This window comes from Erinaceus europaeus, chromosome 8, assembly GCF_950295315.1.
Source record: "Erinaceus europaeus chromosome 8, mEriEur2.1, whole genome shotgun sequence".
Taxonomy (NCBI): Eukaryota; Metazoa; Chordata; class Mammalia; order Eulipotyphla; family Erinaceidae; genus Erinaceus; species Erinaceus europaeus.
Genome location: NC_080169.1, coordinates 51,975,534 through 52,119,712, shown reverse-complemented (window position 1 = coordinate 52,119,712; position 144,179 = coordinate 51,975,534). Strand labels below are relative to the sequence as shown.

General features: G+C 36.9%; 1 protein-coding gene and 2 long non-coding RNA genes across 4 annotated transcripts in view; 2 read left to right on the top strand and 1 right to left on the bottom strand.

Moving 5' to 3' along the window:
* Positions 1–47,640: 47,640 nt before the first annotated feature.
* LOC132539903 (uncharacterized) lies at positions 47,641–48,169 on the bottom strand. The gene is made up of 2 exons (XR_009551190.1): positions 47,773–48,169; positions 47,641–47,684 (listed from the first exon to the last, which is right to left on the bottom strand). It is a non-coding gene; the product is annotated as an uncharacterized LOC132539903 (long non-coding RNA).
* CASD1 (CAS1 domain containing 1) lies at positions 48,103–108,025 on the top strand. 2 transcript variants are annotated; one of them, XM_060196217.1, is made up of 19 exons: positions 48,103–48,746; positions 59,316–59,412; positions 60,089–60,209; positions 70,446–70,490; positions 71,798–71,860; positions 78,023–78,067; positions 79,190–79,313; positions 80,712–80,926; positions 83,166–83,588; positions 84,522–84,611; positions 87,306–87,425; positions 88,159–88,315; positions 92,061–92,140; positions 93,726–93,827; positions 94,600–94,740; positions 96,024–96,101; positions 99,191–99,283; positions 106,166–106,444; positions 106,797–108,025. In XM_060196217.1, exons 1-18 carry the CDS (start codon positions 48,179–48,181, stop codon positions 106,430–106,432), a joined length of 2,829 nt encoding a protein of 942 aa, XP_060052200.1. In that variant the 5' UTR covers positions 48,103–48,178; the 3' UTR covers positions 106,433–106,444; positions 106,797–108,025. The 2 variants fall into 2 exon arrangements, with proteins under 2 accessions (XP_060052200.1, XP_060052201.1); XM_060196218.1 differs by lacking the exon at positions 48,103–48,746 and adding an exon at positions 55,991–56,078.
* Positions 108,026–140,699: 32,674 nt separating this feature from the next.
* Positions 140,700–144,179, top strand: part of LOC132539902 (uncharacterized) — a 4,399-nt gene continuing 919 nt past the window's right edge. Inside the window, exons 1-2 of the long non-coding RNA XR_009551189.1 lie at positions 140,700–140,820; positions 141,615–141,828. This is a non-coding gene — a long non-coding RNA (uncharacterized LOC132539902). The remainder of the gene's footprint in view (positions 140,821–141,614; positions 141,829–144,179) is intronic.

Here is a 144,179-nt window from a genome sequence, read left to right as displayed (position 1 = left end):
AGTCTGAGGTGAAGCATGTTGAGGTGGCAATCATTGCGTTGGTTAGGTTGTGATCGGTGGATGCAATATTATGTGGTATGGATTAGGAGAGGCATACGGGAAAGTGGGCCCTATCCAAGGGTTCCAGGACTGGGTACTTTCAGACTTTTAAAGCTATCAATATATGTACTGTGCATTTTACAATACATAACATCTTTTTTTATTTTCTGGATAAAATTTCTTTGTTTTTTTTCCATTGGGAATTTAGTGGTTTGCTGTGTAGTTGTAGAAATATGGGTGTAATTACTCATCTCCTGGTACATCATGCAACAGGGTCTCAAAAGAAAGATAATATAAGCTTAAATCTCAATCAAAATTACAAAATCAGAATGCTCTGAAAGTCAAAATAAAATTCTACTTCACTTGGCAGTAAAGTATAATTTGATCTGACATTATTTAATAACATGTTGGTCTGAATGACAAGAGGCCATTTTAAAATGTTATTTACTCTACAGAGTATGAATATTCATATGCTGTTAGAAAAAGAAATAAAATTTCTAAGTAACACTAACAAAGTTCCTCTGGACAAAGTTACATAATACATTTGTGTATGGCATGTGAATTTAGATAAGTATTCTAACAGTACAAATTGTATGACCTCTAAAACACATAGCTGACTTCAAGTGTTTTCCAGAGCTCTGGTGGTGGGAAATGTACCCCTCTTACCCTATGGTTTGTCAATATTTCCATTTTATAAATAAAATTTTTAAAAAATAAGTCTAGACAGGAACAGTCTTTCTTCTGAATGCTCAGACTAACAAAATAAAATAATAAAGGAGTTTTTCTTTAGCTCCAATATCTATTTTCCACCTCTTAAAGCTCCCCAATCAAATGTTTATTTTCTGCAGCAAGACTTCAATTTGATGACTATTATAATATGCAAGCTTAAACTGTTTAATTTTTTTTTCTTTCATGCAGAGAATGATGGAATGCAAATATTTTCACTTGCCTAAAGGCAGGGTTTGAATATTAAGAAAAGAACTGATATTTTGGTGGTTAATGATTCAGCCTCCAAGGGTAATGAACCACTAAAATTCTGTTTTAAAAAACAGGAGAACTGAATTTGAAGGCAATGAAAATCACTATGAGGGAAATTTCTACCATCTACTTTTGTCTCTGCCTAGTAGGAAGCAAAAAAAAAAAAAAAAAAAAAAAAAACCAGTGAGTAAATCAAAGGGGTACTAAAAGAAGCCCTAGAGCTTTAGAAGTGGCTAGCGAAAGTGACCAAAGAACAAGTGGCTACAGCACCATGGCCATTCCAGTTTCTGTTAGAAGCACGGATAGTTTTATGCACTGAATCAATCTAAAACTTTGAAAGAAAGTATGCAATGAAAATAATTTTAAAGTAAGTTTAAATAATAATTTCAGTGTATATAACAAATTTAAAGCAAAGGCAGGTTTTGTGTTGGGCAAAACAAAGAAAACCACAACACCCTGATAAAGCTCTGTAATATTTTATTATTATTGTTTAAAAAGAGAGACATTAACAAAACCATAGGATAAGAGGGGCACAACTCCAAACAATTCCCACCACCAGATCTCCATATCCCATCCCATCCCCCTGATAGCTTTCTTATTCTTTATCCCTCTAGGAGTATGGACCCAAGGTCATTGTGTAGTTATCTTATAGAAAATATTTTCTTCTGTTGAATGGGTCAACATCTTAAGGCTGGAGAAAGAAGTGAGCTCTTGTCTTTAATCATTTTCCAGATCATCATTCCACTCATTCAATCCTGCCTAAATTTCATCTATACCTGAATTAGTCTCATAATATTGTGTTAATGACCAACCCAAAGTCTAAGGGAGCATTATGATAGATAATTAAAAAAATTAAATCATGATTATCATAAAATGTAAAATTAAGACATCAAAGATATTAATTAGCTCACTAGTTAAGTGAGAACTCATTGCAATGGTTTCAAAAGGAGCTTTCAGTGACTGGGGAAATAGCTAAACTGATAGAGCAATGGACTTGCATGCCTGAAGCTTCTGTGTTGGTATGCATGAGACTCTATTTCATTTGGTTTAAATCCCCCCTGCTTAACACTATTCTATTTACATAACCACTTCATTCTATTTACATAACCACTGTTAACAAGTTCCACCCTCCCTCCAGGGCATTTGTGGTTCAGTGATAGGATTCTCGCCTAATCTGCCCCCTCCTTGTCACACTCTGATTTTTACCAGTCACTTTTCTCTCCACCCTCTCTATGTCACATCCTGTTTCCACCCTACTTGGCAAGTATATATAAAGACAGCATTGTGAGTTTTACTGTACTTTGAGTTTAACTTAGCTCGTCTTAGATTGTGCTGCGTCCTGCATGTATAAAGAGATACTGCCTACAGCTCAACCATGAGTCCCTGGTCGTCTGTTACCTGCCCGTGAAGCCAGCCCGGCGAAAACAACATAACCTGTCGAAAACAACACGTCTGGTCTGATTACTGGTGACTTACGTACTGCTTTTTCTCTCTACAGATAGAAGATAGATAGATATAAATAGATGATAGATAAATAGATGCATAGATACATATATGCTAGATAGATGATAGATACATAGATGATAAATAGAGAGGGTAGACACTCGTCACGTATGAGATAAATCCTAAAAAAAAAGACTTCAAAGAGTATACATTTATGAGTCTTGATATTGAGATGAACTTGCAATACTCAGTTTTCCAGAAGAAGAAAAAATGTCTTCCCTCCTTTAACAGAATTGTCTTGCATTTCTATACAGTAAAATCAACTTTATTCTGTACAGAGTTGTAGAGTAGTTCTATTAGAGACAGTTTAATATTCCTTTGGGTTCAGAAATCCCCCCCAAGGCACTAGTATTGTGGTGAATGTATACAGAGTAACCCCCTTTGTTTATTTCAAAGTCTTACATTTCCCCTTACAAATATTACTTAAATATATTTTTTAATTGTCACAGCTATGCCTGAAATTCTATAAGTTAAACTGGAGGCTCTGTTTTTAAAGAAAATGTTCATCACTCATGTAGAGTATTACAAAATATCAAGGCTTTTGATAATTATTAAAGTATCAATGACAGGGAGTGGGCAAAAATTATTATTTCCTGTTCTGATATTTAGTAGACATACCATTTGCAAGAATGTAGGCAAGAGTAAAGAGAAAAATGTTTTGTCAATCATATACTTACTTTTTTTTTTTTTGCCTGCAGGGTTATTGCTGAGGCTTGGTGCCTGCACTACGAATCTACTGCTCCTGGAGGCCATTTTTTCCATTTTGTTGCCCTTGTTGTTTATCGCTGTTGTTATTATTAATATTGTTGTTATTGCTATCGTTATTGTTGGATAAAACAGAAATCGAAAGGAGGGGAAGTCAGAGAGGGGAAAGATAGACACCTGCAGACCTGCTTCAATGCTTGTGAAGCAATCCGCCCACCCCCACCTCACACACTCCCCAGCCCCCTCACCCCCCATTGTACTCCCAAGCCCCCTCAAGCCACCACCCCTTGCCTTCCCACCCCCAGGTGGGGAGCTGGGGGCTCCCAGGTATTCTTACGCAGGTCCCTGTACTTTGTGCCTTGTTCACTTAACCCGCTGAACTACCACCCGGCCCCCAATCAATACTTTAAAAGAAATTTTCACAAATTATATCTTGATATCATCAGCAACAATATCAATAAATATTTTTATGTGTGCTGTAACATTTCTGAGTAGTACTAAGGTCAAGAGAAGGATCTTATCAAGTCTATGTTGAGCTCTCATACAAAAAAAAAAGTCTGGGAGGGAGCACAGTAGATAAAATGTTGGACTCTTAAGCATGAGTTCCTGAGAGCTATCCCCAGCATTATGTGTTCCAGAGTGAAGCTATGGAGCTATAGTTCTCTCTCTCCCCTAAATTAGTTAATAAAATATTTTAAAAGCACCAATCTGTCTCGTAAGTTTATCTTATATCATTGTGTGAATATTATAACACAATATATTACTTGATTTTAAGTAACCTTAAATAGTTTCTGATATCACAGAATTACATAGTCCTGTAGCAAAAAAAAAAAAAAAAGTGGGAATTTTCTTGTGTATTTTCTCAAAGAAAGCTGAGGAAACTCTGCAGCTATTACTACAAAACTTATAGTAGAATAATCCTCTTGCCAAAATCAGCTATAAAAATGCTAGAAAAGGGGTGAGGAGACAGGGTAGTTGTAATGCAAATAACTTCCCACACCTGAGGCTCTAGAGTCCCAAGTTCAGTTTTTAGTTCAACCTTAAGCTGGAGTTGAGCAGTGAAATGAATGAATAAATAAATAAATAAAGTGAAACAAAAGCTTGACATTATAAATTCCTGAAGGCAGACAAGACTTAAACATCAGTAGTCCAAAAGGTGAGCCTCTGCACCATTTTCCTGGACATATCTGATGATTTGCATCAAAAAAGAAACAGACAGTCCATGGGGTTTTCAGCACCCTCAACAGACAAGACAGAATTGAGAACTAAGGGCAGAGATAGGATTAAGACAAGAAAGAACTCAAAATACCTATAAGTGAGACTGAAATCCTGTATATAATTTACCTATGACACTCCCCCCCCCCCCAAGTAGCGCTCCTCACAGCAAGACTCCCTTACAGTGGTATACTATAAAGTTAGGTTAAGATTTTAGCAGTATGGTTTTACTGAGGACATTGAATATCTTATGTAACAACCCCAGGAGGGTCTAGTAATACCTCTTAGTCAAACACATTAATAATTATTTAGTCATAAATAGGAATATTCATATAAAGTAGAATAGTCTATAGATTGTCACAGGTGTGTTCAAGTCAGATCATACTACTTAATGAATTCACTATAGTATGCACATCATTTTTTCAGCTTTTCAATTTTAGAGTTGCAGATAAACTATTGTAGACCTTGATAGCACTTATCTAAAGCCAAGCACATTTCAAATGTTTTACATATAACATGTTTAATCCACAATATGCCTACCAGGTAGACTCTATGATTAGATTAACAAATGAGGAAACTGAGGCCCAAAGAGATAACCAATTTGCCCAAAGTTACATATTTACTAGACATAGAGTTAGAATTCTGTTCCAGAGCTTATTCCTTAATGACCTTGTTATGCCAGCTCTCTAAAATCTAATTTAAGTTCTAATTATCTATAAAGCAACAGATTTAAAGGTCATCCTAAATACAGTTTCTACACTCAGCTGGATATCAGTCAATTTCTGGTAAAAAAAAAAAAAAAAAACTATTAGGATTGTAGAAAAACTCCCCTGCACTGTATGCACTTTGCACTATGAATAGAAATAGAAAACCTGACTCAAATTACCAATATGTACAATATCCACCAAATATGTACCAGAAACCACATTTTTTTCTTTGCCATTCTGGCAATGAAAAAAAAATAGCAGGGAGTGAGAAATTGGTGGGGGAGGCAAGCAGAAGGGAAAATAACTTGTGAAAATCAATAGATTCCCAAGTGGGTAGCCTTTTGTCATTTCCATGTGTTCATTCTTTCTCCTGAGAGAACAGGATGGTAAGTTGTCTGGGCTTGACTAGAAGTACATTGTTTTGGATAGCCTTGTTCTCCTCTTGAAGAATTATATAAAAGTCACAATAGAATACTAGTTATTGATTTAGAACTATTCTCACCTCTGATTCACTCAATATATTAACTACAAATGAAAAAGTTATACCAGATATTTTTATAATTTAAATTCAACTATAAAGATAATATGATTTCCCTGAGGTCTCTACAGTGACTATAGAAAATCATTGCCATTTCTTTGAAAATCAAGTGCTCAGCATTTTTCCTAAATAAATCTCTTTATAGGTAAAGAGTAGCCATATTCTGAAGAGCTTCTGTGTAAGTGAATGCCTTTGCAGCCAAGGACATTACAGTTGAAAATGATGTTTAAAAATAAAACAAGATGTTTTTATTGTTAGCAAAAGAGACATGGTATTCATTATGTCCCTTGCCATCCTGGATATAGTCAAATCAAGGCTGTGACTTTTGGAGGAAAAACATTTTAACTACATATCTATATTCCTGTTGGGAAACAATCTGCCCTAGTTTATACTCTTGTTTTTCTATTCTTATTTCATGCCCTGGGTCCTCAGATAATCACAGTGTTTGCTCTTACATTTGAAAAACAAGTTTAGTGAGATTAGATTTGATTCTTTTTTTGTGAAAATGTTTGTTCCCTATAAAAATATATTTATACTATTCAGAGCACATATAGAAAGAAAGGAAATCTGAAAATCAAGGGTTCCAAGAAGTTAATTCTAAATAAGCTAAAAGGCTAAATTAGCTATACCCAATCAGAAAGATTAAAGATCAAATGATAATATAACAATAAATTATCTACCTTGAGACCCCAACCTTGGGTGTCATCAAAGAGTATTAAAAAAAGAAAGAAGAAAATGAAAGAAAGAAAAGAATAGAACTGTATAGATAAAACTTTCATATGACTCAGTAGCTCCTATTATCTCTTCCCACAAGGGCAGAAGAAGGACTATTACTGCTTCTGTGGGACAGTGAAATATTCTCCTCATTGTGGAATTGAACCAATCTCCTTTCATATGGGTGATCACAGCAAGGGTAAGTACACTAAGTGAATCTGGGAAAGAGATTGCCCATGGGGATGTCTGAAGACAAGGCGTGAAAGAGCTATTCTCCGGGTTTTACCAGGTCAATCATATTAAGAGAGGAGAATCTTTCAGTCAATTAGGAAGAAAAAGCTATTGTGCTAGACAGTTCTCTCTCCTTTCTGACGTAGTTACAATTAAACAACATGGGCTAAGAAAGGGAATAACATTTCAACACCACAGTAGTCTAGACACATTGATGTGTCTTTGCTCATGTAATCATATTTGATGGTAAAACAAAACAAACAAAAAATGCTGTGACTTAGATATCTTTCTCCCTCATATACTAGGGAGACTAAATCACAAAAGCTGGGTACTAGTCTACCATCAATCAGTGTATAACTTCAAAGCATGTTGTCTTCCCACTACATTTAGGGTATTTTACTATCTAACAAATAGGTTCCTTCCTTTCATCTTTCATTAGAAACATGAGTTCAAAAATATAACTTTTTCCTCAGAAACTTAATTTTCTTCAAACTATCCTTGCCTCCTCTCAGAGTTTATCTTAAGCAACTGTTTACCCTTGAACATCTTCAAGAAATTCCATCTATTAAACAAAAAGAAGAAAAGCACAACCTACACAAAAAGATAATAACTTTACAAAATGTACCTTCTTAAGGAAGAAATGAGCATTTCTTCTGTTTACACACAAATGAATTCTGCGTGTTTGGCTTGGGGTTCATTCTAGATCATCCTTTGGAATAATGTCTGTATAGCCAAGTGTCAGTTAGCCTGCAGTACCAGTGGGTGATGATCCACAGAGTGTTGCATCGGAGGGTGGGGACTTCGGCAATAGACATCAAGCAATCTTCAAGTGCTTTCCTTGACTTTTCACACTTGTCCTGATGCCATAATTCATATTTTACTTATCAAGTAAGGTTAAATGAAGTGAGTGTGGGGGTAAGAAATTCCAAACTACTTATTAAATTCCTTTTCCTAACAGTCCAGAAGTGAACCAGACACAACCCTAGGAGAGTTTAATTGCACTTACATTGGTTCCATGTTAGACTACACAATCTGGGATACATTCTTTTATTCTAAGTTGTCTGAGGAACTATAGTTCAAGGAAAACCACATGGACAGTGTTTGTGGACATTTATCAAAGTCATAAAAAGGCATGAAGAAGTACTCTCACTATAAAACTCTTCTTCATAATTAGTTTACTCTTCAGATTTGATGTCTGTATCCTGTTCTACAATTAGACAGTTCTTTCTAGTTTTTTGGGTTTTTTTTTTCATGAGTAACATTGAAGTCATGGTTTCAAAAAGTCAATGTTTTAAAAAAAATCTTACAGAATTCTTAGTCTTCTGAGAATATTTTTTATACAAATCTGTGCTTATAATCTTTATTTATATCTATTAATTTTATCTTATAAATGATGTCCAATTAATGTAGAAACTAAAAATTCTCCTGAAGCCAATGCATGGAAGATTACAGTTTTCCCTAAAACTAGAAAAGGAAGAACATGGACCTTTCTTTAGTGGTTAAGCTTTGCACACAATGACTAATAAAAAGAGGTCCAAAGATCCAAAATGCCCTCTCAGGGTAGTCACATCGATTGTGCCCTGAATGCACTAACAGTTAAATAATGCATTTATAACCAGTCTTCTTTATTCTGATTTCATATAAGCTTCAGATTATAATTTGACACTTCATGTTCTATTATTTACACACAAAAATAGAATGATCATAGACTATAGTTCTCTGGTTAGTGTGACAATTACATCTTCCATTTAAAATTAATTATTTTCCATTCAATTTCAGATATTAGGCTTGTGAACTTTACTCTCATGAAGCAGCCAATGAAAAATTCATTCATTTACATGAGCTTACTCAAAGTATGGGGCTTCAAGCCTAATCAAGTTCAAAGCCAGAATATTTACTGTGATAAGTTCACCTAAAATATACTATCACCTCACCACCCCACCACACACACACACACACACACACACACACACACACACACACACAGCCTTCTGTGAGGTATGTAGAAAGCCAGCTCTTGGCTTGACCCTGAAAAGACATCTCTCACAGACTGGTTCTGTCTTCACATTTCTAGTGCTTCTGTGCCCTGGTGTTAACCATAGTAGCCCATTAATTGTTGGCATCCTACTCAGCCTTATGGTTGGGAACTTGCCACAAACATATTCATCACTTCTAATTGGGGGGAAAACACATTTTTGTTAGATTTTTTTAAATCTCACTTCTGTCAATTGTCATTTTTCACAAGAAAAATGAAAGAAAGTCAATGATCACTGTCCTTCTTTCTCCAACAGAACACCAAGCTAATACATAAAAGACAGTGCTTTAAAAATATTTCAGAGTTACAGGCTTTTTTCCATTTACTATACATGTTCACTTTTATAAGTGTTGATAAGGAAATGCAAGATTTTCTACCCGTACAATTTTTCTCTGTCTTGAATGTCTCAAAGCAGACAGATTTGCAAATCCATCATTAAGGTAGGATATTGTAAATATATTTTATTCATGTTTACCCACATTATCTAGAGAGTTGTTTGCTTTTCTTACTGTTTCTGGGGAAAAGTGAGCACTTCGTTTTGTAGTACAACCATAAACAATAGTAATGTAATTTCATGACAGTCAACATGAAGAGGCACTACTTTATCAGTTTCCAGATGTATTTTGAATTAAATCAGCTGATAGTTATTGAGTCCCTAATATACATGCTCAGCACAGAGGAATCCCCAAGTTTATATTCATGAAAGTGTTATATTGGAAATCAGTTTTATGTGTTTATTTGAAATTGCATTGAGACAGAGACTGGGGTAGGGGATGTGGTCCTCAGTTGATCTCAGGTTACTATCGTAAAAGCTTTTACTTATGTTGAAAAAAAAGAAATATGATCTAGAAAACTCAGCTGAGACTATATTGTGGAAAAAGGAAAATCAAATTCTAATTAAGGAATCTCAGTCACAAAAGGTTTTGATGGAGGCCTACTGGTTAATCAAACATGATTGCTGCCAGGAATGACCATGGAGTCCTGTGGAAAGACCATAAATGATTCCATTGCTGAAACCATAAGCACTATCACCATGTAAACTCTATTATTCCAACCTATCAGTTGAAGTCTTAGTTTAAAAAAAAAAAAAAGGAGAAAACATTGTATATAAGTAATAGACAAAGTATATTGGGATTTTTTTTTTTTTACATTTTTACATCAGCTTTAAAAAAAAAGTATGTTGTTTTTTATGATATAGGGATGCAGTATCTTCTGATTGTGGGTGGAGACAAAGGAAACTTAAATCCCTCAATGGCATGAGAAATGTAACCATCTATTTTCAGGATGCCTTTGGAAAAAAGAATGAGTGGGGACTTCTGATGAAAAAATACAATTCTGTTGGGTTTAGGGAGACGCTGTACCAAGCCTACATTGTTGTTTTTTATCACAACTGATCATAAAGCCTCTCTGAAAATTAAAAAAAAAAAAAATGCAATGATGCTGATTAAAAACAATACTGAAAATCTGACAGACTAAATTTTGGTGGCTTCAATATATTCTTTGCCTTATGAAAGCTGTACTTGTTTGATTTTTCTTTGGTTTAATAGTTTACATCTCCTTTCACCAACCAAATCTTAATTTCTTTGTATCCAGTTTTTATCATAAATTCTTTTTTGTTTGTTTGTTTTTGTCCCCAGGGATATCGCTGGGACTCGGTGCCAGCACTACAAATTCACTGCTCCTGGAGGCCTTTTTTATTTTTAATTATTTTTGGATAGGACACAGAGAAATTGAGAGAAGAGAGGAAGATAGAGAGGGAGAGAGAAAAACAGATACCTGCAGACCTGCTTCATTGCTTGTAAAGAAACCTCCCTGCCTGTGGGAAGGTGGGGCTCGAACCGGGATTCTTGCAGGGATCCTTAAGCATAATGAATATTATGAATATATGAATATTATGTGCACTTGACCTGGTGCACTACAGCCCACCATGCATAAATTGTCTCAAGAACTTTCTTCTTCTAGTCTGTGTGGTTCAATATTTAGTAGACATTTAGCATTATCCATTACACTTCCTGATAGCACTCTTATTTTCTTTTAAAAAATGATTTTCCCTCATGTTTATAATTGTGATTTGAGAGTAATTGTGTTTGTCTTGACAGGCTCCCATCGATAAGTATAATTGGGGGCAAGGAATGGCCTAACATTGTCAGCCTATTCAATGCTTTCATCCTACACTGTGAATCTGATCAAGTGAAGCAAAAGCAAAATAAATGGTTGACATCTTTATACAGCAGTGTCAAGATCACAGTTCCAACCATACTACAGTGATCATGCTTCCTAATTTTCTGCTATTCAAAATTCCCCAAATATTCTCCATTCACTAGGGAAAGAAGATAAAAACAGGCTGGGCATATGGATCGACCTATCAATGTTCATGTCCAGTGGAGAAGCAATTACAGAAGCCAGACCTTCCACCTTCTGCACCCCAAAAAATAATTTTGGTTCATACTCCCAGAGAGGTAAGTGTTAGGGGAAGATAACCAAAAGGCTCTGAACTCCAATTCCATCAAAACCCACAGAGAGAAAAGGTAAAGAAAAGAGAAAGAAAGAAAGAAAGAAAGAAAGAAAGAAAGAAAGAAAGAAAGAAAGAAAGAAAGAAAGAGGAAGGAAGGAAGGAAGGAAGGAAGGAAGGAAGGAAGGAAGGAAGGAAGGAAGGAAAGAGAAAGAGAGAAAGAAAGAAAAGAAAAAGGAAAGACACTGGAAGTAGTATGTGTGACTTAGAAAGGAAGAGAAAGAAGACAGGCTCATAGAAAAAAATGGGCGTGTGTGTGTGTGTGTGTGTGTGTGTGTGTGTGTGTGTGTGTGTGTGTGTGTGTGTGTGTGTGTGTGTGTAAATAACAGATAACCCATATCTGTGATCATGGGAAAACTAATGCAGTTTCTAATGGTGGGAATGGGAACACAGCACTCTGGTGGTGGGAAAGGTGTAGAATTATACCCCTTTTATCTTACAATTTTATAAATCAATATTAAATCACTAATAAGAGATAAATAATATTCTCCATTCCCATGACTAGCTGCTACCTAATTTACACATTATTTTTGAAAACCATTCATATCTTTTGAAAAAAAGTTCAGATTTTTCTTATATTTGTCAGTGGACTCTGTTGCTTGCAACCAATACTTCTTATGAATATATTATATGTATCAAAACTGATTATAATGAAAAAAAACCTGATTATAACTTTTTCATATTTTTTACTTTATTTTCTCCTTCCCTAGCAGGATTTTGACTAGCAGAGCTAACATCAACCAAATGCTAAAAATCTTGGAATGCTAAAAAGCATAAATAAAAAAAAGATTGTTAAAAATACATTATAGATGAAGAAAGACTATCACTGATGCTACTTGCCACTGTTCACATATTTAGCAATGGAATCAAAACTAGAGCAAGAATTACTTGCTTCTCTGTTTATTACTCTTTCTACCAGAACAGCTTCTTTCCTGTTCATTAGGTATTTTTTAAACACATTAAGATTAAACTATGAATCATGTTCTCAGATAATATTCAAAACGAATATATGATTCAAACAAGGAGCCCTAAGAGCAGTAATAGAACACTCTAACAAAACAATAGAACTGCATCCGTCATTTTAGGATGTCATCCCGCAGAGCTAATGGAACACAGGAAATAATTCCCAAGAATGTGCTAAAGAAAGTAATTTCCCATAAGAACCCAAGGAAGTATACTGCTATAATGATGACTGCAGTAAGTTATATACTATTCATCTGCCTTCATTTATCATGAGTTTTATAGAGTTATTTCTATATTGAATAGAATTTTTTTCTGTTTTTTCCATGAGACAGATGCAGTATTTAATGTTCCAAGATTAACTAAAAGGAATCATGTTGGATTCAGAATGACTATTTGCCTAAGTGTAGCAGGGAGAAGTTTAAGGGTTGTGCTGAGAGTTCTGCAATTCACATTAGAGAAGCCAGGAACATTACTGCATGAGGACTGAGCACACGTTCCAGGAAGTCTGTGCATTCTTTAGTATGGTTATGGAAGAACTGTTCTTTAATGAGAGAAACCATGTAATGTTCTTGTCAGAGATTTCCAACTCTAGAATTTAAAGCAAATCCAAGAGGAAAGGTTTCAATCATCAATATCAAAGAGCAGAAATTTTAGTCACCGTAATTTTATGATTTTTCACACATTTCTGCAAGCAAATTAATAGTTCTTTCCTCTTTTAACATGATAAAGATGAAGTATTCTTAATTTATGAACCCATCAGTTCAATCCTGTGACAAACAGATATGTCATCTACAGCCTGGATGCCAATTATAACCACTTAAGTATATACACCCAAATGGTGGGCAAAGATTTAATCTTCAGGCGTGGAGTTGAATGATTTGAAAAAATGAAATAGCATAAATGAAAAAATGAAATAGCGTAACTGAAAGCAACCACTAGCCTTGAGGGCTGTCAATCCTCAATTCTTTGTTGATGCCTTTAGAATCTGAAGCGTATGATTTTTTTTTTAACATCAAATTTGGCTTTTAGCCACCAGTTTAGTAGTTTCTTTTGCCTAGTGTCCTGCATTAAATTTTAATTGTCTGTGTCTTTTTTTGAGTCCATACCAGAGTAAAACGAAATAGCATAAGTGAAATAGCATAAATAGCATAAAGGAATTGTATAAATATCTTGGTGTGATAGTACCTTTGAGGGTATACAAGCACAAAAGTAAAATGTCTTAATACTTAGTCTGAGATAAGAATTATTTTCACATGTTATCTGTTAAATAAAATTAACAAGTACAAGTCTTCTATAAGGAGATTATATTAAAGGTAATGCTGGATTTGTATTTATTTTATTTTTATTATTTATTTATTTATTTATTTATTTATGAAAAGCTTGAGTTCTTCCACAACTTTGAAGATCTGTTTGAATAGTTGAAGTATCATAGTCTTGCCATGCAAAAGTTTGGTAACAGGCTACTTCCTCTCCCTGTTCTGCTATTTGTTTTTGGCACTTCCCTGTGTGTGAAAATGGTACAGAGAAAGATCTGAAAGAAAGCAAAAATGTAGTGCACTTGCTTGCCAACATCCTCTAATCTCTATGAATGATTCTTTTGCAGCTCCTTTCATTTGGTTTTCATAGTTAAAAACACTCATTTGAGAAAATAAGTAAGCAAAAAAAAAAAAAATCTTTAAAACACACATTTACTTGACCTTTACAGGGCACCTCCTAACACCAAGTAGAAGAAAAACAAGTCAAGAATATCACTGTAGGCCGCTGATTCTCTTCTCTTTTCCCCTATCTCCCACTTAATCTCCTCTGAGAGAAACTGAATGAGGATGCAGGAAGGAAAGGTAGTCTGAAATCTGAAAAACTGAAAGCAACCACTAGCCTTGAGGGCTGTCAATCCTCAATTCTTTGCTGATGCCTTTAGAATCTGAAGCATATGATGTGTTTTTTTTTTTAACATCAAATTTGGCTTTTAGCCATCAGTTTAGTAGCTTCTTTTGCCTAGTGTCCTGCATTAAATTTTAATTGTGTGTGTCTTTTTTTTTTTAGTCCATATCAGAGTAAAATTTTAAAGAGAGGAAGGATGCCTTCACTACAACCATTTCCTCAGGCACTAGTAAAAGACTTGGTACATACAAGACACTAAATACTCTTTATTGATGGTATCAATAAGAAAAATAGTAAAGCTTAAGAATAGTTATGATTTATGGATTTTACTATTTCCCAGTGCTAGAAAAAGAAGGAATCCTAGGTCTACTGAATAACCAGACTAATGTCTCAGTCATCAAGTAGTGACAAAACTGGGAACTGTAATTACTTTTCTTCTCTATCCCTCTCTCTCTTTTTTGCCATCTTCTCCTTCCTTTCCACCATCACTCAGTCTTCCTTCTCCATAAAGGACAGAAAATAAACCTCATGTCCATATAGGGTGTAAACAGAAGAGATTCTATGAATAAAAGGTGAAATTTTTTTAACTTTTTAATATTTATTTATTTTCCCTTTTGTTGCCCTTGTTGTTTTTCACTGTTGTTGTATTGTTCTTGTTACTGATGATGTTGTTGTTGAATAGCACAGAGAGAAATGGAGAGAGGAGGGGAAGACAGAGAGGGGAGAGAAAGACACCTGCAGACCTGCTTCACCGCTTGTGAAACAACTCCCCTGCAGGTGGGGAGCCTGGGGCTCCAATCCGGATTCTTACACCGGTCCTTGTGCTTTGCGCCACGTGCACTTAACCTGCTGCACTACAGCCCAACTCCCAGTGAAATTTTTTAAAATGTTGGGAAACCAGAGCAGGAGGTTGATTCTTTTAGTTAGAACAAATCTTTATATAAAACTCAGCTTCAAGGAACTTACACTAAATAGTCATGTAGCTATAAACATAGAATCTATTGTTTTTCGTATCTTTACAAAGATTCCTATTCAAAGGCAGAGGTAGATAGCATGATGATTATGCAAAGTTGGCACTCTACCACATCAGCTATCTCTTGGCTTGAAAGAACTTGAGTTTCTAAAAGGACTTATAAAATATTTTCTCCCCATGTTGAGTGGGGAAGCAATTACAGAAGCCAGACCTTCTACCTTCTGCACCGCATAATAACCTTCGGTCCACACTCCCAGAGGAATAAACAATAGGAAAACTATCAAGGGATGGGAAGGGATATGGGGTTCTGATGGTGGAAGTTGTTTGGAATTGTACCCCTTTTATCCTATGGCCTTGGTGGTGTTTCCATTTTATAAATTAAAAAAAATTAATTCTCCCTTTTCTTTTATCACACCCAAAACCACACAGGTCCAGATTATATGCAAGTCATCATTAATCTATGTAAACCAAACACTTTAGTAATTGCCATATCCTCGTTCCCACTTACCACACCTAAGCAACAACCAAATGTGTAGTTTGTACCCATAAAGCAGTTCTCAGATCTACCCTATCAATTTTTCCTTTCCTTTCATTGCAAAGAAAAAAAATGCTCTTCAATGTAAAACAAGTTTGTATTAGTATGAGCATAACTCTCCAGCTACTTTATCTAACTTTAGTTTTATATTGCTCTTGAGCTATTTTTTGAAGATTTATTTTCACAAAAGAAAGAGAGGCAGGGTAGAAAAAAGAGAAGAGACAAAAACATTGCTTTGCTTTGACATATGATAGTGCCAGGGATTATACCTGGAGCCTCTAATGACCTCAGGCATGGAAGTACTAGACTCTAACTCATTAAATTATCTCTCTAGCCCCTTGAGGTATTTTATGACTTTCTAAATTGTAGATAGCTGATAACTATACACAATAACCATTGGCTGTGTAAATTCTGTCTTGTGAAGAGCTAGTTGGTTTGATTGCCCTTCTTATTTAATGCTCCATTGAAGCTAGTTTTGCCTTTTTTTTTGCATATTTACTTCAATAGTCTTTATTCATAATTTTTTCAAAATTCCTCCATTGAACTTTTTTTATTGCCTCGCTATTTTCCACACTAATGAGTCAGATAAAATCTTTAATATCTACAATTTTACATCTGTATGAAAGTTATGCTATACCATTTTACATATGTACAAAAGTTATATCTTAACAAGTCAACAACACACAGTCACTTTTTAACATAAAAGGTCATTGATAGGCTAGAAATATGAATTGACCTGTCAATGCCCATGTCCAGTGGAGAAGCAATTACAGAAGCCAGACCTCCTACCTTCTACACCCCATAGAGATTTTGGTCTGTACTCCTAAAGGGATAAAGAACAGGGGACCTTCCAATGGAGAGGATGGGATACAGGACTCTGGTGGTGGAGACTGTATGGACTTATACTCCTCTTATCCCACAATCTTGTCAATCATTATTAAACCACTATTAATAAAAAATGAAAGGTTGAAAAATAAGAAAACACAAACCAGAACTATGACTGGGTTTGGTGTGTTGCACCAAAGTAAAAGACTCTGGGGTTGGGGACAGGGTTCACGTCCTGGAATAGGATGACAGAGGAGGACCTAGAGGGGTTAGATTGTTATGTGAAAAACTGAGAAATGTTATGCATGTACAAACTACTGTATCTTACTGTTGATTATAAATCACTAACCCCCCACAATAAAGAAGAAAATTATAAAAAAAAAGAAAGAAAAAGAAAGAGCACAAACTAAAAAAAAATTCATTGATAAATATTATTATTTTATTATCCTATTACCTATGTAAACCTCTTTGGTATTAAAATTAAATTATTACTCTCTGAGTGCTTCATGGGAGATTTTTATTTCCTATTGGTTCTTGGTGAAGACTCTTCTCTGTTTACATTTTATCTTCTTCTATAATTGGACCCATGGACCAATGGATACATCAACTCTCTGGGACACTTTTTATTTCATAGCGAAGAAAAGGACCCAATACAGGAGCTGGCACACCTACTAGAATGCATGCATCAATATGAGTAAGGACTCATTTTCAAGCCCGTCAGGTCCCACCTGCAAGGAAGGAAGCTTTAAGAGTGGTAAAACAATGTTGCAGGTTTCTCTCTTTCTCTATCCCACTGTCTCCTCTCTCCCTCCTTCCTTTCTGTGTCTCTGCCAAGTAAAAGAAACTTTAAAATGGGAAATAAACAATTGTTTTTTAGAAAGTCAAATTGCCCAATGTTCAAGAAAGTCTAGCTGTGTATCACATAGTTATTCCTCATTTGTAACAGAAGTTTTTAGAAATCTACTTTAACGATCTAATCAGTATGTGGTCTCTGTTAAGACATAATAGGATCTGTTGAGTGAGAGAGGACAAAGAATTTGATTTGTTGAACTTTCATTCTGTTGCCTTTTGTTTTTCTGACAACAGGTGAACTCAGCTTAGTGAAAAGTACAACTTACGTTTACTGAAAATAGAACATCCCTTTGAAATCTGCTCTAGTGATTTTTCAACAGTTACTGTTAATCTATGATGGAGGCTGAAGAATTAAAGTTATCACTGCTCATCAAAACTAAGTATCTTTAATAGAAACAACCCTCTTACTGTGCACTTGATGCTTCCTTACCTGTTGAGTCTATAAGTAAATTAAACTTTAAAGAGTCTCACCCATTCTAAGTGGTTCTTACAGAAAAACAAGCACCTGCATAACAATACACCTAAATTTCTGGGAAGTAAAGAAATTAGGCACATAAAACCTGGCCTAAAAATTCTCACAGAAGCTTCAAGATTAAAAGAAGATGTGCATAGGAAAATATGCTATCATAATAGATTTAAATAGTTTACAAACTAGGTTATCTTGATAACATGATTTTGAGACAATTGTGTGATTCATCTTTGGTTTGATAAATGCAGCTGCATTTAGTTCACTATTCTGTGTACCATTAAAGACAAACATACATTTAACATTAAATTAATCTAGTATTATTAATTATAGTGATATTAAATATATTATATAATATATAATAATATTAAACATAAAACAACATACATTTACCAGCTCAGAGTTTCTGTTGGTCAATCAAAACTAAGTTTATTAGGCCCACTCCAATAAGGAGGAACAAACACCACCTTAAGAGATCCAGTAATGTCTCAAAATGGAAGAGGACAATTATCAGGCTTGAGCAGCAAGGCTTAAGTGGTTGAAGGGAGGTTTGTCAGGACAGAAAACTAATTGAGAAAGGGTCTGTCCTTGATGTAATAATTTAGGACTGAGGGATAAAACCAAAACAACTTCTTGACAGGAGTCATGATAAGTAAATGTTTCTCTTTTTTATAAGCTATCTATTTGGCCTGGAAAACAATCTATTATCCTAATAGAGTTATTTGACCAGTTGAACAAACTAGATGGACAATTTGTTGTTTTTTGGTTTTTGGTTTTTTTTTTTTCAGAAACTTCCTGAAGCAAGTACTGAAACGGTTATTGGTTTGATTTATTTTTTTCCAGGGCAAGCATTTCCTGGAACAAATAGGTCAGGTTTATACAGGGGACTTTAGTTCTCGATCCTAAATTACAGTTCTGATAAATTATTTTCTCAATTGTGGTATATCAATTTAATTCAACAAAGATCTTTAACTTCTAAAACCTTGGAATATTTTAAATCAATTTATTGGATGCATAATCTTAGCTATTTCTTCTGTTTTCTTTCTTGTGGAGCCAGTGCCTTACAGATAGACAATTTCATCATGCCGGTTCACTTTTTCAACCTGAAAGAAAAGAAAAAAACAGAGAGAAAGAAAGTGAGAGACACAACAGCACTATACCTTCTTCTAGTGTCATACCACCTCACATGTGGTGCCAGAGCTCAAAACAAGTAAGGCATATTTGTGGCAAGGCAAAAAGCTCCCTAACTAGTGAACTCTCTGGTCAAACAACTAGATATTTTCTAAATAAAAAACAGTACTACAGTGGAGTCTCTTAACATATATTGAGTATATATGATTTGTTTCTTGTCATGGATATATTTGTTATCCAAATTATTTTACTCATGTTGCTAACTTAATGAGATATAGAAAAAAAGAAGGGACTGTAAAAGCTGGGGAAGGGCAAAAGACAGGCTCACTTTATGATGACTTTCTTTGCTACTATCAGGCTGCTCCATTACTCGGGGCCTTTGACAAAGAATCCTTGGATTCTCCCATAGATAATATGGGGCTAGACCTCTGATAGATTCCTGTCTCTACTATCACTGATTACACCTATTGGGAACATCATCATAAGTCCTTTTGTTAGCTTCTTCAGAACTACCCTCACTGTGAATTAGCAATGGTTGGACTGCCCCTATCTCTGAAGGGAGGTTGGGTCATGCTACTCTGTCACTAGAGGAAGACTGTTCCTGAAATGAACACAGCATGAATGGTCCCAGCTGTCACCATGGACTGTAAGCTCAGTCCAAAAGAGATTCAGAGGTTATACAGGCAGGCTCCTGTGCCAAAAATGAGTAGATACAGGCCCCCGGTTAGATCATTGTGGTAAACAGTTAATTACATTTATATATTTTCTTCAAGATTGAGAGCAACTCTCTGCCCTAATCTTGCTTCCTAATCCTACTCCCAATTCTGACACCATCTTCCCAGACAATATTTCTAGTCCACCTCCATCTTAGGTATTATGTTCAAGCAAAGATTATTAAGACATAGGGAATTGTATGGAGTTGTACCCCTCTTATCCTATGGTTTTGTCAGTGTTTACTTTTTATAAATAAAATTTAAAAAAAGAAAAAATAATAAAATATTTAAGAAATTAAAAGATTTTAAAAAAAGACATAGGGTCCTAGGAACATTCCTACAGTAGACTTACTAGCTCCCTTCTACCCTAAGGTAGCTGATTTCATCTGCTCTATCCCTACTTTATGGTTTATGTTTATTAAACCTTTTTTCTGCTTTTCAGTTTACTGTATTTCAGCCACCAAGTTCCAGTTGCTATTATGATTCCATCCTGACTTCCCTGGGCAGATGACCTTACAAGTGTTTCCTTAAAAACTCACCTCTCCAAAACCCTGTACCACTAGGGAAAGATAGAAATAGGCTGGGGATTTGGATTGACCTGTCTGTCAATACCCATGTCCAGTTAAGAAGCAGTTATAGAAGTCAGACTGCATCCTATAAAGAATTTTGATCCATACTTCCCTACAGTATGGAAGTTTCCAGTGGAGAGGCTAAGACACAGAGCTCTGATGGTGGGCTCTGTATGGAATGTGTGTATATATTCATGTATTCTACTTTGTGTATGATAAACATTGCTACATCACCTTCAATGACCAAAAATTAGCTGAAGAATAAATAATTTTCCCACAATCACACTACAGGTCCAGAAAAATAAAATTTGGGGCATTTTCTTTTTTGTTGTTGTTGTTTATGTTTTATTTATTATTATTATTTTAATTTCTTTATTAATAAATTGATGTTTTACAGTCGACAGTAAATATAATAGTTTGTAAATACATAATATTTCTCAGTTTTCCACATAACAATACAACTAGGTCCTCTGTCATCCTTTTCCAGAAGCTGTACTAACCCACAGTCTTTTAATTCGGTGCAGTACACCAACTCCAGTTCAGGTTCTAATTGTGTTTTCTTTTCTGATTTTGTTTTTCAACTTTGGCCTGAGAGTGAGATAATCTCATATTCATCCTTCTGTTTATGACTTATTACACTTAAATGATTTCTTCAAGCTCTACCCAAGATGAGGTGAAGGTGAATTCACCATTTATAATAGCTGAGTAGTATTCCATTGTGTATATATACCACAACTTTCTCAGCCATTCATCTGTTATTGGACAACTGGGTTGCTTCCAAGTTTTGGCTATTAAAAATTGTGCTGATGTGAACATAGGTATACACAAATTTTTTTGGATGGGTGTGTTGGGTTCCTTAGGATATATCCCCAGGAGAGGAATTGCAGGATCTTAGGGTAGGTCTATTTCTAGCCTTCTGAGAATTCTCCAGACTGTTCTCCACAGAGGTGGACCAATTTACATTCCCACCAGCAGTTCAGGAGGGTTCCTTTGACCCCACAACCTCTCCAGTATTTGTTTGTGCTACATTTTCTGATGTATGACATTCTCACAGGAGTGAAGTGGTAGGTGTCTCATTGTTCTCTTTATTTACATTGCTCTGACAATCAATGACTTGTTTGCATTGTTTCATGTGTTTCTCAGCCTTTTGGATCTCTTCTGTGGTGAATATTTTGTCCATGTCCTCTCCCCATTTTTGGATGAGGTCATTTATTTTTTATTGTTGAGTTTGGCAAGCTCTTTATATATTTTGATTATTAAACTCTTGTCAGATGTATGGCATGTAAAATCTTCTCCCATTCTATGAGGGGGTCTCTTTGCTTAGTGGTTTCTTTTCCTGTGCAGAAGATTTTAATTTGATGTAGTCCCATAGGCTTATACTTGCCTTAGTCTTCCTTGTAAATGGATTCGTTTCATTCAAGATGTCTTTAAAATTGATGCGGAGGTAGTCGGGAGTTAGCACAGCGGATTAAGCGCACATGGCGCAAAACGCAAGGACCAGCCTAAGGATCCCGGTTCAAACCCCTGGCTCCCCACCTGCAGGGGAATTGCTTCACAAGCGGTGAAGCATTTCTGCAGGTGTCTTTCTCACCCCACCTCTGTCTTTCCTTCCTCTCTCCATTTCTCTCTGTCCTATCCAACAAGGAATGTCATCAACAACAACAATAATAACCACAACAAGACTACAACAACAAGGGCAACAAAAGGGGAAAAAATAGCCTCTAGGAGCAATGGATTTGCCACAGCAATAACCCTGGAGGCCAAAAAAAAATTGATGTGAAAAAGAGTTCTGCCAATATTTTCCTCTAAGTATTTGATAGTTTCTGGTCTAACATTAAGGTCCTTGATTCACTTGAAATTTAGTTTTGTATTTGGAGAAACATAGTGGTTCAGTTTCATTATTCTGCATGTTTCAACCCATTTTTTCCAACACCATTTATTGAAGAGACTCTCCATTCCCCATTTAATAGTCTGGGAACTCTTTTCAAAGGTTAGATGTCTATGGGTGTGGGGCTTACTTCTGGGATCTCAATTCTATTCCATTGGCCAGTGTGCCTATTCATGTGCCAGTATCAAGCAATTTTGATGACAATGGCCCTATAATACAGTTTGAGATTTGGGAGTGTGATGCCTCCAGTTCTATTTTTTCTTCTCAAGATTGTTTTGGCAATTCTAGTTATTTTCTGGTTCTAGATAAACATTTGTAGCATTTATTCTATTCTCCTAAAAAATGTGGTTGGGATCTTGATGGGGATAGCATTAAATCTGTATATGGCTCTGGGTAGGATATTCATTTTGATGATATTAATTCTTTCAACCCATGAACATGGAATATCTTTCCACTTCTTTGTGTCTTTTTCAATTTCCTTAAGTATTGACTCATAATTTTCAGTATACAAGTCTTTCACTTTTTTGGTTAAGTCTATTCCTAGATATTTTATTGTTTTTGTTGCTATTATAAAAGGAATTCATTTCTGGATTTCATCTTCTTCTATCTTAGTCTTTGCATAGAGGAATGCCACTGACTTTTGTATGTTAATTTTGTAGCCTGACACCTTACTCTATTGCCTGATGATTTCCAAAAGCTTCTTGCTGGATTATTTAGGTTTTTCTATGTATATTATCATGTTGTCTGAAAATAAGGAGAGTTTGACTTCTTCTCTTCCAATCTGTATCCTTTTCATTACTTGCTCCTGCCTGATTGCTATGGCAAGAACTTCCAACACTATGTTGAATAGTAATGGTGATAGTGGGCATCCCTGTCTAGTACCTGATGTGAGGGGAAATGATTCTAGTTTTTCACCATTGAGTATGATGTTGGCTGTAGGTTTGCTATATATATATTCCACTATATTCAGGAATTTTCCATCTATTCCCATATTTTGATCATAAAGGGATATTGTATTTTGTCAAAGGCTTTCTCTGCATCTATTGATATAACCATGTGGTTTTTGGTCTTGCTTTTGTTGATGTGGTGGATCACATTGATTAATTTACATATATTAAAGCAACCTTGCATAACTGGGATAAACCTCACTTGGTCATGATGAACAATCTTTTTTTTTTTAAGTCAACAACAAGACAACAAATAACCCCATCCAAAAATGGGGGGAGGACATGGACAGAATATTCACCACAGAAGAAATCCAAAAGGCTGAGAAACACATGAAAAAATGCTCCAAGTCTCTGATTGTCAGAGAAATGCAAATAAAGACAACAAGATACCACTTCACTCCTGTGAGAATGTCATACATCAGAAAAGGTAACAGCAGCAAATGCTGGAGAGGGTGTGGGGTCAAAGGAACCCTCCTGAACTGCTGGTGGGAATGTAAATTGGTCCAACCTCTGTGGAGAACAGTCTGGAGAATTCTCAGAAGGCTAGAAATGGGCCTACCCTATGATCCTGCAATTCCTCTCCTGGGGATATATCCTACAGAACCCAACATATCCATCCAAAAAGATGAAAAATCCTTTTAATATACTGCTGTATCCAGTTGGCTACAACTTTGTTCAATAGTTTAGTATCTGTGTACATCAGAGACATTGGTCTGTAGTTTTCTTTTTTTGCTTGTATTACTGTCTACTTTTGGTATCAGAGTGATGTTGGCTTCATAGAAGCTGGAATGGAGTATTCCTGTGTCTTCAATCTTCTGGAAGACTTTTAAAAGTAGAGGTATTGACTCTTCATTGAAGGTTTTGTAGAATTCATTTGTAAAACAACCTGGTCCAGGACTTTCATTCTTGGGAAAGTTCTTGATAACTATTTCAATTTCATTAGCTGTGATGGGCCTGTTCATATAACCTAGTTCTTCTTTATTTAACTTTGGAAGTTTGTAGGTATCTAGGGAATCATCCATTTCTTCTAGTTTCTCTAGCTTGGTGGCATATAGTTGTTCATAGAAGCCTTGCATGGTATGTTCAATTTCTGTGGTGTCTGTTGTGATATCACCTTTCTTTGACAATCCCATTTATTTAGGTCTTCTCCCTTTTTTGTTTTGTGAGTCTGGCTAAAGATTTGTCAATTTTGTTCACCTTTTCAAAGAACCAACATTTACATTTGTTGATCTTCTGTATGGTTTTCAATTTTTTTTTAAAGATTTACTTATGAGAAAAATAGGAGGAGAGAGAAAGAACCAGATATCACTCTGGCACATGTGCTGCCAAGGATTGAACTTGGGACCTCATGCTTGAGAGTCCTAAGCTTTACCACTGTGCCATCTCCTGGACCACTTGGTTTTCTATTTTCAGTGTTGTTTAGTTCTGCCCTAACTTTAGTTATTTCTGTCCTTCTGGTTGCTTTAGGGTTCCTTTTTTCTTCTTCTTGTAGGTCTTTAAGGTATGCAATCAGGTTGTTTATTTGTGCTTTTTCAGGTTTCCTAATGAGTAGTCGTATGGCTATGAACTTCCCTCTCAATACTGCCTTAGCTGTGTCCCAATTATTTTGATAGCTTGTGTCTTAATTTTAATTGAACTCTTAAAAACATCTGACTTCATCCTTTCCTCTTTGACTCAGTAGTTGTTAAGTAGTATACTGGTGTGCTTCCACATTTTGGGACTATTACTAATCTTTTGTTGATTGTTAAGTGTTAGTTTAATTCCACTGTGGTCTGAGAAGATGCTTGGGATGATTACAATGTTCTTTAATTACTAATGCTGTCTTTGTGGCCTAACATGTAGTCTATCCTTGAGAATGACCCATCTGGACATATTCTATTTGAGCAGAATGTGTATTCCAGTATCTTGGGGTGAATGACTCTGAAAATGTCCAATAGTTCTAATTTATCTATCTCCTCATTTAGCTCTCTCATTTCTTTATTGACTTTCTTCCTGGATGATCTGTCAATTTGAGAGAGTGGTGTGTCAAAGTCCTCTACTATGACTGTATTGCTGTTAATATATTGTTGTAGCTCTTTCAGTAGATGTTTGATATATTTCGATGGCTTCTCATTGGGTACATAGATGTTAATAATTGTTAAGTCCTTTTGATTGACTGAGCATTAAGTGATGTCCATTAAGTCTGCTGCTAATCTTATGGGTTTTCCTCTGTAGGTGACTCTTTTTTTTTTTTTGCTCTTGCAGCCTTCAGGATCCTTTCTTTATCCTTATTCCTTTCCATTCTAAATATGATGTGTCTTGGTGTCTTTAAGTCTGGGTTAATTCTGTTTGGGACTCTATGGGCTTCTTGAACCTTTATGTCTTTTATGTTGTCTACACTAGAGAAGTTCTCAGCTATTATCACCTGGAGAATGCTTTCTTCCCCTCTATCTCTTTCGTCCTCTGGTAAGCTAATAATGCATGTATTATTTCTTTCACATTGTTTCACACTGTCATCTTGTAGGATATATGTGAGAAGTGAATTGGGATTTCCTGAATTCTTTAGATTAGACCAGGTAACCAACATAACATAGCCAACATGTCTTTAGTGAATTTTCATACACCTCATGTAAATACCTATTTTTTTCAAAAGCTCAAATTCCTTTTTATTTTATTATTATTATTATAGAGATTTTTTATCAGAGCACTGTCCAAGTTTGGTTTATTGTGGTGCAAGGGACTGAACCTGGGACCTTGGAGCCTCAGGCATGAGAGTCTATGCATAACAATTGTGCTATCTACCTTCACCCCATAAGTAGCTACTTGAATATTATAAGAATTCATCTTTTCTTGTTACCTGTTATCAAGTCTTTATTAAAAACTTAGGAGCCAGGAGAGAGTTTACCCTATTTTTACACATGAATCCTGGGTTCAAATTCTGGAACCAAATGTGAGCATCATAGGGCCAGTGGCAGAGCTCCCTGGATGATGATGCAGTACTGTCGTGTCACACTTCTCTCTTTCTGCTTGACTAGCCCTGCTCTGTCTCTTGCCTCAGTTTCATTCACTTTTTCTCTCTCCTTTCTAAATAAAGAAAAAAATTGGACTTGGGAAGCCACTCAGCAGTGGTCATACATGTCTTCAATAATAGCATTGTCATACTAAGTCAAATTTGAAAGACACATTTGAAATTCCATTATATATGAAACTTCATCACTAAAGAACAACTGTTTCATATATTTTATGCAGGAAAGTAATGCCTACAAGTCCAACCCAAGAGAATTTGGATTACAGTGTGATAACCAATGCCTGTTATTGTTGTCAGAGTTCAGGGCGCCAGTATGCTGGGCTAGCTTTGCAGGCGAGAGACAGAGACAACCAGAAACTCATGGCTGAGCAGAGAACACAGTTTAATCTTTATTCACGAGCAGGCAAGCATTCCAACAACTTAATCATAACACAATATTGTCTTGCCTCTCTCTCCTCCAGCAGCAGCGTTAGGAACCCAGGAAGTATATAGGATAGGGGGTGGGGAGAAGCAAGAAGTGCGAAAAGGCAAGGACTAAACCAAAATCTCCCAGAGGCAGGAGGAGTGAGACCAAACCAATGTCACAGAATGACCATGTAAATAGACCACAACATCAAGCAATGTAACAGAAGGGGTCCCAGAAGCAGAACTAGAAGCATACCAACAATTCCCCCTTTTCTTTTTAACTAATTGACCATAGTATCAGGAGTGTGGGGTGAACAGAAACCTATATTGTACAGGCATTTTCAAAAAACAAACTGGCACAAACTTTGAGGAACAAGTAAGCAAGCAACAAGAACCAGTGTGATGCCAAGGGAAGGCCTGAAGGGGGTGCTTCTTGCCTCTGTGGGCTTCTCTTATCAAGCTAAAGGACATTTCTTGTCTCTGTGGGCTTCTCTTGCCTCGACAGGCGTTTCCTGCCTCTGTGGGCATTACCTAGCAAGGGGGGGTATGGCCTATAGAGTTCCAAGGCAGCAGGCTGCAGTCAGTCTTTGAGAAACCCAGCAGCATAAAGGGAAGCTGCTATAGTTTTGTGCAAAGTGTCCAAGAGGTGTACCAGTGAGTCTGATAGAAGAGATATCCACAGAAGAATGCCAGGGGGTGGAACGTTGCATAAGGAAGGTCAGCCACTGGAATTCCACTTTTCTGTAGAGAACTTGACAGCTGTAATTTACTTACTTGTGAAAAAAATAAAACTTGTAACAAGTTAGAAGTTTACTATAATTGATAACTCGATGATTATAATTGGTTTAAGTATCTTTATAAATTTAGAAGGTCTTTTTTGTTTTATTTTAAGGCTCTTTAACCAATTTAAGCACAATAAAATGTGGTAAGGCAAAGAACCATTGTTAGAGCCTCAGGTATGAGAATCATTAGCATAACCATTGTGCAATCTATCTTACACCTGGGATGGTTCTACCTCTAAATAAGAAGGTATCCGGGAGTCGGGCTGTAGTGCAGCGGGCTAAGCGCAGGTGGCGCAAAGCATAAGGACCGGCATAAGGATCCTGGTTCGAACCCCGGATCCCCACCTGCTGGGGAGTCGCTTCACAGGCGGTGAAGCAGGTCTGCAGGTGTCTATCTTTCTCTCCTCCTCTCTGTCTTCCCCTCCCTCTCTCCATTTCTCTCTGTCCTATCCAACAACAACAACAACAATAATAATAACTACAACAATAAAACAACAAGGGCAACAAAAGGGAATAAATAAATAAAATAAATATAAAAAAAAGATTTTTAAAAAAAGAAGGTATCTGAGAGCTTTACATATCAGTAATGTCTTATTTAACCTTTTGTTATGCCTGTATAAGATGGAGACACACCATAGGTGTACGCAGGTTTTTAGACCAAGTTAGTTAAAATATATTGATTTTTAACTAATTTTTACCTCAGACTTTATATGTAAGTTAATTTTACCTTTATGAGAATTATGTTGAAAACCTTTTTCATTTAACTTTGCCTGGTAAGAATGTAGCCTTAAAGTTACATTTCTAACCTTAAAGTTAATGTTTACCAAACTTCAAACACACACATAAACATGGTCTTCAATACACAAGGAGAAAAACTTTTTTTACGAAGAAATGTCATTTTAAACACGAATTTAGATCTGTACTGTCTTAGTTGTTGGGGGGGGTGGTGTTATCTGGAAGTGGCCTCTTGCACAACTTCACTTCCAGGAATTGCAGGGGTGCCATCACTGCACGTATGTCTGCGTATTTTAGTTTGTCTGCCATCAGAGCCAAACTGGGGATCTCAGCCAGGGGGCCCAGTCCCAGCAGGGAGTCTGTGGTCTCTGGGTGGTCCGGGATCTGCCCAGACTTCATAGCAGGAGGGCAGGTTGGCCGGCCATGCAGTAGGCACGGGCCAAAGTGCACCAGGGCAGGGGCCAGGATGGGCAAGCAGGCGGGTGGCGGGTGGAAACTAGAGTGTGGCCCAGAGAGAAATGTTCCAGAAAAAGAGAAACTGTCTCATGAAGAAAGGGCAGAGGCCTTTGGAAACCTCTTCATAAGTAGAAAAGCAGCCCATAGTGGATTGATAGCCAAACGTCTTCACTTATCTGGGGGATGCACAGTTTAGGTCCCACGTTGGTTGGGCACCATATGTCATCAGGATTCAAGGCGCCAGTATGCCGGGCTAGCTTTGCGGCAGGAGACAGATGACCAGGAGACAGATGACATGTCTGAGCGGAGAAACAATATTTCTTTATTCACGAGCGAATGGTTCAAAAAACTCATCTAATCTAATCACAACCCAAATCTGTCCTGCCTCTCTCTACTCCAGCAGCAGCGTTAGGAACCCAGGAAGTATATAGGGTAGGGGGCGGGGAGAAGCAAGAAGCGTGAAAAGGCAAGGACTAAACCAAAATCTCCCAGAGGCAGGGGGAGTGAGACCAAACCAATGTAACAGAATAACCATGTAAATAGACCACAACGTCAAGCAATGTAACAGAAGGGGTCCCAGAAGCAGAACTAGAAGCATACCAACCAATGTTATCTGCTATATGTTTAAAGTTTCACAGACAGTAATAAAAAATAATTTAAAAAAAAACCATAAAGGAGCCAATTGGCAGAGCATCTGGTTGAGTGCACATACTACAATGTTTAAGAACCTGGGTTTGAGCCCCCTACCCCCACCTGCAAAGGGAAAGCTTTACGAGTGGTGAAGCAGTGCTGTAGGTGACTTTCTGTCTCTTGCCCTCTCTATCACCTCCGTCCCTCTTGATTTCTAGTAATCTCTATCCAATAAATAAAGATAATTTTAAAATATTCTTAAAATAAATAAAATTTCACAGACAGTATCAACACTGCTATTTGGTCAGGAACTTTAGCATATCTTGAACTTAAATTAGAAAGGAGGACAAATAACTAGTGAAAATGAAATCTTGCCGGGTAATTTGGGGGGGGGGGTGATTTCCTAATCATGTAATAGATGAAAACAATGATAATTCTAAATTTTTTATTTTATTTTAATGAGAGAGAGAGAGAGACATAAAAAGAGAATGACACAGAGAGAAACACTAGACTACTGCTCAGCTCTGGTTTATGGTGGTGCTGGGGCCTTGAAGCCTCAAGCATGAAAGTCTTTTGCATAACCAGTTTGCCATCTCCCCAACACCCAAAATGATATTTTTAACTTACTGAATCCTATATTACTTATCAAGATTTAATCCTTTTGCCTCTGTAGTGGCTTAATAATAAGTAATCAAGGAGGTATATATGCTTAGTTAACACCTTTTCCTTATGTCAACAATCTGACCAATGCATAATGAAACAAGATGTTTGTTAGAGAGAAAGAGTAACAGAATCATCTCAAGATGTGATATATGATCAAAACAGCAGACTTTGGAAAGAGCAGACTGTTAAAGCAATGCTTTGAAACTTGGCATTAATGCAAAAAGGTGTGTCAGTAGGATCTTTCAGTATCATAATAGTATATTGTTAATGACCAAGAATCATTTAATTTTCTTTTTTATATATTTATTTATTATTTATTCCCTTTTGTTGCCCTTGTTGTTGTAGTTATGACTGGTGTTCTTGTTGTTGGATAGGACAGAGAGAAATGGAGAGAGGAGGGGAAGACAGAGAGGGAGAGAGAAAGATAGACACCTGCAGACCTGCTTCACCACTTGTGAAGTGACTCCCTTGCAGGTGGGGAGCCGGGGGCCTGAACCAGGATCCTCACACCAGCCCTTGCACTTTGTGCCACGTGCGCTTAACCCACTGCTCTACCGCCCGACTCCCAGAATCATTTCATTTTCTAAAGAATGCTGCTGTGCTTTATTGGGAACTCTCCTATTAATTAAGCACTAAAGTTCTGTGATGTACATATTATCTAGTAGATATTAACTGGAAGAAAGTGGATTTAAGAGCAACTTCTGATGAATTTAGCAGTGACAGCGAACTTTGGATGATGAAACTTTTATTGAACATCACCCTAAATGTCAAGAACCATACATTACTCACTTACTCATAAAAACAACCTTGAGTGATAGGTGTTATTATCTTCATTTTACAAGTTAAAAGTTGAACTTCAACAGGTAAAATGATTTGCTACATTATGTAGCTAGTAAATGATAAAGCCAGATGTCAAACCCCAAATGTTCTTCTTTTAAAACCTACGCTTTTTTACTACTTTTTATTCTACCCCCGTATTAAGAACTTTTTGCTAACGACCACAAAGTTATACCTGCCACTCTTACAAACAAGAAAATCATATCTAAATGTCACAAAGAAAATATGCTAGTCAAAAAGACAAAAAAATTCATGACGGGAGATGTAAGTATATGTTCTGTATTCATAGAGTAAAAGGTCTATGAGTCATCTACAACCCACTGAGTGTTTAGCTGAAGATTGCTCTTTATCATCTAGCTAGATGGCAATTAGAAGAGTGTAAGACAAAGAATTCTTTAGGAAAAACTGGCTGAAAAATAAATCATTTTAAGTGCTGTACAGACATTACCTAATAAATTTTCACACACCCCTGTGAGCTACACTGCCCTCAACAAAAAAACAATCCTAATTTGTTTACCGATGTTCTAAGGTGATACAGTGTAAATGAAAGACCAAGATGCTGCTAACAGCATTAGACATACCTGAAGCCTAGGGCAGTGCTGGCCATTTCAGCCTAAACATCACTAAGTTAATTAACCTCTACTCTTTCCCTTAACCTGCTAAATGAAAATGTCAGTATCATTTGGGTCAGAAGAATGTAAAACCAGGCAGGCCATTGGGAATATTTTTTATTCCCTTCACCTTGCCCCATAATTATCTGCTCAAACGTCCCTTTAGAGGATATTTCTATTTGAGTTCCTTAATGGGACATGGTAGGTTTTTTTAATTATTTTATATTTTATTTATTTATTTATTTAGAATGGAGACAGAGAGAAGAGGATTTTGGGGTGAGACACCTGCAGCACTGCTTCACTGCTTATGAAGCTACCCCCCCAGCAGGTGAAAATACTGGGGGCTTAAACCCAGGTTCTTGGATATGTTAAAATGTGCTCTCAACTGGATATGCCACCACCTGGTTCCAACATGTTAGTTTTTAAAAGCAGTGTACTGTGAATTTCCAGCTAATATTAAACAACTATTCTACAAAAAGAATTTATCTTAGTCTTTGAAGAACTCTGGTCCAAGGCAAAACGACAGTCCTCCCTTATGTCCTCCCACACACACCCCTTAGTTTTTTTTAACTTACTAGGAAAAGTTAGTTTCACCTGAAAACAAACACACAAATGTGTGCAACTTGGGGAGGGTATTGGTGATACAGTTTTGTTGTTGTTGTTGCTGTTTGTTTGTTTTGTTTTCTTTTGTTTTATTCTTAGCATTTTACTTATTGAGTTTTGTTGAGTGAGAATCAACGATCAATATACTATGTCTAATTAGTATCTATATCTAAATTCTAGGATGAAAACTAGTTTTAGGGTGGAGGTAAACAGCATAATGCTTATGCAAACAGACTCTGATGCATGAGGCTCAGAATTTCCAGGTTCAATCCCCCTATTACCATAAGCCGGAGCTGAGCAGTGCTCTGGTTAAAAAAAAAGAGGGGCCCCATTCAGGAAATCCTGAGATTCCCAGACAGACATGATGGGCCTAGACCTCGAATAAACCCCTCTCTCCTTTGTTACCAGTCATTCCTATCAGTAACAACACAATAGATCCCTTTGTGGGCCCCCATAGGACCTTGCCCTCAACTTGGATCAACAATGGTAGAGAATGTTCCATCCTCTGAAGGGAGGCTGGACAATATACTACACCTGAGGAAGATGGGTCCTGATAATGGGGCAGCTTGGAAAATTCCTACTTATGACCACAGAATGTGAGCTCAGATCTACAGGGATGCAGAGGTCACAAAGGCTCCTAAGCTGAATATGGGCCCCAGATCACATCAAATCGATGGGGATTACAGTCAACAATATTTATACGCCTTTCCCATATCTGGGAGCTACTCTCTTCCTTGATTCAGCTTTCTGGTCCTTTTTCCAGCCATGACATCATCTCCCCAAACAATAATTAGGATCCACCTGCATATCAGATTTCAGGTTCAGGCAGAAAAAAAAAAAAAACACTAGTATAGCCACAGGCCCTTTGGAATGTAACTAAAATATGCCCACTAGCATTTTTTAGTTATATTCCAAAATGGAGCCCCCCCCAACTCTTTGTCTGCACTATTCCAGCCTTTAGGTCTATGATTGTTCAACAATTTGTTTGGCTTTGTATGTTAACTCTCTTGTCAACCACTAGGTTCCAGAGGCTAGCATGATGCCAACCAGACTTCCCTGGACAGACAACCCCACCAATGTACCTTGGAGCTCCACTTCTCAGAGCCCTTCCCCACTAGAGAAAGAAAGAGACAGGCTGGGAGTATGGATTGACCTGTCAATGCCCATGTTCAGCAGGGAAGCAATTACAGAAGCCAGACCTTCCACCTTCTGCATCCCACGATGAACTTGGGTCCATACTCCCAGAGGGTTAAAGAATAGGAAAGCTATCAGGAGAGGGCATGGGATATGGAGGTCTGATGGTGAGAATTGTGTGAAGTGGTACCTCTCTTATCCTATGGTTTTGTCCTTATGTTTATAAGTAAAAAATTTTTAAAAAGAAAAAAAGGAAATTAGTTGTAGGTTAACAATTTTAAATTTCCCCCTCCCATTTGGCTATTTCTTTCCTTTTCTTTCTCCTCCTTCTTCTTCCTCTTCCTCTTTCTCTCCTTCTTCTCCTTCTTCTCCTTCTTCTTCTTCTTCTTCTTCTTCTTCTTCTTGTTCTTCTGCTTGTTCTTCTTCTTTTCTCCTCTTTCTTTTTTAATTTTTTTAATAATGATCAAAAGTCTGTAGGATAAGAAGGGTACAGTTCCCACCATCAGAGTTCTGTATCCCATTCCTTCCATTGGAAACTTTCCTATTCTTTTTCCCTCTGGGAGCATGGACTCAGGATCATTATGGGGTCCAGAAGGTGGAAGGCCTGGCTTCTGTAATTGCTTCTCTGCTGGACATTGGCGTTGGCATGTCAAACCATGCTCCCGGCCTGTTTCTATCTTTCCCTAGTAGGTCAGCACTGGAGAGGTGGGCTACCAAGGCACATCTGTAAGGTCGTCTGTTCAGTGAAGTCAGACTGGCATCATGGTAGCATCTGCAACTTGGTGGCTGAAAAAATATTAAGATATGAAGTAGAACACATTATTAAATAACTGGGAAACTAAAGGTAAGACTATAGCAGATAAGATTTGGAGGTCTCCATTTTAGGAAAAAACTAGGAGGTCTATCTTAGGTATATTCCAAGGGGCCCATGACTTCACAAATTGTTGCCTGTGCACAATAGCTAACATGCAGGTGGGCTAAAGTTGCTGTCTAAGGAGATGGTGTCAGAGTTGGAAATAGGTCTAGAAGCCTGGATCAGGGAAGACAGTAGCTCCCAAATATGGGGAAAGTATACAAATATTAACTGTAAACCCCATCAATTTGTGCTGATATTCAGCACAGGAACCTGAGCATCACAGCAGGTCTGAGCTCTCATTCTGTGATCATAGCTAGGGACATTCTAGGCTACACTCTTTGCAGGACCTGTCTTCTCAAGTGGTATAGTAGGTTGACCCAACCTCCCTTTGGAGAATGGGGTAGTCCCCACCAATGTTGACTCATACTGAAGGCAAGGTTCTATAGAGGCTCATAAGAGGGCCCACTGTGTTGTTCCTGATGGGGATGAACAGCGACAGTGGAGAGAGGTATCTGCTTAGAGGTCTAGGCCCCTCATGTCTACGTGGGAATTACAGAATTCCACCCCTGGACAATGGGGTGGCCTGGCAGTGCTCAAAAGAGCCCTCACTAAAGTATGCCAGTCTCTTGCTCCTATACAGCTTTTATAGTCCTTACTTTATCCGAAAAAGTTAGCCTTGGAGTGATTGAGGGGAGTAAAATAGAAAGTAGGTGAGGAGGGTATCCAGGTCTAAATAGAAACCATTTTATTAAGTACTTTATGGTAACTAATTTTTAAAAAGTGTCTTTTTTTTTAGGTCTTTCTACTTACTTACAAACTATTGTGCACTTTTACACTAAGGTATATATTTTCCCTTAACTTATGGGTACATGTGTACATGTATTCTGTCTTGTTGTATGCTTTACATTGGTTTGTTCTAGCTCTCCCTCTGCCAAGAAAATTGGTTCAGTCCTGCTAGTTTCGCAGGCCCGCTTGTCCCCACCCAAAGGAACCCCGAGAGAGTTCCAGAGTTAGAGAGTGCTTGGCGCCGCCACGGGGGAAGGAGGCAGGAGAGTTCCATTTGGTGATTAGTTTGGGTTAGTTTATGAATCGTTGTTCCTGAATAAAGAAATACAGCTTCCCTGCCCAGCCGTGTGTCCTCGAGTCTCTGTCTACTGCCGTGACGCTAGCCCGGCCTGCTGGAGCTCCGAACTGAGGTTTTCTTTCCTGCGCACACATAAGGTGTGTCTTCATCTTGAATGGGTGTAACAAAAGGTTAAAAAGACGTTGTTGATATGTAAAAGTCTCAAATTCCTTCTCTATTAGAATGTTAGATTGCGCTATGGTTATGCTAATAACAAGTTTTGTTTCATAGTAAGTAAATTGCAGCCAGCTGCCTTTGGGACTCTAGGCCATTCCCCACCCCCATGCAAATGCCCGTCGAGGCAAGTACGCCCCCCAGAGGCAAGAAATGTGTTTTTTTTAAGCTGATAAAGTTTTGCCCACAGAGGCAAAAAATGGCCCCCTCAGGCCTTCCCTTGGCAGCACACTGGTTCTTGTTACTTGCTTACATGTTTCTCCATGTTTGTGCCGGTTTCTTTTTTAAAAATGCCTGTATGATATAGGTTTTTGTTCACCCCACACCCCTGATGCTGTAGTCATTTAGTTAAAAGAAAAGGGGGAATTGTTGTATGCTTTACATTGGTTTGTTCTAGCTCTCCCCCTGCCAAGAAAATTGGTTCAGTCCTGCTAGTTTCGCAGGCCCGCTTGTCCCCACCCCAAGGAACCCCGAGAGAGTTCCAGAGCTCCAGAGTTAGAGAGTGCTTGGCGCCGCCACGGGGGAAGGAGGCAGGAGAGTTCCGTTTGGTGATTAGTTTGGGTTAGTTTATGAATCGTTGTTCCTGAATAAAGAAATACAGCTTCCCTGCCCAGCCGTGTGTCCTCGAGTCTCTGTCTACTGCCGTGATGCTAGCCTGGCCTGCTGGAGCTCCGAATTTAAACAACACTTTCTCATGGGCCCTGGTCTGTATCTAGGCTCTGTGGCTTTGTTAAAAAACTACACCACCCCAAAAACCACATGGTCATATCAATAGATGCAGAGAAAGCTTTTGACAAAATCCAACATCCCTTTATGATCAAAGCACTACCAAAAAATGGGATTAGATGGAAAATTCCTCAAGATAGTGGAGTCTATATAAAGCAAACTTAAGGACAACATCATACTCAATGGTGAAAAACTGGAAGCAGCATTTCCACTCAGATCAGGTATTAGACAGGGCTGCAAAAGAAGAAGAAGAAGTACACCACCCAATATGGAATTCTATGAGCGAGGAACTATCTCACCAGAGTAGTAGAGCTGAAGGATTGGCATTCCACACCTGGTGTCTTTGGGCACAATTGAGGTAAACATAATGAGCTGGTACTGGCTGCATTGATTTGGTTGAGCTCAGCAGAGGCAGTATCAAATAATATGGATCAAGAGAAGTGTATAAGAAAATGAGTCATGCCACAGAGGAAGAAATGGGAATTATACAGAATTATACAGAATGGGAAAGGTTCCTGCTGTCTTAGACTTTGAGGAGGCAATAGATAGTTATTATTGTAAATAAGTTGTCCGGAAACTTTGTTTAATTTGAAAATCCCATGTTTAGGATTTGCTGTATCATACAAGACCTCACCATGATTTATTCTATTTAATGCTACTTATATAGCATTAAATAGAATAGCTGTATATTAATAGATATAGCTGTATCTCATATAATGACACAACCAGTTGCTTCTGGTGTCCCTGGTCTAAAACTATAAGTGATTTAATATTTCAAATAAATAGAAGTCATTTTTCACAATGTATAAACATTTAAGCCCACCATTAAATCTCAATCAGGTTACCAATTTGAAAATCTAAGTGCTTAGATTGAAGGAATATATACTCAGAACTGGGGTCTATGCAGGTGATACAGTTATCTATCCTGGGGAAAAGTTATTTGAAGGTACTAGGGTAGGACAGAATCTCACACATGATATTTTAGTTTGTATTGTATTTACTTGGTTTAAATTTTCTAAAGCATTTTGAAAAGTACCTGAATAGTGGGCCAGGTGGTTGTGCATCACAGTGCACAAGGACACAGGTTCAAGCCCCTGGTCCCCCCCTGCAGAGAGAAAGCCTTAAAGCTTTCTTTCTTTCTTTTTTTTTTTTTTTTGGTACAAGTGGTTCTTCTTCTTCTAGCGTTTGCCCTTCTTCCGTAGCCAGTCAACAGCATCAGGTTGAGCCTGATGTAAAGTTTCGAGACCTCCTTTGAATCTGGAGAGGTGGCAGTCATTGACTATGTGGGTCATAGTCTGTCTGTAGCCACAGGGGCAATTCGGATAGTCTCTGGCTCCCCAGCGTTGGAACATAGCGGCGCACCGGCCATGGCCTGTTCGATAGCGATTGAGGAGGGCCCAATCATAACGTGCTAGGTCAAAGCCGGGTTGACGTTTGCAGGGGTCTGTGATGAGGTGTTTGTTCTTTACCTCAGCTCTGTTTCCAAGAGACTGGAACAGAGAAGTTCAGTGTAGGTATAGGGGACCAGATTGGGTGACGAGACGTCAAGCATTGGACAGGGTGGGCGAAGATATCTGCGTATATTGGCGGGTCCGGTCGAGCGTAGACGTGGGAAATGAACTTAGATGATGCTGCATCCCGACGAATATCTGGCGGGGCTATGTTGCTAAGAACTGGCAGCCATTGAACCGGGGTGGAACGGATGGTTCCAGAAATTATACAAGTGGTACAAGTGGTGAAGCAGGGCTGCAAGTATCTCACTATTTCCTCACTATTTTCCCCATCATCCTCAATTTCTTTCTTTCTCTACCCAATAATAAATAAACAAATATAATAATTTAATAAAGGAAAGTACCTGAATAAATGTGATAATGTTGCCTAAATTTGTCCCCACCCCAATCTTTATCAGGTTAGGAAGTAATCCTAAAGCTCAAGGCAGAAATTGCAGTGACCCATGATTCTCACTTTGTGTAGTCACCCATATTCAGTCCTTCAACAAGTTTAATTAACCTTACTTCTTATATCTACTTTTTTCTTATCACCTCTGCCTTTACATGTGTCCAATCCAGAAAAGTGAATGAGGTCGCCAGTGTAGTGGATGGAGTATGAATCATTTAGAAAGCAACACAGTTGATAACAAAAAGAAAAAGAGAATACACAGAAGATAGAGATAGAAGCAAAGTGAAGGTAAAAGAATACACTTAGAAAAAGTAGAAAATTTAGACAGAAAAGACTGGAGACCCAAAGTTATATCTTGATGATTTCTAAATCTTAAGATAAACACAGAAATAAATAGAGTGAATTAAGAATGTGTTTCTTATATTAGAGATTATCATACCTTACATGAGATTTTACTTTGTACAACTTCCAAATGAAAACTAAAATCTGTGTAGTTATTTTCAATATGAAATCTTCCACATTAAGTACACATAGAATAAACTATTAAAAACCTAATACTTTCTTTTTATATCAGTTTTTTTTGGTTGGGTAGGTATGAATCAGTGCTATGTGTTGACAGATTTTAAAATATTTTAATTTATTTATTATTGGATAGAGACAGAGAGAAATGGAGAGGGGTGGTGAAGATTGAGAGACAGAGAGAATACCTGCAGCTCTGCTTCACCACTCATGAAGTTTACCCCTCACAGGTGGGGACCAAGGCTTGAACCTGGGTTCTTATGCATTTTAATATGTGCAGTTCACCAGGTGCACCACCACCTGACTCCTATATGTTGATATACATCCAAATACACACATAGTATTGACTGATAAAGATATTAAGAATATTGACAGTGTAGTGACCTTCCTTAGTCAAGAGTTGGGGATAATTGGGATACAGAAACTAGACTCAGTTAAAGATACTGATAAATAGAGGTGTGAAGACAAGAAGAGATTTAAGGGGAAAAAAATAGTGCCTAAAACATACCTTTAAAATGTAGTAACATTTAGACACTAAATTGGGTCAATTTGAGCTGCCTTTGGAATTTTTAATTCATGGTCTTGAAGCCTCTTTTTGGTTTTGGTGGAAGTTACCAACAACTTTCGATCAGAGAAGTGACTATACTTCCTTCTGTTTAAGGAACTACAAATAAGTCTCTACATCTGCCCATGTGCCAGTCTTCCAAGCTTTGCCAAGTGATTTCTATTTCTCTAAACTTGGGCTGTCAACTTAATTGTATGCTTATATCATTGTAATGTGGATTCTCTCCAATAAAGTCATGTGATTATATGCAATTGGTTTAAGTGTTAAATGACAGTTCTTCACTCCAGTGGGAGTCAGTACTTTGTGATACAAGCCTCATATAACAGTTGGATGTTTGTTTTTCATTTTTGCTTTGTTTTGGTACATTCAACTTGACCAAAGAATAGTGTTTAAATTTCAAATTAATTGTGATAAAAACAAGCTTTTTAATTTTTCTATATGAAATTGTTCATTTACTTAGACAAGCCAGAATTCACTTTGGAGTTAGGTAACAATTCAGCAAGTGGAGCAGATTCTTTACTATGTGTACCTGAGTTTGAACCCGAGAACCACATAAAAGCACCATCAACAGCACCAAGGACCTCCATGGATGTTGGAGTGGAGCTGTTGAGTCTCTTTTCTCTCTGCCTGTCTCTACCTCTTTACTCTTCCCCCTACACACACACACACACACACACACACACACACACACACCACCTTTTCTCTCTCAAAGAAATAAATAAAAAGAATGGGAAAAAAATGAACCAGGGAGACTACTCAGTGATGATATCATGCATGCTCAAGACTTTATGTTTATTCCTTGATGCCTCAAAAAAATTTTAATTCACTTTGTTACAACTCCATAGTGCAAAAGGACTGAACAGAAATGAAAGCCTTGGGAATTTTAAGCTGTCTCGCAGGTGGGAACAATCAAGGGCTTAATAAAGTGAAAGTAAGGAGCCAGGCAATGGCACACCTGGTTAAGCACACACAATACAACGCACAAGGACCTGGGTTCAAGCCCCTGGTCCCCACTGGCTGGGGGAAAGCTTCACAAGTCGTGAAGCAGGACTGCATAATTCTCTGTTTCTTTTCCTCTCTATCTCCCCTACCCTCTCAACTTCCTCTCTGTCTCTATCCAATAATAATAAAATAAAATAAAACTTAAGAATAAAAAATGAACATGGAAGCCCACCACAAATGGGATGGATCTCTCTTAGCCTATAGGAATTTGGGAGTGGAGCCTCCCCACCCCACACACAAACCCCAGCGCAGCTACCCACCCCCCCCCCTTCTGTTGGTTTCCTCATTTTCTCCAGTGTTCTTCATTAAAGGATCTTTACTCTGAGTTTAGGAAACATTAGTATTTACTAAATTCAAGACATATTCATGCATTAAAAGTAAATTTTAGGAAAGAATATAGGATGAACACGCATCAGAGCTTTTATGTAACTCACACATTATACATCATAATGAAGGAACCCGTAATATAGTTTAACTGATTCAAAGGAGAATTCAAAGAAGCATGCATAGGGATGGCAAAATAAATTTGTTTAACTTCAGAACTGGTCAATGTCCACAGGGCAATAATCAACTGAATACTGAGGAGATACAATTTGCATTTCTATGAACAAGAATCATTTGCATTACTATAAGTGTGGTATAAGGCAATGGAAAAATAAGTCAAAGACAATAAGAGATAGAGAAATGATAAAATCAGAAAACCTGGATAATAACCTGCTGTCAGCTGAAGACAACCATAATGTGTAGGCCCATTTATATATCTTTCACAAGTTTCTTCTCCAAGTAATAATCCAAAAGAAAAAGAATAAATCTCAGAGCCCCAAATGCATAACATCATATGGGAGGGGAATGAAGAAGAGGAAGGTAAACATAATAACAGAATACATTATAAGAAGCAGTGAGTTATATCCCACAAGACAAAACTGATCATTTCCCCATACACACAATTCACACAAGTAAGAAAGATATCTGTTCTGATCGGATGGTGCCTGTGCTGAATACATACTGACGCATAGACAGAAACAAAAGAGCTATGAAAAATCAGAGAGGGAAAAAGTTATATTCCCAAAAGGAGCCACAGAGCCTACTTCAAGGAAGATGAAAAATGGAGTAGGTAATTAAAGAAGAAAGATTTTTTTTCTGATTCTGGTAATCATTTATGCACATTTCACATTATCACCTTGTACATCATAAACATAAACAGTCTCGTCAATTATGCCTCAAGAAAGCTGAAGTGGTAAGAAGAAAGATTTTAAATAAGTAGAATATAAGATACGAAGCAAAACATATTCCTAGAGAAGAGTAAGAGAAAAACAACAAATATAAAATGTTCCTTCCTAAAAGATTAGCATAGCTGGGTAAAATGAGAGCCTTAAAGATGGAGATTTAGGTACAATCATAGGCAACATAAAACACAATTAAGTGGTTAAAAGTTTGGCTTGTTCTAATAGGAAACAATAGCATATTTTAAAGCAGACATTGGATCAAAAATTTTAGCAGCATCAAGGGAAAAAAAAGATTGAAAAGGTAAGAAATTAGAGATAAGGAGGACTGCTGTGGTGGTCAGATTGGAGCCTAAATCAGAGAGCACCATGGAAGGAAGGCAAGCATTTTTAGAAGGAAGAAAAAGACACTAGGATTTATTAGGTAAATGATTCAATGATGCACTCATATCAAAAAAGAAAAAGAAAAAAATAATAAACAAGCTGTCATAAACTCTAGGAAAACTATAGCTTTTATCAGAGGGGGGAGAGGAGGAGGAAAATTGTGGGAGGAGTGGGGTGGAGGAGAAGGTAGTTAGGAGGAAGATTCCAACTGGTGTGGTGACATAAGCTGGCATAAGCACTTTTGTTGAGCGCAGTGAGTTGTAAATTTGATATATCTCTAGATGAGAAACTGTACTCCTAAAATATATAACTTGAAAATCACACATCCTCATAGGCTTTATTTGTTCTGAAGGAGAGGCTTAATTCATGTTTTGATGACTAATTTCTAAATTCCTCACTAATTTCGATGGCATTGTATAAATAGTAACTTTCATCTCAGAGCACCAAATGCCTATGGCAAGATCCACAGCTAGTAATGAAGTAGATGTAATTTTTTATTTCAAACATTCATAATAATTTCAATAGTTTTCTGACTTACTGAAGACTATAGTTGTTCATATATATATACATACATATATATGCCAGCCATATAATATACACATATTTTCTTAACCATGACAGTAATTGATGACAAGCTTATATTCATAGTAAAAGTTTTCATTCTGTATAGTTTTTTGATTCTGTTTGATAGTATAATTAGAATCTTCAATTCACAGTCCCCACAGGAATTTATAAAGCCACTATTTTGTGAACTTAAGTGAATCACTATTTTGTGAACTTCAGTGAAAGTAGAAATACAGTCTTTTAATTCATTTGATAAGCTTATGGGTACAATATCCTGAAAGTGAACAAATAAGTGAGTTGTTGTTGCTCTCTTCCTGGGTATGAATTCTTATCTTTCCCCTCAGAATTCCTTTCTAAGCACCAGCAATGTAGGAAAGTTCCTTTCCTATTACCACCCCTGCCACACAGCCAATTGGTTTCTGTCTTTTCCAATGTGTAACATTTTCACAAGTGTAACAAGGTTATACTTTGTAGCATTGTTGTTTTTATTTGCATTTCCCTGATCATCAGTGATCAGTGATTTGAGCATTTTTTTCATGTCTTTGGATTTCTTTTTGGAGAAGATTCTGCCCATATCTTCCTCCCATTTTTCAGTGGGGTTATTTGCTTTTTATTGTTGAATTTGGTGAGTTCATTGTGTATTACTATTCCTCTGTCTGATGTATGATACATAAAGGTTTTCTCCTCTATAGTGGCTCAACAAATTGTTTGGCTTCATATGTTAACTCTCTTTTCAATCACCAGGTTCCAGATGCCACCAGGATGCTGGCTAGGCTTCCCTGGATTGAAGACCCCATCAATGTGTCCTGGAGCTCAGCTTCCCCAGAGTCACACCCTACTAGGGAAAGAGAGAGGCAGACTGGGGGTATGGACCGACCAGTCAACGCCCATGTTCAGCGGGGAAGCAATTACAGAAGCCAGACCTTCTACCTTCTGCAACCCTCAACGACCCTGGGTCCATGCTCCCAGAGGGATAGAGAATGGGAAAGCTACCATGGGAGGGGGTGGGTTATGGGGATTGGGTGTTGGGAATTGTGTGGAGTTGTACCCCTCCTACCTTATGCTTTTGTTCACTAATCCTTTCTTAAATAAAAAATTTAAAATAAATAAATAAATAAACATATTATTGATAAGGCAAAATTAAACCTCAAAAGAGGTGGGTATTGAAATTTAAGCCTAACAATTGGTACATAAGTCTGAGAACAGAGGAGGTAGTCTTGGAGACTCAGATTCCCTACTACCTCCTTGATAGCTGATATGGGGAGGGCTCAGTTTCCTGTCATGGAAAGAGGGGAAGCAGAGAAATAGAACACTGAATCTCCTACCATCTACCTCTTCTGCTGGTGAAAGAAAGTGGGAAGAAAAGTCAGCATAACTGGGAAAATCCAAGTTTCTGGTTTCTAGTTTCTAGATCCCCCCATCTCCACGAATATATAAGCAACTCAATAAGAAAGCTAATAACAAACCTTATGTTGTTCAAGATAGAAAGATAAAGCTTTTTTCATTTACATATAAGGCTGGTGTGTTGTTTTGGTTTTTTGTAGCGCTGGGCAGAATGAACTTACGTGAACTATTTCAATGGCAGAGAAAAACTAATTGAGTCAAAGATGAGCAAGAATGACTTGAAGAATAATGATGTCAATGAACTAAAGGGCAGCCATAGGAGGATAGATGGATTTGAAAGGCAAATAAAACTGGTTTCCCTTTTTTCCCTACTCAGTGTAGCTGTTGAAAGTAGGCTATCTTCAAGGATTTAGCATGCAATCAACTTGTATTTCAAGTTTTCAAAGAAGAAAAGCAGGGAAACCAGGATAACTCTGAAAAATACTTTCATATAAGTTAAATAAAGCAAGAAACTTTTCTTGGAGATTAATGGGCAAGCAAAAAGTAGAACTAGGAATAAGTAATGGCATGAAGTAAAAAAAAAAGAGAGAGAGAGAAGATTTTTAAGAAGTGAATATTTCAACAATCTTGCACAACCAATAAAAATAAAGTCGTCAGGTTTGGTAAGTTGGATGTGATTGACATTTGAAAGAGTGATTTTAGTGAATTAATAGAAGCCTAAGTCTGTTTGACAGTGTTTAAATAACATCAAATAATCAAAAGGATGGGAATCCAAAGCATCAGACTTTCTACAAGAAGTTTGATGGTTACAGGGAAAAAAGAGATTGTGGGGTGAATTAAGGAAGTTGCTTTAAGTAGTAAGCATTTCAGCTTCTGAGTAAAACAAATAATTAGGCAGGACAAATTGAAGGCAGAAGTAATAAAGAAAATCATGAGAACAGATTTTCATATGAAATGTTCTTAATACAATCAAAGATACAGATGAAAAAGGAGGATTTTTTTTCTCTAGGAGCAGAGAAGAAGTAAAACATGGTGGTTATTACTTTGTTTTGTTTATTCTGAAGTTACATATAGCTTAAAGAGTGCCTAGCAGTTGGTTTATTTATTTTTCTAGGATTTTTTTTTTCCTCTGTTGACACCAGACTTTTCTGTTGTGGGCCAACCTTTGCAGATTGAAAGAAAAGGAGAAAAGGAAGAGAGGGAAGGCTACCATAGTACTGAGCTTCCTTCAGTGCAATTAGGGCCTGGATTGGACCTGGGATGCCCACAGGACAAAGCAAGTAGGTTCACTATCCAGGTTGAGGTCTCATACCTAGAAGTTTTGTTTTTTTTTTTTTGAATAAAATTTATTTTTGGAGCAAGTATTAAGTAACCTGTTCAACATTATCAAACATTCTGTGTGGTTAATTAAATAAGCATGGAATCACTAACTATTTTTAAAACCACCTGGTTTGAGTTTAAGGAAGTTTAGTAGTATATGCGCTACCAAAGTGAGCACAAGTTTAAGGAAGTTTAATTTAGTTAGAGGTACAGTGACAAAGTGGTTAAGAGTTCTCCCCCCCTTCTTTTTTCTTTTGTTACCAGGGTTGTTGCTGGGACTTGGTGTTGGCACTATGAATCTACTACTCTTGCTGGCCATTTATTTCCTTTTCCTTTCTATTTTATTTGGCAGGACAGAGAGAAATTGAGAAGTGGGGAGAGAGAGAGCCAGTTGCAAACCTGCTGCTTCATTGCTCCTGAAGCATCTCCCTTACAAGTGGGAACCAGGGAGTTAAACCCAGGTCTTTATGCTTGGTGATATGTGCGCTTTACAGGTTGTGCTACCACCTGGCCCCAACAGTCCATTTTAAGCCAGACTTGCGGATAATGAAATAAAAGAATAAGAAATTAAGTGAAGATTTAGGGCTAACTAAAGTAACAGAGAGGAAGTAACATTTTTGAGAGATGTTTTTTTTTTTGTTTGTTTTTGTTGTTTTTTTTAAGAAGTGGAAAAGTAGAAACTGCCAAGTCAATATTACTCTTTCTATACACTAGTCAAAGAAGGAGAGAAAGAGAACCATAAACACATAGAAACAGAATTCAGGGAGTCTGGCAGTAGTGCAGCAGGTTAAGCACAGGTGGTACAAAGCACAAGGACCAGTGTAAGGATCCCAGTTTGAGCCCACAGCTCCCCATCTGTAGGGGAGTCGCTTCACAGGTGGTGAAGCAGGTCTGCAGGTGTCTATCTCTCTCTCTCCTGTCTTTCCTCCTCTCTCGATTTCTCTCTGTCCTATCCAACAATGACAACATCAACAACAACAGCAATAGTAACTACAACAATAAAACAAGGGCAACAGAAAGAAATAAATAAATAAATAGGAAACAGATGTTCATAGATGTTTCACTAAAAAGAAGAACTCAATGCAGAGAACAACTAGAAGAGAGGGAAACTTTAAAGAAGACACAGTGGCTGTGTGTGTGTGTGTGTGTGTGTGTGTGTGTGTGTTTCTCTCTCTCCTCCATCTCTTTCAGGAAGGAAGGAAGGACACAATGGAAAGATAATCAACATAGTGATAACTAATGGAATTATCAACACTGCTAAGAGAAGGGGATAGCAAGAGATTCAGAACAAGCAATTGAACTAGCATTAAAGTAAAAGCTAGGAAAAAAGAGGTCTAGAACTTGATGGGCCTAGAATTTGAATAAATCCCTCTCTCCATTGTTACTGGTCATCTCTATCAGGAACAACAAAATAGACCCCTTTGTGGGCCCCCATAGGACCTTGCCCTCAACTTGGATCAACAACGGTAGAGAATGTTCCATTCTCCAAAGGGACGATGGACAACATACTCTATGCTACACCTGAGGAAGATGGGTTGATACTGGGGCAGCTTGGAATGTTCCTACTCATGACCACAGAATGTGAGCTCAGATTTACAGGGATGCAGAGGGCACACAGGCTCGTAAGCTAATTATGGGCCCCAGATCACATCAAATTGATGGGGTTTACAGTGAAGAATATTTATACACTTTTCCCATATTAGGGAGCTACTCTCTTCCCTGATCCAGCTTTATGGTCCTTTTCCCAACCATGACATCATCTCCCCAGACAATAACTTGGATCCACCTGCATATCAGATTTCAGGTTCAGGCAAACACACACACACAAAACTAGTATAGCTACAGGCCCTTTGAAATATAACTAAAATATGCTTACTAGCTATCTACAAAATAGAGCCCCCCCCCCCCCAACACTTCATCTGCACTATTCTAGCCTTTAGGTCTACGATTGTTCAACAATTTGTTTGGCTTTGTAAGTTAACTCTCTTGTCAACCACCAAGTTCCAGATGCTAGCATGATGCCAACCAGACTTCCCTGGACAGACAACTCCACCAATGTGCCTTGGAGCTGTTTCCCCAGAGCCCTTCCCCATTAGGGAAAGAAAGAGACAGGCTGGGAGTATGGATTGACCTGTCAATGCCCATGTTGAGCAGGGAAGCAATTACAGAAGCCAGACCTTCCACCTTCTGCATCCCACGATGAACTTGGGTCCATAATCCCAGAGGGTTAAAGAATAGGAAAGCTATCAGGGGAGGGGATGGGATACGGAGGTCTGGTGGTGGGAATTGTGTGAAGTTGTACCCCTCTTATCCTATGGTTTTGTCAATGTTTCCTTTTTATAAATAAAAATTTAAATAAAAAAAGAGGTCTGGAGCTTTTACAGTATTTCAGAAAGTCTTTAGGAAATTGTAATTAAATACAGTGTTTCAAAGTTTCTTTACTTTTGAGTTTTGAGTTTTTGACACTGGCTTATGGCTTGCTAGTCAGTAATTCTAATAATTTTCTGTTGATGACATCCCTGAAATTTCTAGTCTGGTCATATTCTGGTAGCAGAGTTATCAGGTTTGAGCTATATCTGATTTAATTCTTCAGTATGTAATCAAACTATGGATCAGAAGAGTGACAGTCAAAATTAAGCCACCGTTTTCAGGGTGTGCCTAGTGTTTCTACACTCACTTAACTTCATTACTTATTAGTATCATAGCCATGACAGTGATGTATGTGATTTCATTTAAGTGACAAAATCTTTAAAGATATGAGAACCATGGATGAAAACATAATGAAAAGAGTATTTGGATGAAAAGAACTGGAATGACTAGACAAGATCTTATATCTGGTATTCTGTAATTGTAATGTGGGCCCATAAACACAAGTTCAGGAATGTTAAATGGGAAAGTTGTAAAAACTTGCAATCACTCCCAGCTAATCAACTACTCACAAGTATAAGGGGAAGCAGTGTAAATAAACAGTCCCATCTGGAATGCTTCACAGGAGACACAATAAATAAAAAAAAAAAAAAGAAGAAATAAAGAAAGAAAAAGAAAAGAAAAGAAAAGAAAGGCGAGGGCAAGGGATAGCAAACACTTAACAAATGGGTGGCAGTGTAGTGGTGACTCTGGTGATAACCACAAACCATTAACCAACTACAGAAGCAGGAGCAGGAATGGCTGACAACGTTATTTCCTGTTCGTGCACCAGTAACTGTGTAAATACAAAGGAAGAGTGAGGTTTTTGTTAACACCTAAATTCAATTAGGCTGAATCTATACTTTGTGCTGTCTACTACACACCATGTCCTATGATACACCTTCACGCTCTAGAACTAGGCAAGCTGAGGACATCTTTCCAAGTTTCGAGAGAACTTAAGGGAGTAATGGTTTCACTGTTGGCTTCTGTGCTAAGGCTACCTGCAGTCTCAACATCCAGTGAACATCTGGTGCCACATAAAATAATCAGATGGCTTGAGAATAAGCCTTGCCGATGCTGTGATGAACTTTGCAACCTGTTGGGCAGGTTCAAGGTGCAGAAAGAAAAAAAAAAATCAAAGGGGTGTGTTGGAGAGAAGGGAGTGGAACTTTGTGTACTTTTCATCCGGAACTGTAACTGTTGCCCCAACCTGAGCAGCTTAGCTGCCAGAGAGCCAGGGGAGCGTCCCAGGGCCCAGCTGAACTCCTGGTCACCTCTCCCCACATTCCCATGTCTCAGCCGCCACCGCCGCCGCCCGCCGCCGCCAGTGACCCGGTGACCCCAGAGGGAGGTCTGGGGCCCGTGACCCCAGAGCACTGTGCATCCGGACCCCCTTCGCAGGCGCAGCCGCTATTAAGGCAGGAGGCTAAAGGGGAGGCGGAGGAAGGGGAGGAGACAGGCGTCCAGGGCGCCTGGGGAACCAGCACGGCGGAGCAGCGGCGGCGGGGCTGGGGGGAGGCCGCCGAGGCGGCCGAGGAGGGGCCGGTGGAGGCCTGGGGCTCCGCGGCTGCGGCCGGGTTAGGCACCCCGGCGGGAGGCGCGAGCAGCGGCCGCGGCAATTGGCGACCGCTCCTCGCCTGGCTGCGACGGCGGCAGCCCCAGTGCTGCCCCTGTGCGGCGCCCCTTTCCCGCTCCGCCGCGCACTGTTGTCATGGAGGAACCAAGATGGCGGCTCTGGCCTACAACCTGGGCAAGCGGGAGATCAACCACTACTTCAGCGTGAGGAGCGCCAAGGTGCTGGCGCTGGTGGCCGTGCTGATGCTCGCAGTGTGCCACCTCGCCTCCCGCCGCTACCGAGGTGAGCGCGCCCTCCCCCTGCCCCGGCCGGCCGGGGGAGGAGGCGACGCGGCGGCTGGAGGCCGCCCCCCGCGCCCAACACGCCCACGTTCACGCGGCCGCGCGCCCGGCCCGCGGGGGAGGCGGTGCCCCCAGGTGTCCTGGGACGCTGCCCGGTGCCCCCGGCCGACTGTGTGCACCCCAGTGCGGGGGCGCCCCCAAAACGTCAAGCTGCAACCACGGGCCCCTGAGCCGTCGCGCCGGGGTCAGGGGCGCCCGCCCCGCGTCTGGGCTCGAGGGGGCGCCCAGGTACCCGGCTCCGGCGTGAGCTGGGCCGGGGGAGCCGCTCCAGGCAGGGAACTCGGCGACAGGAGGTTGGCCCGGTTGCCCCGAGGGCCCGCACCGGTCGCGTGAAGGCGAAGGCCGTCCTCAGAGGGGCACCTCCGCCAGGAGCCGGGTCGCTGATTCTGCGCCCTGCTGTCCTGCTCTTTAGCCTTTTGTTTAATGAGGCCTCAGCTGTTGTTGGACAGCGGCAAGAGCCGCCCCATTTCCCTTTGCCGAGGGGACGACAGCTGGCAAAAGATGCCCTTGGCCAAATGCAGGAGATGTTACCCAGCTTTTGTAATTCAGAAACATCCAAAGGGCCTGGCTACACACTTTTTTCTTTTTTTAAAAACCAAGTAAAGACACTGGGGCAGATATTTGCCCCCAAAAGTTATGGGTTGACAGAGTGGAGGTGGGAAATGAATGCAAGTTGGAAGCAGTTTGGAGCAGGGCTTTGTTTTGCCCTGTGGCTTTGAAATTGATATAAAGGGGAAAAAGGAAATATGACCTTTCTGCAGAACGAATTATCTTTCAGTAATCGAGGGATATTACCTTGTACTTGTTGAATGATTTATTTATTTTTCTCTCTGTAAAAACATGCCGACAGACTGAGGGAAATTAGGAATGATAGGATCTTTTGTTTGGGGCTCTTGGTATTAATCGAAGTCGATATCTGGACAGTTCTTGTGACTGTGAAATTAATTGGTCAAGATCTAAAGTGTAATGGGCAGGTGCTCACTGAATGCTGTTCCCATTTTACTTCACACTCATTTTGGAAACATATTTAGTATCTGAAATATTGGAATCTGAGCTTTCTTCTTATGGGAAGCCTTTCCAAGAGCAGGACTTTCTGGTCAATGTCACTGCTTTGTTTTTCCCAATACTTGAAACATGGGGGGGGGGGGAGACACCTTAATTTTAGTACTATGATTGATGAATAGCTCCTTATATAAAAACACTAAATCGATTTTAAAAGACAAATTTTTCGTGTACATTTGGCCCTTCTCTCCCTGCCTCTAGCACATCACAGCCTTATGACCTGGCAGGACTTTGGTTTATCAGCAGTGGCTGTAACACTGTTTCATTTTCAAAAAAAGACTAGAACTGTTAATGCATTAATGTGTGGTAATAGTGAGGGAAACATTTTTCAACTTCTCTTAGTCATTTTATGCTATCTTGGTATAGAATAACAGTGACCTAACCCAGTTTTATACTTGTCCTGATGTGGAGCTCAATTTTATAACTGAGGTGAAGTTCTTAAAGGTAAACATCTACTCTCACCTCATGCCTTTTTATTGTACTTTAATCTTTAGATAAACTTAGAGTCAAAGTATTTTATTTAGATTCTCCAAATTTTATTTAGATTATATTGTCAAGAACTGTCTTTTCCTTTCATCCTTTCAAGAACTGTCAACATCAGGGGAAAAAAAGTATGTTAGTTGGAATCTTATGAGTCATAGTAACAATGTGGGGTTGTTCGAAAAGTTTCCTTAAGTAGTTAGTCATCAGCTTCTGTGGGCCCTTCAGTGCTTTGAGTTTGAAGCAGCATACCTAGTGTGCTGTCTAGCTGAAATGTCATGAATTTGAGGCAGAATTGTTGAGAGAGATTGATGATCTTACAAGGGACTTTTAGCTATCCTCATGCTTTAGCAGTGTCAAACTGAATCAGTAACAATGCCCTTCATATAAAAGTAGCTATACACTAGAATCACAATATTGTAGATCTTTGCAGTAAGAAAAGCCTTTATATTAGATATAGAACTGTGTACTAGAATTTCCAATGTGTGGGTGCTCAAGTTGCCTAGAATGAGTGCATTTTGTGTATACATACATTTGGTATCATTTGAATTGCTAATTACAGAAAGTAAAAGAATTACACACTAGACAGTAAAACTTAGCAAATATTACATGTTGCTATTGAGCGCTAACATGCTAAGTGCTGTTGAACTAAGGTTTTTTTTTTTTATGTTTTCACACATTTTGCAGCTATTCTGTGGGGATAGATATACTTACCAATCATTTTTAATGTAGGAAGATTTTTTTTTTAACTTTCAGAGTTTGATAACATTTTTCCTATGATTGCATAAATTAGTGTTGTGTCTTATGATCAATGGTTTTAGATTTTGTGAACTACAATACTATTTCTGTCTTAAAGATCGGGCATGAAAGGAGAAGCTGCCTAAGGACATACAATTAGTATATGACTGACCTGGGATTCAGAACACATTTTGTTGGCCTTCTAAGAGCTTCTTAAACAATAGTGATTGAAAGTTAGAGTAGGAAAACTGTTTGCAGAGGGAGTTGGGTTAAATCATTAACAAATACCATTTGTAATAAGGAAGGCAATTCTTGCTTATCTAAAGAAAAATGTAAATGGTAATTTTCAGCACAGTTTAAATAAAGTATAGCTTGTGACTGAGAGGTGATTTCCCAAGTTTGATTCCCTACATTGCATGTGCCCTAGTGATGCTCGTGTCCTATCCCTCTCTCTTTCTCCATCATTTATAAATCAATAAAAAATAAGTTTTTTTAAAAAAGCTATAACTTGCTGAATCGTATGTCAACAAAATATTCTACAGCCCATATAACTCTTTGGAATTGGTACTTGAGTATCTTTCTGATATAGAAAAATCATGCATAAAGCCCTGGAATTTTAGATTCCCAAACCAGAATGCTTATGCTTAACAAAATGGAATGAAGAGGAAGACAGCAGTTCATTATTGGAGATAGCTAAAGTTGATACTTGCATTCCTTTTGTTGCTTTTTAAAAGATTGTGTTCCTAGTTTAATTTGTCTGTGCATTTGTCCACTTTCATCTCACATTGGTTGTATTAATGTAGCTATCAAAATTATATGATGCCATTGAAACTATGGGATTTTTGGTTTGTTTTCTTTTGTGTATTTTCCTGTGTAAATTTTGAAAGAATTATGAATTCACAGATACTTACACCTAGTTAGTATATACAATAAAAATGTGTCACCTTAGCTTATTTATCATCTCGATTTACATTTAGTAATTTGATCCAAAAATATTTTCTTCCCAGGAAAATATTTCCTTTATAGTTTGGGATTTTGTGTAATTTTAGGCCAAGTTAATTTATTTTTAATTAGGCTATCTGGTATTATTTTATCAACAAATATATAAGAAAATAAGTCTTTACCTTTTTTAGTTGTCTTGTTAGCAGTTCTTTTATTTTCTAGCAGTTTTTATGTTACAGTCTCTAGTAGCTGGTATGTGGCTTCTGTCTTCTTACTAGACATTAACTAGTAACAGTACAGAGATTATTAAAACTTTGAATCATACAGTACATTAAGAAGAATCATCATCAATTAGTATTTATTAGTAAATTAAGAATGTCTTACCTGAAAAGATCAATAGTCTCTAAAATAGTACTTTTTGGCTAGTGACAACTTCAGATCTGTTCTGTTGTAAGGCTTTTCTAATGTGAATTCATCAGATTAATGCTGCTGTTCTCTCCCAGCTAAATTACTGAAAAACAGTGTGTTGAATTGTAGTGTTGAGGAATAGAAGGCGTTTTTTTTTTCTTTTTTTCTTTTTTTCTTCCTTTTTAATGCTTCAGCAGTGGATAAATGGAGACCTTTGCATATGCATAATACTATTGAATGACCTACCTGGCCCAACTTTTTAAAAATTTTCTATCCTTAGGGATGGAGAGAAATGAACAGGCATAGAGAGGGTAAGAAAACCCCATCAATCCTGGAATTTCTTTGGTGCTACTTATGGTGCTCCCATGGACATCAAACCCAGGGCCTCACCTCACTCATGGTGAGACATGCACTCTTCACACTGAGCTATCTCCTTGCCCCAGAACTTTGCATAAGAGATAAAATGGAGAAAATACTTATTAAAAATAATGATATTGTACTTTCATCTCAGAAAATCATACTGTTGACCTTTTTAGGTCATTTGTCACAAATAACAATCTCACAGACAGCAGACTCATCAGGGAGAGTGGTTCTGTTAAGATTTTTTTTTTTTTTTTACTGTTTTGTTTTTAATCAAATATCTGCAACTCAAAAAGAGAAAGGAAGATAACTTCTGTCGAGGAAGATAACTCCACAGAACTAATACCAAGTTGTTTGCAACTTCTTATAACTTTTTTTTTTTTTAGGAAAATAGATGTTACTACCTTTTCACTTGGCTTAATAGATGTACTTAAAGAAGTAGCATTGTTATAAACATGTACTTGTATCCTAATTTCAAAAACTTACTAGACTTTAAGTAGGACTTTACTATATGGCCATTATAAAAGGATGCAGCAGGAGTATAGTTTTTAGGAAAATAACTCAATTATTTGCTCCTATAGTCATTTCTTTTCCTTGATTACTTATATAGCTTAATTTTGTTCTATAGAACTAGAACTAGTTTTTGATAATTAGAAAGAATTAAGAATTATTTATAGTTTCCTTAGAGAAATGTTATTAAATTTTTTGAAATGCAAAAACTTGCTCAAACTACATAAATAACTGTATAAATTTAGCAATTAGTATTCTTTCCCTATTCAGTTTAATGCAATGTTTTTATTTTCCCTTCCTGTTTTATCTTAGAGTTTATGACACTAAAGCAACAGCAGTTTTGTTATTCATGCATACCTGCTTTGAATTTGTATCACCTGTTTATATTTTGGGAAGGTAAATAAGAACCTGGATTGAGAAAAGAAACATGTTTTTCTTCTTTAAGTATGTATGAGTCTTGCCTCACACTGAATGGTTCAATGCAATTTTTGTTCTGTAGTATTCCCCTTTCAAGCCAGGTGCACTTAACCCACTGTGCTACCACCTGACCCCCAATATTCCCCTTTCAAGACTCCTTATACTGACCTTAGCTATTTGTAAAGCAGAGTTTAATTTTGATTTTTAGTAAAGAATTAGATTTTAAATTAAACAGTAGTTTAATCACCACCAGTTAATCTAAGCATCCTATTTTCCCCTTACTCATTTGACACACATACACTTTTTTTTAAATGCCTTTAGCCCTCTTTTTAAGCCCTTTGGTTTTGTACATTAATTTAATACAGAGTAAAATATTGATAGGTGAAGGAAACCAGGCCCATGTTTACTTACACAAGATTGTGGAATTTTCCAGATGTGGAAATTTCTCTTTAAAATTGTGGTAGTCTCTGAGGCCAAGAGATAGCTCACCTGCTAGAGTTTATGAGTTGGAATTCCAGTACCACAGGGGACTGTAGCCATGAAGCTCCAAGAACTATGGAAGAGTGCTATGGTGTTTCTTCTCTCTTATCCTGTCTTTCCTTCTCTTTCTTCCTCTTTGTATCTTTCACACATATATTCAGAAAGAAACAAAATAATGAAAAAATTAGGTCAAGTAAGCTGCTTAGCAGTAATATATATTACTAGTACCAAATTTAAAAAAAAAAAGCAACAGTTCCAACTTGAATAGGAATTGACTATTCATTCTAAAGTAGGTTGGAGACCATCAGGAATGTGACCATAAGCCCTTTTTTTTTAGTTTTTTTTTTTAATCTTTATTTATTTATTGGATAGACACAGCCAGAAATTGAAAGGGAAGGTGGTTATAGAGAGGGAGAGAGACAGAGAGACACCTGCAACACTGCTTCACCACTTGTGGAGCTTTCCCCCTGCAGGTGGGGACCGGGTGCTCGAACCTGGCTCCTTGCACATTTAACATGTGCTCTCAACCAGGTGCTCCATCACCCAGCCCCACCATAAGCCCTTTTAAGGACCTCTTCAGAACCTTGACTTCACAATGAAGTAACAGTGGTAGGGACTGTCCCTTTTTTTGTTTATTTGGTTGTTTTTGTTTTTTATTGGGAAATTAATGGTTTACAGTTGACAGTAAAATACAGTAGTTTTTATATGCATATAACATTCTCAGTTTTGCACAAAACAATTCAGCCCCCACTAGGTCCTCCTTTGCCATCATGTTCCAGAACCTGAACCCTCCCCCCAGTCCTAGAGTCTTTTACTTTGGTGCAATATACCAACTCCAGTCCAAGTTATGCTTTGTGTTTTCCTTACTGTTCTTGTTTTCCTTCTTCTGTCTTTGAGTAAGATCATCCCATATTCATCCTTTTCTTTCTGACTGATCTCACTTAACATGATTCCTTCAAGCTCCATCCAAGATGAGGTGAAGAAGGTGAATTCACCATTTTTAAGAGCTGAGTAGTATTCCATTGTGTGTATATATATATATATACTACAACTTTCTCAGCCATTCATCTGTAAGACATCTGTGTTGTTTCCAGGTTTTTCCTATTACAGACTGTGCTGTTGTGAACATAGGTATACACAAATCTTTTTGGATAGGTGTGTTGGGTTCCTTAGAATATATCCCCAGGAGAGGAATTGCAGGGTCATAGGTAGGTCTACTTCTAGCCTTCTGAGAGTTCTCCAGACTGCTCTCCACAGAGGTTGGACCAATTTACATTCCTTCTAGCAGTACAGCAGAGTTCCTTTGTCCCCACTTCTCCAGCATTTGTTGCTGCTACCTTTTCTGATGTATGGCATTCTTACAGGAGTGAAGGTATCTCATTGTTGTCTTTATTTGCATTTCTCTGACAATCAATGACTTGGAGTATTTTTCCATATGTTTATTGGCTTTTTGGATTTCTTCTGTTGTTAATATTCTGTTCATATCTTCTCCCTACTTTTGGATAGGATCATTTGTTCTTTTGTTGCTGAGTTTGGTGAGCTGTTTATATATTTTGGTTATTAGCCTCTTGTCTGATGTATGGCATGTAAAGATCTTCTCCCATTTTGAGGGGTCTCTCGGTTTGGGTAGTGGTTTCTTTTGCTGTGCAGAAGCTTTTTAATTTGATGCAGCCCATTTGTTTATTTCTGTTTTAGTCTTATTTGTAATTGGATTCATATCATTGAAGATGCCTTTAAAATTTTGGTGGAGGAGGTCAGGTGGTAATGCAGCAAGTTAAGTACACATGGCACAAAGCAGAAGGACCTGCTTAAGGATCCCGGTTCAAGGTCCAGGCTCCCCACCTGCAGGGGGATCGCCTGACAAGCAGTGAAGCAGGTCTGCAGGTGTCTATCTTTGTATCCCCCTCTCAGTCTTCCCATCCTCTCGATTTCTCTCTGTCTTATCCAACGACAGCAATAACATAATAATAACAACAATGATACACAACAAGGGCAACAAAAGGGAAAAACTAGCCTACAGGAGCAGTGTAGGCAGTGACTCCCAGTGATAACCCTGGAGGCAAAATAAATAAATAAATAGGAAAAAATTTAGATGGAAAAGAGTTCTGCCAGTATTTTCCTCTAAATATCTGTTAGTTTCTGGTCTAACATTCTATGCCTTGAACCATTTGGAATTAACTTTTGTGTTTGGTGAAATATAGTGGTTCAGTTTCATTCTTCTGTATGCTTCAACCCAATTTTTCCAACACCATTTATTAAAGAGACTCTCCTTTCCCCATTTAATAGTCTAGGCACTGTTGTCAAAGACTAGATGTCCATGGGTGTGGGGGTTTATTTCTGGGCTGTCCATTCTATTCCACTGGTCAGTGTGTCTATTTATGTTTCGACACCAAGCAGTTTTTACTACAATGGCTCTATAATACAGTTTGACATCTGGGAGTGTGATTCCTCCAGCTCTGGTCTTCTCAAGATTTTTTTGGCAGTTCTAGGTATTTTCTGGTTCTAGATAAATATTTGCAGCTTTTGTTTGGGACTGCCCCACTTTCTGAAGGGAGACTAGATCAGCCTACACTGCCACTAGTCTTGAAATGAGTAGAGCTTAGAATGTTCCCAGTTGTGAGAACTGCAAGCTCAGACTGACAGGGACTCAGAGGTTGGACAAGCTCCTGCACTAAATGTGAATATGTATGTGCCCTGGGTCAGATTGATCTGATAAACAGTTAACTGTATTTATAATATTCAAATTTGAGTACTACTCTCTGCTCCCTAATGCAGCTTTCTAGCCCTATTCTCAACTCTGACTACATCTTCCCAGACACTATTTTTAGCCCACCTCCATGTCAACTACCAAACTTAGGCAAAAATCATGGACCCCAAGAAACATATCTAAAATAGACTACCTAGCTACTTACCACTCTAAAATTTCTATTCTCACCCACTGAATTCCTACTTTCTTGTTCCTGTTATTGAACATTTTGCCCTGCCTCATAATGTACTGCCTTTCAGACACCAAGTTGCATATGCTTTTATAATTCCATCCTGAATTCCCTGGGCAGACAACCTCATCAGTGTGCTCTGGAACCATGCCTCTCCAGAGACATATTCTGCTAGGAAAAGATAGCAACAAGCTGGGGGTATGGATCGACCTGTCAATACCCATGTCCAGCAGACCTCCTACCTTCTGCACCCCTCCCCACACCATAGTTTTTTGACCCATATTCCCAGAGGGGGAGAAGTGTTAGGGGAATGACTAGAAGGCTCTGAAATCCAATTCCATCAGGACCCAAGGAGAGATGAGGGAAATAGGAAAGACATTTGGAAGTAGTAATAAGTATAGCTGTAACTTAAAATGAAAGAGAAGGCAGGACCATAGAAAAAAAATGGAGGAAAAAACTGTATATATATATATATATATATATATATATATATATATAGAGAGAGAGAGAGAGAGAGAGAGAGAGAGAGGTAGATAATCAGATAGTTGTAGAAATAATAGTCAAACCATTTCTGTGACTTAGGAGAGTTATTGTAGTTTCCAGTGTGGGTAATGGAGACAGAATCTAATGGTGGGTTGGCATGGGGGAGATAGCATAATATTTATACAAAAAAGACTCTCATGTCTGAGGCTCCAAAGGCCCAGGTTTAGTCTCCTGCACCACCACAAGCCAGAGCTAAGCAGTGGTCAGGTTAAAAAAAAATGACAACAGAATCTAATGGTGGGAATGGTGTGAAATTATACCCCTACTGTTTTGTAATTTTGTAAATCACTAATAAGTAGAATTAAAAAATTAAAAAATAAAGTAGTATGGAGAAACTTTGTTTCTATCAGTGGCCTTTTGGATATTTATAACATCATTGGCAGGCCATACAAAATTATCAGTTTAAAAAATTAGCACGGGCATAAGGATCCCGGTTTGAGCCTGCAACTCCCCACTTGCAGGTCTTGCTTGCTTTGCAAGCTGTGAAGCAGGTCTGCAAGTGTCTATCTTTCTCTCTCCCTCTCTGTCTTCCCCTCCTCTCTTAATTTCTCTGTCCTATCCAACAATAACAACAGCAACAACAACAACATCAGCAACAACAATAACAATGAAAGAAAGACAACCTCCAGGATTTATGGTACTGAGCCCCAGTGATAACCCTGGAAGCAAAAAAAAAAAAAAAAAAGTACTAAATGTTGTTATGAAAAAAAACTTGGATATATTGAATTTTGAGTCCTACATGTAGGTGCTTTGGCAAGGTCAGACCAAATGAATTTGCAGACCATATGTGACGCAAGGGCTGGACATTCCCACCTCTGTCCTAAAGATGTCAGGAGAAATAGAGCAGTTAAATATTAAGAACATAAATCAGTGTTTTACTGATACTAAACATGTATCTTTGATCCCCTTGTGGTTAATATAGTCTCTCTAAGATTATAAAAGATCATTTCTTACTAAGCTCTTTTACAGGATCTTGAATAAGGAATTTCTCTCTGCACCTATTCTAGTTGAATAGGAAGTGATTTCCAAAGTCTCTTCCCTTAAAGTTTTATTTTCCAACTAGAGATAAGAGCAATAAGCAGAAACAAGAGACTGCCTTGAGGTTCAGGTAAATTTCCTCTGAAAGAAAACCTGACACAGATGGAACTGTTAAAACAGTTATGATAGTGCTGTTAGTAAACTTCCAGAGTAAAGTATCATCATTAGTCTCTTATTCTCTAGAATATTAATATATACGGAAGGTGTAGTGAAACATAAAAATAAATATGCTTTTCTCTCAGAGAACTTAAGTGAGGTTCATATAAAATATATCTATTATTTGTGGGAGTCAGGTGGTAGCGCAGCGGGTTAAGCACAGGTGGCGCTAAATGCAAGGACCTGTGAAAGGATCCCGGTTTGAGCCCCCGGCTCCCCACCTGCAGGGGAGTCGCTTCACAGGCAGTGAAGCAGGTCTGCAGGTGTCTTTCTCTCCCCGTCTGTCTTCTCCTCCTCTCTCCATTTCTCTCTGTCCTATATCCAACAACAATGACATCGATAATAACTACAATAATAAAACAACAAGGACAACAAAAGGGAATAAATAAATATAAATATATATATATTATTTGTAACACTGTTGTGTTTAAATGTTACAGGAAATGATTCTTGTGAATATCTTCTTTCAAGTGGCAGATTTCTTGGAGAAAAAGTTTGGCAACCTCACAGTTGTATGATGCACAAATACAAAGTCAGGTGAGATTTATTTTATTTCATTGTTTGCCTTCTTATTCTAGAATAGCTCTTAATGTCTACTGGAGAAGGATTGGTGAGGCGAAGAAAGTATGGCTTAGTACTTCTCTGTATGTTGGTAAAGAATTGAATTACTTACTAATCAGGTATGGTGATTTCAAATGAAGATTCATGACCGAAGGCATTAGGGAAATAAGTTTAACCAGGTTGCTTTATATTAAGTGAGAAATAACAGCCCAAAACAATAGCCCTTGACTCAGGAACTCTCTCTGTTGTTATCTTTGACCAAAGCTTCTTTTATCTCCATGTATTGGTGATGCCAGCATTCAACCTGGACATCATGCACATGCTAGTTGTATGCACATTTATTATTATTTATTTTATTTTGAATTTCTGCTTTAAAATTTGGATAGCTACCTCATGCATTTATTCTAAGATAACAGATAAAAGTACCTAGTATGATTAGAGTATATCTTAAATACTTAATAAAAAACTACTTTTACTGAGAAACAGTTGATCATACATGAACCAATAGATTAAATGATTTTGATCTGTTGTTTCTAAATCAACATTAGCTAATGTTTAACAATCTTATACTATTTTGTCACATTTGAATATGCTTTGAACTGCCAAAATACTTATTTGCTTATTTTAATTAATATTTACTTGTTGATTTCAGTGAAGCAAAGAACTGCCTTGTAGATAAACATGTTGCATTTATTGGAGATTCCCGAATTCGTCAATTGTTTTATTCTTTTGTAAAAATAATTAACCCCCAATTCAAAGAAGAAGGAAATAAGGTAAAATTTTATCATTTAATTTATAGGTACTTTAGATGTTAACCAGTAGAATAGTTATATGGAGGAATGTGCTTCTTCACATAAATAAAAGGACCTATAAAATTTTTACTTTGGTTTTAGATTTGCACAGTAGGGAGCAGAGCATAAGAAAAAGAAGTCCCATGTTTCCTCCCTCCTGCCTTGCTTCTTTAAGTACCACCTGTAAAGAGGTCATCTGGTATTTGTCCTTCTTCTTCTGGATTATCTCACTTAACATGCAGCAAAATAAAAGATTTTGGACTAGAGGGAGACTACAGTGTGGGGGGTAGAGGGCACCCCAGGACAAAATGATTAAAAAAAGACTTATGTTAGTGGTGGGAGTGGTGTGCTGTCATGAGATAAGAAACCGTACTCACATATCAGTAGCTTTCCTGGAAGCCATTAGTTACTGAATAAAATGGTTTGGAGAAAGAGAAGAAGTTATGGGTTAAGTACTGGCAAACTTTTGATAGCCTGTTCTTTTAGTTTTCAAAGTATAAATTCTTTCCGTAGAAAGCTTGAAAATTCCTTAAAAAACAAAGAAGAAATATCCTTCATCTCCTGTTGAATATTCTTTTTAGCCTCTTTTTAAGTACACAATGCACCATCTTATACTTTGCTTCACCTGTCATAGGTCATCATGTTCTTATGTAACCAGCTTTTTCTGTCTCATAACAGCAACATTGCTGTTAGAGTGGACACAACACACCTTCATATAATCTTCTGTTTCTTCATAGTTTGCTGATCTGTACTAAAAATTTTAAAGGGTATTTTCAAGTGTATCTTTGTAAAAAGCTTGCCTTTAAATTTATTTCTTTAGGATGAAATTTTTTTTAATCTTTTTTTTTATTCCAGGGTTATTGCTAGGGCTCTGTACTTGCACTATGAATCCACTGTTCTTGTGGCCATTTTTTTTTCCAGTTGTTTTGATAGGACTGAGAGCAATGGAGAGGGAGAGAGAAAGATAGACACCTGCAAACCTGCTTCACTGCTTGTGACACATCCCCCCTGCAGTTGGAGAGCCAGGGGCTTGAACCTGGATCCTTGCTTGGGTCTTTGTGCTTTGTACTACATGCCCTTAACTGAGTGTTCCACTGCCTGGCCCCAAGATGAAATTTCTGTAATGCAAAATTATTTTAATGAGTGATTTAGAACTTTAAAATTGTTTATTAAATTGCTTAATTGTTTCAGTTTATACTTAATCTTTAATGTACACCAGATACTAATTTTCTACAGCCTTGCTGGCACTGGTCAACTGACATATCATTAAAACACTGTAGATACTGTAAAATGGCTTAGTGGGTAAAGTACACAGTTTCACTATGGGCAACAGTAGTTCCTGGATGGTGGAATAGTATAAAATAGAGGAGAGAATAGGACAGAGGAGGTAATTCATCATTATCACACTTTTGAAAGACTCAAGGTCCCTGGCACTGCACTACATTAAAAAAAAAAAAAATGATGTTTTTCTTGCTGAGAATTGTGGCAGTCATATATATATATTCATTTTTCTTGCCCTTGTTTTTTGTTGTTGTAGTTATTATTTTTGTTATTTATGTCGTTGTTAGATAGGACAGAGAGAAATGGAGAGAGGAGGGGAAGACAGAGAGGGGAGAGAAAGATAGACACAGACTTGCTTCACTGCCTGTGAAGCGACTCCCCTGCAGGTGAGGAGCCAGGGGCTCCAACTGGGATCCTTATGCTGGTCCTTTCGCTTGGCGTCACCTGTGCTTAACCTGCTGCGCTACCGCGCTACCGCCCGACTCCTGGCAGTCTTCTTGAGGAATGAAGGAGGGTGGGAGTAACAGAGTTTTGATAATTTAGCACTGGATTTGTGGTGGTTATTGCAGTGAGTTTTTGTACAGAAAGATACATAAGAATGGGGAGGGATGAGGAGAACCAGAGCATTACTTGGTAGTGGAGTGCCAGGGATAGAACTTGGCACTTCATGCTTGAGAAACCAAGATTTTATCCCCTGCTCAACCTCCTGGGCTTTGTTTACATTTTTCAAATGAGCAAAGATAAGAAGCAACACTTTAAAAAGTTCAGAATTGTAGGGTGACTAGCTCATATATTTATCATGAAATTTTGCTTTTATATGTCAGTTGCCCGGTGTAGGGACTTTAGAAGTAGCTAGTACGTGGTCCGAGAGGTGGCGCAGTGGTAAAGCTTTGGACTCTAAAGCATGAGGTCCCGAGTTTGATCACCGGCAGCACATGTGCCAGAGTGATGTCTGGTTCTTTCTTCTTCTATCTTTCTCATAAATAAATAAAATCCTTAAAAAAAAAAAGTAGCTAGTACATGGTGTTGATAATAGTGGATCCTAGATCTTTAGGAAAAGAGGCTATTGTCAGTTAGAGATTGTGTCCACTGAATCAGACTATTATAGATTTTAAAGCTGAATAAATGGAAAATAATAAAGCCAGGATTCCATTTTATTTGATATTTGAGCCTGGGACCTTGAAGGCTCAGACATGAGAGTCTGTTGTGCAAACCACTATGTTATCACCCCAGCCCGATTTTCTATTTCTTATACATACAAAGTTACACAGAAGAGTTGGAACTACTTTGTACATTATTGCACGTGCTGGCAGAGGTTAAAGTAAAAAAAAAAAATTAAAATTTGAAAGTAGAAAATGTCTAATTTTATTTTATTTTATTTTTTATTTAAGAAAGGATAAATTAACAAAACCATAGGGTAGGAAGGGTACAATTCCACACTATTCCCACCACCCAATCTCCATATCCCACTCACTCCCCCTGATAGCTTTCCCATTCTCTATCCCTCTGGGAGCATGGACCCAGGGTCATTGTGGGTTGCAGAAGGTAGAAGGTCTGGCTTCTGTAATTGCTTCCTGTTGTATGCTTTACATTGGGTTGTTCTAGCTCTCCCCCTGCCAAGAAAATTGGTTCATGGGTGTTGACTGGTCGGTCCATACTCCCAGTCTGCCTCTCTCTTTCCCTAGTAGGGTGGATCTCTGGGGAAGCGGAGCTCCAGGACACATTGGTGGGGTCTTCAGTCTAGGGAAGCCTGGCCGGCATCCTGATGACATCTGGAACCTGGTGACTGAAAAGATAGTTAACATGCGAAGCCAAACAAATTGTTGAGTAATCATGGACCCAAAGCTTGGAATAGTGGAGTGGAAGTGTTGGGGGTACTCACTGCAAACTCTACTTTCAGTGTACTTCTACTTTCAGGTATATATTTTGCAGTAGTTTACGGATACGTGTGAACATATGCTCTCTCTCACAGAAACTGGTGTATATCTAGGTTTTGGGACTTTGTTAGAAAGTGAACCACCTGAGATGGAATTAGAGTATACTATGAAAGGAAAGGTCTCACCCGAGTAATGAAGCTGAAGGGTTGTCATTCCACACGTGAAGTCTCTGGACACAGTCTGAAGTGAAGCATGTTGAGGTGGCAATCGTTGTGTTGTTTAGGTTGTGATCGGCGGATGCAATATTACTTGATATGGATTGGGAGAGGCATACGGGAAAGTGGGCCATATCCAAGGGTTCCAGGACTGGGGGCAGTAGAGGCTCTATAGTGGAGATGTGAGGTTCCTGCTGTCTTAGGGTTCAAAAAGACAATCAATAGTTAATGTAAGCAACCCAGGTGCCCAACAATAGATGAGTGGCTGAGAAAGCTGTGGTATATATACACAATGGAATACTATGCAGCTATCAAAAACAATGAACCCACCTTCTCTGACCCATCTTGGACAGAGCTAGAAGGAATTATGTTAAGTGAGCTAAGTCAGAAAGATAAAGATGATTATGGGATAATCCCACTCATCAACAGAAGTTGAGTAAGAAGATCTGAAAGGGAAACTAAAAACAGGACCTGACCAAATTGTAAGTAGGGCATCAAAGTAAAAACCCTGTGGTGAGGGGTAGACATGCAGCTTCCTGGGGCAGTGGGGGGTGGGAGTGGGTGGGAGGGATGGGTCACAGTCTTTTGGTGGTGGGAATGGTGTTTATGTACACTCCTAGTAAAATGTAGTCATATAAATCACTAGTTAATTAATATGAGAGAGGGAAAATTAATTGTATGTCTCGAAGTTTTTCAGAACACAAACTGAATCTTTTCAATATATAGGCTGTGTAATTGATATGCAGACCCTCTCAAAAGCCTAGACCAAGTAGATCAGAAGCAACCAATAGCACAGCTATATACAAGATACTGGGTACTGTACAGCAAACCCTAACAAAAGGACTTTTCAAAGTTAACCCAATTACCAAATAATGTGATGATAACATTAACTATTGAAAATGTCTAATTTTAAAGAAATGATTTCTAGGTTTATTATAGTGTTGTGACTGAAAACTAGAGTAAAGTGTCTAGCTACAGTTATTTGCAAATAACTGTATTGGTTTAATCTACAGTCCAAAGAAGGTCCTATGTGGAATACTGGACCATTTAGGTTTCTAGTTTTTATTTTCCAGGGATATCTGATTTTTTCAGAATTTTCAAACATGGTACATTTTAATTTACATATAATATCAAACTTTTTGGCACAGTCTTAAAGGGATAATTATTAAGAAAACATTTAATTTAAACTACCAGTTTAACATTTGCCAAATTTTATTTTTATATTGTTATCTTGACTAAATACTTTGAGAGTAGAAATATATTATTTTTTAACATAATTCTTATATCTAGCACAGTCTTCATATTGTAAAGTCATATTAACTGTTTTCTTTTATTCTTGGTCGATGTTTGGATGGAATAGGAACACTAAAGAACATTCTTTGAATTTGGTTTCTGTACTGAAATAATTTTTAAAGAAAGATTTAGAGTGGAATTTCTTTTAATTGTGTATTCTGGAAGACTAATTCTGTGAGAAACTCTTGTCAAATAACTTTGGGCAGAAATGGCTATCCTATCTCCTTCTTACATGGTTTTAATTTAGGCTAGGATATTAAAAACAGAGGAAGTCTGGCAAAAAATAACTCTGTGTTGCTTACAGCCAGAGAGTACACTAGATACTCTGGAGGCACCTGCTACCTGAAGCTAACTAGAGCTTAGGGTTTAGAAAGTACTTGTTGATGTATTTCTAGAATTTGAGGAAGTGGGAGACACTTTTCCCCAAAAGGAAACAACAAACACAGTTCAAAGCAAAAGATAGGGTAATAACACTAGGTACATAGAGTGTTGCTTTCCATGAAGATCGATGCCTACAATTCTAATACTCTATATGCAGAAAAATAAGTGGTGGGCCAGCATGCATCTCAATAGTAATATTAGAGGCCAGAGAACATTAAATCAATAGCTTTAAAGTTCTGAAAGAAAATAAATTTCAATAAGGATTGTATACCTAGTACACAAATACCTCTATTTTTGAATTACAAGGTATTTTCAGATAAACAAAAAGACTTGTGTATGTGTAAAAATCAGTGTATTTGTAAAAACTACAATATACATGTACATAAGCTAGCAACAAAAGATATAATGGCAGAAAATAGTTTCCAGCTAAATGTATGTTTTAAAAAATATTTTTATATACTTATTATTGGATAGAGACAGAGAAATTGAGAGGGGAGAGGGAGATGGGGAGGGAGAAAGAAAGAGAGACAACTGCAGCCCTGCTTCACCACTCATGAAGCTTTCTCCCTGTAGGTGGGGACCAGGGCTTGAACCCGGGTCCTTGTGCACTGTAATGTGTGCGCTCAACCAGGTGTGCCACTGCCCAGCCCTGCTAAATGTATGTTTTCAAACAGAACTTTCGACTGCTTAAAATGATGTACATAAAAAAGAGCATGAAAATATTTTAGTTAGTCAAGATTTATGAGATAAACAATGCTTCTTATTAATATTAAACAAAATAGATTTTAAGATAAGTCAGGAACATTTTTTCAATATTTTTAAAGGATTCAAATGACTAAACACATTAAAAGCTCATAGCCATTTAATAAATTAGCCTCATAATATATAAAGCAAAAGTTAATATAACTATAGCAAGAAATGTAAAATGTTGATCATGGTGTGAGATCTGCTCATTGCTCATGAGATTAATGATTAAAGATGGAAATAAAATACAGTACACATGTTGTAGGCTATTATCATTATAATTTTATTGACATATAGCTCAACACATGTATTAAACCTGAAAATTAAGGGAAATGTCTTTTCAAATCATACACAGAAACATTTTTATTATTATCGGGACTAAGCAGAGCCCAACAATATCAGAATTGGAATAATTTTTTTTTCTTTTCTGATAGGATAGAGAAAAATTGAGAGGGGAAGGGAAATAGAGTGAGAACGTGCTTCACTGCTCATGAAGCTTCCCCCCTGCCCCTGTAGGTAGGGAGCAGGGGCTCAAACCAGGGGCCCTGTACCGAGTTATGTGTGCACTTAGCCAGGTACATCACCTCCCAGCCCCTAATATCATTCTTTATTAGATAAATTATTTTATATTATTATACTTAACCTTGTAACAGTTTTAGAAATCTGTAATAAATGCTCTTGACAATGAAATGTTAAACACTTCCATGAACTCGGAACGATGATAAGGATGTTTCTTGTAGCTACTTATATTTAAGATCATATTAGAACTGCCTTAAATGGTAGCTCAAGACTGAAGAATTAGAAAAAAATAAACTCAAGATTTCATATTTTTTAGAATTGTTTAAATTTTATTTATTATTTATTAGATAAAGACAGATAAGTTAAAAGGGGAGGGAGAGAACGAGAGCAAGAGCGAGTCACCGCAGCACTGCTTCACTGCTTATGAAATTTCTGCAGATAGGGCCTGGGGTTTTAACCCAAGTCCTTGCGTATCGTAGCATGTGCACTCAACTAGATGCACTACCACCTGGCTCCAGAATTTCATATTATGGCACAATTATCTACATTAAAAAACCCATAGAATCTACAGAAATTTACTGGATATAATATTTACTAAGTTGTTAGGGAAAAAAAATCCTAATACATTTTTGCATAGAAAAACAAAAAATATGTCTTGGCTTTTCTGACAACCCAATCTTTATTTATTTACTTATATATTTTTTGCCACCAGGGTAATCACTGGGGCTCATTGCATGTACATGTTAATCACTCCTCCAGGCAGCAAGCTTTGCCTTTTTATGATGATGATGATGATGATGATGATGATGATGATGATAATTAGAAACAGAAATAAATAGGACAAAAGAGGGAGAGATAGAAGGAAAGAGAAAGAGATACCACAATCTGCTTCACCACTGGTTAAGTTTCTTCTCTGTAGGTGGGGACCTGGGGCTCAAGCCTGAGTCCTCATGCATGGTAACTTGTAACTGTTGAGTCCTGCCTAAAACTGTTAAGTCCTGCCACTGCCTGGTCCTATAGTAATAATTTTTATGAGATAATGGATGACAACATATACATGTAAAAATTATAATTTAGTAAATTTGTTCAAAGTAATTGTGTATCAAGGCCAGGAGGTAATTTATCAGGTAGAGTGCATATATATATATATATATATTTTTTTAATCTTTATTTATTTATTAGATAGAGACAGCCAGAAATTGAGAGGGAAGGGGGTGATAAAGAGGGAGAGACAGAGAGACACCTGTAGCCCTGCTTCACCACTCGCAAAGCTTTCCCCATGCAGGTGGGGACTGGGGCCTCGAACCTGGGTCCTTGCACATTGCAACATTTGAGCTCAACCAGGTGTGCCACTGCCCGGCCCCTAGAATGCATATATTATCACGAGATAGCACTGTATGTAAGTTCCATGGCACCATAGAGATCTAATGGATAGTGGAGAGTTGCTATTATTCCTCTTCCCCTTGGTCTGTCTGTCCTCTTCCTATAAAATAAGAAAGAAAACATTTGGCCTGAGAGTGGTGATATCAAACATATTAGCACCACATTTTTAAAAAAATGCACATAGCTTCACTTCAAATGCTGGCACTTGTGAAAGTGTCACAGCATCAGGGAACTCTCCAGTGCTATGGTGCCTCTCCCTCTCTGTCCAGATGGAAAAGATGATCTTGGCACAGTGAAGTTCTACACTTGCAAGACCCCAACTTAGTAAAAATAAATTTATGAACCCTGGAACCCCACCTCTCCAGAGCCCTGCCCCACTAGAGAAAGATAGAAGAAACAGGCTGGGAGTATGGATCAACCTGCCGATGCCCATGTCCAGCAGAGAAGCAGTTACAGAAGTCAGACTTCCACTTTCTGCACCCCATAATGTTCCTGGGTCCATGCTCGCAGAGGAATAAAGAATAGGGAATAAAGAATTGGGTTCAGGTGGTGGTGCACCTGATTGACACACATGTTACAGTGTGCAAGGACCCAAGTTTGAGCCCCTGGCCCCCACCTGCAGGGGGAAAGCTTCACAAGTAGTGAAGCAGGGTTGCAAGTGTCTCTCCATCTCTCTCTCTCTCTCTCTGTCACCCCCTTCCCTCTCAGTTTCTGGCTGTCTCTATCAAATAAATAAAAGATAGTTAAAAAATTTAAAAAATAGGAAAGCTTCCAATGGAGGGGATGGGATACAGAACTCTCTCTAGTGGTGGGAGTTGTGTGGAATTGTACCCCTCTTATCCTAGGATCTTATTGATCATTATTAACACAATTAAAAAATAATAAATAAATATATGTACATATCATACATTAAATTAAAAAATAGAAAAATTGAATTAATGAGCTATGTAAGAGGAGAAAAAAAGAAAACTTTTGACATCTATCTGAGCAAGAATTTTTAATGGCTTCACATTGTGTACAAGGAGGATACATACACATGTGATTTTGCTTTACACAGTATTTCCCAGACTTCTTTGACCAAGAAACTTTTTCATGTAACATACCTTAAATAAAATTGATCTCTAGGGTCCATTCAGGAAATGATACTTAAGCAGAACTAATAGTTAGCTTGTTGATAAAAGCAAACAATATTTTATGAGCACATAAAAATAAATCTGATTGAATTAACAGAAACATTTTAACCTTAGTTTTAGGGACAAAATTAATTTATTAACTACCTCTGTTCACTGGATTCCTAACTCTGAAAGGATTTCTATTCTTTAACTAGACCACTTGGTTGTAAGAAGTTGTTTCCAAACTTTTAATATTTTTCTACTCGTGATCTATTTCTGTACTATCTTCAGAATGAATATAAAATAACTCAGAAATATATATTTCATTTATGTTCATATAGGACGTATATGATTATGCTGGTGAAATAACTAGATTGGGCTGTCAAAATAGTTCCCTTGCATAGTGTGCCACTTTGTCATGTGTACAAGCCAGGTTCCAGCCCAGCCCCCACTGTGTTGAAGGAAGCTTGGGTTCTGTGGTTTCTCTCTCTCTCTCTCTTTTTTTTTACTTATAAAATGGAAACATTGACAGGACCATAGGATAAGAAGGGTACATTTCCACACATTGCCCACCCCGAGCTCCATATCCAACCCCCCCCCCCACCTTGATAGCTTCCCTATTCTTTATCCCTCTGGAAGTATGGACCCAGGATCATTGTGGGGTGCAGAAGGTGGAAGGTCTGGCTTCTTTCACTCTCTTAATCTCTCTTGCTTTATCTAAAAAGAGAAAGGAAGGAAGAAGGGAGGGTGGGAGGGAAGAGGAAGAGAGCTACAGCAGCAAACCATTCTAAAGATCTTAACGCATTGGTTCTTTTCTCACTCAACACTGCATGTGTTAGCAGGGTTGGAGAGGCCTAGTTTCATGTAGGCATTCAGTTATCCCTGAATCTGGTATTTCTACCATCTTTAATTGTACTACTAGGAACATTCGGCCTCCTAAGTATCAAATAAGTCAGCAACTAGAGAACTGTCCTGGAAATTTCGGTCTAGAAATATCTCACATCACATTCAGTTACATTGCATTGGCTAGAACTAGTCATGTGGCCCTGTCTATGTCCAAGGGACTCAGGAAATCAGAGGAGCAATGCATCTCAACCAAATAGTTAGTCGTACTGGTACTAGTTTGAAATGATGACAGACTTGGTGGTAGGATTATTGATGAAGCTATATTCACTTATCTTTTTGCATTGGAGATTTTCTATTTGAATTATCTTAGATGTTGAAAATAACAAAGAACTTAGCTAGTGTTACTTATTATAATTCTAGGCAGGTTTTTTTACCTTCAGGTTGAATGTAGACAATTAAGATATGGTGCATAAATAAATCAATAAGAGCTGCTAAAGGCGGAATTATTTACATAAAAGCAATCTACACATTCGTATTTCACTATTGTCTCTCTTTTTTTAATGACAGCATGAAAACATTCCTTTTGAAGACAAAATTGCATCAGTTAAGGTGGTAAGTTCATGTAAATAATATGCTAAATGTGATAATGGTAAAATTATATTCATTCTTTAATTTATTTGCAAATCAGCTAGTCCTTTGTATATATTTCAGAGTATTCTTGAGCATAGATAAGAACAGTAAAATAATTGGCTAAATATATATGCATTACTAAATATACAATAGAATAGAAAAAGTTTAAAGAAATTATAAGATTATTCAGGGAATAATTTTCTTGTATATTAATTTGCAGCTAGTTTGTGTTCAAAGTTTATGTCCATAAAAGATATAAATATATGTGCTTTTTCTGACAACAATGGTGAATTCTTCTAAATACTGAGAATACGTTGGAGATAAAGATAGAAATGTTCTAGACCTAGTAGAGCTTACATGCCATTACAGTTTTCTACAGACAAAGTAGGATATACAAGTAATTAACTAGGAAAACTGGGATATTAGTTTTATACAGAGCCAGAAACTGAAGTAATTGTTCTAGATTGTTTAAAGTGAGGTGTCATGGGTAGTAGACACTAGTGAGGCCCACTGGAAGAGGTTTTTTTTTTTTTTTTTTTTTTTGGTTTGGTTTGGTTTTAGCATTATAAGCAGTAGGAATAATAGATGCAAAGTTCTGGGGAGAGAGAAATATATAAGACATTCCAGAAGCTAAAGATTTAAAAAAAAAAAAAGGGAAAAGTAGTAGGAAAAAAAGTGGCAGGATGTCTAGGCAGAAGCCAGTCCTGCACTTTGTCAGCAATTTTAAAGACTTTATTATTCTAAAGACATTTTAAAGTTCTTGAATATTTCACCAGTGGTATGGCAGGGTCAGATTTCAATGGTTTTAAGTTTAGAATGTTTAGAGTAGTTTAAAGGAAAGAAAAGTAAATACAGAGGACAGGTGGTAAGCACACCCAGTAAGGTGTAAACATTATCAAGCCACCTGAGCTAAAGTTCCCCACCCTCTACCACCTGCTCCTCCATCCTTACCTGCAAGGGGGAAGCTTGACAAGTGGTGGAGCAATGCTGCAGGTATCGATCGTCTCTGTCTCTTCCTCCCTCACTATCTCTCTCTTACCTTCTATCAAAAACGAGGCAGGGGAAGGGGAGACCACTGGGAAATGGTGAAGTCCTGTAGGTGATAACCCTAGTGGTGGGGGGAGAAAAGTAAATACAAGGACAGTTGTAAGAGTCTTGCCAGATTGATATGGAAGATCAAGTTATATGTGCAATGTTGTATTTTCCTTTATGTACTCTGTAAGAGATATGTCAATAGTAATATTGATTTTGAATGGTCAATATAATAATTTACTTCACTATTTTCTTAGGATTTTCTGTGGCATCCAGAAGTTAATGGTTCTATGAAGCAATGTATCAAAGTATGGACTGAGGTCTGTATTTATAAATATAGGCCTTTTGGGTTTTAAACAACAAATTTTAAAAGTTTCTTAGCATTTATTGTTTTTCTCTTTACTCATCTGTCCCACTCTCCTGTACTTTATATCAACCTACTTAAGAGCAACTAAGCTCTGCTGGATTAATTCTAGTCACTTGACTGAGAAGAGAAATTATTGACTCATTATCTTTGCTATCACCATTCTAAACCGTAAGTGAATACACCTATCCATTTGTCAGCTAAAAATTTCCTTTACAGCTGTAACTCATTTAACTCAAGCCTAAGTGACCTTTCTTGCATAATAAACATTCTTGAGCTTCATGCTATGTGCGCTTAACCCAGTGCGCCACCACCCAGCCTCCATAATAAACATTCTTTTGAGTATTTTTCCACTTTATTCTTCAAAATCATGCTCAAATAAATAATAAAATTTTTAATAGCATGTTTTTTTCCCTTTGTCACCCATATGTGACCCCCAAATAGCTCAACTTGGTTTAGCTCATAATGTTTGAAGATAAATTAGATATAAACACATTCTAACCTCAGAAAACCCTCACATTTTTTCAAGTTCACCTAGAATCTTCACAGTAATTTCCATATGTAACTTCTTGTCTGTCATTCCTTTAATTAAGCCTGTACTTCCTTCTGTATGTATGTCTTTGGGGTGGATAAAGTAATACTCAATTTTGTTTTCCATGTTTTGCTTCGTTACTTGTATTGCAATGGCATTTTCTTTGTTTTTTTCACAGTAAATGTTTAATACTAAAATCACATCATACAACAAATAGGTTTCTGTAATATCTAATGGGAATGTTTTCAATGTTTCTACTTTCTATTTATTTGAGAAAACAGCTTAAGTATTTTTTTTAATATGTAGGCAATTTTTAATTCATCTTTCTGGTAAATTGGGGTCATATATAATGGTATCTTGTTATTATTGATGTTTCTAAATGTCAAGTACAGAATAATGTTATTTATATGTTTCAAGTGATTTAAACCTATGTTTCATATTTACACTGGGTCTGAAAATATATCCATTAAAGTCCTAGAAATTCAGTTTTTAAAAAAGCATTAATGTAATGTTATTTGTACAGCCTGCAAAGTCACAGGAAACCTTGGTTACTAGCCTTGAAATATATTGTATATGCAGGTGCACAGTTCTTATTTACAAGAACCAATTTTAGGGGTGCTATGTTTTATTTAAAATTCTCTATGATTCTTGAGGGAAAGGAATGATTCAATTTACTAAGGTAAATAAATGACTATAATTATTGAGATTTAGTTTATTGTTTTTATTCAAAAAAGTATATGTATGTTCATGTATTTATTTTCTATGAGCTACTTTTGCTATTTTCAATAAACTACTAGACCCTGAAAATACAAGATCTGTTTTTACTATTTATCTACTTTTGTTGGTTTTTGCTAATGATCGGGAATATGGCTAAAAATTAGCCCCATCTCAGTCCTGTAACTGATTGCTTAGTTGGTAGTGACCTTTATGGGGAATGATAGAGTACAGTGAAGGGTAGCAGCAGATCAAATAATAATGACTGAAAGTACCATGAATAGAGGCACTTAAAATGAGGATTTGTTCATATATAGACAACAACGTAAGAAAACTTTATAGAAGAGATAATATTTCCACAAAAACTATAAGTTAGGATGAGAAAATACCTCACTTGGATAGTGTGCTGCTGGGCCATGCGTACAGCCCAGGTTCAAGCTTGGCCTTCACCATATTGAAGGAAGATTCACTGCTATGTTCTCTCATTTTATCTCTCTTTCTCTCTCTCTCTCTCTCTCTCTCTCCGTCCTTCACTCCCTCCCTACTCAAGCTTTATCTTAAACCAGCAAGCAAAAAAACAAACAAACAAAAAAACATAGACAAACAAAAAAATCTATAAGTTAGAACATATTGCCATGGGGGGGGCATCTAGATTAGAACTTGCATGTGTTTGGAACTACATATGCTGGAGTGATACTCTGGGTTTCTGTCTCATGCTTTTTCTTTGTGAAAGTAAAAAGAGAGATACAAGGATGGACCCTGGATACCTGCTTGAGCATACACAATACAGTGCACAATGGCCCAGGTCTAAGCCTCAGCTCCCCACTTACAGGGGGGAATGTTATCTACAGACAGTGAAGCATGCTGGAAGTGACTTTCTTTCTTCCTATTATCCCTCCCTCCTCTCAATTCCTCTGTCTCTAACCAAAATAAATAGATAAATATTAAATTAAAAAACAAAAAGAGAGAAAGGGGCTAGGCGGTGGCGTGCCTGGTTAAGCACACATAGTACCACCATGCACAGGACCTGGGTTTGAACCCCTGCTCCCTACCAGTAGCGGGGACACTTCACAAGCGGTGAGGCAGGTCTTCAGGTGTCTATCTTCTTTATCTTTCCCTCTCTCCACCGCCCCCCCTCAATTTCTCTCTGTTCTATCAAATAAAACTGAAAATAAATAAATAAATAAATAAATAGTCACCTAGAGCTGTGGCTTCGTAGGGCCAGTACTGAGCCCCTGTGATAACCCTGAAGCCCCCCAGCAACCCCCCCCCCAAAAAAGTAGAAAAGAAGGATGTGTTCATTAACTGGAATAGAAGCCAACGGGCATAAAAGAAAAGTTGAATTTAAAAGAATCCACTGTTACCACACAGGTATTTATAAATTATCTACCATATTCCAGATACTAAACTAGATACTGTTGATACCCTGTTAACTTTGTAGAAGTTCTGGATGAATGCTAGGCTTAGGTAATTAAGAAAGCGGTAATTAATAGTACCATAATAGAGGTAATATGTGTGTTCAGCCAGGTACACCACTGCCTTGTCCTTGACCAATAGTAGTACTATAATAAGGGAAGTGTGACGTACAATCGGGTTTTTGAGGATCAGACAGACATAGTTGTAAATTTTAAAGTTTTCAGGTAAAGTAATTTTTTAAATGATGTCCTATGAGGAAAAAGAGATTATTCTGGTTTGCATTCTATCAGGTGAGCTCTTACTGCCCCCTCCAAAAAAAAAAAAAAAAGATAAAAGATGGATTATTCTATACAAAGAGAATAGCATTATGAAATGATGTTGAGGATAAAGTTTAGTGTATTTAGGAAATAACCAGTAGTTTAGTGTGTCTAGAAGTAAAGTACTCCTTTATTAATCTTTGACTTAGGCTGTTAATTTTTGTCTACTTCATTTCGAGAAAGTTGCTAAGATTCTAGGATATAAATAGTATCCTAAGCTATATTTAGGAATAAATTTATTTTAATTAATCTTTTTAAAAAAAAATTCTAAATATGGCTGTATTTCTTAAAAAGAAAATTGAGTTGACTCCTCTTTCTCTCTCTTTTAACATGGCCTTCCTTGCACAGGAACAGTGAAAAATTACTTTTCATTCATTCAAATAGACTGAGAGAAATACAGAAAGGCAAGACACCACAGTACCTCTCATGTGATACAGGGACTTGAACCTGGATAATACATTCACCATACCCAGTGAACTATCTCTCCAGCCCCAGGGTTGAATTTTGATATTAGTCAATATTGATAGTTTTTGTCAGGAGAGTGTTGAGCTATGTGTAGGGAGAGGTAACAGTAAATTAACTAATTATGAGTAAGCCTGTAATTTGCGTTTGACTCTGTTGGTGAGTGGTAATCATTAAGTAATCAGAACAACCTAAATAGATTTGAGAAATTTGAACATGGAGCAAGGTGACATTTGAAGCTATATAAATGGAAGAAATTGACTAAGTAGTTTAAAAGTTGAATAAGAAAGTTTAAAAATAGAACTATCAAAATTATATGAATAAAAATTATATTTTATTACTATAAAGTAATAAAAAAGCAGGACTATAATAATACATGGGGAAAAAGTTTTTGAAAAATGTGGATATTGAATAATTATTTTAGAAATTAGATAATGTAGAATGGAACCACAGAACTTCATAAAGCAGAGTTTATTAATGGACTGTCAGAGTTAAGGGCAGTTTTAGTGCATAGTGAAGCTTCAAATTAAAAAGTGATAAAGTAAAAAGACAGTAAAGGAACTGGCATAATAAAGGCAGATGCTCTTCCAAGTAGTTTGTTGCTTAAGTATGTAGAGTAACTATTTCAGACCAAGACAGGGCTGAAAGTACTTCATTTAAGATATAGAGTTGACTGAATCATTGTAGTCTGGGGGAGAAATGGAGAGTAGGGAAGGAGAACAAAGTTCATAACATGAGAGTTGAAGGAGATGATTTTTTTAAAACATAGTTCTAGAAGTAGAGAGAAGATGGAATGTAGATACAGAGGAATGGATTAGCTATTAAAAAAATAAGGTTATATTTTCCTTTCATGAACAGAAGACAGATTGGGTGAAAAAATTGCATACATACATATATATGAGAATGTGAGAAGGAAGATAAAAGTACAACAGCCAGATTAATTCTGTTTACTCTGTGAAGTTTAAGAATTAGACTTTATATTGACAGTGAGGAGATGGAAAACAGAAGTCATATGTAACGAAAATAAAATTTTTTGTAACCACTGTGAAAAAGAGAAAGCAAGCCACCTAAAAATAAAGTTTCACTAACATAACAGTGTATATAAGAACACTGATATCTCTGAAAGAAAATAGATTAACTGTGTTATTGTTTTCTCTTTGTAGTGTTCTGCACTGAGCTCGTTAACTTTATATTGAGACAGCATTTATCATTTTTATTTTTACATATGAGTCAGCGGTTCTAATATAATTGATTTTTTTTTATTATTTTGAGTTGGGCTTTTGAGCAAGGAGGGCTTCATACATGTGAAGTAAGTGCTTTCTTACTTTACCTTGCCAGCTCCTAATTAATATTTTGCTTATTTTAGTTCTTTCATGTGCACATGATTGTAATGTAAAGTCTTCTATGTTATGGGAAGTGCATTGAACACAGGGTTAAGAAAACTTAACAATATCCTATAAACATTTCTGATAGTATATAATGCACTCATGTCTATTTCAAAGGGGGTAGAAATCTATATTAAAATGAAGTGATTAAGGAGAAAGTACTTATATATTAAATTAATATTAATTGCATATAGTAAGGCTTTCTGCTAAATGTCTCCTTGGTTTTTTTTCTATCTTGTGGTCATAGTAAATATGTCATAATTACCATAATAGTTATCAAAAATAATAATAATGACCCAGTTATTTTGGATTATCACTTTTGGATTTAGCTTTTCTAAGAGATTGTGTTCTTATGGTACTGATATTGTATCTTAATACTGAGTGTATCCTCTAAGGACCTTGGATACTCTTTAATTGACTGAAAAATTTACTCAATTCAGAATAATATTTGACCATATCAACCTGTTGTCTGATATATGGCATGAAAAGATTTTCTGCCATTCTGTAAGGAGTTTGGGGGGTAGTGGTTTATTTTGCCTTACAGAAGCTTTTTAATTTGATGTAGTCTCACTGGTTTGTTTTTACTTTTGTTTTCCTGGTAAATTGACTTGGGTCATTGACAGTAAAACACTTAAATTTGAGTTTGCCAATGTTTTCCTCGAAATAGTAGACAATTTCTGATCTAACATCTAAATCCTTGATCCATTTGGAATTTACCTTTGTGAGGGATGAGATGTAGTGGTACAACTTTATTTTTCTGCATGTTTCAGTCCAATTTTCCTAACATCATTTGCTGAAAAAACTCTCCTTTCTCCATTTAATAGTCTAGACCCCTTTGTCAAAAATTAGTTGTCCCTACATGTGGAAACTTGCTTCTTGGCTCTCAGTTCTATTCCACTGGTCAATTTATCTATTTTGTGTTCCCAAAACAGGCAGCTTTGGGTACCAGTAGCCCTACAATATAGCTTTGTATATGGGAGCATTGTGCCTTCAGTCTTGTTCTTTTTCTCAAAATTGCTCTGGCAATTCTAGTTATTTTCTGTTTCTAGATAAACTTAATTTTCAGTATTTTTTAAAATAAAAGGATTAACCATGTAAGCCTCTGTCATCTTTAATATCCAGTTAACCATGTAAGGTTTTAAGCATTGAACGTCCATTTTGTAATTATAAGAATACCATAAGACATAATAGAATATTAAGGCACAGGTAAGTAAAATTAAAGATAAAATTAAGTGATTTCTTGAATTCCTGAACTAGATATAACAGTATTACTATGATTTTTCTTTCTCTAGGATTCTGCTACAAAGCCCCATGTGATTGTAGCAGGAGCTGCCACAGTAAGTTATTACTTGTGTTTTTATATAATGGTTTTTGTTTGATACTTACAGACATGCTAAGGAAAAGTAAATTTAATTTCAGTAGAATTATTGATTATATTTTAGTTCCTATTTCTATTATAGTTAATTATATAAAAGTTAGAAAGATATGAATGAACTTAGAAAATTTAATATTATAAAGAATTGGGGGGGGCATGTGGTGTTGCACCTGGTTGAGCGCACATGTTAGAGTGAGCCCCCGTCTCCACCTGCAGGAGGAAAGCTTTGTGAGTGGTGAATCAGGGTTGCAAGTATCTCTCTGTCTCTCTCCCTCCCTATCTCTCTCTTCCCTTTCAATTGCTGGCTGTCTCTATCCAATAAATAAATAAAGATAATACCACACACACAGAAAAATTAGTCCATACTCCCATAGGGATAAAGAATAGGGAAATTTCCAATGGTGGGAATGGGACACAAAACTTTCATGGTATAACTGTATGGAATTGCACTCCTATTGTCTTTCAGTCTTGCTAATCATCACTAAATCACTAATGAAAATTTTTAAAAGACAAGCTGATGTAAGTTATTAGTAGTATTAGATACATAAGATTACAATTTAATTTTGAATGTTATACATTGAAAGTTAATTTTATATCAGCCTTTTTAACTGCCTGTATGTATTTGACCAGATTTTATTCTAACTGAATAAAAATAAGAATGATCTGGGATAGCCTTTGTGGAGGCCTGGTTGTGGCACACTCAGCTAAATGCACACTTTACCAAATGCAAGGAAACAGGTTTGAGTCCCCACTTCCCATTTGCAGGGAAGATGCTTCACCAGCCATGAAGCAGGTCCGCAGATATCTATCTTTTGCTCTCCTTCTCTGCCTCCCTTTCTTCTCTTAATTTCTCTCTGTTCAATAGAAAGAAAAAATAAGAGAAAAAGAAAAATAGCCACTGGGAAAAATGGATTCTGAGTATGGGCACCCAGCCCAAGCAACAATCCTTCCTGATGTCAATTAAAAAAAAAAAAAAAAAAAAAGAATGGAGGGAAGAAAGCTTTTGTTACAATAGAATAAATTAGATACTTTAACTTTTCAGTGATGAATATTCGATTAATCATTAATTTCTACTTTCTCCTAGTGGTCTATCAAGATACACAATGGTAGTAATGAAGCACTTACCCAATATAAAATTAACATTACATCTATAGCGCCACTTTTAGAAAAATTGGCAAGGACTAGTGATGTTTATTGGGTCCTACAAGGTAAGTAATGAGTAATAAAAAAATATCTTTGTCTGTATATTCTGAGGCAAGAGATTTTACTTTCCCTGTTTCTAAAGGCAAAATTATTGCCTTATAGGCATAAATACTAAAATAAGATTTGTAAAATTAGATTAGATTTGAGTTATTTACTTTTCTTCTTTAAACTTAAGAAACAGGTTACTAGCAAATGTAATAATAATAAATAAAAGTATCCATTAAGGAGCCTCATCTGCGAAGCTGTCTGCAGAATATAATGAAGCAAATAAGTTCTAAAAACAATTAAGATTTAGCTTTAGAGAAATACAGGTTTAACTACATGGCGAAGTAAGTAGTAAAGGTAAATGAGATATTTATCTCTGATTTTTATTTCTTAGAAAGTATATTTTGAAGATATATATTCAGAAGATAATTATGTCTTTCATATTATTATACTCACTGGAAATATACTTTTAAATTGACAGGATTTATTTAAATTCATACCATCAGCTTCTACTTGGTAATGAAATTCTCTTAGAGAAAGTTGACATAAGATCAACTCATTTCAGGAGTTTATTGACTGCCCATTATCTAATATCTAGCACATTATGAGATGCCTAGGGTATTTTAGCAATTTAAGGTGTTTGTCAGAAACTCTTATGATTTCTTCCAAGATGAATGTCAGATTGTGAAGAATAACAAGTGTGCTGATCATCTGTTCTGTAGTCTTTATTTTATTTACAGCTTTATTATTGTCCTTTCACATAGTAAGACAAGAAATTATTTAAATCATTTATGATATTTAATGGAGCTTAGCCCTCAATAGTACCACCTCCTAATTAAATGAAAAAAGTTTGCAAAAGTAAGCAGTATCCAGGTATGGGGCAGGGGATTGTCATTTAAGTCAGTCTACCATAATCCAGAGTTAAATCCCTATCACCCAACATTCCCCAAGTTTTAAACTCTTAAGACTTCCTAGAATATAAGGATATTTGCTAAAAGTAATATACATAAGAAGGGAAAAAGATAAAAGTCCTTTAAGTTTGAGGTAGATATTGATTCAAAAATTAAGTATATAATGGGGAAATTAAAGACCCAGGAGGTCATGTAGGGGTTGAGCATTGAGCTTGCAAGCTTGAGGTCCTGTGTTTGATAACAGTCATTGCATATACCAGAGTAATGTTCTAGTCACCTGTCTCCCTCTGTGTCACTGTCTATAATGTGAAATAAAATAAATATCTCTTAAGTTTTAAAATATTAGGAAGTTTATTATAAATAGACACCTTTAATTTAAAATGAATTATTAGATGCCTAGAATCATCTGATCTTCTACTTGAGAACATGAAATATCCACTAATTGCATGATCACAGTTTCGATCAGTATTTTAATGAATTCTTTAAAAATATATATTTCTTATGCAGATCCAGTTTATGAAGACCTGTTAAGTGAAAATAGGAAAATGATCACTAATGAAAAAATAGATGCCTACAATGAAGCTGCAGTCAGTATTTTAAATAGTAGCACCAGAAATTCTAAATCAAATGTTAAGATGTTCAGTGTTTCCAAATTAATTGCTCAAGAAACTATCATGGAATCTTTGGATGGCTTACACCTTCCTGAATCCAGTAGAGAAACTGTAAGTAATTTTTTATCTATCCCTATATATCTAACACTATAATATAAAATTTACTTTTTTATTTTTAATTATATTTATTTATTTATTGGATAGAGACAGCCAGAAATCGAGAGGGAAGGGGGTGATAGGGATGGGAGAGAGACGGAGAGACAGCTGCAGCACTGCTTCACCACTCGCAAAGCTTTCCCCTACAAGTGGGGCCTGGGGCCTCAAACCTGGGTCCTTGTGCATTGCAACATGTGTGCTCAACCAGGTGCACCACCACCCAGCCCCTATAAAATTGATTGATTGTAGCTATAAGTCTAAATATTTTATTGAAGTCTTAATTTCATGTATTTATTTTTTCAGGCATACATCTAGAAATAATTTTGTTTTGTGGGGGTCAGGCAGTAGCACAGCGGGTTAAACGCATGTGGCATAATTTTGTTTTGCATCATCCAACTAAATATAGTTATAAGATAAATAGAGAATAAATATGAGAGAATTTTCATGTACTTTAAGAAGTAAAGTGGTGGGAGTAAACAAAATCTCATTTACTGGGTGCTAATTTTGCTCAGTGTACCTTATCTCATAAGAAACTCTCAAGTTTAAAATATATTCATGTTTGGAAGCTACTACTTTGTGTTCTTATGTTAAATATTAAACTTACAAGATAAAGCCTCCATGAAGAATACATTATAACATGCAGAATAGTTTTTTCCCTTATAATTTTTATACTAACCATTATTAAAGATACAAAGGAAATACTAGAAAAGAAATCCAAATTGATTGATAGAAAGGGATTTTAACTGAAATATTAAAAAAACTGAATAATTATAAATTTTCCCACATAGCATATCAATATTACCGAGAATTGTTGTTTTCTTATAAAGTAGTGATCCTAACTTACCCAGCATAAATGTTTCCATTCCTCTCCTGGAGAAAAGTGTACCTGTTTACAGATACACATGCAAAGCTCTCTATGAGGGACTTTACTTAAAGGACTTTTTCTACCTCCTAGGTTTGTTAAGAACCTTGGCTAGATTCTATAGTACATCTGTAAGAATACCAGGCATAAAATATCCTGAAGTGTGAGGACTAAAAGAATGAATGCTTTGAACATTTAGGCTTAAGTAGTAGTGGACATAAAAGAGTTCAAATGGTGCCTTAAAATTGAGGTGAACTTAAACCATAAATTTTATTTAAAAGAAAACTATATTTGACTAAACTATCAACTCAGTAGAATCTTGACGATTTAGTTGTAATATTTTTAATATGATAAATTCATGTTGAAGAATCCACATTCTATTTAACATTAGAAATCTTATAAATGTGGGCTGGGTGATAGCACAGCAAGTTGAACGTACATGTTATCATGCACAAGGACCCTGGTTCAACCCCCTGGTCCCCACCTGAAGGGGTAAGGCTTCACAAGTAGTGAAGCAGTGTTACAGGTCTCTCTCTCTCTCTCTCTCTCTCCCCCTTTCTATCTCACCATTCTCTGTGTCTCCATGCAAGTAATTTATTAATTAAATTAAAATCTTATAATTACAGAATCCTAAGTGATCCATAGTAAACCAAGTGGAAGGCATATTGTACATTTTGTTAGCTAAGAATTTTTGTTGTTATAGCAGGTACTTTACCTGGCTGACATTTTTAGAGACAGAGTGAGAGAATTAAAACTTTTCCCAGTATCATTGTGCTGGGCAGTGCAGACTTGGGTCTCATTTATGGCAAAGCAGCCACCTTCCCAGGTGAGCTATATTGCTGATTCCAAGAAGTCATTAATTTTTAGTGCCAGTTATGTTACACTTTGTTTTCACAACTAAAGCCTGGGAATCTATCTAAGTATCCTGGTATCTTCTGTATTGAAAACTTTCTAATTAAAATTCTTTGATCCTTGACAACTGTCAGTACACTTTAACTAAAGATTAAAATATGTTAACAGTCAGTATTTTTTCATGATAATAGAACACGGAAGAGTGCATTCCAAATGATAAGAATAATTACTGTTTCCTGTGTATGTTTTATGGGTCACATTATAATATAAAATTTTTATTATGGACTATAGTCTAAGAAGTTTAAAAAACTGAACTACTATAGATCGAATGAATTTGTATGAGCATTTGAAAAATGATAGCAAAAAGTACAAAAGAATTTGGATACAGTGCTATAAAAGGCAGTAGTATTCACAAGAGAACATTTCATGTGAAATACATTACTGACAAGATAATAACCAAATAACTTGATTTGTTCACAGAGTGCAATGATTCTCATGAACGTGTATTGCAATAAGATTTTGAAGCCCGTAGATGGTTCCTGTTGTCAACCTCAGCCTCCTCTTACTCTCATACAGAAGCTAGCTGCTTGTTTTTTCACTTTCTCTATTATCGGTTATTTAATTTTTTACATAATTCATCGTAATGTTCATCGGAAGAATAAACCATGTACTGATTTGGAAAGTGGAGAGGAAAAGAAAAATATTATCAATACCCCTGTGTCTCCTTTAGAAATACTTTTACAGTCTTTCTGCAAACTTGGCCTGATTATGGCTTATTTCTATATGTGTGACCGTGCAAATCTATTTATGAAAGAAAACAAATTTTATACACACTCAACTTTCTTTATTCCAATTATCTACATCTTGGTTTTGGGAGTATTTTACAATGAAAATACTAAAGAGGTAAGAGTCATTTCTTTTTAGCTTATTAATTAGCCTTATTTCATTACAGATTTTAGATTAACAGAATAATTTCATTTATTATGTCAGAATATACAAATATGAATCTAAAGGAGGGTTAAGGAATACTCAACTGTGCTTCACTTAGTAGACTCTTAATACTTTTCAAAACAATTTAGAAGGAGTTTAAAGAGCTACGTAAAGTTTGTTGGAAAGTTGAACATAATGACCTATAAAAAAGATGTCATAAGTTGGTGTTTCTTTTGTTTGGGAATAGATACAGTGGAGACACTCAAATAATCTTCAAACAGAGGAAACTATAACCAGTTTATAAAGCAAAACATAAGAATAAAATATATATTACACAAGACATACACAAATTAGAACTCACATTATAATGTGGCACTACACATAATATTCTGAATTACTATTTTAACTGCTCAAAATATTTGTGTAACTCCTTTTAAAGCATGATTCATTTGAGTTAATTTAAGAAACAATTTTTTTTATGAGGAGGGTTAATTAGTTCTTTACAGTGAGAATATACTATGGAAAATAATAGGAGTTTTTTTTTTCACAGTAAAGATTAAGAGAACAATAATGTCTTTTCTAACTGAAATTCTAAGATTTTTCTTTTAAAATGGTAAAAATGCCATTTTTATATTCATAGAGATATGTCATAGTTTAAATTTAATTTTAATACAAAAATGCGTAAGTACTTGAAATCTTTTAGTTTAAATTAGTTTTGAAATTCATACTGTGTTAAGCAGTTTTGTTTTATCTGTCAGTAAGATGACAATCAACTATTTTCCTTCCCGGGTTTCTCTTGATAGAAGCATTAACTTTGTGTATCATAAGTAACATTTTATCATACTTAATAGATACTGTTCAAATAATAAGATGAATTTTAAAGCACATTTTTATTCTGTTACACAGACTAAAGTACTAAATAGAGAACAGACAGATGAGTGGAAAGGCTGGATGCAACTTGTGATTTTGATTTATCATATCTCTGGAGCAAGCACAGTAAGTATTTTGAATTTAAATTTAGAAAAAAATGTCACTTTAATATTTCTCACCATCTCTTTTATTCTCTGCCATTTAGAAACCCTTACTCTGACCCAGTCTTTCTGCCTTCGCATTCTTTTCTTACCACTAGATTATTTGAGAAAGTAAAATAAGACAAAAGTTTGTCTTTACTGGTCTAGAAATACTGGTGTAGAAATCTGATGTAGAAAGCTGATAATCATAGAAAGTATTGGTGGGTGTTATCCTGTTGAACAACTAATTTAAAGTTGTTATTATACTTTGCAGATGAATTAATTGTCAAGGATTTAGAAGTAAGCAAGTAATTAAAAAAATCAAATTAGATAACTGTATTTTATATTCAATCCTTCAATGATTTTTAGGAGATTTGATCTACTATTTTTGCACTATACTAGTTTAAAAAACTGATAATTATCTTGCCCCAGTTTTCAGAAAATAAGACTCTGATGAACAACCATTGTAGATCATGTAGAGCAAACAGTATGTCCTAAGTATTACCTCCCTCAAGAGATAAAGCTTTGGTCACATTTAGTACCTGGACAAAATTATTTTTTTCTTCCCCCAATGTAAGGTCCTAAAAGACTTAGGATTCCTTTGGTCTGAAAACTTTTACCTTACATTTGAGATAGAAAATTATACTCAGAGTTATAACATTCCAACAATATGATATTTAAAACAAGCTTTTGAGTACAGACTTTTCAGACAAATTTAAATAGTCAAAATTCAAACTGATTTTTGTAAACTATTTTAAAAATTTAAGAAATTCATTCATTGTTTATTGAACTGTTTTATTTTGTATTGAACTGTTTTATTTTGTACACTTCTATAAAAGTATTTGAGTCAATAATCAGTTGTGATAAGAAGGGAGATTATTCCCTACTCAGAAAGGAATATTTAAAAATTAAATAATAATTAAGAAGGTAAAAAATGCTGGTGAGTTTTAAGTAATATCATTGTTTGAAAATAATGTTATTTTCATTAATCATTAATTAAAATAATTATTGTGATATTGTGGGTTGTTTGTTTAAAGGGTGTAAGGCAGAGGAATAAAGTTTGATTTTCACAGAAATTATATGGCCATGATAGCATCTTTTGGTGATATAATGATTTTCAAGTAATTATTGAAAATTCAAGATTAGAGATGAAAATGTGAGTCAAAGCGTGGAGAGTTAAAGATACTAAGATTTACTTTATAAACTTTGTTTAGATTTTGTAGGATAAGTTATCTCAAATGTAAGTAGAGATAAATACTAAACTCTAGAAATATCTCTAGTTATAAATAAAGGCTAAATTAATTTGTGGGAACAGGGGTTTTACTTTAAGAAAATGCCACTGAGGACTTAATTAATTGCTGACATATTAAAGGTTGATACTATATGAAAACAAAATCAGATGGAAAGAATTAATGGCAGATAAAGTTCTCAAGTCAGTGATTCCAAAAAAGGATTTAAATTATAAAAGGATGAAGGCAATTTTGCATTCTATTATAATCATTTGCCAAGCTAGCATGCTAATATATTTTAGACTATATGTCAATACTTTCTAAATCTTTAAAAAATTATATCCCTGTTCTTCAGCACATGCTTTTTCATTATTAACAGATCATTTGTTAAGATTAATTTACATATCCCAGTTCTTTTTTTAATAGGATTTTGTGGTTAAGAATTGCCTGCATCTATATCAGTAAAGCTTTACTAGCAGAGATCACAACATATTTTGGTTCATTATTCTTGGATATTTTAGGAATTATTCTCATTATCAACTTTTCTTAAATACTATGATTATTTTAGTAACCCAATCATATTTTTTTTAGGAAAATAATGCCAAATGTTACTTTGCCATGTTTTTATAATAAAATAGAAACTCTGTAAAAATAAACCAGATAGCCTGGCAGCATGCAAGTATTAATGTAAACTTTTAAAAATCAATTTATATCAAATGTGGATAAGATCTGTAAAGTTAATATAGAGAGTACAATAGGTTTTGTGTATACAGTACTTTGAGTTCCACTGTGTTTTTTACCTTTGTAAATTTCACTAAAGAGCAATTTTGAAGGATTAGTAAAAAACAGGGCCAAAAGTCGGCCTAGTTAGTAATCCTAATAAAATTGGAATTCTAACTTATTTAGTACTAAAATTTTGTTATTTGTAATACTCAGTTCATGAAAGGTTAAAAGAAAAGGAGTTGGTGGCCAGTGGTAGAGCACAAGACTTGAATGACTGATGTACTAAGTTTATAATCTAGCACCTCATATATCAGAGCTGATGGCGCATCTGGTAGAGCACACCTGTTAGCAATGCACAATGACGCTGGTTCAAATCCTGGTCCTTGCCTTCATCGGGGAAGCTTCATTAGCAATGTAGGAATGCTACAGTTGTCTCTTTCCTTTTCTTTCTCCTCATTTCCATCTCAATTTCTCTCTATCTCTATTCAGAATAAATAAACACAATTTAAAAAAATATCCAAGAGAATTGTCTAGTTAGTGGCAAAACCAGGATTCCAAAATTATACTATTGCTGGAATATCTAACTTTTGAGACTAAATCCTTTCATTGAGCTAATGAATGCCAAATGATAAAGATATCCCATTATCCTTGTTACATGTACTAGTTGTGATAATTCAAGATGCAGTTAGTGCCATAATATATTTTCACTTATTAATTTGTCTTAACAGTTTTTGCCAGTGTACATGCACATTCGAGTTTTGGTTGCTGCATATCTGTTTCAGACAGGATATGGACATTTCTCATACTTTTGGGTAAAAGGAGACTTTGGTATCCATAGAGTATGTCAGGTAGGAATACATTCACTTGTTTTCTTTATCCTTTACATATATAACATACTTTGTGTGTAACTATTGAGAAAATGAAGTATGGCAGAAGACTATGAGGAATTTGAAATTATGAACTAGTACTTTAAAATTCTGTTATTCCTATGTTCTGTGTCTAGTGATTTACAATAAATAACTTATTAGTGAAGGAGAATGTAATTTATATGAGTATATAATAAAAATATGGATACACAAGGGGAAGCATTCCTAATTCACTTTAGCCGTATAGAAGTATACAGAATTACAGAGCACGCTTTGTTTTTGATGTATAACCAGGGGGTAAATATTTAGTAAGTTTCTGCTATGTTCTAGGGAGTTTCTGCACATTATTTTTATCATTTAGAGATAAAGACATAGATTCTGAGAAGTTGAATAACTTACTATTACATAATTACAGGTACAAATCTAACATCAATCTGTTAAAAGTCTGTGTTCTTTGAATGCCATCACATTGATATCTGAGATAACTTACAAAAATCCCAAAGACATTTTTAATTTGAGTAATATTATTTTGTATCTCTGATATGATAGCATAGCTCTCACTTTAATCCCAAATGGGTGAATCTACAATAGCAATAAAATGGACACTTTTTTTTGTTGAAGTAATCTAGTCGCTATTTATGAACTAAAAGAGAAGCTGACTTCGCTTCCCATGCATACCTTCAATGAAAACCATTCTCTTCTCCTTTTTTTATAGGTCTTATTTCGCCTCAATTTCCTGGTAGTGGTGTTATGCATAGTAATGGATCGGCCATATCAATTCTACTACTTTGTCCCTTTGGTCACTGTATGGTTCATGGTCATATATGTTACTTTAGCACTCTGGCCACAAATAATCCAAAAAAAAGCAAATGGTAAATATACTTTCATACTATTGTTAATAACTATTATTTCAATGTACTGAATTTCCTTTTTATTATGAAGGGCTATTATTTTCACTGAGACATTTAGACAGTTTAATTTATGTGTAGTTTTGATATTTTGAAACTTTGTTCTTAAACTGTATCTCTAAAATATTGTACAGTTAAGTAGTTCAAATAACATAGCATTACAGAATAATAATTTAAATTTACATTAATATACTGTTTCAAACTGTATTGTGCACAGTCAGAATGAAAGAAGCTAGAAGACTGAAGGGAAAGCCAATTGGACTTCAAGCTATAGTATTATGCTTCAATCTTTATTTGCTTTATTTGATTACATATATACACGTCATGAGTAAATATTTATTTTCAAAAAGGCTATTTATATAAAGTGAGTTTAAAAACTACTAATCTAATTGATCTTCTAGACAACACTAGGTAGTTACTATAGTTACAGTTAAACAGTTTTACATACAAAAAAACCTAAGTACCCAAAAGGTTGCCATCTACAAGTTTCTTTTTTATTGACTAAGCATAGCTCAGATCTATTTGCAGTGCCCAGGGACCCAACCTGAAACCTCTTGTATGTAAGTCCTGTGCACTACTACTGTTACACTGTCTCCTAGACCTATAAATTTAACATAGCCAGTTACTGATAATACTCAGTTACTTTTAAATTTATTTGTTTTAATTCTCCCTGACTCTCAAAGGTCATGTCATTAAAAACAGAAGCTCCCCCTTTTGGGGGAAAAATTTTTTTTTAAGTTTTATTAGTGATTTAATATTGATTTATAAGATTATCAGACAACAGGGTTATATTTCCACATCTTTCACACCACCAGAGTTCTGTGTTCCCATTCCCTCCATTGGAAACTGTAGTAGTTCTCTCAAGATCACAGATATGGGTTGACTATTATTCTATTAAATCTATGTACCCATTTTTTCTGCCTTGTCTTCCTTCTAAGTCACAACTACCACTTCTACTACTTCTTAGTCCTTCCCCTGCACATCCCATCTCCCCTCACCCCCGAGCTTTTTTTTTTTTTCCTCTTCTCTCTTGGGGAGTTTAGAGCCCTCTGGTCATTTTCCCTTAACATTTACCCCTCTGGGAGTAAGAACCAAAAGTTCTTTATGGAGTGCAGAAGGTAAAAGGTCTGGTTTCTGTAATTGCTTCTCCACTGGACATGGGTGTTTGCAGGTCAATCCATACCCCCAGCCCATGCCTCCGCAGAGGTGAGTTTCTAGGACACACTGGTAAGGTTGTCTGCCTAGGGAGTTCAGGATGAAATCATGGTAGCATCCACAACTTGGAGACAGTGGCTTAGTGAATTTCTAAAGAAATCCTGATTGTATTTTACTGAGTTTTCAGGTGATTTTTCTTTTCTTTTCTTTTTTTTTTCTAGTTTATCAGGAGCACAATCTGAAACAGCTCCTACTCCATAGCTACACCTCTGGAAGTCCACCCTGGAAAGTTTTTTTTTTAATGTATTTGAAAAATCCTAGCCTGAGCAGTCCTTTGGTCTTGTTCGTTCTCTCTCTCTCTCTCTCTCTCTCTCCCTTTCTCTCCCTTCCTCTCTGTAGTTCTCTCATTAAAATAAACAAATAATGAATATAGGAGAATCTCACTCGTGGGTAGAAGTTGAGAAATAACAACAGAAAGGGGAAACACAAGTAGAACTTAGACTGACTTTGGTGTATTGCACCAAAGCAAAGGACTGGGTGGAAGGGAGCTTTTAGGTCCTGGTACATGATGGAGGAGGACCTAGGCTGGAGGTGAAAGTATTCTGCAGAAAGCTGAAATATTTTATACATGTATAAACAACTATATTTACTACAAACTATTAATTCCTCCATTAAAATTAATATTTTAAATGTATTTGACTTGACTATTTCAATAAGTAATATATATATATATTTCCCATTCATTTTGATTATAATGTCAAGTAATCTATGAGGAAAGAATTTAATTGTAGCCTTTAATCAATCCAGTCATGTCTGGACAGTATGTTTAATCTTTGATATAGATCCAGCATATTAACCAAGTGACCAGCGAATACATATAAACTATACACACATAACTTTCTTCTTCTAGCGTTTGCCCTTCTTCCGTAGCCAGTCAACAGCGTCAGGTTGAGCCTGATGTAAAGTTTCGAGACCTCCTTTGAATCTGGAGAGGTGGCAGTCGTTGACTATGTGGGTCATAGTCTGTCTGGAGCCGCAGGGGCAGTTCGGGTCATCTCTGGCTCCCCAGCGTTGGAACATAGCAGCGCACCGGCCATGGCCTGTTCTATAGCGATTGAGGAGGGCCCAATCATAACGTGCTAGGTCAAAGCCGGGTTGACGCTTGCAGGGGTCTGTGATGAGGTGTTTGTTCTTGACCTCAGCTGACTGCCAACTCTGTTTCCAAGAGACTGGAACAGAGAAGTTCAGTGTAGGCATAGGGGACCAGATTGGGTGACGAGACGTCAAGCATTGGACAAGGTGGGCGAAGATATCCGTGTATATTGGCAGGTCCGGTCGAGCGTAGACGTGGGAAATGAACTTAGATGATGCTGCATCCCGACGAATATCTGGCGGGGCGATGTTGCTAAGAACTGGCAGCCATGGAACCGGGTGGAACGGATGGTTCCAGAAATTATCCTCATGGAGGAATATAATTTGGAATCGACCAAGTGGACATGGGGGCTACGGAACCATACTGGGACACAGTATTCTGCAGTGGAATAGCATAATGCCAGAGATGATGATCATAGTGTGGAAGCACTCGCGCCCCATGAGGAGCTGGCCAGTCTTGCAATGATGTTATTCCTCGCGCCCACCTTTGCTGCAGTTTTTATGAGATGTTCGTGAAATGACAGGGTGCGATCGAGAGTAACGCCAAGATAGACTGGCTGGGCTTCATGCCGGATTCTCGTATCGCCAAGCTGCACATTAAGCTCACGCGAGGCCGAGGCATGGTGTAGATGGAAAACAGATGATACCGTTTTTGCAGTGCTAGGGATTTGTCGCCATTTTTTACAGTAATCAGATATCAGACATGTCTTTCGTGAGTGTTTCCTCGAGGATGTCGGACTTTGATGCCTGAGTTGCACAGCAGATGTCATCAGCATAGATGAACTTCCTTGAAGAAGTTTCTGGGAGGTCATTGATGTAAATATTAAATAGTGTAGGAGCCAGATCAGAGCCCTGGGGGAGGCCACTTTAGACAAGTCTCCATCTGCTAGACTTGTCACCCAGATGCACCCGGAATCTTCTGTTTTGGAGAAGAAACACATAACTTAAAATATATATTTGTTAAAATTTGTCTTATGGTTAAAACCTACTCTAGACTTTTTTTTTTTCTATTTGGCATTTTTAACTCCTTAGAACTTCCATATTCAAGCAGTACTACCTAGGTTATATTCAAATATAGGTGTATTAGAATTTCACAGGAAATATTGTTCTAGATTTTTGTTGTAACTTTCTGTAATTGAATCCAGGAAGTATTTCCTTATGTATTTACAGTGGATGAGGTATATAGGATGTCAGATATATATTATATAGCTTCATTTTTAGCAAAAAAATAAAACTAGCTTTTCCTTCTTGTTGTTTCACTTATCATTTATGTTACTTAGATTTATTATGTATCCTATAAGCAGCCTTAAATTATTTTAGGAAGTATAAATGCATTAAGCAGAAAGTAATATGTTTAATGCAAATTTACATTTCTTAGTAAATGAAACATTTTCTCTCTTAGGTAATTGTTTCTGGCATTTGGGCTTGCTGTTGAAACTAGCCTTCCTACTATTATGTATATGGTTTTTGGCATATTCTCAGGTTTGTACAATTTTTTTTTTTTTTGGTTTATATTTTGTTCTAAGTTCAAGTCTATTAAATTATGTGAGAAAAGTCAGAATTTTTTAAGCTTCATTTTTTAATGACTGTAATAAAAATGTCATTCTGTAGTTGACTACTCACTGTAGTTCTTTTGAGACCAATCTACTTTTGTTACCACTGTTTTTGTTGTAAGAGCAATTGAAATCTCTTCCTCTGGCAATTGTTCGAAATCCATTTGACTTGACTCTGATCAATCAAACGTTTATTGAATGCCTCTTCTAAGACACTACTCTAAGTGAAGATCAAAATTCTCTTGACAGAATTTGCAACTTGATTTCTGCATTATTCATTGTATCTAAGTGTTAACTTGAATTTTTCATAACCATATAGAGTAAAAATTTGACAATTAGGAAAGCCAAATTAGGAGCTAAGGATTTTGTATATATGTAGTATGTTTAATAAAAATTGTGGTCATTTTTCTGTGTCTAACCTTTTAGCTCCCATTATGACATTTGAGATTTTTTTCAACTACTTTAGCAGATTGGCAAACCGCTGCCTGCACATCATATGTCAAGCAGACATATTATTTGGGCAGTATGCTATTTATAACAGCATTCTGATTTAAATGCCTATAGTTGTGACTTATCCTGTGGATTATGCCTGTCTCAAAAACTCTATGTCTTGCATCCGGTTGAGGCAGATGCTAATGCAATATAAATTGTATGAGTGAATCCTATAAAACTATTTTGCAGATTCCCATTCTTATTTTTATACTTAGAAATACATGTAGTATTTCTATTTCTGCCTTATCACCAAGGTTATTCCCTGCCCACCATCATGAGAAATAAATAAAACAAAAGTAGGGCCAGCAAAATATGTCACTTGGGCAGTGTGCTGCTTTGCCATATGTGCAATCCAGGTTTAAGCCTAGCCCCACCAAAAGCAAACTTTGGTGCTGTGGTCTTTCCCCTCTCCATGCTTCTATCTAAAAAAAAAAGAAAAGAAAATCAGCCTGAATTGGTTTTAAGTATCAGTGGTGACCAAAAATAAGTAAATAAAGCTGTAAACAAATGTACAGAATAGCCCCAGTTAATTGTAACAATGACTTAACAATTATTAATATCTTCAACACTCTCACTGTCTTGTATCTGAGGGAGAGGGAAGACGGTGGACTAGAGGTTGAATAGAGGGACTATGAAGCTTTTCCTAGCTTTGGATCAGTGTTAACCACCGGACAGAAAGGAAGGAAGGAAGGAAGGAAGGAAGGAAGGAAGGAAGGAAGGAAGGAAGGAAGGAAGGAAGGAAGGAAGGAAGGAAGGAAGGAAGAGAGAGAGAGGGAGAAAGAGAGGGAGGGAGGGAGGGAAGGAAAGGAAGGAAAGGAAGGAAGGAAGGAAGGAAGGAAGGAAGGAAGGAAGGAAGGAAGGAAGGAAGGAAACCAGGAAGCCAGGAAGCCAGGATAGCCAAGTGTTTTTCAGAAAATGGGTGCTCAATAAATGTTTGCTGATCTCATTAGAACTAAAGTTTAATTAGAAAATAAAAGTGGCTTGTACTATCTTCATTTATTTTCTGGATTTCTTGTCCTCAGGGTGCATTCGAGAAGATCTTTTCTCTTTGGCCACTGTCCAAGTGTTTTGAACTGAAAGGAAATGTCTATGAATGGTGGTTCAGATGGAGATTAGATCGTTATGTATGTATTTACCTTGTGGTCTTTTTCTACTTGAATTTTACTGTGAAAAATACTTGGGAAATCTGGATTTCTTTGCATTTAGTTATTGTACAAGGAAACATGTTTATTTGGTAAATCAAAGTATTCCTTCCCCCCCTTTTAATAGCAGATAAAGAGTATGCATATGAATGTACATTAGCAAGAAATTAGTCACATTGTTGTCTATAAAGTTATTAGGCAATATAGCAAGGTGTCAGGCTACAAAATCAATGTAAAAAATCTGTGGCATTTCTTTATGCAAACACTAAAACTGAAGAAGAAGACATCCAGAAATCACTCCCATTCACTGTTGCAACAAAATCAATAAAATACCTAGGAGTAAAGCTGACCAAAGAAGTGAAAGACTTGTATACTGAAATATATACTTCTTAATACATATAAAAAATGCTAGTGAGAAATGAGAAAATAAAAGCCTAAAGTTCAGACTTTCTATGTAGGACTTAAACTTCAAGAGTTAAACTTTAAGCAATGAAATAAATTCAACAATTTTTTGAAATTATAAGCAACAAAGAAAACATATTGTAAAAATATTAAAATAAGCTGGTTCATTTTGAGCAGTTTCAGTAGCAAGTAAAGAAATATAGTCGCAGGGTAGACATTCAGCTTCCCGGGGTGGGGGGTGGGGAGGATGGTATGGGACATAGTCTTTTGGTGGTGGGAATGGTGTTTATGTAAAAGAAAATGAAAAAAAAGATGTATATATTTAAAACAATACTTTTCTCTTATTTTTCAGGTAGTTTTTCATGGAATGTTGTTCGCTTTCATTTATTTGGCTTTGCAAAAGCGTCAAGTGCTTTCTGAAGGAAAAGGGGAACCTCTTTTTTCAAACAGGATTTCAAATTTTCTATTGTTTATTTCAGTAGTTTCTTTCTTGGTAAGTTACAAATTTTAATCTACTTTTCCAACATCCTCAATAATATAGAAAATTACAGTAAGAGAAAATTAACAATTTAAAATAGAAAAATAATTTATTTTAGGGAGTCAGGCGGTAGCACAGTGGCTTAAGTGCATGTGACACAAAGTGCAAGGACTGGTACAAGGATCCCAGTTCAAGCCCCTGGCTCCCCACCTGCAGGGGAGTTGCTTCATAAATGGTGAAGCAGGTCTGCAGGTGTCTTTCTCTCCCCCTCTCTGTCTTCCCCTCCTCTCTCCATTTCTCTCTGTCCTAACAACGGCATCAGTGACAACAACAATAAAAAGCCAACAAGGTCAACAAAAGGGAAAATAAATATTTTTTTTAAAATAATTTATTTTAAAATTATTTACTTGGGGCTAAGCAGTGATGCCTCTGGCAGAGTTACATGTTACCATACACAGGGATCTCCAGGTTTGAGCCCCTTACTCCCCACCTGCAGGGTGGAGGCTTCACCAGTGGTGATGTAGTACTACAGTTGTCTTTCTCTCTCTCTCTCCTTTCATTCTCAAGTTTTCTCTTTCCAAAATAAGTAAAGTAAAAATGAAATCAAATTATTTTGTTTTTCTAATTGAAAATAAATTCTGAAGAGAATACATAAGAAATTTATATGTGAAAAATAACTAAATGAAATAATGAATTTTGAAAGTTGTTACTGGAAAAAAATGCATCACATATGGTTTCTGAAACATCAGTACCTACTGATCACTATTTCTGGAAAAGCATAGTCCTGTGCTCCTTTCTCTGCTTTCTTATGTTTAAGCATTTGAACAAACTGCAAAGTGAGTGGTGAGCAAACTTGTGGAAATTTTTTTTCTGAAGTATTTTAAAATATTCAGTAGTCTTATAAAGACTGGGTGGTGGTGACCTGGTTAAGTCCACACATAACCATGAGCAAGGACTCAGCTTCAGTCTCTCGTTCCCACTGCAGGGAGAAGCTTCACCAGCAGTAAGGCAGCGCTGCAGGTGTTTCTCATTTCCTTTCACTCTCTGTCTCCCTCTCCCTTCTTAGATTCTCTATCATAAAAGAAAGGAAAAAATGCCCACCAGAAGCAGTGGATTTGTTGTGTAGGGCCCAAGGCCCAGTGATAGCCCTCGTGTCTATATGTGTGTGTGTGTGTGTGTGTGTGTGTGTGTGTGTAAGAGACAATGTTGTAAATTAAAGAAACTGCATCAAATGTTATGGATGGCTGCCTCTTAAGGCATAACTGTTTTGTGAACTGATATATATTGTCTTGTTTTAGACTTATTCCATCTGGGCTAGCAGTTGTAAAAACAAAGCAGAGTGCAATGAACTTCATCCATCTGTTTCTGTGGTACAGGTAAGTACCTTGGTTTAGATAAATTAATTTAATTATAGCTAGTGATCTCTACTCTGTGTTAATACCATGTTACATGTGAGAGGTTCAGTGTTAAAATACAGCACCTACTTATAAGCTAATAAATAAGTGGATCAATAGACATTCATTTATTCACTCTAAATTTTCATTATATACTATGTGCTGGATACTTTACTCATGACTACAGTGCTATTTTACAATAGATATAATACAAATATGACATAGTACTTAACCTCACAGAGCTGACATTACAGATAGTAATCATATCATTACCACATAATTATAGATAAGAATAAATGGTGATGCAAAAGAATGCCATAAAGAAACACAGCCCAGATGAAGTGAAAATAAGTAGAAATCAGAAATTATTTCCCTGAGATAAATGAAGTTGAGGAAAGAAGGATAAGCAGATATAAAGAAGCAAGAAATTAGACCCTGTGGTGGATAGGAGCATGGCATTTTCAGTGAACTTAAAAGCCATTGGAATTGGAGCTCAAAGAGCCAGAGTCTGTGTAGAGAAGTGTGTGGTACTGACTGGGAGATGGACCAAGATTAGGCACAATTCAAATCAGATTGTACATGATTTATAGATAACACAGATTTTAATAGGACATTGTGATTAGTGTGTGGGTGCTTAAGAGGACTATTTCCTAACCCATATTCTTGTTAGAGTAGGATTTCTGGAAAAGTAGTGTCCAATCCAAGGCCTGAAAAATGAGTAGCCTACCAAAGAGCCTGGAGAATTTCTGGAGGATCTTCTTTTAGGTCTTACATTCTTTGCACTGCATGAATTGTTATTCCTCTTAGACTTGTGTTCAGTCAGTAGCACCAAACGTGTGATAGACTCCCCAAGCACTGTTGATAATGATTTTTCTTTTTCTTTTCTTTTTTTTTTTTTTGTCCTCACTAGGCTTTAGTGCCCCAGTCTGACATTTTCAGATAGTAAAGGGCGGGGGGGGGGGGGGGGGGTTTTGACACAGAGAAGGGACAGTACACCAAAGCTTCCTCTAGGGCTATAGTTCTCCTGTGTTGTGGACCAGGGGATTAAGCCTAGTTAGTGCACGTAGCAAAGCAGGCTCCCAGATGAGCTATTTCCTCAGCCCCATTCATGAAATTTTAAACATACTGTATTTATATAGCATTTTTATGACTTGTGTAGATAGGAGTAATATTACAGTTAACTCTTTGTATATCATATCTCACCCTCTATTTTAACAACCATTTCTGTAACCCACAAGATGAAAATATGTTACCATTCTTGGTGCACCAGTACAGAACATAATAAGGAGACCCAAGGGAGACAGAAAAATCACTGGTTGCACATAGAATAACACTAACGTAAACACTCAACCCATATTACCGTCTTTGTAGTCATCGCCTTCTATATATTTATATTTCCTTATTTACTCTTTCAGTTTCTCCATGGCAGAGTAAAGAAACGTAGTATGAAGAACAATTGAATAAGTTACTAACTTTATTGTCTGCTACTTCTTTTCAAAAACACTTCTCCAGGGAGTCGGGCTGTAGCGCAGCGGGTTAAGCGCAGGTGGCGCAAAGCACAAGGACCGGCATAAGGATCCCGGTTTGAACCCTGGCTCCCCACCTGCAGGGGAGTCGCTTCACAGGCGGTGAAGCAGGTCTGCAGGTGTCTATCTTTCTCTCCCCCTCTCTGTCTTCCCCTCCTCCGTTTCTCTCTGTCCTATCCAACAACGACGACAACAATAATAATAACTACAACAATAAAACAACAAGGGCAACAAAAGGGAATAAATAAATAAAATAAAATATTAAAAAAAAAACACTTCTCCTTTATTGAAATAAGTCTGGGTATCCAGAGGGCTCCAAATGTTAATAGATTTCATCCTTTTCATGACTACATTCTACTCTTAATTCTCAGATCCCACCATAAGACAGAAATAGGAGAATAGGTAGGGAGTGAATGGGAATGTTCACAGGACATTGTGATTATAGAAATATACATACATATAACTGCTAAAGATTATTTGCATACATCTACATTTATGTAATTATATATCCTTGGATAATATATTAAGGAGGGCTCATTGAGGTCCTAAGCATGTACAAAATTTCTAGAGTCTCATTAGAAAAAACTTTCCCAGTTAAACCCAATAGAAGGCTAATGGATCCGTCCTTGAAACCTGACCTGCACACAAGTGATTGGCCATAATTTTTTCTTATTTCATTTTACTCTACTTTTTATTTAATTTTAGGCAGAAAATATAAATATAAAGGCAGAAAGAGAAAAAAATAAGACCATAGCACCTAAACATGTTTTAGTGTAGTATAGGGTCAGACTCAAACCTGGGTTATGCACATGACAAAAGAGCCTGGTGTCAGTGTAAGCTATTGTACTCACCCTGGCCATGGTTAGCCCAGTATCCCAAAAATTATAACTGCTGCTCACATTTTAAACGTTACTGTTATTATTTCTGTATTAAGCTAAGTACAGCAGTCTAGACTGCACTTGTCTTCTCAGTGATTATTATTTCTTTGATGTTTACTCTTCTAAACTCATTGCTTACTATAAATACATGACAAAAGTAGAAAGTGATTTGCTTGCATCTCTTTCTGGTTTTCTGATGCTGAAGGGGATAGGAGGAAGAGAGTGGTATCATGAAACCAAGAAACAGACTAAGCTATTGAAAAAAGCCACTGAACTTGATAGGTATCAAGTTCAACAACATTAAGGATAAAGTTACCACTTGAAGGAAAGTATCAAGCAAAATGCATTCAATAAAATGATTGTTGGGGCTGAACAATGACACACCTGGTTGAGTGCACACATTACCATACACATGAGCCCACGTTCAAGTCCCTAAGGGAAGTTTCATGAGTTGTGCAGCAGTGCTGCAAGTACCTCTCTCTGTCTCTATCTCCCCTGCCTCTCTCGATTTTTCTGTATCCTATCAACTAAAAAAGAGGTGTGGGGGAGGAGGGAAATTGACTTCCAGAAGCAGTGAATATTGCATGCAGACAACCAAGCCTTACCAGTGATGACCCTGGTAGAAGTAAAAAAGTTTGTTAATATTTTATTTATATTTTTTCTTTAGATTTTAGCTTTTATTCTGATAAGAAATATCCCTGGATATGCCCGTTCAGTTTACAGTTCATTTTTTGCGTGGTTTGGAAAAATCTCATTGGAGGTTGGTACATTAATGTTATTTTTTTTTATCTTACATAATCAAGTTTTATGTGACGTGTTCATGTTTGTGTATGTAATTAATCATGTATTTTTAAAACAAAATAATACTACATATAGGATTTAGGGAAGATTCAGAATTTATAATAACAGTTAAGTATGGTAGAATACTTTTGAGGATTTTTTATATGACTAGTATAGATAACTTTTAAAATATTCTTTCCAGTATCTCTAGTTTTCATGTAAAACCAATATGCTGAAATAAGGAGAGAAAAAAATGTAATAGATATGACTGGAATCAAGCTTGGGAATTTGATTTGTTGTTGGTCATCTCCATAATTAAATTATGTTACTAGAATTCGTTTTACTGCTACTTATAAAATTTACCTTTACTATTGGAAATTTTGAGAAAAAAATTTAAGCTCATTACATTTTGCATGTAATAATGTAAAATCACCTTTAATATCAGTTTAAAGTAGGTTTTAAAGTATATTCCAGGTATTCTGAGCTTTATCATTTGAAATAGAATATTACAAAACAGTAGAATGTGTGGCATAATCATAAAAGATGTTTTCAAGTATAAGGTATTCTGAGTTGTCTTTAAAAGAGAGAAGTTTGCATTCTTAAGTTAATTTCTGTTATTCTCTTTAGTCTCATTATGAAATTATGTAGAAGCTAGAACTCTTGATCATGAATGATTGCCAAGTCATTCAGTGGACAAAAGAATACTTATTTTGCCATATCCTTAAATAAGTGAAGCCTGAGATTGAATAACTTTACTACTTACTGTTTCTGCTAAAAATCAAGAAGTTTTTTTTTTTTTTTACTTTTTTCCTATTTTATTTGATAAGACAGAGAGAAATTGAGAGGGGAGGAAGAGATAGAGAGGGGAAGAGAAAGAGAAACAGCTATAACACTGCTTCACTGTTCAGGAAGCTTCCCCCCTACAGGTAGGAACTGGGGGCTTGAACCCATGTTCTTGTGCATAGTGATATATGCATTCAACCAGGGGGCATCAACCACTCAGCCCCTACAATAATTATTTTTTTTAATTTTTTATTTAAGAAAGGATTAATGAACAAAAACATAAGGTAGGAGGGGTACAACTCCACACAATTCCCACCACCAAATCCCCATAACCCACCCCCTCCCATGATAGCTTTCCCATTCTCTAGCCCTCTGGGAGCATGGACCCAGGGTCGTTGAGGGTTGCAGAAGGTAGAAGGTCTGGCTTCTGTAATTGCTTCCTCGCTGAACATGGGCGTTGACTGGTCAGTCCATACTCCCAGTCTGCCTCTCTCTTTCCCTAGTAAGGTATGTCTCTGGGGAAGCTGAGCCCCAGGACACATTGGTGGGGTTTTCAATCCAGGGAAGCCTAGCCAGCATCCTGGTGGCATCTGGAACCTGGTGATTGAAAAGAGAGTTAACATATGAAGCCAAACAATTTGTTGAGCAATCATGGATCCCAAGCTTGGAATAGTGGAGAGGAAGTGTTAGGGAGGTACTCACTGCAAACTCTAGTGTACTTCTGCTTTCAGGTATATATTTTGCAGTAGTTTATGGATACGTGTGCACATAAGCTCTCTCTCACAGAAACTGGTGTATATCTAGGTTATGGGACTTTGTTAGAAAGTGAACTACCTGAGATGAAATTAGAGTGTACTATAAAAGGAAAGGTCTCACCCGAGTAATGAAGCTGAAGGGTTGTCATTCCACACGTGAAGTCTCTGGATACAGCCTGAGGTGAAGCATGTTGAGGTGGCAATCGTTGCTTTGGTTAGGTTGTGATCGGCGGATGCAATATTATTTGGTTTGGATTGGGAGATGCATACGGGAAAGTGGGCCCTATCCAAGGGTTCCAGGACTGGGGGAAGTAGGGGCTCTATAGTGAAGATGTGAGGTTCCTGCTGTCTTAGGGTTCAAAAAGACAATCGATAGTTAATATTATCATCGCATTATTTGTTAATTGGGTTAACTTTGAAAAGTCCCTTTGTTATGGTTTGCTGTACAGTATCCAGTATCTTGTATATAGCTGTGCTATTGGATGCTTCTAATCTACTTGGTCTAGGCTTTTGAGAGAGTCCGCATATCAAATACACAGCCTATATATTAAAAAGATTCAGTTTATCTTTTGAGAAACTTTGAGACATACAATTGATTTCCCCCTCTCATATTAATTAACTACTGATTTATATGTCTACAGTTTGCTAGGAGTGTACATAAACACCATTCCCACCACCAAAGGACTGTGACCCATCCCTCCCGCCCACTCCCACCCCCCACTGGCCCAGGAAGCTACATGTCTACCCCTCACCACTGGGTTTCTACTTTGGTGCCCTACTTACAATTTGATCAGGTCCTGCTTTTAGTTTCCCTTTCAGATCTTCTTAGTCAGCTTCTGTTGATGAGTGGGATCATCCCATACTCATCTTTATCTTTCTGACTTAGTTCACTTAACATAATTCCTTCTAGCTCTGTCCAAGATGGGTCAGAGAAGCTGGGTTCATTGTTTTTGATAGCTGCATAGTATTCCATTGTGTATATATACCACAGCTTTCTCAGCCACTCATCTGTTGTTGGGCACCTGGGTTGCTTCCAGGTTTTAGCTATTATGAATTGTGCTGCTATGAACATAGGAGTACACACCTCTTTTTGGTTGGGTGTTATGGAGTCCTTGGGGTATAACCCCAGGAGAGGAATTACTGGATCATATGGAAGGTCCATGTCTAGCCTTCTGAGAGTTTTCCAGACTGCTCTCCACAGAGGCTGTACCAATTTACATTCCCACCAGCAATGTAAAAGGGTTCCTCTGTCCCCACATCCTCTCCAGCATTTGCTGCTGTCCTTTTTGATGTATGCCATTCTTACAGGAGTGAGGTGGTATCTTAGTGTTGTCTTAATTTGCATTTCTCTGACAATCAGTGACCTAGAGCAGTTTTTCATATGTTTGTTAGCCTTTTGGATCTCCTCTGTGGTGAATGTTTTGTTCATTTCCTTTGCCCATTTTTGGATGGGGTCATTTGCTTTTTTGCGGCTAAGTTTGCTGAGCTCTTTATATATTTTGGTGATTAGTTTCTTGTCTGATGTCTGGCATGTGAAGATCTTCTCCCATTCTGTGAGGGGTCTCTCTGTTTGTTTAATAGTTTCTTTGGATGTGCAGAAGCTTTTCAATTTGATGTAGTCCCATTGGTTTGTTTCTGCTTTAGTCTTCCTTGCAATTGGGTTTGATTCATCAAAGATGTCCTTGAGGTGTATGTGGGAAAGTGTTTTACCAATGTTTTCCTCTAAGTATTTGATTGCTTCTGGTCTGACATCTAGGTCTTTGATCCATTTGGAGTTGATTTTTGTTTCTGGTGAGAGAAAGTGGTTCAATTTCATTCTTCTGCATGTTTCAACCCAGTTTTCCCAGCACCATGTATTGAAGAGAGCCTCCTTTTTCCATTTAATCCTTTGGGCCCCCTTATCAAAGATTAGATGCCCATAGGTGTTGGGATTTACTTCTGGGCTTTCAATTCTGTTCCACTGGTCTGTGTGCCTATTTTTGTTCCAGTACCATGCTGTTTTGATGATGATGGCTTTATAATATTGTTTAAGGTCTGGGAGTGTGATGCCTCCATTTCTGTTTCTTTTCCTTAAGATGGTTTTGGCAATTCTAGGTGTTTTTAGGTTCCAGATAAATGATTGTAGTGTTTGTTCTATTCTCTTAAAGAAGCTTGGTGGAACTTTGATGGGTATTGCATTAAATTTGTATATGGCTCTGGGGAGAATATTCATTTTGATGATATTTATTCTTCCAATCCATGAGCATGGGATATCTTTCCATTTCTTGGTATCAGTTTCTGTCTCCTTGAGTAGCGACTCATAGTTTTCAGTATACAAGTCTTTCACTTCTTTGGTCAACTTTATTCCTAGGTATTTGATTGATTTTGCTGAAACAGTAAATGGGAGTGATTTCTGGATGTCTTCTTCTTCAGATTTAGTGTTTGCATAAAGAAATGCCACTGATTTTTGTACATTGATTTTGTAGCCTCATACCTTGCTATATTGCCTAATAACTTCCAGTAATTTTCTACTGGATTCTTTAGGTCTTTCTATGTATACTATCATATCATCTGCAAATAGTGAGAGCTTGACTTCTTCCATTCCAATCTGTATCCCTTTGGTTTCTTTCTCTTGCCTGATTGCTATGGCAAGAACTTCCAATACTATGTTGAAGAGTAACGGTGACAGTGGACAGCCCTGTCTAGTCCCCGATCTGAGAGGGAATGCTTTCAGCTTCTGTCCATTGAGTTGATGTTGGCTGTAGGTTTGCTATATATAGACTCCACTATCTTGAGGAATTTCCCATCTATTCCCATTTTTTGTAGAGTTTTGAGCATGAATGGGTGTTGGATTTTGTCAACGGCTTTCTCTGCATCTATTGAGATAATCATGTGGTTTTTGGCTTTGCTTTTATTGATGTGGTGAATGACATTGATTGACTTACGGATGTTGAACCAGCCTTGCATTCCTGGGATGAATCCCACTTGGTCATGATGAACAATCTTTTTGATGTGTTGCTGTATCCGGTTGGCCAAGATCTTGTTTAATATTTTGGCATCTGTGTTCATCAGAGATATTGGTCTGTAGTTTTCCTTTTTTGTTCTGTCCCTATCAGCTTTTGGTATCAGGGTGATGTTGGCTTCATAAAAGGTGGAAGGGAGTATTCCTGTTTCTTCAATCTTATGAAATAGCTTAAGAAGTATGGGTATTAACTGTTTCCTGAAAGTTTTGTAGAATTCGTTTGTGAAGCCATCTGGTCCAGGACTTTTGTTGTTGGGGATATTCTTAATAACGGTTTCAATTTCTTTGTCTGTGATTGGTGCATTTAGATTTTGTAGTTCTTCTTGGTTCAGTTTTGGAAGTGCATAGGTTTCTAGGAATTGTTCCATTTCTTCCAGATTCTCTAGCTTGGTGACATATAGTTCTTTATAGAAGTTTCGCAGGATTCTCTGGATTTCTGTGGTGTCAGTTGTGATATCTCCTGCATCGTTTACAATTCTATTAATTTGAGTCTTCTCTCATTTTTGTTTGGTGAGTCTGGCTAAAGAAGTTTTTTTATTGCCCTCCTATTTTCTGAAGTAGCTTAAGCATCCTCCTATACTTTGGTATGCTTAAGTAATGTGATGGAAGAATCATTTTTGTAATTAAAGTAAAAAAGAAAAAAAATTGGCTTCAGGTCTAATGTCCGGATCTTTGATCCACTTGAGCTAACTTTTTGGTATATGGTGGTTAGTGGGGATCTAGTTTCATTTTTTCTACATGTGGCTGTCCAGTTTTTCTTGCACCATTTGCTGAAGAGGCCTTCTTTTCCCATTGAATAGTTTTGGCCTTTTATCATGCATTAGGTACATGTATTAACTTATTTCAGAACTCTCAGTTCTGTTCCATTGGTCCAAGTATCCATTTTTATTCCAGCATCATGCTGCTGTAATTATTGCTTTGTAGCAATAATTAAAACTGAAACTGGGGAGTATGATACTGCCAATTGTTTTTGCCTTTTTTAGGATAAGTTCAATTTCCTTGAAGAATGATACTGAAATTTTGGCAAAGACTGCATTGAATCAATAGGTTGCTTCTGGTAGAATGGCAATTTTAGTATTTATTCTTCAAATTCACAAACAAGAGATGTTCTTCCATTTCTTTGTCTCATTCTCTATTTTAACAATAACCTATAGTTGTTAAGGCAAAGACCTTCCACCTCCTTTATGAGATTTAATCTGAGATATTTTTGTCTTTTTGGTTTTCCTTTGACTCGTCATCTGTGTATAGAAATGCCACTGATTTATGTGTTTTGTATCCTGACACTCTACTGAATTTATTAGTTACTTCCAGTAGTTTTTTTGGTAGAGTCTTTGGGGTTCTCTGGGGACATTTTCATGACATAGACAAATAGTGGTAGTTTAATTTCTTCCTTTTCAACTGTTTATTTCGTTGATGTCTCTTTCTTGCCTAACTGGACTGGCTAAGTCCTCCAAGACTTGTTGAATAATAGTGGTGCTAGTCAACACCCTTGCTAGTTCCAGATTTTAGGGGGAAAACTTTCAGTTTTCCTCACTGAATATGATGTTAACCATGGCTTTATCATATATGGCCTTGATTACTTTGAGGAATTTTCGTTCTTTTCCCAGTTTCTTAAGAGCCTTTATCATAAATGGATATTGGATCTTGTTAAATGCATTTTCAGCACCTATTGATGTGGCCATGTAATTTTTTTATCTTCTTTTTTGTCGATATGATGGATTACACTGGCTGCCTTGGGAATGTTGAATCATCCTTACTTCCCAGGGATGAGCACCACTTAGTCTCGGTGGATTATTATCTTAATATATTGTTGGATTTTATTTACCAAGATATTGTTGAAGATCTTTGCATCAGTGAATATAGGTCTGTAGTTTTCTATTTTTAGTAGAGTACTTTCCTGCTTTGGCAATCAGAGTGATGTTAGTTTTATAGGTGTTTGAGAGTGATTCCCCTTCTTCAATTTTCTGGAAGGTTTTGAAGAGAATCATCACAACTTAAATGTTGATAGACACACAAGCAGTAGCTCTTGGGGGGATCTGAATAAGAGAGTCCAGATACTATTCTGTCATTTTTCTTCTATGCCATGCAAAAAAAAAGAAATGTTTTTAAAATCAGAAGGTCCTGTGGTTCATTTTTGGGGACTTAGAAGCAGTACTTCAACAAGTGCTAGAGGATAAATTACAGTAAACAAGTCAGACCGGCAGGGAAATAGAATCAAATAGTTTGGGGAAAGCCTTCTAATATAATTATGCTATCGAATGTTTAAATTGAGAAAAACTGATTTATTCATGGACAAACCTAACATTAAATATTTTTCTTCTAGCTGTTTATATGTCAGTATCACATATGGTTGGCGGCGGACACAAGGGGTATCTTGGTACTCATCCCTGGAAACCCTATGCTCAACATCATCGTCAGCACTTTCATATTTGTCTGTGTAGCACATGAGATTTCTCAGATCACCAATGACCTTGCGCAGATATTCATTCCTAAAGATAATTCATCTCTATTGAAGAGGTTAGCATGCACTGCTGCATTCTTTTGTGGACTCCTCATTTTATCATCCATTCAAGATAAATCAAGACATTAAATATTTTACATTCTTAAAAAAACATAAACTCGGGGGAGTCGGGCTGTAGCACAGCGGGTTAAGCGCAGGTGGTGCAAAGCACAAGGACCGGCATAAGGATCCCGGTTCAAACCCCGGCTCCCGGTTCAAACCCCGGCTCCCGGTTCAAACCCCGGCTCCCCACCTGCAGGGGAGTCTCTTCATAGGTGGTGAAGCAGGTCTGCAGGTGTCTATCTTTCTCTCCTCCTCTCTGTCTTCCCCTCCTCTCTCCATTTCTCTCTGTCCTATCCAACAACGACAACAACAATAATAACTACAACAATAAAACAACAAGGGCAACAAAAGGGAATAAATAAATAAAATAAATATTTAAAAAATAAAAAACAAAAAAAAAACCATAAACTCTTCTGACAATTTTTGTGTCTGCCTCAGAAAAACATCTGCCTGGAGATATGTAATGTAAATAAAAACGGGTGTGGCAAGAGGACAGCTAAGTGTCATCTGCTGAGCATATGTGGCTGTATGTATTTGAAATGTACATAACTGATTCGAAATGCTAAAAGAAAAAAAAAAAAGATGAAGCAGGATACATTGTATAGGATTGCATGTGAAGAGTCTTTTTCCCCCCAAGCTGTATTTCCATGTATAAATGATTTCAAGTTGAAATACAGTGGCAAGAAAACAGTGAACTCTCCAGAAAATAATACAAATAATTTGATTAGTTCGATGTCACCACTAAGTTTGTTTTTTTTTTTTTTTTTACTTACTAAATTTGTGGTAATAAGATTGTCTAAGCCTATATTCATCACTAAACTTCCTATTTCACTGAAATCTTTCTTCTCCGAGAATAACTAGTTTTGTTCTCTTATATGTACAATGATATGGAATGATAAACAGTATGTCTCTAATTTATGTATGTTCATGTTACGGTGTTATATGATACTTGATTTTGCTTTCTAATGTGATTTTCAGGTATACAGACTAATTCTTGAACAGTTTCACAGTATTGCTCTAGACTTCATAATAGGATTTTGCCATTGTTGATGTTTCTTTTCATAAAGGCCAAATGTACTTTCCAACCCATTCACCTATTTCCTTCCCTTAAGTGTGTAATGTTAACTGTCCTGTGGTTCCACTTAGAGTGTTTTCCCTCAACCAATTAGTTTTTGTATATTATTTCCAATGTTTGGAAAGCTCCTTATAGTCATTTTGGTATTTCCTAGTACTCCTATTTAAAAAAAAAATATATATATATATATATATTTATCAATCTGTACTGTGCAGTGTAGTAAATATTCAAGTTGTTACAATTGAAATGTATGACCATAAGTAGAATTTTTAGTAAATTAGTGACTTTGGGCAACATATGTATTTAGTTTTGTTTAGTTTTGTCTTGTTACAAACTGATAAAAATTTATTTATCTGTTGTACAGATTTGATTAGACTTTTTATGTTTGGAAGGTTGTTTGCTCTTACTCTGTGTGGGATAAAAATATTTTCTGTTCATGATATGTGAAAATATGTAGTAATTTAAACAGTAAACAAATGTTCTGTGGATGCTTATTTTTGTATTGACAAAGTGTCAATTAAACTATATGTGTTATTTTAAAACAAGCTTGATCCATTTAATTGTATGTGTTCAGATTTCTAATTTATTTCTTCAGCTTAAATTTGCTTTTTCAAACTCTGTATGCAAAGGAATAAAGAAAATGGTTAAGGGTTAGGGTAAATAGCATAATGGTTATATGAAGAGACTCTCATGCCTGAGGCTCCAAAATCCCAGGTTCAATCCCCTGCACCACCATAAAGGAGAGCTGAGCAATGCTCTGGTGTAAATAAATAAATAAATAAATAAATAAAAGTTAAATTACTTAGTTATTAGAACTTATAAAGATAATCTTACTCTTATACCCACTAAATGTAAGCATCATGGTTTACTAGTAGTTCTACTTGAAGATTTAAAATGTTTGATTATTATTCTCTAGAACTGGATTTGTATGCTAGTGTTAACCTCCCATTAATTGAGGTACATTTCTTGAAACAAAATACGTTCTTTCTCTTTCTCTCTTTTTCTGCCCTTACTTAATCTTTTGACATTTCCCAAATAGACAATTGTAGTGATTCATTGCTCTGCTTCCTGGACTGTAGCCTTATAAGTGGAGAATAGTATAGTTATAAATCAAAAACTTCCAAGTACTGTGATCACATTATTCTTGCTGGTGTGACTTGCCAATGAGTAAAGTGCATTTTAATTTAGCTTCTAAGTTTTATCACCTGAAAAAGATTCTTCCCATTGAAACAATTGAAGAGAAGATGACCAGTATTTCTGGATTTGTTTTTGTTTTTTTGAAACAGTACGCTTTCCAATTGTGACATACAAGTGAATATTAAGTTTTCTATTCATTTGTGTTCAGCCTTAAAACTTAATATGCCCTGTTTCTTAGTCATATGCACTTGCTTAGTATGCAGCATTGTTTGATATATATTTCTGAGTTATTTATTTTTGTATAATACCAGGAAATGAGCTCAGGACCTCACACACAGGCAAAATACTGCTGAGTGATCTGCAAGGTCTAATTTTTCATTCTTTTTATTCACTGGGGAGAGAAGAGGAGAGAGAAAAGATTTTAGCACTGCCCCTCTATCTGGGGAGCTCCTCTCCTCCTCACCTTCCATAGAATGCTCTTTGCATCTACCTATATCCAACTTAATTTTGAAAGTAGCCTTTAAATTTCCCCCTTCCTTATGAAACCAATTGCTTCAATCATCTTCTTTTAAATCACTGTAACAATTTCTTGTTCCCATGATATCTTTCATTTCTCTGCAACTCCAGAGTAAAAACAGTACTCCTTATGAATATAGTAAGGCACTATACACAAAGTAGAAATAAGATACTTGATTATCAGCTAAAATTTTTTGGCTATACTTCTCCCATCTTAAGATAAAATTCCTTTTCATCTCTTGTCTTTACTCAACCACTTCCTCATTTATCTTATCCTACAATCTGAAGGGCTCTTGTTAAGATCAGTGGAAACCACCATATTGCTAAATCCAAAGAATTTTCAGACTTCATCTTTCTTGATCTAGATCAGTATTTGATGTACTTATCTTACTGTCTCACCTTTAAACTATCTTATATACTATGCTGCCACGACTTTACCATTTCCTATTTTCTTCCTCCTTTAGTATCCTTCCCTGAAAGGTTATTCCTTGCATTCTCTTCACACTATCGAACTCTAAACTGCAATTAATCAAAATTCAGTCCTCAAACCTTCACCCACATACCTCCTTTATGTTATATCACTTAGTTACAGGACATCTATATTCTATTGATTGACAAATGTGTTTCTCCAATCTGACCTTCTTCCCCAAAATTCAGACTCAGATACTATTTAACTAACATCTGTTTAATATCCAAAAGACAACTCGAACTTTACAAAAACTAAGTTGGGTGTGATGTGCAAACACCTACCACAGAGAGATGAAAGGTTATTATCTATGTGTCAGCTACTGTCCTGTAAGCCATCTTCCCATCAAAAATAATAATAATAAAATAAATATATATGTAAATAAAGCTGAGAATCCCCACTACTAGCCACAAAGAAAAATATGACATACAACATTTACCTTTTTCAGTAAGTAGTCATTACTACTTACATTCAGTAAGTGGTAGAAAGTGAATGAATAGGGGCTGGTTGGTGGCATACCTGGTTGAGTGCACATATTGCAAAGCATAAGGACCCAAGTTCAAGCCCCCAGTCTCCACCTGCAAGGGGAAGTACTTCTCAAGTACTAAAGTACTTCTCAAGTACTAAAGCAGGGCTACGGGTATCTCTCTCTCTCTCTCTCTCTCTCTCTCTCTCCCTACTCTCTTGATTTCTGGCTGTCTTTATTCAATAAATAGATAAATTTTATTTTTTAGATATTTTTTATTTTTTAGATAATTTTTTTTTAAAAAGTTTTGCAAATAAAAGGAATAAACTCACTTCTGTGACTCTAGACTTGGGTTTCAAACTAATTAATATTTTTATCTTTATTTGTTTATTAGATAGAGACCATCAGAAGGAAGGGGGAAATAGAGCGGGAGAGAGGCAGAGAGACACCTGCAGCACTGCTCCACTCTCAAAGATTTCCCCCAGCAGGTGGTGACCAGGGACTCAAACCTGTGTCCTTGTGCATTGTAACATGTGCACTCAACCAGATGCACCACCACCTGGACCCAGGTAATTTGTATTTTAAGTGGTAGGTAATTCAGGACAAAATTAGTGACAACCATTTCTGAAAAAGAAAATAGCACTCTAGAATTAAGCACCCACTTCTTTCTTTCCTTAACTCCATTCCCACCTAGCATATGATATCTGAATGAAAGAAAGAAAGCAAAGAGAGCATTTCCACAGAGACTACAAAATTGAAAATCAAAACTACAATGAGGATGGGGAAGATAACATAATGGCTATGCAAAAAAGACTTACATACCAGGGGATTCAACATCCCAAGTTCAAATCACCGCTATAAACCAGAGCTGAGCAGTATTCTGGTAGAAAGGAAAAGGGGAGGGGAGGGGAGGGGAGGGGAGAGAGGAGGGGAAGGAAGAGGGGAGGGGGAGAGAGGAGAGGGGAGGGGAGAGGAGGGGGTTAGCAGAGGTGAATGGAAGGGAGAAGAAGGGAAAAGAGAGGAGGGGGAAAGGGAGAAGGAAAGAAACTATAATGATATAATACATATCCAAGAAAACTAAAATGGAGTAATGGAAGGAGTTGGAATTCATCATAGGCTATTTGAATACATTATTAAGTTATATCATTAAACTATATTTATATCATTGTGGAGTAGTTTCAGGAATATATAGATTAATGGGCAGAATTGAAAGCACAGATTTTAATAAGAGCACATTAGAATAAAGTAGTGTGTAATAAACTAATGCTTTTATATTACTAAGGAAAAGTAGAATTATTTTTAGTCCCAAGACAATTGCTTAACTGGGGGGGGGGGGGGGCTGTTGGTAAGGGTAATAAATTCTCATTCTTACTCTCTATACTGAAACATTTAATATGAATCACTAGCTTAAAAAAATAAAATGTAGGAAATGTAACTAAGTATCATAAGAGGAAAATTCAGATAAAGCAATAAGCAAACCCTGAATTACATTCTATTATACAAAATTGTAAACCAGTATGGCAAAAGAAATAGAAAAGAAACAGGGGCCTGGGTGGTGGCACACCCTATTTTTTTTTTTATTTAAGAAAGGATTAATTAACAAAACCATAGGGTAGGAGGGGTACAACTCCACACAATTCCCACCACCCAATCTCCATATCCCACCCCCTCCCCTGGTAGCTTTCCCATTCTCTATCCCTCTGGGAGCATGGACCCAGGGTCATTGAGGGTTGCAGAGGTAGGAGGTCTGGCTTCTGTAATTGCTTCCCCACTTTTCTTCTTCTAGCGTTTGCCCTTCTTCCGTAGCCAGTCAACAGCGTCAGGTTGAGCCTGATGTAAAGTTTCGAGACCTCCTTTGAATCTGGAGAGGTGGCAGTCATTGACTATGTGGGTCATAGTCTGTCTGGAGCCGCAGGGGCAGTTCGGGTCGTCTCTGGCTCCCCAGCGTTGGAACATAGCAGCGCACCGGCCATGGCCTGTTCGATAGCGATTGAGGAGGGCCCAATCATAACGTGCTAGGTCAAAGCCGGGTTGACGCTTGCAGGGGTCTGTGATGAGGTGTTTGTTCTTGACCTCAGCTGACTGCCAACTCTGTTTCCAAGAGTCTGGAACAGAGAAGTTCAGTGTAGGCATAGGGGACCAGATTGGGTGACGAGACATCAAGCGTTGGACAGGGTGGGCGAAGATATCTGCGTATATTGGCAGGTCCGGTCGAGCGTAGACGTGGGAAATGAACTTAGATGATGCTGCATCCCGACGAATATCTGGCGGGGCGATGTTGCTAAGGACTGGCAGCCATGGAACCTGGATAATTTCTGGAACGGATGGTTCCAGAAATTATCCTCATGGAGGAATATAATTTGGAATCGACCAAGTGGACATGGGGGCTGCGGAACCATACTGGGCCACAGTATTCTGCAGTGGAATAGCATAATGCCAGACATGATGATCATAGTGTGGAAGCACTCGCGCCCCATGAGGAGCTGGCCAGTCTTGCAATGATGTTATTCCTCGCGCCCACCTTTGCTGCAGTTTTTATGAGATGTTTGTGAAATGACAGAGTGCAATCGAGAGTAACGCCAAGATAGACTGGCTGGGCTTCATGCCGGATTCTCGTACCGCCAAGCTGCACATTAATCTCACGCAAGGCCTAGGCATGGTGTAGATGGAAAACAGATGATACCGTTTTTGCAGTGCTAGGGATTAGTCGCCATTTTTTACAGTAATCAGATATCAGAGACATGTCTTTCATGAGTGTTTCCTCGAGGATGTCGAACTTTGATGCCTGAGTTGCACAGCAGATGTCATCGGCGTAGATGAACTTCCTTGAAGAAGTTTCTGGGAGGTCATTAAATAGCGTAGGAGCCAGAACAGAACCCTGGGGGAGGCCACTTGAGACAGGTCTCCATCTGCTAGACTTGTCACCCAGATGCACCCGGAATCTTCTGTTTTGGAGGAGAAACAATATAGTGTTGGCCACCCATGGAGGCAGGCATCTTGAGATCTTGACTAGGAGACCACGGTGCCAGACCGTGTCATAGGCTGCTGTGAGATCAACAAAGAAAGCACCCGTCTTTAAATTCTTCTGGAATCCATTTTCAATGTAAGTTGAGAGGGCCAGGGCCTGTTCGCAGGTAGATCTTCCTGGGCGGAAACCAGCTTGGGCGGGTGATAGGAATTTCTCTGTAAGATGAGAAATACGTGACAGAAGCAGCCTCTCAAGGAGTTTGTAACACACGGAGAGGAGAGAAATTGGTCTATAGCTGGCGGCCAGTGTTGGGTCTTTCTTTGGTTTCAAAACCGCTATAATCTTCGCACAATGCCAAAATTTGGGCATAGACTCAGATTCCAAGATGTGGGACAGGAATGAAATGAGCCACTTCTTTGCCGCGGGACCCAGGTTAAGAATGAGTTCTGGGGTGATGTTATCATAGCCAGCAGCTGTTCCTGGTTTAACCCTCTTCAAAGTGTCTTCCAGTTCAAACAGTGTAAAGGGAGAGAGTTTTGGAGATGGACAAGATAACCGGAAGTGGGATGACCACTCATGAACATGGGCATTGACTAGTCGATCCATACTCCCAGTCTGCCTCTCTCTTTCCCTAGTCGGGTGTGTCTCTGGGGAAGCTGAGCTCCAGGACACATTGGTGGGGTCTTCAATCCAGGGAAGCCTGGCCAGCATCCTGGTGGCATCTGGAACCTGGTGATTGAAAAGAGAGTTAACATACGAAGCCAAACAAATTGTTGAGCAATCATGGACCCAAAGCTTGGATTAGTGGAGAGGAAGTGTTAGGGGGGTACTCACTGCAAACTCTAGTGTACTTCTGCTTTCAGGTATATATTTTGCAGTAGTTTATGGATACGTGTGCACATAAGCTCTCTCTCACAGAAACTGGTGTATATCTAGGTTATGGGACTTTGTTAGAAAGTGAACCACCTGAGATGAAATTAGAGTGTACTATAAAAGGAAAGGTCTTACCCGAGTAATGAAGCTGAAGGGTTGTCATTGTGGCACACCCTATTAAGCACACATGTTACAGTTCTCAAGGACCTGGGTTCAGACCCCTAATCCCCACCTATAGAGTGAAAACTTTGCAAGTGGTAAAACAGTGTGCTGCTGGTATCTTTCTCTCTTCCTCTTTATCTTCCCCTCACTGCCTAATGTCTATCTCTACCCATTAAATAATCCATAAGATATTAAAAAATAAAATTAAAAAGATACAGAATATATGTATTTGAAAAAAATATATAATGTCCAAAATATATTTAAAGAATGCTTAAAACTTAGAAAAACCAGAATGTTTTCCAAGTTTCAATTGCTTTCTGATTCATTCTCCACAGGTCACACACTATTTGATACCTTGATGCACACAAAACATATAATTGAATTTGGAAGTACAACAGGAAACCATGGTGCTAAGAGCTAGACTTCTGTGGGTTTGGCAGGAATGAGTGGTACTGCAGTTACTACGTTTAGTTTTGCCAGACTAACACCAATTAACATAAAACTGTATTAAACAGAAATCTGGAAGTCAAGTGCTTATCTTTGTGAGAATTTTTTTCACTAAATAAATTAAAAAAACCCTTAACCAAATTCTAGAGTGCCCTATAAATTACTGATTATTAGACTTCTTAATTTTTGATTGGGAAGATTAATGGTTTATAGTAAATACAGTTGTTGATACATGAGTAAACTTCCTCGATTTTATGCACATTCTCACTCCCTCTTAAATTTCCTCACAAGATGTTCCTAAACTTGCTTAGTCCTATTAAGACCTTTTTTTTTTTCTTGGAATCTTTGAAAAGAAGAACTCCAGGCATAGAACATCTAGCCTTTTCTTTTTTTCCCCCACACTTTTACTTTAATGTATATATATTTTTCCCCCAACTTATGGATGCATGTTCATGCAGTATCAAATGGTATGGATCAAGAGAAGCATTTTTACTATCTTTGGATCCTTGAAAGAGAAAGACCAATTCCAAATGATGTTACTTAATAACAAAGAAAGTATGGGAAAACACTAGGTGACACCTGGACTGAGCATGGCATAATACACCAAAGCAAAGGACTAGAGAAGGAGAGAAAGGGACAAGATCAAGAGACATTGGGATCCTTTTGTTTCTCCCTGACACCAATCAAGGAGAGATGAGAGTTTGTGCCTATGTATTAAAAACTATACTGTATGGCGCAGAGCACAAGGACCCACACAAGTATCACAGTCCCAACCCCTGGCTCCCTATCTGCACGGGAGTCGATTCACAGGCAGTGAAGCAGGTCTGCAGGGGTCTATCTTTCTCTCCCCCTCTTTGTCTTCCCTTCCTTTCTCCATTTCTCTCTGTCCTATCTAACAAGACATCAATAACAACAACAATAATAACTACAACAACAATAAAAAACAAGGGCAACAAAAGGGAAAATAAATATAAAAAACTATACTGTAAATGAATATGTATTTGGTAATGTTTTTGCATGTGTTGCTTCAATTCAGAGATTTACAAACAATATAAAAATGTACCCCAGAATTAAGCCAGTTTAGCTCCTAGCAAAGACCCACCTATACACACTACCTTATTCCCCCTTAAATTTTTCCCTTTGATGTGATGAGAAAGTTCATCACTGCAGCACAATCTACAAAACAGTCATATAAAACTCATTATTGAGTCAATAGAAGTTTCATTATGTCCCTTTTATGTGCACTCTCAACAATTACTTCATAATGGCCAGAGTGTTGAAATATTTGTACTTCTCAACAGTTCACTGGCTACTTTATAGGGATTTTGGGTTGTCTTTGCTCTTTGGTTGATAAAAACTTAGAGCAAAGTTTATGCTACATTAACCACAGAGCAAGGCAAGCTAGTTAGTGTGTTACTTACATTGAATATTAATTTGTATTTTTGTCCCCTTTTTCTTTTCCATCATCAAATGCTATTGCCAAGTTATATCTTGCCTCATCCTATAAATTGCCTTATGTCTTTTTTCAAAGACAGTGTGTTGTTCCTAAGTGTTTCTTTAGACTAAATCCATAGAGATGAGCAATAGCAGCACACCCAGAGTAGCCCATAAAAAAATCTCTTTGTGGACAGGCTGGGAGTATGGATCAACCTGTCAATGTCCATTTTCAGCAGAAAGCAATTACAGAAGCCAAACCTTCAACCTTCTGCATCCCACAATGACCATGGGTCCATACTCCCAGCGGGTTAAAGAATAGGAAAGCTTTCAAGGAAGGGGATGGAGTGAGGAATGCTGGTGGTGGAAATTGTGTTGAATTGTACACCTCTTATCATGTGATCTTGTCGATGTTTTATTGTATAAATAAATTAACAAAAATAAAATAAAAATGAACAACAGCAACAACAAAAAGTCCCTATATAGGGCCAGCAAAACAACTCATTTGGCTACTTTGCTGCTTTGCCATACATAAGACACAGCTTTGAGTCCAGCCCCCACCTCATTAAAAGCAGCTTCCTGTGGTCTGGGAGGTAGCGCAGTGGATAAAGCACTGATCTCACAAGCATCTTGAGTTCAATCCCCGGCAGCACATGTACCAGAGTGATGTCTGGTTCCTTCTCTCTCTCCTCTTATCTTTCTCATTAATAAATAAATAAAATATTTATTTAAAAAAAGCAGCTTCCGTGCTGCGGTTTTTCACTCACTCTGCCTCTCTACTTCTTTAGTTCTTATCTAAAAGAAATGAAAATCCTCATATAAATAGTTACAGTTCTCTACCACCCTTTATAAAATCAAAACTGAAAGCTCTTGTCTTTCCTCCACCATGTTATTATTATTATTTTTTACCAGAGCACTGCTCAGCTGTGGCTTATGGCGGTGTGGGGGATTGAAACTGGGACCTGAGAGCCTCAGGCACGAAAGTCTCTTTGCATAACCATTATGCTGTACCCCCATCCTGCACCATATTATTTTTTACTTACCAATTACTGCAGTTTCTTTACCTTCTTCTACTCTCCAATCCCCTCCCTCTCACCCCTTTTCCTCTCAGTCTCCTTCCTTATATTTTTCATCTGTCTGTCCTCCTCCCCTTTCCTTTTCCTTTTTAGTTTTCCTCCTTTTTAATGCTTCTTCCTATTCTTTTTTTTAGAATTCAACATATTTCTGAATTCCTTTTAATTAATTAATTAGCAGAGCAGCGCTCTTCTCTGACTTATGATGGTGTTGAGGATTGAACCTGGGATTCTGGTGTCTTAGACTTGAAAGTCTTTCTGCGTAGCCATTATGCTGTCTCCTCAGCCCTTCCCTATTAATTTTCTTTCCTTTTTGCAGATTACTGGTCATTGGAGAACGGAGCCTCAAGACAGTGCTAGCCATTTGCTCTTGGGACAGAGCAGTGAACTCTGCTATGAATTCCAACTTCTTAAAAGCCCCCATGCTACTGTTCTGATAGCATCTGACCCTGGCCGGGGACTTCATATTTTTGTCTCTAAAATGTAGTCTCAACTGCCTCTTTTTACTTAAATGCCAGAGAATGTTATTTCCCATTTCTTGTGGGTTTAGTCTTCTTGGCTCCTCAGAAAAATTTGGGGTACCTTGGCAAACTGACATGATAGTATTTGTGAAGGAGAGTCAGACCTCAGGGGCTGGATGGTGGTACACCTGATTAAGTGCATCTATCACCATGTGCAAGGACCAAGGTTCAAGCCCCCACTCTCCACTTGCAAGGAAAATACTTCATGAATGGTGAAGCAGGTTTGCAACTGTCTTTCTCTCCCACTCTCTACTTCTCCCCCTCTTAATTTCTCTCTGTCCTGTCAAAAAGAAAAAAAAAATAAAAAGGAAAAGGAAAAATGGCCACCAGGAGCAGTGGCAGTGATTTCACAGTGCAGGCACTGAGCCTCAGCAATAACTCTGGTGGAAAAATAATAATAATGATGAGTAAGGCCTCCCTCATAATCACCTCCTGCCCAATAAACCTTGAGGAAAATAGCAGAAGCATCTTGAGAGAAGAACATTTCAGGGGATTCTAACACCCAAATTCACATTCTGTGATATAAGGGAGATGAGTATTGACCATAGATTGAGAAGGGAGTAGCAAGGACTGTGGAAATTCAAAGTGTTGAATAAGTCATTCAAGATCAGAATTTAAACGTTTTCCTCCATATGTGTGTGTGTGTGTGTGTGTGTGTGTGTGTGTGTGATCTAACTTTTTTTATATTAGTGCTTTTTTAGTGATTGAAGATTGTGGGATAAGAGGGGTACAATCCCAGACAATTCCCACCACCAGAATTCTATATCTCATCCTCTCTACTGGAAGCTTCCCTACTCTTTACCCCTCTGGGAGTATGAACCAAGTATCTTAATGGGGTACAGAAGGTGGGAGTTCTTGCTTCTGTAGTTGCTAATCTGATGAACATGGATGTTGAAAGGTCAATCCTTACCCCCAGCCTGTTTCTGTCTTTCCCTAATGGGGTAGAACTCTGGGAAAGTGGGATTCCAGGACTCAATGGTGAGGTAGGCCATCTGCTCAGTTAAATCAGGTTGGCATCATGGTAGCATTTGCAACTTGGTACCTGAAAAGCATTAAGATATAAAGCAGAACAAATTGTTTAATAATCACGAACTTAAAGGTAAGAATATAGCATATGAGGTTTGGAATGTTCAATTTGGAAGAAGCTAGGAAGTCTATTTTAGGTATATTCCAAGGGGCCCATGACTTTACTAATTTTTGCCTGAGCCTGATAGCTAACATGCAGGTGAGCTGATAGTATTTTCTGGAAAGATGGTATCAGAGTTAGAAATAGGGATAGAAACCTGGATCAGGGCAGAGAATCTCCCAAATATGAGAAAAGTATATAAATACCACTAACTGTAAACCCCATTGATCTGACCTAGTGCCCATATTTATTCATGTTTAGCACAGGAGCCTGTGTAACCACTGCATCCCGGGTGGTTTGAACATCCTAACTGAAGACCGTATTAGAGGTTTCTTCCAAACAGAAATCAGAAAAAAGGTCACTGTGGAGATTATGTTTAAGCCCTTAGAGGCTCTTAAATGTAAATAAGAAATTTTTTGAAAGAAAGCAATTTTTTGGTGATTGGACCAGCAGGAGAGTTGAGCCATCATTATCTGTATTTTTTTTAATTTCCCTACTAAAATACCTATTAATTTCCTTTATCCATTTGTTAAAGACTTGTCTTGTCTTGGTAATCCTTAACTGATATGTTCTTTTTATAGTAAGGATGGTAACCCCTTTGCTAAATTTTGCAAATATTCTCCCCAGTCACCCCATACCTTTTATTGGACTAATTATAATTTTATATAAAAGTGTTTGAACTCAGGGGCCAGGCAGTAGCTCAGTGGAAAGCACAAGGACCAGCATAAGGATCCCAGTTCCAGCCCCCGGCTCACCACCTGCAAGGGGTGGGGTGGGGGGGTCATTTCACAAGCGGTGAAGCAGGTCTGCAGGTTTCTGTCTTTCTGTCCTCTCTGTCTTCCTCTCCTCTCTCGACTTCTCTCTGTCCTATCCAACAACAACAGCTATAACAATAACAATCACAAGGGCAACTACAAGGACAACAAAATGGGAAAAATAGCCTCCAGGAGCAGTGGATTCGTAGTGCAGGCACCGAGCCCCAGAGATAACCCTGGAGCCAAAAAATAAAAGTGTTTAAACTCAAAATCTGTTTTTCATTTTGATTACCATCTTTCATGTTTCATCTATCATGTTGTATTTATGAAACCTGCAGAAGAGAGAAAAGGATGGAGGTTTGGATAGAAGGCTTGTACTTTTGTACAAGAAACTCAGAAAAATTGCATCCAGGTTGTACAAACACAAAGTGAAACATGGATTGAAGTCTTGGTAATACTATTCTTACTAGCTGGGACTGATGCATTTATTTATTCTTAGTTATGATTTGACAAGGTAGTAATGAGTAGAACCCACTCAAGCGAACCTCCTCTTTTCTACTCACATTCTTTCCATCTGCCTTTGAGTAAAAGAATCCTGGCTTTTTTTTTCTTTTAATATTTATTTATTTACTTATTTAGTCCCTTTTTGTTGTCCTTGTTGTAGTTATTATTGTTGTTGTTATTGATGTCGTTGTTGTTGGCTAAGACAGAGAGAAATGGAGAGAGGAGGAGAAGACAGAGAGGGGGTGAGAAAGACACCTGCAGACCACTTGTGAAGTGACTCCTCTGCAGGTGGGGAGACTGGCTCAAACCGGGATCCTTATGCAGGTCCTTGTGCTTTGCGCCACGTGTGCTACCGCACTGCCCTACCGCCGCCGGACTCCCGGATCCTAGCATTTATTGCTAGTCAGAATCATATCCCCCTTCCAAAATGATGACTTATCTTAGCTACTGGTCCTCCCAGTGGGTTCTTTTGAAGAGAGATATCAGCAGCTCACCTCCTTATCCACCACAACGACTAATGAAAGGAGAATTTGAAATTAACAAGAAAGAACACCAGAATTTTACTATTAATTTATGTGCTACATCAAAGAATTAGAAGAAAAAGGGCAAGCCTGAAAATATTTCCTATGTGTAAGTGAACTCTTAATGTGATGAATAAGGAATTTCATATATGCAAGAAAATGAGGGAGAAAATGCAACTTAATTTTTGTATATATACATACTTTTTCAATTTGTAAGATGGAAACATTGACAAGTCCATAAGATAAGAGGGGTACATTTCCACACATTGCCCACCCCCAGAGCTTCATACTCCAATTCCCTCCCTTGATAGATTCCCTATTCTTTATCCCCCTGGGAGTATGGACCCATGATCATTGTGGGGTGCAGAAGGTGGAAGGTCTGGCTTCTGTAATTGCTTCTCCGCTGAACATGGGCATTAGCAGATCAGTCCATACACCCAGCCTGTCTCTCTTTCCCTAGTCAGGCAGGTATCCGGGGGAGGCGAGGCTCCAAGAAGCATGGTGGGGTCCTTTGCCCAAGAAAGTTGGCTTGGCCTCAGGTATCATCTGGAACCTGGTGGCTGAAAAAGAGTTAAGATATAAAACAGAACAAACTGTTGACTAATCATGAAGCTAATAACATGAATATTGCAGATAAAGATTTGGGGTCTCTGTTTTGGAAAAAGCTAGTAGGTCTGTTCTAGGTATATTCCAGAGGGCCCATGACTTTACTAGTTTTAATGCAACTTAATTTTATCTAGTCTCTGACATAGCAAAAAATGGTTTAAACACATAAGTAAAAACAGAAAACAAAGTGTATGTGCATATAATGCTCTAAAAAAAGAACCACAAAGTTTTTCTTTTGGTCAAACAAAATGCTGTAAATAAATTCAAAGGAAAATTGGAAAAAAATAAATCTAATAGAATGAATTTTTAAAACAAATACAATCTTTTAAAAATTGTAATTATTTTATTTTATTATCTTTGTTTATTTATTGGATAGAGATAACCAGAAATCAAGAGGGGAGGGGATGATAGGAAGAGAGACAGAAGGACAAGTGCAACACTGCTGCACCACTCACAAAGCTTTCCCCCTGCAGGTGGGGACTGGAGCTTGAACACTCTTCCTTGAACATTGTAACATATGCATTCAAACAGGTGCACCACCACCGAGTTGCTACACTGACTTTTAATATCCTTGTAATGAAGATCTTGTACAATATTTTATGACAAGATTTTCTGTCATTTCTGACTGGTGTATACTTTGATCCTATATAGAACATCCCTGTGTGCCATTACTTTAGGCTACATTACAAATGTACTTTAACTGGAAGTAAACTTCAAACTGTTAACACTGCACAAAGTAGTCATTATATGGGCTTTTCTTTTCCTTTTTCTTGCTGGGATTTTCCTTTTTTTTTTTTTTTTTAATGTGCCACAGGGATCTTTTTGTTACACCTCCCTTAAACATTTTGCAGAATAAAAAATTTGAGTCTGTAATACGGAACAGAAATTTGGACTATAAATGGCCTGTCTGACTGAGATTAAGATGCCTCCTTGCCCCTTATTTTCTGGAGAAGTGTCTTGCTTGGGTCTTAACTAAGACCACAGTTCATCATGCATGGATGGCATGGCAGTATGATGGTTTTTGTATTTCAATATGCAGAGAAACTATTCCCACTAGGTAATTACATATTCTCTAAAATATCTCTATAAACTGTCTAAAACTGTACTCTCAAAAACCCAACAGAAATGCTATATCTAAATATTGCCAAAAAATTTAATACTTTTATATTATTTTGGGGTATATTTTTAGTCATATTACTTTTCTGTTGCTCTTATTGTAATTTATTTTTCTCTTCTAGTATATTGCATTAGTTAAGATTTTTTTTACTTCATCTCAAGTGATTTAAATTTTTTTACTCTGATTCAGCCATGCCAATGGTTATCTTTAATTCTTTTCTCAGAGTTCTAAGATTATCACAGAGGAGACATGTAAAAAGAGAAGGCATATTATTGGAACAGGAATTAAAATTGCCAATCACTTCCCTAAGAAAGCATGTGCACTCTTCATTTTTGGCAACAAGCTAGTATTGAAAATACCAATGGAGTTATAAGTGGAGATTAGAAAGAAGACACCAGAGGACTGGGAAGCCTCTCTCAGCATTCTGGTCATCTTTAAAATGCCAGGGAAGAGATGTGGAGATAACAGAAATAGGAATATATACGTGTGCCAGTCATGTCCTTACACTTTCTCTTTCAAGGACAAGTAAGTACTCTTTATTTTTTCTGTATTTATTTTTGAGCTGGGAAATTTTTTAATGGCTTAAAATTTAAAATGAGAAGAGACAGTATTAAAAAGATATTAATGGATAGTGAATACTTGTTTTTCCTCCATAGTTCCTCTTCTCCCTTCTCATATTTATTCACCCACTACATCTAGTCACTTTTATTAATGCATTTTTGTCAGAAAACTCAATTTTATTGAAATATATTTTAATTGTTGTAAATTGTATTTGCAAGGCAATATGTTTTAGCAATGTTTTAACAATTTTTTTTTTTAGTTCGAGGTTAATAGTTTACAGTACAGTTGTTGGCACATGGGTACAATTTCTCATCTCGTCATGACAGGTGTCTGCAAAACACTCTCACCCTCAACTTAGGTCCTTTTCCATAGTCATGTACCAAGACCTGAAAGCTTCTCCTCCCTCTGCCCCACCCTATCCTACTTTCCCAAAATCCTTTGCTTTGGTGAAAATTTGGACATCAAACCAGTTCAAGTTTTACTTTGTGTTGCTACTAATATATTAAGTTTATACATAAAATGTAGGGATAAATGTTTCTGTTTTATATATTTTTTACTTTTGAGAGAGATACTGATACACACACACACACACACACACACACACACACACACACACACACACACACACAGAAACACCAGAGCACTGCTAAGCTCTGGCTTATGGTGGTGCGGGGGACTGAACCTGGAACTTTGGATAAACATTATTCTATCTCCCCCACCCAGATAAATGTTTCTATTTTTCCACTTTAACATAAATATCATATATGTATATGGTGCTTTTGAAAATTCATTATATTTCTGGAGATCTTTCCCTACCAATTTCACACTTTTGTTTACCTTTGCTTAGTGTTCTGTGGTGTAAGTGCCACATTGTCACTCTACCAATCCCTTGTTTTCCTTATTGTTCATATTTACTTATTATTTCTAAATGCCATCACAAATAGCACTACAGAGTATGGTCTTATTTATGTAACTTTCAATTAATATGAATATATGTGTGAGATAAATTTCCAGATGTGAAATTACTGGGTAATAGGTATTTACATTTTAAATTTTAACATTTACATTTTAAATTTTAATATTTACATCAAGATTGCTCTCCTTAGGGATCTTCACAATTGTGTTCTGATCAATGCATTAATGTTTGCCTCTTACAGCTTCTGTACCCCTACAAAACTGCTACCAACTTGTATTTTATTATATATTTTAAAGCAATCATTATTTTCACTTCTGTTAACAGGTTGCTTATACCCTTTGCCTAGTCATTTATTCTTAGCTCTTGTCTTATCAACTCCAAGGAATACTTTGTATACATGTTCTCAGATATGTACAAATTTGGGGTTTTTTATTTATATTTTGTTCAGTTTTATTTTTAAATCTCAAGTTTATTAAAGTACACGAGAAAGGTCAGAACTTTTATTCACCTGAAACAAGACCCCTGAACTTCATTATCTTTATCCACCACTGCACAACCTTTGAGCACCGTGCACCCATATAGGCACTACCAATAGTAGTATCTATTATAGCCAATAAAAATTGTTTCAGGGACTTACAAAAAAACTTGCATATACAAAAATTTAGCAGATGTTATTGAAAATTTCTGAAATGATACATCTAGCCTGCTCTTTGACCTAGTAAGAGTTGACCTTAGCAACTAGAAAGAAAATATTCACAACTAAACTCTTGATTTTATGATTGGTATATTTTTTCCTCCAATTCAGCAAATGGGTCATAATTACGCCCAGGTATTAAGACAATAAATCTTGGAGTCATCTTGATTCTTTTTTTCCATGAACAACCCATCCATCAGAAAACTCTGTTGTCCGGGAGGTGGCACAGTGGATAAAGTATTAGACTCTCATCTTGTGGTCTGGAGTTTAATCCCCTGGCAGCATATGTACCATAGTAATGTCTGGTTCTTTTTCTCTCTCCTCCTATATTTCTCATTAATAAATAAATAAAATCTTTTAAAAAAAAAGAAAATTTTATGCACAAAATAGTTCTCAAAGACATGTTTTTTCCTGCCCCTTTATGCTTCTGAACTGCTATTCCTTCTTCTATTTTCTATACTAACTTCTTGTCCATTTATCCATTCTTCATGTTTTTTTTAATTTTATTTTATTTATTTATTCCCTTTTGTTGCCCTTGTTGTTTTATTGTTGTAGTTATTATTGATGTCGTTGTTGTTGGATAGGACAGAGAGAAATGGAGAGAGGAGGGGAAGACAGAGAGGGGGAGAGAAAGACAGACACCTGCAGACCTGCTTCACCGCCTGTGAAGGGACCTGCCTGCAGGTGGGGAGCCGGGGGCTCGAACCGGGATCCTGACACCGGTCCTTGAGCTTAGCGCCACCTGCGCTTAACCCGCTGCGCTACAGCCCGACTCCCAATTCTTCATGTTTTGGTTAGAGAAGTGTTTTAAGAATTTTCATTTTGGGGAGTTGGGCAGTAGCGCAGCAGGTTAAGCGCACGTGGCGCAAAGCTCAAGGACAGGTTTAAGGATCCGGTTCGAGCCCCTGGCTCCCCACCTGTAGGAGAGTTGTGTCACAAGCAGTGAAGCAGGTCTGCAGGTGTCTTTTTCTCCCCCTCTCTGTCTTCCCGTCCTCTCTCCATTTCTCTCTGTCCTATCCAACAATGACGACATCAACAATAACTGCAATAAAACAAGGGCAACAAAAGGGAATAAATATTTTTTAAAACTGTCATTTTGAAATCACATCAGATTTGCAAAAAGTTTAAATAATGTACTATTCTCAAATTTACCAAATATTGACATTTTACCATTCTTAGTTTGTTAACTCTCTTCTCCATACGTGCATATATTATTACGTCTATTTTTACCAGAAGAGCTAAGAATTATAGTCGAAGATTGCACATTGCATTTGATTATAATGTCATCTTAGTCTCTTTTAATCATTATTTCTCCAGATTGTATTTCTGTAAGCTTCATAATTTCGGAAACTAAAACCAGTTATTTTGTACATGTCTTCAGCTTTGTATTATCAGATGTTTTCTCTTATTTAGATTTAGGCCATGCACTTTTGGGCAGAAATATCACAGATAATATTTTTTGGAACAACATATCTGGAGACAATTGGCATCAGTCAGTTCAATAACTGATGATAACTTCAGCCACTTGGTTAAAGTAGTGTTTTCCAGGTTTCCTCACAGTAAAATTTGTATTTTCCCATACACAACTGCTAAGGTATATTGATCAGTAAAATGTCAAGGAGATAATTTGTACATAATTTATTATTTAAAATAACTAACAAGTGGGAGCAACTCTTGTCAATAATGGATGAGTAGAAACTGTGATATACACATACAACAAAATAATGTCTTCCTTCCTAAAGGAAGGTGCTCTGTCACATGCTTCACCATGGATGAGCTTCAGAGATATTATGCTAAGTGAAATAAGCCAGTCATAAGAGGACAAATACTGTGTGATTTCATTTATATGAAATATTTGAAGTAGTCCAAACTGTAAAAACAGAAAATAGGGTAATAGTTACCAAGGACTGGGTGGAAGAGTGAAAAATTAATGTTTAATAGAAATATATTTTTATTTTTGTGTGATAAAAATGTTCTAGAGGTCTGTTGCACAATGATGTAAATTAACTTGACCTGTCCAATTAAAAAATAGCTCAGATAGTAAATTTATCATCATGTGTTTTTTTTACCACAATAAAGGGGAAAAATTAGTACAGGACACTAATCATGAGATTCAAATGTTACTCTCAGAGGCAATCAAAGAAATATTTACTAGAATCACTGCCTTCTAGAAAACATTTTTGTAATAACTACATTATATATGGGGGAATATGTTGGAACCTAACTGTGAATTTGGTCCCACTAAGTGTAAATATGGAAACAAGATTGTTGTAGTTATAATAACTTGACTATGGCTAACCATTAATTTAAGTTGACTGGTATCCTTATAAGAAATAACTGTGGAGGCAAAAAAAAAAAAAAAAAAAGAAAGAAAGAAAGAAAGAAAGAATGAAAACAGAGACCCAGATAGACAAGGAGAGAATAGCACAAGATGACAGCTGCAGAGATTGAAGGAATGTCAAGAAGTGCCAGTAAGCCATGAGACCCGAGGCAAAGAAAGGCAAGGAAGAATTCCCTGCACAGGTTTCACAGGCAGTGTTGAGCTGCAGACAATGATTTCAGACTACTGTCAAAATTAAATCAATAAATTTCTGTTGCTTTAAGCCACCCAGATTGTATTATATTACAGCTGCCCTAGAAAACTAACATAGCAATTAATCATTACAGTGTAGGTAGACATCTTGAAATGATGTAAATATCTATTTTACTATAGAGGTAGGCAGAAGATGTTTTCATACATATATTTTTTTTAGTCCTATCCCTTGGTAGGATTTAGAAGAAGTGACACTTTAGAACACCTAGTAGTACTCAGGTCATACTTAGCATGTAACTAGCTGGTGTTTTCTAAATGTAAGTTATTTCTGTGAGAGTTGAACATTTTTGATTTCTCAAAATTTTAAAAAATATTTATTTATTCCCTTTTATAGCCCTTGTTGTTTTATTGTTGTAGTTATTATTTGTTGTTGCTATTGATGGCATTGTTGTTGGATAGGACAGAGAGAAAGGGAGGGGAGACAAACAGGGGGAGAGAAAGACACCTGCAGACCTGCTTCATCGCTTGTGAAGCGACGCCCCTGCTGGTGGGAAACCTGGGCTTGAACTGGGATCCTGACATTGGTCCTTGCACTTTGTGCCACCTGTGCTTAACCCGCTGCGCTACCGCCTAATTCCCATTTTCTCAAATTTTATCATGCATTATAAATTAGTTTGCATTCTACCCTGAGGGTTTTTTTTTTCCAGACACAAGGTATTCTGAATCTATCGAGTTCTTGTCCTACACAAACCCTGAAATCAATCATCTCAAGGGATCTGGCTCTTGGAAACCAAGGTTTGGGTGCTGTTGTTGACTGTTATTGTTTCCTTGTCCTCTCAATGGATAGACCTAGGATGTGTGTGTGTGTGTGTGTGTTATTTATGTATGTATATATATGTGTGTATATATGTATGTGCACATGCTTATTAAAAAGCATGACTTCATACTGACATCTCAATTCCACTCCAATACTACAGAGTTTATTTTAGTTTCTTTCCTTTCCAATTAGTAACTATTTTCTCCAAAGGTGATAGACATGACACCAATAATCACAAAATCTTACTTATGATTATGTGTGCACGCAGACATTTTCCCCCAAAATCTTTACTTATGTATACAACACTAGAAGACAAAAATAATTCACAAAGCTGAGAAATCATTCCACAATAAAAATTTAGAGTACAATATTTGTTTGTCATTTCTTTTAATCTTTACCTTAAAGCAAACAGTCAAAATACAATACCCCAATAACAAAACTTAGTTGAATCTCCAACACTGTGTGGTTAATTATTTCACATACAATTAGATGAATTTGGTTTTGTTTAATTTTATATCTTTCCATCTTTCATATATTTATTTGTTAATCAACCCCTGCTCCCTACCTGCAAATGGAGATATCTCGCCTTATAAGCCATGAAACAGGTCTGCAGTTGTCTATCTTTCTCTCTCCCTATCACTTCCTTTCCTCTCAGTTTCTCTTTGTCCTGTTAAATAAAATAGAAGAAAAAAAAAAAAGGTGGAGGGAATGACCACTGGCATCAGTAGATTCAAGTCCAGCCACAACCCTGGTAGCAATTTAAAATAGTAATTATAAAATCAAAGTAATTTATATAGCTTTAATTCTTCATATTTTTCTTAGTTAAGATATAGAATACTATAGAAACCATTTTTATATTTATTATTTATTTATTTATTTATTCATTTATTCTTCCTTCTTATTCTTCTTATTCCCCCCCCCCCCAGATAACTGGACAGCTTTGGCTTATGGTGTTGCTGAGGATTGATTATGGGAGCTCAGAGTCTCAGAAATGAAAGTCCTATGCATAATTATTACTATATTTCCATATCTCTATTTCTACATTGTATTTTTCATTTAACAATGTGTCTGGGAAGTCACTTTTCATTAGTTCACAGAAATAGTCCTCATTTTTTAAAATGAAGTAAAATTAGTTTACAACACTATAAAAATTCAGATATATAGCTTCATGCATGACAATTGAATAAACCACATCCACTACTCAGTCAGCCCCACTGTCTGTTCTGATCCACCAAATCTTCTTCCCCTCTGATAACTACTAATTTATCAAAATCCAAAGAGTTTGTTTTGTTTTCTTATATTCCACATTCACAAGTGAAACTACATCTGCCTTTCTCCTCACTTGCTTCGCTTAGTAGTATCCTCCCCACATCTATCCATGCTGTCACAGATTTAAAGATCTCTTCTTTGCAAATGCGTAGCATCACATCATGTATATACACCACATTTCCTTTGTCCATTCATTCGTTATGGTGCAATCAGTGAACATGGCAGTGCACATTTTGTTTTTAATAAGGGTTTTCAATTTTAGAAAAAATTAGATAAATAACAAAAGTGAAATTGCTGGATCATACAGGGATCTTTTTAATTTTTTGAATAAGTTTCATACTGTTTTCCATAATGTTTACACCAACTTATATTTGAACCAATGGTGCATTCTCTTCTCTTCACATTCTTACCAACACTTTTTCTCATACTTCTGAAAATAGCCATTTCAATAGGGATGAGGTGGTTTCTCAATATGGTTTTCCCTTCCATTTCCATAGAAATAACTGATGTATAATGTATTTTTATGTGACTGTTGACCATCTACCTGACTTCTTTCAAGAAATGCCTATTTAGATTCTCTGCTCATATTTTAAATTTGGGTTGTCTTCTTTTGTTATTGCAAGTTATATGAATTGCTTATTTATTTTGGATATTAACATTTTCTTTGTGATTTGAAAATATCTTCATCCCTTTAGTAGGCTGTTTTTCATTTTAACAGTATTTTTTCACTTTGTAGAAGTATTTTTTGGAAGTCTCCTAGACTTCACTATTCAAAGCCAGCTTTTTCATATAGAAAGTTGGAGACAGAAACAAAGCAGAAGAGAGAAACAAAACTTTCAAATTGGGTGTCAATCTACCAGTATTTATATTTTCTTCTTCCTTTACTACTAGAGACAAATCTAGAAAGATATCAGAAGGCAGACGTCAAAGTGATAATTGCTATTTTTTCTGCTATGTATTTTTTTTCTTTTATTTAAGAAAGGATTAATTAACAGAACCATAGGGTAGGAGGGGTACAACTTCACACAATTCCCACCACCCAATCTCCATATCCCACCCCCTCCCCTGATAGCTTTCCCACTCTCTATCCCTCTGGGAGCATGGACCCAGGGTCATTGTGGGTTGTAGAAGGTGGAAGGTCTGGCTTCTGTAATTGCTTCCCCGCTGAACATGGGCGTTGACTGGTCGGTCCATACTCCCAGTCTGCCTCTCTCTTTCCCTAGTAGGGTGGGTCTCTGGGGAAGCTGAGCTCCAGGACACATTGGTGGGGTCTTCAGTGCAGGGAAGCCTGGCCGGCATCCTGATGACATCTGGAACCTGGTGACTGAAAAGAGAGTTAACATACAAAGCCAAACAAATTGTTGAGCAATCATGGACCCAAAACTTGGAATAGTGGAGAGGAAGTGTTGGGGGGTACTCACTGCAAACTCTACTGTAATACTGCTTTCAGGTATATATTTTGCACTAGTTTACGGATATGTGTGGACTCTATCTCCTGGAACCTGGTCTATATCTAGGTTTTGGGATTTTGTTAAGAATGAACCACCTGGGATGGAGTTAGAGAATACTATGAAAGGGAAGGTCTCACCCGAGTGATGAAGCTGAAGAGTTGTCATTCCACACCTGAAGTCTCTGGACACAGTCTGAAGTGAAGCATGCTGGGGTGGTACTTGTTGTGTTGAATAGGTTGCAATCAGCAGATGCAATATTATTTGATAAGAATTGGGAGAAGCATACGGGAAAGTGGGCCCTACCCTAGGGTCCCAGGACTGGGGGAAGTTTAGGCTCTATAGTGGAAATGTGAGGTTCCTGCTGTCTTAGGGTTCAAGAAGACAATGGATAGTTATTGTTAACACCACATTATTTGGTAATTGGATTAACTTTGAAAAGTCTCTTTGTTAGACATACAATCAAATTTCCCCCTCTCATATTAATTAAATAGTGATTTTTATGACTACAATTTAATAGGTGTGTACATAAACACCATTCCTACCATCAAAAGATTGTGTCCCATCCTACCCACCCCCCAGCCCAGGAAGCCACGTGTCCATCCTCCCCCTTACCACAGGTTTTTACTTTGGTGCCCTACTTTCAATTTAGTCAGATCCTGTTTTTAGTTTCCCTTTCTGATCTTCTTTCTCAACTTCTGTTGATGAGTGGGATCATCCCATACTCATCTTTATCTTTCTGACTTAGCTCACTTAACATAATTCCTTCTAGCTCTGACCAAGATGGTTCAGAGAAGTTGAGTTCAATGTTCTTAGTAGCTGCATAGTATTCCATTGTGTATATATACCACAGCTTTCTCAGCTGCTCATCTGTTGTTGGGCACCTGGGTTGCTTCCAGGTTTTAGCTATTATGAATTGTGCTGCTATGAACATAGGAGTACACACATCTTTTTGGTTGGGTGTTATGTGCATTCTTTTTTTATGATAGAGACAACAGAGAGGCAGAGAGAGTGAAAGAGACCACAGCAATAAAAGTTTCCTTCAGTATAGTGGTGACTGGATTCAAAACTGGATAGCACAGATAGCAAAAGAGTGCACTATACAGGCAAGCTATTTCTCCAGCAATAATTGTATTCTTTTGCATGTGATTTCCTGTTTTCCCAACACCATTAATTGTAGAGACTTTCTTCATTACTCATGAATTCTTTTTTTTTCATAACTACATTTTATTTTTATTTATTTGTTTTAATTTCTTTATTGGGGATTAATATTTTACATTCAACAGTAAATATAATAGTTTGTACATGCATAACATTTCTCAGTTTTTCACATAACAATACAACCCCCACTAGGTCCTCTGTACTCATGACTTCTTTGCCATAAATTATTTGTCCATAAATATGTGGGTTTATATCTGAAATTTCAATTACATTCCTGTTTTTATTTCCAATATAGAATTATTTTAGCTATTTAAGGTCCTTTGTAATTTCATATAATTTTTTAAATCCAGTCTCTATAGGATAGCTGTTAGAATCTTAATAGGGATTACAATGGATTTGTAAAATGCTTTAAACAGTTATTCTTGTGGTTGGGAAATAGCTCAACTGGTTGACCATTAGACTTGCTTGCCTGAGGTTTTCTGTTTGACTCCTGGCAAACATTTACCAAAGTATTCTTCTGTATTGTCTTTATCTCCTTCTCTCTGTCCCATGTTAAGCCATCTCTATGATATGTAATAAAAACCAATTTTAAATGCTCATTATCTTAATGATAATTGATTTTTCTGATCTATGAGCACAGAACACTTTTCCATTTCTTTCTCATTTTTTCTTATTTCTTTTAAGTGTCTTAAGAGTTTTCAGCATACAGATCTCTTACATCCTTTCTCAAGGGTCTCCAGGTATTTATCCTTTCTACTACATGAATAAAACAGGTTTGTTGTTGCTGTTGTTAGTTGCTTGTTTTTACATATACATGCAACTGATTTGTATTCTGCTGCTTTTCCTATAATCATTTACTGTGTTTCTAGTGATTTCTCAGTGGAGCACTTAGGATTTTTTACATACAGATGTTACAGGTATGTATCATTTTAATTTTTTTATATTTATTTAGTTTCCCTTTTGTTGCCCTTGTTGTTTTTTTGTTGTTGTAGTAATTATTATTGTTGTTGTTATTGATGTCGTCATTGTTAGATAGGATAGAGAGAAATGGAGAGAGATGGGGAAGACAGACAGGGGGAGAGAAAGATAGACACCTGTAGACCTGCTTCACCGCTTGTGAAGCGACTCCCCTGCAGGTGGGGAGCCGGGGACTGGAAGTGGGATTCTTCTGCAGGTCCTTGAGGTATGTATCAATTTTACCTGAATATACTGATTGGTTTGCTTTTTTTTTTCCAATTGTAATTACCATTCACAACTGTTTTTGGTTAATTGCTTTAACTAGGACTTCCACAATAATAATATGTTGATGAGAGTGGACAATTTTAATCCTGATCTTAAGGGGAAAGAGTTTTGAGTATGGTGTTAATCTAGGTTTGTCACATATAATTTTTATTATATTGTGGTATATTTACATTTCTTCTATATTCATTTTATTGAGAATGGATGTTGAATCATGTCAAACGCTTTATCTAAATCTGTTAATAAAATCTTATGATTTTTTTCCTGTTTTTACTGCAGTGTATTACATTAAGTGATTTGTAAATGTTGAGTCATCCTTGCATCCACGGTATAAAATCCATTTGAGCATCATGTATATTTCTTTTAATAGATTTTTGAATTGGTTTGCAATATTTTGTTTCGGATTTTTGCATCTATGTTTATTAGAGTTAGTGGGCTAAAATTTTGTTTATATGTATAATCTCCTTGTCTAATTATAGAATCAAAGTAACTTTGGTCTGGTAAAATATTGTAAAATAAGTTTGCAAGCATTTGTTTCTTTTACTTTTTGATAAGTTTTAGAAGAATAAGTATTAGGTGATTTGAAGTTTGTAGAGTTCAATAGTGAAGTCTTCTTGTCTGGGGCTTTCTTAGTTTTTTTTTTTTCTAACTTTTACTTTTCTAATTTCTGTACTCATGATTAGTCTGTAAATTATGTATTACTTTCTCATCCATTTTTAAGGTTAAGGTTGTGCCTATGAATTTGTTCTTTACTTTTAGATTGTTCAATGCACTGGCATATAGGTGTTCATAATACTTGCATGATCATATTCCTATGATATCTGTTGTAACTAACTCTCTTGTTTCTGATTATTTTTACTAAGATTTTATCCTTTTGCCTAGTGAACCTAACTCAAAGTTTGTCAGTTTTGTTTATTTTTCCAAAGATGAAGCTCTTGGCTTTTTTGATTTCTTTGATCTTTTGAGTCATCTTTTTGGTGTCTCTTCCACTTATCTCCACTTGATTTTTATAGTTTACTTTCTTCTACTGACTTTGGTTTCTTTTGATCTTTTCATAGCTCCTTTCAAATGTAAGGTTAGAATATTTATTTGGGAATTTTTTGAAAATGTTATCTGTACTCCTATAATTTTAACAATTAATTTATATTCTTTATTTGATAGGATTTTGTTCTCATACTTTCCTTCTGTGCTTAGATATGGTTTCCTTTAGTTCTTTAGCTATATTTGAAGTTACTGATGTGAATTCTTTGTTTTGTAAATTTAGTATCTGTTCTTTCCAAGGAATTACTTTAACTTATTTATGTTTGTTTCCTATTTATGGGCAATATTTTCTTGTTTATTTGCAAGTTTCAGATGTTTTTGACCATGGGTAAAAATAATGTTTGCAATAGTATAATGTGATAACTCTGGAAACCACAATGCTATCCCTTTCCCTGAATTTGGTTTAATACTTTTGTGATTTTTTTCGAAGTTCATCTCTTGAAGTATGTAGTCTTTGTCTTATGTAGGTACTGAAATCTCTGATTAGTTAGATGAGCAATCAGTTAATGATTTGACAAAGATTTCCTTTAATGCCTGGCACAAATAAGTTTTACAGTCTTTGTTAGGGGGCTCATTGTACATGGTAGGATTTGTTTTAAAAACACATCCAAGCAGATTACAACTCTGCCTTAGCATTCATGTCCTGATTGCACAGTGCCTGTAGGTCATTTTGAGGTAAGTGTGGGGCCTTCTAAGATTTCCTGATTATGCACACAGTCTGAGATATATTAGTCCTATATAGATCAAGAATATTTGAAATTTTTGCAAGATACTGTGGACATACCAATTGTTTCCTTTTAAGAATTTGTGTTGCTTGTCCTATTATCCATCATCTTAGGCAACAACCAAATTCATTACCTTTATTTCTTTCCACTAAACGTCCCATTGAGGTATTAATAATTCTCTCTCTCTCTCTCTCTCTCTCTCTCTCTCTGTGAGTGTGTGTGTCTCTCTCTCTCTTTATTTCTTTCTTTCTTCTTGATTGCTTTGAGCTCTGACTCAGGTCAAATGAAAAAGCTTTGCAACGTTTATCTAGACAAACTCCAGACAGGTAACATAATAATGACTGTTCTCTTATTTCTTAGAATGAGGCTGAAAGGAATTCCAATTTCATTCTGTCTCTTTTGGTGGCTGCCAGGCTGCTAATTTTTGCCGTTATTGCAAACTTGTTTGTTTTTAGAGCTACTGTACTGGAGAAGGGAGGATGAGAAAAGGCCAGGTTAATTATGAAAGTTGATGCACTTACTGAGATTGAACTGTTCTTTTCTTAAATAAACCTTCCCCAAATTGATATGAGCCTTTGTTTAACTTCCACAGCTTTGAAAAAAATTAATTTTGAGTATATTTGTCCTCTCTATTAAGTTCTCTCATATGGAGAAGATAATTTTCACTGGTTTTTATTTCAATAGTTATAATGATTTATATTACTTTAAATGAAAACTGGATCACTTTTATATTTAAAAAAAATTAATTTTCAATGCTGTTAGACTTTAGTATAAACTTCCTAATAGAAGTATGTAAAATAATTATATTTTGTTTCATCTCCAGAATTACATCTTTTAAAAAATAATTTATTCTTTTTGCATTTTCTAGTTATTTTTAATTAAAAAGATGTATTTATTTATGTAATGTGAGAGTGTGTGAAAGAGAAAACAAACAAGCATTATTCTGACATATCTGGTATCAGAGACCAAACTCCAAAGTTCATCCACTCAAGTCTTACATAGTATCTCTAAGCTAACTCACCAGCCTCCAGGTGATTTTCCTTATTGAGATGTAATTAATATAACAGAACATTATAAATGCCTGGGGCATCAGAACACTAGAAGTGGCAATTTCTAGGGCCCTGAGTTTTTCTCCTGGGAATTTATCAAAAGAAAAGAGGATTATTCAAAGAGATCTATGTACACCTATGTTAATAGTAGCACAATTTGTAGTAGCTCAGACATGGAAGCAGCCCAGCTGTCCAATGACTGTGAATGCCCAAACTGTTGTGGCATATATACACGGTGGAATAATACTTGGCTGTTAAAAATGATGAAGTCATCTCCTCTAGTTCATCTTGGATGGAACTTTAGGGAATCCTGTTATGCCAAAATGAAGACAAATACTAGGTGATTTCACTTATATGTGGTACTTAAGAAACAGGAACAGAAAGGGAAAACACAAAGTGAAAATTAGCTGAGTGTAATGTATTAAAGCAAAAGCAAAGTATTCTGGGGAAAGAAGGGGAGTGTGGGGATGGAGAAGAGTTTGGAACCTTAGTGCACGAGAGTTGAGAAAGTACCTAAATTGAGGCTGAGAGTGTTTTGCAGACACATATTATAGGGAAATGGGTAATTGTACCATGTGTCAGCAGCTTTTACTGTAAACAACTATACTGCCAATAAAACTAGAAAAACAATTTTAAGCCTGAGGTATACAGCACGTTGGTTTGATACATTTACACTAGAATCATCTTTAATCCCTCTCCTCTTCACTCAGTATACTCTAAATGTACATAACTCTATTCATTTCTTGGGAATGATAGTCAGAAACTCTAAATGACCGCTCATTTGTGGCTATTTGTTGATTCACTCCACCCCTTTGGATGCCCTGAGATCTTTAATTTTTGGAATTTCAAATAAGGGATTGTATACTTGTTTGTTTCTTCTTTTTTTTTTTAATAAAAAAAATCAGTTCAGTCTTCCTACAAAATCTGTTTTACTTGCTGGAATATTACAACTAAGCTATTTCTTTGGCGTTGTCCTTATTTTTTCCCATTAATTGAAATTCTAATAATTTAAGGCACTGGAAATGATAGATCTACCTATGTACATAATTATAATAAAGGCAATGCTTGTATTTACTACACCATACCCTCTTTCTTATATTGAAAAAAAAAAAAGCTTACATTTCCCAGTATTTATAGCAGTTATGTTTGGGTAGCATCACATTGTCAACCAATGGAATATAAATGAAAGTGATAAAAAACACTTTATCAGACTTGGAGGCAGCTCCAAAAAGCAGCAGCTTGTGACCTAGGATTCGTTGAATAGGGTACAATACTGGGCCATCAGCAGGAGGGTGAATAAGGGGTTCGAAGTGTGACACCAAGGAGGGGTCCTATAGCTCACTCTTGGGTTAGAAAACGGAGGAAAAAGAAAGGAAATCTTTTGATTATTTCTGAAGCTCACCCTGCCCCCCCCCAGAACCAGACCCCAGGGGCTGGACAGCCTCTTCTAGCAGGCTTCCTGCTGAGCTATTTTCTTTACCAAGATTCCTGGTTCAGCAGGGGTGTCATTCCAATTCTTTTCCTTTTTGATTTCCTTCTCTCTCTCTCTCTCTCTCTCTCTCTCTCTCCATGGCTGGAGCTCTATTTGAGTGACAAAATATCTGACCAATCAGAGCCTCACCCCTGCCTGGGAAAGACTACCTGGAGATTTTTTTTTTTTTTTTTTGATACTTCTTACAATTGGCTGTCTTTGCTCAGGCTGCATAAACCAATCTGGAGCCATCCAAGCTACAGACTGACTGCTAGGGTTTGTTACTCTATTCTATTTTATTATTACTATTATATATACACATGTCCCTTCCCCCCCCTTCATGTTGACCAAAATTAACTGTTACTGTTTTTTCCATTGCTAGGTGACTGGGTGTCCTGGCCATTGTGAGAGGAACTTGATTCACTCTACCTCTTCCCTCCACTCTCCTCTCCTTTTTCCCTCCTCCTAGCTAATTAAAAAACTTTTCTTTCCATTCACTGATGTTTTTTTTCTTGTTTTTGTCTTCTTTTCTTCCTTCCTCTTTCTTTTGCTTTCTAAATTCACTGATATTGTTTGTGAATTATTTTGGAGAAGAAATCTTCCTCAAAGTGGACTCTCTCTGTGTGTGTCTCTTCTCTACTTCCCTTTCTACTCTTGCTATACCTTGAATTTTCAGTGGACAGTAGATTTGCATAATTTTCTATTCTTGCTTTCCCTTTTCTCCTTTCTCTTTCTTTTTCTTTTGGATTTGGTTGCTATTTTTTATTGGACTGGAGGTGTTGTTTGGCTAACTGGTATTGGTTAAACTGCATCAGTCCTTGCTTCAGTTACTATTACTATAATTTCTGAAGTTGGTGACTGCATTTGTCATAAAGGTATTTAGTATAGCATGGCTTGTACTCATAATACAACTGAAGAACTACAAAAGATCAGAAAAAATTTTAAAAATCAATAAAAAATGGTTAAATCAAGAGAAAATAAAACTGCTACCACAATGAATCAAGACAGGAGCCCAGAAGAAACTCCAAATCAGTCAGAAGTAACCATAGGGGAGCCGGGTGGTAGCGCAGCTGGTTAAGCGCACGTGGCGCAAAGGATGGGCATAAGGATCCCGGTTTGAGCCCTGGCTCCCCACCTGCAGGGGAGTTGCTTCACAGGCGGTGAAGCAGATCTGCAGGTGTCTTTCTTTCTCTCCCCCTCTCTGTCTTCCCCTCCTCTCTCCATTTCTCTCTGTCCTATCCAACAATGATGACATCAATGACAACTACAACAAAGGCAACAAAAGACATTAAAAAAAATATAGAAGTAACCATAGATAAGAAAAGTATGCAAGCAATAGTAACCCTAATAATTATAGAAATGAAGACAACTATGGAGGAAAAGGCTATCAGAATTATGGAAACAATAGATGAGACCCTCAAGAAAAATACTAGCTACCTTAGGTAATTAGAGAACTGAAAGCTGAAACAGCTGAGTTAAAAGGCCAATTAGCAGAGCAAGCTAATACTATACTATAACTGAACTGAACAAAGAAGCTAAGGAAAGGGAAAGTAGGTTAACAGAAGTAGAAAACAGAATTAGCCAGACAGCGGATGAGCTAGAGAAAACTAAGAAAGAGATAAAGAGCTCAAAAAGAGATTGAGAGACACTAAAAACAACAACAGAGAAATATGGGATGATCTCAAAAGACCCTGGGTCCATGCTCCCAGAGGGATAGAGAATGGGAAAGCTATCAGGGGAGGGGGTGGGGGATGGAGATTGGGTGGTGGGAATTGTATGGAATTGTACCCCTCCTACCCTATGGTTTTGTTAATTAATCCTTTCTTAAATAAAAAATAATAATAATAAAAAAATTTAAAAAAATTAAAGAAGTAACATTTGTATAATTGGCCTGCCAGAGGAAGAAAGAGAGGAAGGGGAAGTAAACATTCTAGAAGAAATAAAGAAAACTTCCCAGACCTAAACAACAGAAAGCACATTAAGATTCAAGAGGCCCAGAGAGTCCCAAACAGGATCAACCCAGACCTAAAGACAGCAAGACACATCATAGTCACAATGAATAGAAGTAAGGATAAAAAAAGGGTCCTAAAGGCTGCAAGAGAAAAACAAAAAGTCACATACAGAGGAAAACCCATAAGATTATCACAGATATCTCCACTCAAACTCTAAAAGCCAGAAGACAATGGCAAGATATCTATGGATCCCTGAATGAAAAAGGGCTTCAATCAAGGATAATACATCCTGCTAGACTTCCACTCAAACTAAATGGAGGGATCAAAACCTTCTAAGACAGACAACCATCAACACCCATGTTCAGCAGGGAAGCAATTACAGAAGCCAGACCTTCAACTTTCTGCATCCCACAATGACATTTTGTCCATACTCCCAGAGGGTTAATGAATAGGAAAGCTATCAGGGGAGGGGAGGGGATACAGAGTTCTGGTGATGAGAACTGTGTGAAGCAGTACCCCTCTTATCCTATGGTTTTGTCAGTGTTTCCTTTTTATAGTATAAAATTTAAAGAAAAAAGGAAGGAAAGGTACAAAAAGCACAGTAACAATCATTTTTTCAAAATGGGATATATAAATTTGAGGTATCTACGGAACTAATTAGGTATATTTGATACCTAAAATAGACTTCCTAGCTCCTTCCAAGATGAAGATTTCAAATTTCATCTGCTACTTTTTTTATTTTTAGGTTCCTTATTATTTAAAAAAATGTTATCCTTAATATCTTAATGCCTTTCAGCCACCAATTTCAGGTGCTACATTAATGCCAACCTGACTTCCCTAGGCAGACAACCTCACCAATGTGTCCTGGAACCCCATCTCCCCAGAGCACTACCCCACTAGGGAAAGATAGAAACAGTCTGGGAGTATGGATCAAGCTGTCAACACCCATGTCCAGCAGAGAAAGAATGATAGAAAGCAGCCCTCCCACCCTCTGCACACCATAAAGATCTCTGGTCCATACTACCAGATGGATAATGAATAGAGAAGATTCCAGTGGAGAGGATGGGATATGGAACTCTAGTGATGGGAATTGTACACCTCTTATACCACAATCTTGTCAACCATTATTAAATCACTATTGAAATAATTATATAAAAATTAAAAAAAGGAAATCTTAGGTATTATATGATTCAAATCAGATAGCTTACAAGATGTAGGAAGGTAGACTAAGCTGCTCTGGGTTGAGATAAGTGAGGAGTGAACTTGTGTTATACCATTGTGATTGCTGAGTTGGCCTATTATACTATTGTGATTGCTGGGTTGGCCTATTATCCCATCAGCTTTAAAAATTCTTTTTTTTTTTTCAAAATGGAAATCAAGTCTTCTTGTAGAACAAGTTTTCAGTGATAAGGAGAGCAAAAAAATTCACCAAGGATTTTTTTATATACTTATTTCACATATGTCAAAAGTTAACTTACATTCTGTGCATCAATGATTTCACCCCACTTCAAAAGGAAGTATAAGCTAGAAGTACCAATGAGAGCAATTGCCTTTTAAGACTGCATGTCAGTGATGATATGTAAATTCAGCAGTGTACTTGATCAATGTTTAAGTAACAGCTTGTTTAATTTTCTTTCTGAGTTTCTCATCTCAATTCCATAGCACTTCTCAGTTTCTATGATTCAGAGTACAGTTTTCTTAAGATCACCAGGATTTTGTTCAGCCTTCTTACAGCCAAAGACCAGACTGGAGCAACTTTCTACTCTAGAATGGTGAGTATGTAAGTCTAAAACTTGTCAGAAGAAAAGTTCTCAGGTGTAATCTATGCTATATTAAAGGGTCTTCTGAATTTTGTAAATCGGTCTTCTACTGAATTCTGAAAAAGGTGCTTTTTCAACTATCATGCACTAATGCCCCACATTCTTCTTTCCCCAGACAGTATTCTGTTTTCCACAATTCATAGTTAGATCAATCATATATCCACTGTTGGTATTCCCTCAGAACCTTGGTTCCTTACTCTTTATGCTTTCGTATGCTGGATTCCTGGAATCAAGTCCTAAATAAAGAACTGGTTTGAGGGGAGGGAACAAAACCTATTCAGTAGTTCTATTGTATTGCTACATTTTGTAAGTTCACATATAAAAGCAGTTTCATCTTCAACTGACTTATTAGAAAGGAATTACGTGTTATTTGAAAATGACAAAGATAGACAACAAACTAGTTAATGAACATGAAATACTAGTAAACAGATCTTATTTATTTATTTATTTATTTGCCTCCAGTTGCTGGGGTTCTGTGCCAACACTACTAATGCACTGCTCCGGGCAGCCATTTTTTCCTCCCCCCAATGCCCTGCCAACCCCACCATTTTATTGCATAGGGAAGAGAAAAATTGACAGGGGAGAGGGAGATAGGAAAAGAGAAAGATAGACACCTGTAGACCTGCTTCACCACTTGTGAAGCATCCCCATTGCAGGTCCTTGTGCTTAGTACTATGTGTGCTTAATCGAGTGTGTCAATCCATGGCTCCCAATAGATTTTTTTCATTCTGTTTTTTTCCCACCAGGATTATCACTGGGACTCAGTACCTGCATGGGGACTCCACTGTTCCCAAGGACCATTTTTCTCTTACCTCTATATATAGAGAGATAGAGACAAAAAGAGGGAGAGAGACCACAGTATCATTCCACAATTCAAGAAGCTTCCTCCCTGCAAACATTCCCACCTGATGGCTAGGGATTCAAACCAAGGTCTTCATACATGATAACACATTTTACCAGGTGAACCATCTGCTGGCCCCATAAAGAGAGACATTTTTTTCATTCTTATTTTTAACTACCAGAGTTATCACTGGAGCTGTGTGCCTGCAAGATTCCACCATTCCTGATGGCCATTTCCTGTAGTCATTTCCAATAGCACTGCTCTTGAATGTAGGCCCTCCAGCATCCTAATGTGTGCTCTCTAGAGGGTGAGCCGCCACCTTACCTTGCAAATAGATACCTTTTTAAAAATTGTTTTAATAATGATCAACAAGACCATAGAATAAGAGGGACACAGTACCATAAACCCCACTACCACAGTTACCTATCCCATCCCCTGCCTTGGAAGCTTTTTATTCTTTTTTCCTCTGGGAGTATGAACCCAGGATCATTATGGGGTACACAAAGTGGAAGATCTGGCTTCTGTAATTGCTTTTCTGTTGGGCATGGGTGTTGGCAGGCTTATCCATACTCCCAGCCTGTTTCTTTCTTTTTCTTTTTTTCCCTTTTGTTGTGCTTGTTGTTTAACATTGTTTTGGTTATTGACATCGTTGTTGTTGGATAGGACAGAGAGAAATAGAGAGAAGAGGGGAAGACAGAGGGGGAGAGAAAGACACCTGCAGACCTGCTTCACTGCTTGTGAAGCGACTCCCTGCAGGTGGGGAACCGGGGGCTCTAACCAGGGTCCTTACTCCGGTCCTTGAGCTTTGCACCACATGGGCTTAACCCGCTACACCACCGCCCAACTCTCCTATTCTTTAATCTTCTGGGAGTATGGACCTAGGGTCATTATAGGATGCAGAAGGTGGAAGGTCTGGCTTTTTTAATAGCTTCCCCACTGAACATGAGCATTGGCAAGTCCATTCATACTCCCAGCCTGTCTCTCTCTTTTCCTAGTGGGGCGGGGCTCTGGGGCTCCAGGACACATTGGTGAGGTTGTCTGCCCATGGAGGTCCAGTTGGCATCATGGTAGCATCTGGAACCTGGTGGCCGAAAAAAAAGAGTTCATATATAAAGCCAAACAAATTATTGACTAATCATGAACCTAAAGGGTGGAATACTGCAGATGAAGGTTTGGGGTCTCTGTCCTAGCCTGTTTCAGTCTTTCCCTAATGGGGCAGCTCTGGAGAGGTGGGGTTTCAGGACACATTGCTGAGGTCCTCTGCCCAGGGAAATCAGGGTGGCATCATGGTAGCATATGCAACTTGGTAGCTGAAAAGCATAAAGATATGAAGCAGAACAAATTGTCTAATAACCAGGAAACTGAAGGTAAGAAAATAGCAGATGAGATTTGGGGTCTCCATTTTGGAAAAAGCTGAGAAGTCCATTTTAGGTATATTCCAAGGGGGCCCATGACTTTTACTAATTTTTGCCTGAGCCCAACAGCTAACATGCAGGTGTGCTAAAGGTACTCTTTGGGGAAATGATACTAGACTTGAAAATCGGACTAGATAGCTAAATCAGGGAAGAGAATAGCTCCCAAATATGGGAAAAGTATATAAATACCATTAACTGTAAACTCCAGTTGAATTGGAAAGAAAAAAGAACATACAATAAATCTTTAAGAAATAAAGTAAGCTGGTGTATTTCACCAAAGTAAAGGTCTTTGGGGTGGGGTCCAGTGTTCAGGTCCTAGAAAAAGATGGTGGAGGAGGACCTAAGCGGTGGGTTAGAGTGTTAATGTGGAAAACTAAGAAATGTTCCACATGTACTAACTACTGTATTTTACTGTTGACTATAAACCATTAATCCCCCCAATAAAATTCAAGTACTCTGTTCCCACTTGCAGAGTAGAAAAAGCCTCACAGGCATGTCTCTCTTCATACCTCCCCTTCTCCTCTAAGCTTCTGTCTTCACACAAAATAAATAAAATATTTTAAAATATAATAAAATATACCTCTTCTGTGAAAGAGATTATTGAATACTAATAGAGAATCTTTCTGCATTAGGGAATCAGATTAAGAGATCATTTGTGGGGTCACTGATAAATTTACAGGCAACACAGAGAATAATAAGAAAATGTTTCCCAGCTGACTTAGTTTACAACAAAAGTTGTTCTGCTGGCTGGCTCGATGGTCACAGGTATTTGAATTAGACCACTGTGGTATATGGAAACTCGAAGCCTTGAGAGTGATAGTACCAAGAAGAGTGTTGGGACTTTAGAGCAAATTAATGTCAGCAGCAGCAGACAGCTTTTTATTTTTGATTAACAACTCTTAACTTGATATATCTGATATGGAGTTAGGTCAGCATGAAACTAGGGTTAGTATTCATGTACTGGGTACCATCAAATCAAGAATTCATAAAGCAATATCCTAAGAAGTGGTACATAAAAGTAGGCTATACAGGTCATAAGGTAAAAGTATCAGAAA

Bases quoted from the DNA above. Each gene is read 5' to 3' on its own strand.
- CASD1 (XM_060196217.1), top strand. From the start codon at position 48,179: ATGTCTCAGCCGCCACCGCCGCCGCCCGCCGCCGCCAGTGACCCGGTG. The intron at 59,413-60,088 runs GTGAGATTTATT...TGTTGATTTCAG, and splicing joins ATGCACAAATACAAAGTCAG to TGAAGCAAAGAACTGCCTTG. The intron at 60,210-70,445 runs GTAAAATTTTAT...TTTTAATGACAG, and splicing joins TCAAAGAAGAAGGAAATAAG to CATGAAAACATTCCTTTTGA.